This window comes from Sorex fumeus, unplaced genomic scaffold (assembly GCF_029834395.1).
Source record: "Sorex fumeus unplaced genomic scaffold, SorFum_2.1 ptg000044l, whole genome shotgun sequence".
Taxonomy (NCBI): Eukaryota; Metazoa; Chordata; class Mammalia; order Eulipotyphla; family Soricidae; genus Sorex; species Sorex fumeus.
Window position 1 is genome coordinate 62,903,189 of NW_026606101.1, and position 139,022 is coordinate 63,042,210.

General features: G+C 42.4%; 3 protein-coding genes and 1 non-coding gene across 7 annotated transcripts; 1 reads left to right on the forward strand and 3 right to left on the reverse strand.

Annotated features, from left to right (window-relative positions):
* Positions 1 to 5,439: 5,439 nt before the first annotated feature.
* Positions 5,440 to 75,931, reverse strand: PAK2 (p21 (RAC1) activated kinase 2). Its single transcript, XM_056121414.1, has 15 exons — positions 75,644 to 75,931; positions 40,129 to 40,337; positions 33,281 to 33,381; positions 32,519 to 32,666; positions 30,040 to 30,071; positions 29,280 to 29,387; positions 27,010 to 27,142; positions 24,600 to 24,663; positions 22,016 to 22,064; positions 21,341 to 21,453; positions 19,343 to 19,460; positions 17,612 to 17,711; positions 14,746 to 14,942; positions 9,944 to 10,081; positions 5,440 to 9,243 (listed from the first exon to the last, which is right to left on the reverse strand). Exons 2-15 carry the CDS (start codon positions 40,316 to 40,318, stop codon positions 9,157 to 9,159), a joined length of 1,578 nt encoding a protein of 525 aa, XP_055977389.1. The 5' UTR covers positions 40,319 to 40,337; positions 75,644 to 75,931; the 3' UTR covers positions 5,440 to 9,156.
* Positions 75,932 to 86,689: 10,758 nt separating this feature from the next.
* PIGX (phosphatidylinositol glycan anchor biosynthesis class X) lies at positions 86,690 to 104,401 on the reverse strand. Its single transcript, XM_056122043.1, has 7 exons — positions 104,298 to 104,401; positions 103,832 to 104,244; positions 101,536 to 101,599; positions 97,080 to 97,221; positions 91,440 to 91,653; positions 89,367 to 89,467; positions 86,690 to 86,941 (listed from the first exon to the last, which is right to left on the reverse strand). The coding sequence occupies exons 1-7, from the start codon at positions 104,399 to 104,401 to the stop codon at positions 86,795 to 86,797; spliced, it is 1,185 nt and encodes a 394-aa protein (XP_055978018.1). The 3' UTR covers positions 86,690 to 86,794.
* CEP19 (centrosomal protein 19) lies at positions 104,276 to 111,084 on the forward strand. 4 transcript variants are annotated; one of them, XM_056121762.1, is made up of 3 exons: positions 104,276 to 104,368; positions 108,877 to 109,071; positions 110,328 to 111,084. In XM_056121762.1, the coding sequence occupies exons 2-3, from the start codon at positions 108,936 to 108,938 to the stop codon at positions 110,687 to 110,689; spliced, it is 498 nt and encodes a 165-aa protein (XP_055977737.1). In that variant the 5' UTR covers positions 104,276 to 104,368; positions 108,877 to 108,935; the 3' UTR covers positions 110,690 to 111,084. The 4 variants fall into 4 exon arrangements, with proteins under 4 accessions (XP_055977737.1, XP_055977738.1, XP_055977736.1 ...); XM_056121763.1 differs by lacking the exon at positions 104,276 to 104,368 and adding an exon at positions 104,456 to 104,577 and having other exon boundaries at positions 108,933 to 109,071; XM_056121761.1 differs by lacking the exon at positions 104,276 to 104,368 and adding an exon at positions 104,458 to 104,577 and having other exon boundaries at positions 108,874 to 109,071.
* Positions 111,085 to 134,824: 23,740 nt separating this feature from the next.
* Positions 134,825 to 134,983, reverse strand: LOC130030912 (U1 spliceosomal RNA). The gene has a single exon (XR_008793572.1). It is a non-coding gene; the product is annotated as a U1 spliceosomal RNA (small nuclear RNA).
* Between the last annotated feature and the right edge of the window lie 4,039 nt (positions 134,984 to 139,022).

The window sequence follows — 139,022 nt, forward strand, 5'->3', positions numbered from 1 at the left end:
CAGGAGGTAGTACAGGGCTAGGCCTTGACTCACTGGGGGTTTGATCCTCCGCATCCCATAGGGTCCCCTGAGCATTGCCAGGAATAATTCCAGAGTCCAGAGCCAGGAGTAATCTGAGTACCGCCGGGTGTGACCCAAAACCAAAAAAAAAAAGCAAGCATAAAACAACCGTTTTCAAGAAATTTGACATAAGGCTGATAATTTTCTGGCCTGAGAACTGGAAAATTTACAAGGTGTGTCCCAAAGCCCCAAGTGTACTGCCTGGAGTCTCCAGGGTATGAAAGCAGCAGAACTAAGCTGGGCTGGGGACCCCCGGGAAGAGGGGAAGAGGGCAAAGACAGAGAACAAAGCAGCCATATCTCAGGACAAGGGTTCCTGTGAAGGGAAAGCTTCAGAAAGAACATGCTCGTTCTTCCTATTATTTTCTGTTATCAGACCTTTTGATGTTTTGTTTTGGGCCCACAGCTGGCAGTGCTCAGGGATTACTCCTGGCAGGATGTGTTGGGGATGTGGGCACAGAACGATATGAAGTGCCAGGGACCAAACCCAGGTAACCCTACCTATCTGCTGTACTCTCTCTCCAGGAAAAAGGAAAGAACTAGTACTACATGGCCGTAAATATCTAGACCTAATACATAGAACATGTCCTGAAAAGAGAACCTGTAAGAAAGGGATTTGGATTTGAATTAGGGACCTGGCTTGAGGTGTCATAAAAATTAATTTATTGCTTGTGTACTTTTGGAGTAGTGTCAGAGGTAAAGCATGCATTCCAGTTCTTTGAACCATCTCTCTAGCAAGTTTGGTGTTTCTAAAATAGACCGTTTTCCAGAATGGTGGAATACAACAGGGTAGTGGCAGGGTTTGGATTTTTCACCTTTGCTAGTAATCTGCCCTGTGACAGCAGCGCCCCTGAAGGAACACAAAGCCACCAAAACACCTTCGCTCCTAAAATCTCCACTCCGACCTCTGGAAGGCTGCCTCACTGAGTCACATTATAGCAGGGGCCTGTCTTTCCCACTGATATTTTGCCGGTGTGTAACGCTGCAACTACATTTCAACTGTATTTGACAAGTCACTTCCCCCAGTTTTTTTGTTTTTACCAAGAACACCATTCTTTGACAGTTAGGTCTGACGTCAAATTAAGTTTTTCCCTAACATGTCCTTAGGACTCTCAATTACAACTGTGTCCTCTTCACCTTGAGCAAGAACAAAAACAAATTTGGTTCCTCATTTCTTTTGTTTTGGGCCACTCTGGTGCTGCCCAAGGCTTACTCCCTGCTCTGCACTCAGGAATTTCTCATGGCAAGAGTGCTCAGGGAAACATATAAGGTGCCTGGGAATGAACTCGGGCTGGGCATGTGCAAGGTAAGTACTCCACCGCAGTACTCTCTCCAACCCCATGTTCTTCACTATCTTAAAGTTCAGGTAGGAACAGATCAATAGCTTATCTGTCCTGTATGAGACCAACCCAGAGATGGGCCTTAAAAGGTGCTTGGGGTACAATATCGGGTGCCAGGAATCAACCCCCTGTCAGCCACTAGCAAAGCAAATACCCTACCTGCGGTATTCTCTCCAGGCTCTCAAGCATGTTTCTCAGGGACACAAGTGGTCTTGAAATTCACTACAAAAAGATTTCTAGGTGAACAAAATAAAGTTTTCCTTTATTAATCTTTTTTTTTTTTTTTGCTTTTTGGGTCACACCCAGCGATGGTCAGGGGTTACTTCTGGCTTTGCACTCAGGAATTACTCCTGGAGGCTCGAGGGATGATATGGGATGCTGGGAATTGAACCCGGGTTGGCCGAGTGCAAGGCAAATGCCCTACCCGCTGTACTATCACTTCAGCCCTAAAGTGAACAGTTTTCATATCACAACAACAATGTTAACAAAAACAGTAACTGCCAATAAAAGCCCACAGTTAAGTTTCTTTTTATAGTTTATTGAAAAACAAAGTCTTCAACAATTACTAGCAGCAAGTTTAAGTATCCTAAAGTTTAAGAAATATTTAATGTTACGTCTTCTAGTTTCAACTACAAAATTTCTTAAAGATTTTAATGACAATATATTAATCAGAATCAGTTTGGTTAGATATTCCTTAATCTTAAGATCCACATCATATAAAATTGAAGGTGTTGCATGTTTTTAAATACTAGGAGTTAGTGTGAAGTACATCACTGAAATAAGAAAAATTTGGCAAAGCATACATAAACATCTAAGAACGGAAAAGGGAATGTTGGTGGCACTGCCACTGTTTTGATTAAAAAAGGGCAACACAGCTAGGGCAAGATTTTTTTTTTTTTGTGGTGGTGAAAGGGGACGGGTTGGACCACACACAGATACTCAAGGATCACTCCTGGCAGTGCTTGGCGGACAATATTCAGTGCTCAGGACTGAACCTGGGTATGCAAGGCAAGTGCCTTAACTTCTGTTAAAGCACTGCTATTAACCCTGTGCAGTATTTCTCCAGCCCTAAAAAAAGATGTTTTTACCAGGGTAAAAAACCCACAAATTAGGGTCAGTAGATGGAAAGCAATGTAACAGGTATTTTCCTCAACAAGAGTCAGAAATTGCGTAGACATGAGTGTTCCTTTCAAAATAAACAATTGGGTTTCAAACTTATAGTCTATCACTTTATTGAACAGATTTCTGAAGAAATGCAATGATTTTTAGTCTTTGCACCTAATCCCAAACTAAAACATGTAGCTAAGAGTCACTGAAAGTCAGTGGGGCTACAAAAATCTCAAGGGCTGGAGTTCATGCTTTATAGATACAGGAACTCCAGGTTCGATCTCTCAACCCCTCCCCACTCCCCAGCACTGCTGAGTATGATTTAGAAACTAAAACCATATTCTTAAAGATGTAAGCACAGCACACACTGACTTTTAATTCCTGGCCAAAAAAACAGCTGATGTTGAGTTTGGAGGGTTGTACTTTCAAGACCGTATCAGGCAGGGTTTAGGTGAACAAGCAGTTCAAGATGGACCAGGGCCTCTGTGGTCTTAAGGCTGCACCGTTTGTTTTGGGGCCCTGCTCAGATATGTTCAGGACTCACTCCTGGCGGGGCTCAGGCAGTGCCGAGATCAACACTACCTACTGTCTTCTCTCTGAGGCCCTGCATCTGGTTTTAAAGGCTGCTGGCTTTCCCCTGCCACTTGAACTACTCTACCAGAAGCCACTGGGTGCTCACAGTAATGTACTTAGGGAACAAAAACATTTAAAAAAAAAATCACCAGAGGATCAATCTGATGTTAATAAGGAACTTTCAATGACCATTGGCAGATACAGTGTGATGAGAAAAGAGAAAGTTGGCCACCTCCGGCACCTTTCTAGATGATAAACAGAAAAATCTCAACTTTATTGTACAGTTCTGCAAGGTCCCCCAACAACAGTATCTTCAGGCCCTTGCACTGAATGCTGATATGACTGGCTGGGCATGCCCCAAGAAGTAGTGGAAAAATAGAAAGTCACTAAAGGTTAGAGAGAAGGGACAGGCAAGTTACAGATACAAAATGAACAGGGTAAGTCAGAGTGGTTTGAGGCCCAGAAGAAGGTGGAACATGGGAGCATAGATCCTCTGTGGGTTTTCTGCCCTGATGAAGGACATTTGCCACTGAGACTGAAAAGGCAAATACATATAAACATAAGAAATAAATTAGCAGTCTTAAAGTGAATAGCACTCTTACACAGTCATAAGGTAAACACCCATTACTAATAAAAACTGCCACCTCTCTTAGGAGAACATGGGAGAAAGAGATAGTATCACACTGTCCAAATACTCAAATGTCACAACAGAAAGTCATTAAAGTAATACAGAAATACCTATGGAACTCTAAGTTTGGAAATGTGATTATTATGAATTTGGAACAGTCTTGGCAGTGAGGAAGCATAAAACTGTGGGCTTGGCATTGTTCATCACAATTTCTTAAAAATTATTTGAACACTTAAATACTGTTGAAAGCCTAAGATAACTGGGCCTGAAAAGATAGTTCCTTTTATTGCTTTACTTCTCAAAAGATAAAAACTTTTTTTTTTTTTTTTGCTTTATTTGACCACACCCGGTGATGCTCAGGGGTTACTCCTGGCTCTGCACTAAGGAATTACACCTGGTGGTGCTCAGGGGGGCCATAGGGGATGCTGGGGATTGAACCCAGGTCGGCCACATACAAGGCAAATGCTACCTGCTATACTATCACATGACCTCATCAAAAGACAAAAACTATTAAATAGTATAGCATAAAAAACTTTAGCTCTTTTGGGAGGTAGGATGGCACCAGAACTTTGGTTGTGGATCTGGTAAGTCCTATATACAAAAATATAGACACAAAGTTATACCCCTGAAATACTACAGAATTGTAAGAAAATAAGTCAATAAATTTTAAAATACAAAAAATAATTTTAGCATAAAAATAACTCCCAAATTAAAAAATTAAAAGCCATAAACAACTAAGTAGTGCTAAGGCATGCATTAAACGCCTATAACAATGCTTCTGAAATCAATCATCCAGACACCTTAAACTTTTAGGCAAAGTTTTCAGCATTTCCTATAATTTAAACAAATATGTTACAACAACACAACTTGATACTGTAACGAATACATTTCAAGCAGTCATTGCCTAATACCCTTAATTCTCAGCTAAGAAATGTATTTTTAAGTGAAGCAAGATAGATTTTATTGAATGTAATTTACTTAGATGCAAGAGAGGAAGAGAGAGGAATACATATTCCACAGAGAACATGAGCTTCTCCAGAGTGCAGAAGAGAGATACACATAAGGAAGAACATGGGCTTGAAGAGCAAGCCTATCACTTTCCTTTTTAATAGTAACCGTATTGTAGCTGTTATCCAGGTCAGAATATTCAACATTCCAAACTAAATGCCTATAATGAAGCTTTCAAATAATGTACTTTTAAAAGATTTTGGTGCATTTAACACAAACATTCTGATAAAATTCTTTACTTCAGCCCGATAAACCTTCAAATTTCAAGTTATTATAGGTATTCAAAAAGGTCAGAAAAACCAGAACATTTGTAAGAAATTTATTCTGAAATGATTTAGCTAATTAAGATTAAGATTAAGAGGAAAGCTAAATGCCTACTATGCATGTTTCTGGAAACCTTTCAAATGTGGAGCTTTGTAATGTATCCAGAATGATGCCAAGACATGCTAAAAGACATTTTTCCTTAAAAACACTAGAATGCAAAAACAAAACAAAAAACTAGAATGCTCAGGCAGAGGAGATGGCTCAAGGCACAGGAGTGCATACTTCGCTTGCAGGGGCCCTGCTCTGATCCCTAGTACACCTCATGGTCCCCTAAGCACTGCTTGGAGTAACCCTGAAGATGGTCCACAGTGGCACATGAGCACTGCTGGGTGTCCCCGCAAATAACCAAAAATAAAGCAAAAAAAAAAAAAAAAAACAAGAACACTCACATTACATAAATCATTGCAATTATTAAGTTATTCTGATCTGGCCTAAAGAAAAAAAAGTTTAGGAAAGGGAAAAATAAACATTAAAAAAAATTTATTTCTACCCCTGAAAGAACAAAATTATTGAACAAAGTCATCAAATACAGCAGTTAAAGTCAATGTAACATTAAATAGGATAAGATTAAGAGGACAAAACAGAAGAAGTACTTTTCTATCTATCTAATTCCATTTCTATCTACCAAAATAAGAAAGAGTAACATTTTCCTACCAAAGATGTTTAATTACAAATGTCAAATTTACTGCTTTTCTTTATAAAAAAGTTGATAGGCAGATTCTGGATGGAGAAGACAGAGGCTGCAGCTGTCTTGGGCCAGGCCAAGGGCTAAGAGTCTTTGGGGAATCTACCAGTGACCAGCCGTCAATGAAAGCACAAGTCAAAGTCAAAGTCATGTGTTTCATTTGTATATATATATGTGCGCGAATATACATACAGGTTCTTTTTTTCTCTTTACTTACCACACACATATATTGTATATGCAAGGCAGAAAACCCAATTTAACTGTTGAAATATCTATTGTGGGAGCAGTGTGGCAAGGAAGACACTTGCCTTTTACATTACTATGAAATCCTACTATAAAAAAACCCCAAAATTAGTTATTTAATTGGAATTTTACCTATAATCTATGACTTGATATTTCACTATACATCGCAGTAAACTAACAAATCTTCAGGAAAAAAAAAAAGATGCAATTTCTTCACTCATTTACCCTACTATCAGTCTTGACTAGAGTACAGTGTGTATAAACAAACTTGTCTTTAAGTGAGCCCTACAAAGAAATACTCATAGGTAGTTTTAAACTGCTTGTTCCTTTTAAAAGGCAGTTTTCTTTTATACTGGTGGTGACTAGACCTATTTTAAGCAGCTTAATATTTTTATGTTGAAGGAAAGAGAACTTGTATTATGTGCCAAGTATTCAACACATGAAGACAGAACTGTATTAGCATCGGAAGCTGTCACAATCACTATACTCATCTATTAACGTAAGCATTTAATATTTTCATGGTTTCTCAGTTTCAACTGTCCCTTAGAGCAGCAAAGGAATTAGAGAAGGAAGAAACTTTAAGACCACCAGAGAATCTGAAATAGAATAAATAAGTACTATGGCAATATTGTCCTAACAAGAAAGACTAAGGCAAATTTTTACATTTAAAAGGGAATTTCATTTTAAAGTGAGGAAAAGAGGTAATCAATAAAAAAAAGAAAACCATGAATCTCGATCCAGATAAAGTATTTCTTTTAAGAAGATCTGAATATTTTAATTAACAAATCACAAGTCTGTATTGCTTTAAAGGTTATTTTTGTTCAAAATGACACATTTCAGAATTAACCAAAATATATTTCTATAACAAGTTAGTTTAACCGAGTAAGTGAAGACAAAACCACAGTGTAGCTCCCTTAACCCAGTAGTCAGGTTTTAATGACAAAGTCCGTTGCCAGCAATGGACGTGCAGGTAACCATCAAAGTTGCAAGTACAAATCCCAAACTGCTTCTATAAACTGAAACGACCCTTGCTGAGCCACAGGCATAAAAATGGGGGATTGGCACTGTATTTAATGGCTATGGTCTTTGTAACACGGATGGAAGTGCCTTCGAGAGTGATGATCACAGTCTTATCATCTACTTGCTTTTTTTCACAGGTAGCATCTTCTTTGATCATAATCCATCCAGCAACTATTTACCAAGAATGTTCAAATCTGGAACATAAGAGGCACTGTAGCTTTCCATCAGAAATAAAACCAGCTCGCTTCTGTAAAGTAATTTAGTAACAGCTATAGAAGTTCAATATTATCCAGAGAAAGTGAATAGAAGAATTAAATTGAAACAGAACATTAAGTGCTTATATAGGTTTCACTCTATTACTAACTTCTGTGAAAGTCTTCCTGCATTATCAATTAAAGCCTATACTTATATCTATTATCTTATCACAGATATGATGGGAATGATAAAAAAAAACCTGTTAGTTCCCCTAGTACACTTTGAAACATCAAAATTATTTTTATTCACACTTTATACTACTGCAAGATAGCAAGTAGGTATCAAGTTCTTTAAGAGGGGATGGTAAGACAAACTGTCAGAACCAAAGCACAGATTTTTCTTTTACACAATTCTTGGCATGATACAGGGGGTTGATACTGTCCCAGAGAGTAAACAACAGCTAGAACAAAAAGAAAGAGAGGGAGAAGGGGATGGAAAGGAAGAGAGCGTACTCATGTAATGCTACAGGTCACAGACCTCTTCATCTTAAAAAAAAAAAAAAGCATTTCTATCAATAAGCACATATAAATTTTCTCACTTTTTTAAAAGACAGATAATTTATTTGAAAAAAGTAATTAAACATCTCAAAAGATTCGTGAATTTTTCAAGAAGAACTTTGAAACATAAGTTCTCAGAGTCATTTTACTAATATTGGCAACAGGTTTGGGAACACTGTAACTTACAAACCTCTCCAGTTTACTGGTCAGAAACTGCATCTTTATATACTTGACATTTTTCTTTCATGAATATAATCTTACTTATTTTAGAGCTCACCAAGGCTTAAGTCTCTCACTCTGTCTCTGCTAGCCTCAAATATTTTTCTCCTTTAAATGGAAAAAAAAAGAAAAAAAAGAAAACAATTAACTTTAAAATTCTGAAAATTTAATGGTTATATTATTTACCATATTGGAGGGAGTCAGGGGAAAATAGAGAAAAGGTTAATTAAAAAAAAAAAACTAATATTACAACATATACAGAAACTTATTTCCAAAATAAGGAAAGAGGGAGGAGAAAAGTGATGGCACCAACCAGTCATAAAGCCGAAGTTGGAACCAGAATAAATCACTTTGGTTTCTGAAGCCAAATCTGAAGAGCAGACAATCAGAAAGAAAAACAAAATTGTAAAGATGTATAGTCAGTGGAATTTTTTTCTATCAATGATTTAGTTATAAATATAGATTATTAGTCTTCTTTCTATACATGTAACAAAGGCCAAACAACTACCACAAAATTTCTATAACTGACTTTTTCACATTTGTTAAAAAAAAGGTAAAAATCACATACTTCCTTTCCTTCAGTTCAAATCCTGAACTGAAATATTGTAACAATAGCTGGTCCTAACTTCTATACAAAAGTTAAACCGTTATCAAGCTCCCTTGCCACTATAATAAGGAATTACATAATTTCTGTCACACTTGCTTTGAATTTAGGGGAAAAAAAAATCTCAAAGGAACTCATAAAAAGAGCAAGTGAAAGGGGGAGGTATACAGCTATGAAGGAGAGAGGAAAGAATGAATCAAATACTTGGAAAAACTCGAATCTGACATTCAAGTACAGAAAATGCCCCCAATGGGATGATGAATGGGTTCCATTACAATAAATCAGCAAAATAAAATGCAAATCTCAAGCATGATAAATAGCCCTAAGAGGCTGTCTACTGAAAGAAGTAAGGCTAGTGAATCAGTACATAATTCCTTTTGGACCCTAAAGAAGGGATTCAACAAAAGTTGATATACTGTTTTGCAATTTTTTCTTGGTTGTCTTCAGGAAATAGTTTGCTTTTCGCTGCCATATTATGCAGACCATTTCTTTACAATCCCCCCCCCCAAAGAGTAGTAACTTTCATATATTAAAGACTTCTTTAGAAAATGAAGGGGAAAAAACACAAAAAAGAACGAGGCAACAACAATGATGTTAACGGTTACTCTTCATTGCTTCTTTAGCTGCCATTATCAGTGGTGTCAAGCTAGATAATGGTTTGGCCAGTTTCAGGAAGTGATGCTGCCAAAAAGAGGGGGAAATAAGTAAGATTATTGTCCTTGATTTAGAAACAAAGTATTTCTTTTTCAGAAAAGCCCTCCAAAACTGACAAATCATAATTTATTAAACACACATTTCAATACCCATATAACCCCCCCCCAATCAATACTTTCCACGATTTTTCTTCTGGGCAGTGTTGGGGATTAAACCTAGGGCCTCATACATGTAGGCATAATCTCCAGCTCAGAGCTACGTCGCTGGTCTAATACTTGTACCCTGGTTTTTCTTGAAGCATCTGGTGGTGCTCAGTCCATCAGTGTTCAGGGAATCATGCAGTATTAGGGAGCAAGTACAAGGCTCCTACATGCAAAACACATGTTCCAGCAATTTGAGGCATCTAATAACCACCAACACATACACTTTTGAAGTTCAAAGTATAATATTAGATTTCTAACATATCAATGAAGTGACCAGATTCCCAGGAGAGCAATGAATGGGTCTAAAAATTGATAACATGCAAAAACGCACACACTTATTACTGTATTATAGGTAACATATTTCCAGTAAATGAAATCCCAACCTGTAGCTGGTGGTGAATAAATAATGTAATTAATCCTATGTAAAATTTTGTTAGTTTAACAATAACTCACACAGTGCTAAAGTGCTATGTAAAATTCTGTTTGGTTACTCAAAAAAAAAAAGTTAACAATTCCAAATTCACCTGTAATAATTCTTTGGCAGAACCCCTCTTCTCCACATCCATCTCCAAACACCGGTTTAAGAAATCCCGAAATATTGGAGAAAGCTTCTCTGGGTTCTGAAGTTCTGGGGTTCCATTAGTTGCTATCAGGTACAAGGCCTAAAAGTAGAACATCGCTGATATACTTACGGTAGTTCAACAAAGTGAGCACATTACCAAATGTATGAATGTGGTACCAGGCAACTTGTGAGACATGTGCCCTAAGCCCTGTACTATCCTGCTGGCCCATGCAAAATTAACCTTTGAAAAATTCTTGCAGTCTTTATATGTTTATCTATTTTAAGTTCCTGGAAATGTAATTTTTGAAAAAACAGCAATGACAAAACTAAATTTGGCACAGTTTAAATGTACAGAAAATTGAGTAGTTTTCAATTATTACTCCTCAACCAATTTTTCCTGATAATATTGTACATCAGGCTGAAACACTAGTTACAAGCGATGAATCAATACTGATAAAATTTTATTAAACAATTATTTTTGAGGGAGTTAGTTTTTGGGACTATAGTTAGTATAGTCCCTAAGCAGCAGTGCTTAGGGCATATACCCAGCACACTGCTAGGAAAAGTATTCCCAGAATTATACTTTTAGTCTTTATACAGTTCTACGAATTCTGAACAATGCATACTTCAGGTAACTAAGCATCATTACTGTACTATAATAACTACTTCACTGCCCTAAACAAAAAAATCCCATGTTCATGGGATACCAAATGTATCAGTGAGAATGACATACATCAAAATGACTCCAATCAACTTGCGCTAGTGGGGATGCAGTGAAAAAGCAATTGACATTCACTGTTGGGAGTACTGTCTGGTTCAGCTTCTACAGAAAACAGTACAGAGACTGCTAAAAAAAAGTAATAATAACTGAGGCCAGAGTGAGAGAAGAGTGGGCAGGGTGCTTGCCTTGCATGTGGCAGACCGGGTTTAATCCCTTGAGCCCCTTCAGGAATAATACCTGAGTGCAGAGTCATAAGTAAGCCCTGAGCACAGCCAGCTGTGGCCCAAAACCAAACAAATAGTAGTAATGGAAGTTTCATATATGTGACCCAATGATTCCACTACTTTGTATTTACCCCCAAAACACAGTGGAGGGGCTGGAGAGATAGTACAGCAGGTAGGGAGGGTTCTTGCCTTCCAAGTAGTCAAACTGAGAACAAATGCCCCACGCCCGCCACCCGCTGCAAACAGCAACACCAGTAAACATGTATGGAATCATAAAAATCCCTGAATAGCAAAATCCATACTAAATAATAAGAAACTAGGGGGCATCTCATTACCTAACTTGATGCAATACTATAAAGTTGGTCACAGTCCTCCCGTTGTTCATCGATTTGCTTGAGCGGGCCCAGTAACGTCTCCTTCGTGAGACTTGTTGTTACTGTGTTTGGCATATCGAATACATCACGGGTAGCTTGCCAGGCTCTGCCGTGCGGGCAAGATACTCTCGGTAGCTTGCCGGGCTCTCCGAGAGGGGCGGAGCAATCGAACTCGGGTCGGCCATGTTGGCTGCGTGCAAGGCAGACGCCCTACCCACTGTGCTATCGCTCCAGCCCAAGGATATATAAAGTACTCACAAAGTCTAACAATAACAAGAAACCTAAAAATACCATAAAAAATTGGGAAGAGGAAATAAACAGACACTTCTCCGAAGAAGACCAATGAATAGCAAACAGGTACATGAAAAAAAGCTTGTTGTCATTTATTAGGGAAAGACAAATGAAGAGGATAATGAGCTATTATCTGACATCAGTGAGAATGGCATATATTAAAAATACAACAGAACAATATCTGTTGGCGGGGGTGTCATGTCAAAGGAACTCTCACCCACAGTGGTGAATGTTATTTGGTCCAAACCCTAAGGAAAACACTATGGAGATTTCTCACTAAACTCAGAACTGAGCTCCCATATAACCCAGCAATTCCACTTTTGGGTATCTATTCTCAGGACAGAGAACATTCATTCAAAAGAATGTATGCACGCCATTATTACTGCAGCACTCAGTACAACAGCTAAAATATGGAATCAACCTTGATATCTAAGAAATGGCTAAGTGGATCATGAAGATGTGGTATATATACACAATGGAATACTATACAGCTACTAAACTACAAAGGAATGAGGAAATCATGCAATTCGTGGCACCATAGGTGGAACTGGAATACATCATGTCCACTGAAATAAGCCAGAAGGATATACACAGGATGAATCACATATATATGGTAGAGAAATTGGAATGAGTTTTAAAGAGGGAGGGGAGAATGCCCAGATCGCCCTTGGCCCCAGAGTATATGGCAAAGGGAAGAAATCAAGTGGAGGGGAGGGAAAGAAGAGACAGATGAGAAGTGGAGGTTGAGGGTGGGGGGTTGCACAGGTCAAGGGAACTCTGGCGCATTGGTTTTTTTTTTCTTTTTGGGTCACACCCAGCGATGCACAGGGGTTACTCCTGGCTCTGCACTCAGGAATTACTCCTGGCGGTGCTCTGGGGACCATATGGGATGCTGGGAATCGAACCATATGGGATGTTGGCTGCGTGCAAGGCAAACGCCCTACCCGCTGTGCTATTGCTCTAGCCCCTACAGTGGTAGTATTAAGGAATGATAGAGCCAAATATCCAAAACAGAGTCAACTTCACTGAAGTCATGAGACCCAAACATTAAAAACCAAACTTAAAAAGGTACCTGTCAAGAGAGCAGGCTGGCAGGGGTGGCTGTAGTAGGGATATGGGAGTGAACCTGAGAACTCTGGTGAACAGAAGTTGACAATGGTGCTGGCATTGATGCTGGAATGCTGTATGTCTGAAACTCAACTATGACTAACTTCGCAAACCAAGATACTTTAATAAAACGGGGTCTGGAGTGATACATCAGAGAGTAGGGCGCTTGCCTTCCAAGTGGCCGACTCAGATTTGATCCTAGGTACTGTATCCCATATGGTCCCCCAAGCCTTACCAGGAGTGATCCCTAATCAAGGAGCCAGGATTAAGACTGAAGCACTGCTGGGTGTGGCAAAAAAAATTGAAAAACATTTTAAACCACAAAACCACTAATCTGGGGGAAAAAAAGTACAGCTAATTTCATCGCAGCACTAAGCACGATAGCCAGGGTAACAACCCCAGTTTGAGATGAACGGATAAAGTTGTGGTATAAATACACAACAGAATACAAATTAGCTCTAGGATAAAATCTTGCAGTTTGCTGCACCTTGAATAGAATTGCAGGACATTATGTTAAGTGAAATATGGGTAAATCCCAGAATATCTTACGCATTTGTGATATAAAGAGAAACGAAACACAATAATAGACATACTGAATGGTGACGAATCCTTTCCCTTATATTACAAACTAAGAAGAAAGGGGAGGGAGATGGGGAAAAGAAAGAGGCTGATTAACGCAAGGACGGGGCAATGTTCCACTGGTATTTAACCTTTTTCTTCCTTTACTTTCTTTTTGTTTTATTGGGGGGGCGGTTACACCAGCAGTGCTAAGGCTTACTCCTGGTTCGGTGTTTTACAATCACCCCTAGTGGTGGTTGTTGGGATGCTGTATGTGGAGCTGAGGATTTGAACAAAGATCAATTGCGTGTAAGACAAACACCTTGACCCCTGCAACTATCTCTCTGGTCCTGGTTTTCAACCTTTCTACATCTGCAGACAGACCAGAATATAGAAAGATGTCTGAAGACCACTGCATTACAAGAGGAGCTGTCATGTTCTCCTAGGATCGAGCTGGTCCAGTAACATTGTGAGACTTGATGTTACTGTGTTTGGCATTATCGAATACGCCATGGGGAGCTTGCCAGACTTTGCTATGTGGGCGAGATACTCTCAGTAGCTTGCAGGGCTCTCCGAGAGGGGCGGAGGAATCGAACTCAGGTAGGCCCAGTCGGCCATGTGCAAGGCAAACGCCCTACCCACTGAGCTATCCAGGATCTTTCTGACTATAACTATTTTTCAGACTTTCATTTCCTTCGATAATCTTGATGATTTGAAGAACAGATCACGTTACATATTACTGGGTGTTACTCTAATGGAATGTTTTATTTTTTTAATTTTTCTCATTATATACTGCAATTATGGATTTTTGTGGGGAAGATAATAGCATACCATTTTCATTGCATCATATTAAAAAGGTTTCAGCATGATTTATTACCCGTTTTTAGGTTTAGGGGCCACATCCAGCTGTGCTCAAAGATTACTCCTGGTGGAGTTTTACATGGCGACAGGGACTGAACTGGGATCAGCTGTCCTGAAGGCAAGGAGCTGCTGCATGGGTGTATTTTTCTGGCCCTCAACTTTTTTTTTTTCTTTTTGGGTCACACCTGGCAATGCACAGGGATCACTCCTGGCTCTGCACTCAGGAATTACTCAGGAATGGTGATTTTAAAGGGAGGGAGGAAAGGATGGTAAGAAGAAAATTATTGGGAATATTGTGCCAAGGATTGAACTTGGGGCTTTGTATAAGCAAAGCATGTGCTTCAACCTTTGGAGCCAAAATATCTACTTAGATTACTTAACACATATACTTTTTTATTTATAAAACATATTTAAATACCATATATGTGTATCTATGTCATACTTATCTAAAAAACCTATATTAAGAATGCTGAACTGATTCATTTTTATTATTCAGAGATCAAAAATTAGGTTTTATCAACCCTGTATCCAAAACTCTCAGTCAGTACCTGGAACACAGCAATACTCAATAATGTTCTAAAGGACAGGATTTCTCTGGTGATAAAGCTTGCATTTTAATTAGCCTTACCCTCAGGGGATTTTCATTGAGGTATGGTGGCTCTCCTTCTACCATTTCAATAGCCATGATACCCAGAGACCATATGTCTACTTTGGGGCCATAAGCTTTCCTTGTAACCACCTCTGGCGCCATCCAATACGGTGTTCCAACCATGGTACTTCGCTTGCTCTGCTCAGGGGTGATCTGGGCACAGAAACCAAAGTCAGCTATAAAAAAAAAAAGAAACACCACAAAAAATTTAGTTAGCAGAGACTATGAATAGTTCTATCAAAAGTTCACTTTAAATATTTAAATTACATTTAATAGTTTGGCTTGTTTTAAAACTGTTAATAAAGTAAACCAGAATGGGTTCCAGAAAATTTATTTAAGCGACATGCTTTCAAGGAAGACCTTTATGCTAGATAATTATAACTGACCCTTGAACGAAACAGGTTTGAACTATGAAGGCCAACTTTTACTATAATACATATGTCCTGTAAATGTGAATTATAGTATCAATGAAATACAGCATTAGAAATGTATTTTCTTTTCATGATTTTCTTTTTTTAATGTTTTATCTGATTGTAAGAATACAGTAGCTAAGATACGTAACAAATTATGATTGGTATCCTTCTGTTCAGTTTTTTTAAGGGGGTGGGAGAGTTGACACCCAGCAGCCTCAGGTCTTACTGCTGGCTCTGTGTTCAAGTACCATTCCTGAGAAAGCTTGGAAGACTATCTGTTTGTGATGCAGGGATGAACCTGGAGAACTCTATGTAAGGAAATCATGCCTTACCTGTTGTATCTCTCCAGCCCCCAGCTTAAGTTTTCAGGGAGTCAAAAGTCACACATAAAAATCTTTTTAAGCTGAGGACAACAGGATTGTTTTATTTATCTAAACATAGTATGCATAGTGTATAATTTCGGGAGGATGTCACTACCGCTAGCCCCTCCTTCACAGCCCTTTGTGCTACCTTGCCAGCCCCATACTTTTAATAAAATTGAAAAAAAGTGTAAAAGAAAAGGTCACCAAAGGTGGACACTTTTATACTAAATGTAGTAAACTAAGTAAACAAAGCTCAGGAAGTAGGAACTACTTTTGAAGAAAATGAAGCGCAACAAAAATCACAAGCATCTGACTTGCCACGAGCAGAGAAAGATGAAACATTTCACTACAACTTACCTACAAAGTCTTCCCCAGCATCATTCTGCTCTATCTATTTCATAATTGAGGAGAAGAACACTTAGTTTAGTACTCAGTGTTAATTCAGTGGGAGTCAGGGTTAAATTTTAAAAATTCCCACTTTCCCACTATTCAACCCATCGTACTCTGTTTAAAAATTACTGTTAACATGTAGATGTCTAAGACTTAAACTTTTCTTATACATTTATATGCATATAAATAATCTCTATGAACAGCTTAACTTATTTTACCTAACTAGGACATTGTTTACTTTTTTTGCTCAGGTGCCAAGGATTCAACCATGGGCTCCCAAATGCAATATTATTTTTTCCCTTTTTTGGGGGGTGGGGGGTCACACCCGGTGATGCACAGGGGTTACTCCTGGCGGTGCTGAGGGGACCATATGGAATGCTGGGAATCGAACCCTTGTCGGCCACGTGCAAGGCAAACACCCTACCCGCTGTGCTATTTCTCCAGCCCCTTCAGGATTATTTTGCCTTTCGCACAGATCTGGCTTGACTCTTTATCTATTTATTTATTTATGTATTTGCTTTTTGGGTCATACCCAGCGATGCTCAGGGGTAACTGGCCTGACTCTTTATTTATTTTGCTCGAGCGGGCCCAGTAACGTCTCCATTGGAGACTTTGTTGTTACTGTGTCTGGCATATCGAATACTCTCGGTAGCTTGCCGGGCTCTCCGAGAGGGGCAGAGGAATCGAACTCGGGTCGGCCATGTTGGCTGCGTGCAAGGCAGACGCCCTACCCGCTGTATTTGCTTTTTGGGTCATACCCAGCGATGCTCAGGGGTAACTCCTGGTTTTGCACTCAGGAATTACTCCTGGAGATGCTTGGGGGAACATATGGGATGCCGGGGATAGAACCCAGGTTGGCCGCGTGCAAGGCAAATGCTTTACCGCTGTACTATTGCTCTGGCCCCCAGCAAATGCAGTATTTTTGAGCTATTTTGGATATTTTCCAAATTTTATTTTTAAAGCTATTTCTATATTGGCATGGTGTTTAACATTTTTGTAATAACATAACTTTTTGAAACATAAAAATATAATTTAACTATCCCCTACTGCTCAATTTTCATTTTCAAAAAATAAAACTCTGTACTTCTTATGCATATGCTTAGTAATTTTATTGGGGGGACATTTGAGGCCACACTGTTTCTAAATTATCCACTAAGATAGCAAATGTTGTTCAGCTGGAAAAACTTTAGCAGACGTTTTTGCTAGGTCGAGGACATGGACAGCAGAGGAAAGTTGATTTTTTTTCCATGACTAATACAGAAAATAGTTAGGTCAAAGTGGTTTACATGGGTGTTTTTTATTTTTTTTTTTCCTTTTGGTCACCCCCGAGGAGTTCAGAGTCAAGTCAAGTCCAAATTAAGCCATGTTCAACCAAGTCTAAAGATGAGACTGTAACATGAGACTGTAACAGATAAATTCAGGTTTATCTTTGGGTGTGGCACCACTATTAAAATAGCCCAAAACTACTTCCTAGCACCTCACAATTTAAAACTTGAATTCTGAAGCAGATACTATATCAACCCCAGTTGCCTAAATAAAAGTACATTTTCTCAACCACTCTTCTCAGCCTCTATCCACCTATAAATATTAACAGAAGAGGCTTTCAACAAGGGAGCTTCCTAAAAGAGGTTTTCAAAAGGCAGAAAAGTAAATAGCAAGTGTTGTTTGTTTATTACTTACTAAGTTTAACTGATCCTTCCATTCCCAAAAGTACATTGTCACTTTTGATATCTCTGTGGATGACTTGGTTAGCATGCAAAAACTCCAATGCCTGTAAACACTGAACAACAAAAAAAAAAATTCAATGAAACAGTTCCTGAAAAATATCTAAGAGAGGTTCACAGTGAGCAGTTTGGTACTCAGCACTGCTTTAAGTATTCAATAGTTCTGTGCAGTCATGAAAATAAAATTCCTTAATGAATCTCCTTTTATTCAGAGAGCATATTCAGAGTCTTACTTGGCTTTTTCTCTGCCACTGATTACTTAAAACTATAAGAATATCACCAATGTTCAATGTTCTAATTTGTAAAATGATATATATGTCTATGTCATTTCTAGGCCTTTTGGGGGGATGGGGAGGGACTGAGCCACTCCTAGCAAAGCTCTGCACAGGGCTTGTTCCTGGCTTGTTCCTCCAGCCCACCCACTTTTCAACTTTTACAGCCCTAAGGGAATGCAGCACTTGTTAAATATGCACAGCAGTAGAGATAAATAAGAACTTTTGCATTTGAATCTGGAATATTCAGAAATGAAATCAATGTGAAAGAATTGAAAAGTGGGCAAGATCTTATTCCATGTTATCTTTCTTGCTTCATTGTTTTTGTGTTTGGGCCATACCCAGCAATACTCAATGGTTACTCCTAATTCTGCACCCGGGGATCATTCCTGGTGTCCAGAGGGACCATAAGGAACTCTGGGGATCAAACCTAGGTCGACCATATGCAAGGGAAGTGAGTGCCCTACCTGCTGTACTCTCTCTAGCCCCTCCACGTCATGTTTCAAAAGTGAGGAAAATAACGCTGTTTGCTTAAGTATAAGAAGATCAGATTTTAAATATTGGCATGCTAGTAAATTCTTTTAATAAAAACTGAGAATATAAATTGTAAAACTGGAAACAATATTCTGCTTCTACTCCAGTTAGAAAATAACGAATCAAGTTTTTATATTATTAACAAAAATGTCACTCAGAGCATTTCATTAAAGGAAAAATAGCTATGTGTTATCAAAGTAAATCTACAAAGCAGTTAAGAAGATTATTTAAGGGCTTACAGAGATGTACAGAGGATCAGGTGCTTGCCTTTCAAATGGCCAAACTGGGTGCCCTGAGTTCCTCCAGGAGTGATTCCCTGAGCACATAGGCAGTAATAAGCCCTGAACATTGCTGAGTACGGCCCCAAAACAAAACAAAAAAAACAACAAATACATATGACAAATGGAAGCTTTTTTAAAATTTCGACTTGGGTAATCTGTCAGAATTCTGGCTAAAGCAAACTTAAGTCTAAGTTCATCAATGAATATAAAGAAACAGAAACCACCACCCTCTTTACTGTCATGAGACTACTGAAACCAGAAACAGACTGTGTTCTGCTTTGCCTGAGATAGTCTTTGAAAGGTGTAAATTTAATGGCATAAAACTCTAAAATTGATCTTGCTTAGATAATAATTAAAATTTTTTCCCCACGAGAATCTGCCTGCTGAACTGGGCATGTTTCTTTTCAGAGCTATCCTTACACATGAAGAAAAAGGTAAAAACTCTTGTTTAGGAGATAACCTGTAGGGAATGTACATAAAAGTATATCAGACAAGAATTACCTGCATTAAAAAAAAAACGGGTAGGGAACAAAACCCTCCCTTTTCAATACACCTGCTAATTAATCACATCCCACATTAATATATCAAGCATTAACTCACCTCTCTGCATACAGCAGCAATCTGTGCTTCATCCATGCAGGTCTCTGTTACAACATCAGTAAGTGACCCCCCAGCAAGGTACTCCATTACTACAAATAATTCATCTCCCACCAGGTAACTGAAAAACAACAACAACAACAAACTATACACACGACACACACAGTTTTACTTCTTTAAACACATAGCACTCTTAGGTTACAGAATTTGCTATGCAACACAGAAAAGTAATAAGGTTATTAAAGATTCTCTTGAATTACTTTATAATTGCCCATAATTTTAAGCTGAGTGTGCACAAAGATCGTTCCAATTAAAATAACCCTTCCTGGTAGGAATTTTTGTTGTTGTTTCTGGGCCAACCAGCGATGCTCAGAACTTACTCCTGGCTCTGTGCTCAAGGATCCCCCATGGTGTGTTCGGGATGCCAGGGGTTGAACCAGGGTTGGATGCATGCAAGGCAAGTGCCCTATCAGCTATTCTCTTGGCTCTGGCCCCTATGGCTGGAATTTTTTGCTCTGTTTTATAAAAGAGTGGGGGCAAGGAGAGTTTTAATAACTCCTATGAGGTTTCATTGCTAAAAAGTGACGGGCCAGACATGGAGAACAGCAGACTCCAAAGCTTATGGCTTACCTTAAATTATGCTACACTAACATAAAATATTACTTTAATAGCATTATGTATTGTGCTAAAAGATATAGCACAACAGTTCAGAGCACATGCTTTGTATATAGGAAACTGGGAACAAAGAATCCCAGGTTCAATTCCTGGATTACATGATGAGGGATCTCTCTCTCCAAACAAGAGCTAGAAGAAGCCACTGAGCAACAATTAGGTGTGGCTACAAAATCTAAAACACACAAAACAAAAAACTTACTTTAAAAAGCATGGGAAAGTGGATAGAAAGGGAATTCTAAAATCATAAATTCCATAAATAAAGAATAAAATATTAAAATGTGCTCTTTTCCCTCTATTTGAAGCAAATTTAAACATGGACATGAGAAAAATCTAATACAATCATTATTATAACTGATTTTTCTTCTTTTTCCCTCTGACTTTTGGGCCACACCTGGTAACGCTCAGTGGTTATTCCTGGCTCTGCACTCAGGGAACCATACAGAATGCTGGGGACTCAACCCTGGTCGGCTGGATGCAAGGTAAGTGTCCTACCCACTTGTACTATTGCTCTGGCCCAATTTTGGCTTAATTTTCTTACATTCACACATATAACTGCTTCAAAGGAAAAAAAGTAACAACGAAAGAAAAAACAAGTTGAGGGATGAGGGACGGGACTCAAGTCATCAAGCACTTATTTTGCAAGTGTTGAGAGGCCTGGATTTGGACTCTGGCACTGAGTGACACCCAAACATCACCATTTGGCCTCTAAAATAATGCTGACCATTAACAAAAAAGAAAACAGTTGAGGGGCACGTAATTCTATTTACTAAATTAAATGAAGTTTTGATAGATATTTGCCTATTAGCACTTGGAAAAAAATTTATTTCTAAATGTAAAAACTGTGGGACTATGTCAAGACATAAAACACAGCCAATCTTTCCTTAAAGTTTCTGCTTCTGATCGTGGCAACTGGACAGACGCACCAGCAGTAATGCCCTTCATTTAACTGTCTGCTCTCACTTGCCAAAAGACATCTCCTTAGGAAACATCTCCAAAATTATTTCTTTCTTCAAGCTTACTTTACTAATGGCATTCTTGTCCAACTAAAATGGAAAGATCTCCAAACAATGAGATTTGAAATTTCTCCTCTTTTTGGTGCTCCCACCCCAATCCCCAATTTTTTTAGTTATATAAACTGTGCTTAGGGCTTAATCCTGGCTCTGCACTTCAGGGATAATTCCTGGTAGTGCTTGGAGGACCATTTGGGGTCCTGGGACTCAAACCTAGGCCAGCCGCTTGCAAGGCAAGGGCCCTATCCACTATACTAACTCTATGGTTTCAAGTTCTCTATTTTCATTCCAATGTTTAAAAAATATTAACATTTACCTGTCCAAGAAGTTAACTATGTTAGGATTCTTTAATTCTTTCATCACCAGAATCTCATTAATGATCAATTCCTTCTTTGGCTGTTTCTGCAAATTAATCTGCTTGATAGCAACCTATAATAAAAATCGGAACAAGTTTCCTAATTAACTTACAACATTATAAACACCATATAGTGAATCAATGGTTCTATCGTACATCTACATAGTATCTCATACAGTAAGATGGTAACTTACTTATGGAAACATTTTCACTTTGATATTAGCTGCATAGATTGCTTTCCAATACTGTTTATAAATATCTCCCTCCCTCCCTCCCTCCCTCTCTCTCTCTCTTTTGTGGCACCAGCCCCGAGGACCTCACAAATTCAAGGTCAATGCTCTACAATTGAGATACATCCCCAACCTAATTTTTTTTTCTTGAAGCTTATTAACCAACCTTAGGTTATCCCACCGCCACAAATTAATGCTCTTTTTATTCCCATCTGAAAAACTAATTTTTTTTTACTTATGAAATTTAATACATAATTCCATCTTTCCCCTTAATAAGTATAGTACTTTTTTCAATAATCAACTTAAAAAACCTGACTATATGCAGTGTTTTTTTAATTGTTTTTTTCCCAGTGTCCTTCCACTAAAAACTAATGGCAGGCCCCAGAAATAAGAAAACAGTATTTACCTCCTGTCCCAGTGCCACATCAGTAGCTGTGAAAACTGTACCAGAAGCCCTAAGAGAAAAAACACAACCAGATTTAAGGTTTCCAAATAATCGCTATTTGTAACATCCAAAAATTAGGATTAAAGATCACAAATTTGACAAAAAAGGATTAAAGAACACTTAAGACTTTTGGTTTATTTTGAAAGGAATAAAAGCAACATTAAAAGGGGAAATAGGGCCAGAATGATAGTATAGCACATAGGGTGTACATAGCCTTACACGTGGCTGACCTGGGTTCAATCCTGGCATTCCATATGGTCCCCAGAGCACTGACAGGAATAATTCATGAGTGCAGAGCCAGTAAAAACACTGAGCACTGGCAGTGTAACCAAAGTGGGAATAAAAGGGGTGGGGTGGGGTGGAGTAAGAAAAAGTAAATTCAGTTGCAAAATTTATGTTTGAAATTTGTCAATTTCAGACCACAAAAATATTGAAGAAAGATTAGCATAAAGCTCTAGGTCTACTAGTCTTTTAAGAAATAAAAGCAGTAATAAAATGAAGGTTCTGGATGTTGTTTTCAAAAACATCCTTCTTCCTTTCAGAAGTCATCTGCATTAGGTGTTTATGTTTGATATGCACCATTCCACGCATATTTATATACTTTAAGAAATAATTTACCACTACAGAATCGACAGTTTTTAAACGTCACACAAATACACACACATATGTGATTTCATTTTATGTGTTTTCCTACAATTAGATTTTTTATTCAATAGTGGATTGGTGATGGGCATTCCAATGGTTTGGAGTTATACTCATTATTATTTATATGCATTAAACAAACACTGTAATTTATTATTATGCTCAAAAGTGAAGGGCTGGAGTGATAGCACAGCGGGTAGGGCGTTTGCCTTGCACGTGGCCCACACGGCCGACCCGAGTTTGATTCCTCTGCCCCTCTCGGAGAGCCCGGCAAGCTACCGAGAGTATCTCACCCACACGGCAGAGCCTGGCAAACTACCTGTGACGTACTTGATATGCCAAACACAGTAACAACAAGTCTCATGATGGAGACGTTACCGGGCCCGTTTGAGCAAATCGATGAACAACGGGAAGACAGTGCTACAGTGCTCAAAAGTTTTCAAGCATTTTTTTTTTTTTTGGATTTTTGGGTCACATTCAGCGATGCACAGGGGTTACTCCCAGTTCATGCACTCAGAAATTATTCCTGGTGGTGTTCGGGGGACCATATGGGATGCTGGGAATTGAACCTGGGTTGGCCACATGCGAGACAAACACCCTACCCACTGTGCTATTGCTCTAGCCCCTCAAACATTTCTTACTAAAACCATTATTGCAATTGATTAGTTCTTATAAAGAATACTTAAGGGTTTCCAAAAAAGACTTCTCTTACTAATCACAGAAGCATACCCAGAAGTTAGTGACATAAGAATCTCAGGGGTTCAGGTAGAAGATTGAAAAATACCAATTACTAAAAGAAAAAAAAAACAGATGACAATTATTGGGGTCAGAGTAATAGACCATCAAGTAGGGTGCTTGTCCTGTATGTGCTTACCCAAATTTTATCCCTGGCATCACATATGGTCTCCTAAGTTTTGCCAGGAATGAACCCTGAGTGCAGAGCTAAGAATAAGACGTGAGCGCTGCTGGGGGAGGTCCCCAAAACAATCAAACAAAAAAGAAATTTAAGGGGCTGGAGCGATAGCATAGCGGGTAGGGCGTTTGCCTTGCACACAGTCAACATGGCCGACACAGGTTCGATTCCCAGCATCCCATATGGTCCCCTGAGCACCGCCAGGAGCAATTCCTGAGTGCATGAGCCAGGAGTAACCCCTGAGCATCGCCGGGTGTGACTCAAAAAGCAAAAATAAAACAAAACAAAAATTAGGGTAGGGCGTTCGCCTTACACGCGGCCAACATGGCCGACCCGAGTTCGATTCCTCCGCCCCTCTCGGAGAGCCCGGCAAGCTACGGAGAGTATTCGATATGCCAGACACAGTAACAACAAAGTCTCCAATGGAGACGTTACTGGGCCCGCTCGAGCAAATCGACGATCAACGGGAGGGCCTTTACCTTTACCTTTACCACTTGACTTAAAGATATGATATGATTATAATCCATGTTGTTATTAATACCCATTAACCTTGCAGTAGATCTTTTTATTGCTAAACTGGACAGATACCTCAACAGGCTGAAGTGTATGTTTTGCATGCAGGAGACCCCAGTTTGATCCCCAGCACAACCTGGCCGCTGAGCACCACCAGGTGTGCCCCCAAACAAACAGACAAACAAAAGTATCAAGGTGAGAAGAATGCTAACTCCTGCCAGTACTCAGGGGATCATGCAATGCCAAGGATAGAACCTGGGTTCTATGCAAAGTATGCACACAGCCCAATGAACTCTCTCTTTGGCCCAATATCTTTAAATAGTATCTAAAACTAAAATGTACTACTTATTTGCACAAATTTAAAGGTACTATTCATAGGCTATAACAGGTGCTCAAAATCAGCAGGCAAAAGACATGCCATGCTGTACACCCAGAAAGCTTCAAAGCTTACAGTAATACACAGTTACTAATACTTACCCTTGTCCAATTTTTTCGTATCTTGTATATTTTTTCTTAGGATCACCAATACTCACAATAGTTCCTATTTTAAACAAAAACAACAAAGTTGGAAACCATTCACGCAGAATAAAGTTATAAACTGTTATTTAAATAATCTCCAATGTTTTTAGAGCATATGTTTTCAAATAATCTCAAAAGCAATATATATTTAAATATTAAAGAACCGTAATAAATTCTCCAAAGCAAATATATCCATTAAGTTAGACCTCCAAAGAAATGCCTTGATCATTCTGTCACTTTCTCAAAATGATCATGCTTCAGAATAACCAACTGCACTAGCATGTCTTGACACTAAACTGAATTCTCAGCACTAGGGATGTTTGGTCATAAAATGGTGAATTTGGGGGTATAAAGTGAGCTCAAAGGACTGGAGGACATGCTTTGCATAGGGTAAACTAGATTCTTATCAACAGTACCTTATGGTCCCCAAGCAAGGAACAAACCCCAAATACAGAGTCAGGCATGGTTCCTGAGCACAGCAGGGTATGATTTAAAAAGCCCCCCTGCCCCCTCATAACGATGTTATGAAACTACTTGCTCTCAGAAATAGTAAGTGACAGAAAAACCTTAAATAGTAGTTCTAACTTCTGTATCTTCTACCTTTCAATATAATCGGGCAATAATTATATTATAGGAACCAAGAAACAATAGCACAGAGTCAACAAAGCACAAGAAAGAATGAAAGCAGAAATTAAAAAACAACAATCAGAAATAACAGAAATGGGAAGCATCGTGTTTCCCCAGCAGAATAACAGTGGCTGAGGAAAAAAAGTAAGTAAGTAAGTAAATAAATAAATAAATAAAAGCTTTCTGGTGCAGGAAACCTCTAGCAAACAGAAAACATTTAAAAAGTCTGAAAAGAAACTTGGTCCTTGCAGCACATACAGGCATCTGTTCCTGACCAGTATTATCTCCCCAGTTCCTCTAGCTACTTCTTTATGAAAGGCAAAACACACGGAGGCCAGAGTGATCACACAGTGGGTAGGGCTTGCACGTGGCTGACCCGATTTGATACCCGGCATATGGTCCCCCAAGCATACCAAGAGTGATTCCTGAGTGCAGAGGCAGGATTAAGCCCTGAGCACCGCTGGGTGTGACTCCAAGACAAACAAAAAAGCACACCAAAATGTCATTTCATTAGATTTTACAAATTACTCTCTAATAAACTGAACATAGAGATTGCTCTAATATGAACAAATGTCACTGTTAGAGAAGTTCACAAAGTTATAACTAAGAAACAGGTTTCAAAATTAGGACGTTAGACATAAAACCAAAATATATTCTCTTTTTTGTGGGGGGAAGGGGGATCACGCCCAGCGATGCTCAGGGGTTACTCCTGGCTCCGAACTCAGCAATTACTCCTGGCGGTGCTTGGGGGACCATATGGGATGCTGAGGATTGAACCCATGTCAACTGCATGCAAGGCAAACGCCCTACCCACTGTACTCTCGTACTCTCGTCCAGCCCCCAAAATATATTCTCTTTACAAATAAGTCAAAACAAGAGAAAACCATATTAAATTTTCAGTTGCTTCAAAGTTTTTTACTTATAGGAAAACAAAGGCATATCAAGAAAATTCATATCACTAATACATTTTATATTGGCATCTTACTTCCAGTCTATAGCTATTACAGTTATAGCATCTCCTTGATCTTCCTAAGTCAGAGTTCTTCATGACTACAGATGGTCTAAGAATTGTAATCAGAGGTCAAGAGTGATACTACGGTGGGTAAGGAGCCTGCTTCACACGCAGCCCACTGGGGTCTGATCCCTGGCACCCCACATGGTCTCTTGAGCACCACCAGGAGTAATTCTTATGTGTAGAGCCAAGAGTAATCCCTGAGCATGACCTGGTGTGGCCCAAAAAACAGAAACAAAACAAAAAAGAATTGTAATCAAACATTACTACCTTCTCCCTAGAACTGTTTTTCAATGTATCAAGCATTCACTCAGTGCTTGATTAAGCCCCAATGGTAGCTAATGAAAGGAAAGAAGAGAAAAATACACAGATTATGCTAACACACACACACACACACACACACACACACACACACACAATTTCAATTTATTCAGATTTTCTAACTGAGAAGTTATATATCTATATATAACAAATATTTGTAAGTTTCCTTTGAAGCTTACATTTTCAACTATGGCCCTTCAAGAAAAAGTAATGCCCCAAGTCAACACACAATAATCAGATAATATGTACTCTGACTTTAAAAGCTTTGAATTGAAGCACAGCTCCTAGAAGAAAACAATTTATTAGGTTTTACGCCAAACTATAAGGCATAAATTAAAACCCATCTGGGTCACAATGTTTTAAGAAATATTAGCCACTAAAGGATAACGGAAAATGAAGGTAACATACTTAATTTCTCCATAATCTCTTCATCAGTCATTTTGGTCTTCTTTTTCTGTTTGTCTGAAGACTTGGCACCACTATCAATATTAGAATCACCAATTGCTGCAGGAATAGGTTCAATTACAGACCGTGTATAAATCTGCAGAAAGATAATTATTACTGAAACCTGATGAAAAACTATTTTCACAAATTCTTACCAGCACTCGATTCAGTTGATGCCTTTGTTATTTTGTGGGGGCTGGGATTGGGTCACACTCAGCAGTGCTCAGGACTTATTCCTGGTTCTGTATTCAGGGATTACTCCTGACAGTGCTTGGTACACCAAGGAACAAACCAGGCTTGGCCACATGCAGAGCAAGCACCTAAACCCCTGTAAATCTTTCCAGTTCAGTTCTTTGATTTTTAACCTAAATTATCTCCACTGTGAGAATAATACCCTCAGATTTGTTTTATAAAAGATTACTTAATATGTACAGTTTTGATAGTCTAATAGCCAATCCATAAAATTTATTGTACCCAGATCTAAAATGACACGCTAACAACATCACTGTATCACTGCCATCCCGTTGTTCATCGATTTGCTCGAACGGGCACCAGTAACATCTCCATTCGTCCCTGTCGCTTGCAAGTGTAGCCCGATGGCATATTGGGGGCTCTTTCAGGGTCAGGGGAATGAGGATCGTCATTGTTACTGTTTTTGGCATATCGAGTATGCCAAGGGTAGCTTGCCAGGCTAATAACATAGTAAACAAAATATATAGTTTCAGCTTTGTTAGTACATATACTAAAATTGGAATAGTGTATCAGAATGGCCTTTGAGCAAGGTTACAAGCAAATTTATGATGTCTTCCATATTCTTCTGTGAAACTTTACCTTTAAAACATAGTTTCACAAATAGTTATCACAGTAAGAAAGGAAAAACAGAAGCACAAGCTCAGAGGCTGGAAGTACAAACGGTAGGGTGTTTGCCTTGCATGGAATCTACCTGGGTTCAATCCCTGGCATCCCATATGGTTCCCTGAGCACCTCCAGGAATAATTCCTGAATATAGAATCAGGAGTATCACTGAGCATCACTGGGTATGGCCAAAAAGGGAGGAAAAAAAGCACAAGTTTAAAAAACCATGCTCTCATTACATAAAGAAGATGAATTAAAAAAACACTTAAAGGTAAAATAATTATTATAAAAGTTTTTATACAAACATAATTTTACTGTTGCATTTCAATGAGTCAGTTCTAGGAGATAAAAAAAAAAATCAGAGGCCTCTACCATTATTATATAAGGATCTAATAACAGCACACTGTGCCACTACTTCTCCCTCTGGTAAAAAGCCCCTGACCCATTTTCCACTTGGATTAGTTTAGGGAGAAGGCCAGAACTCTGTCTCAGGGCACTATCTAAGGTCTTTATTATTAAAATTCCCCCAGAATGGGTTCGAAATTTTTCTCAGCAACCTCTTAGTAGACATCAAAGGCACTGAGAGGCATGTAAAGTGAGAGATATAATACCCAATTTTGATAAATGAATCAAAACCAAAAAACAACACCCCTCCAGTGAAAAAAGAAAATATACAGAAAACTCTACCCTAGCCTAATATTTTAACTTTTAAAGAAATAATATGATTTTAAATTTTAAATACATTTTATTTGCCACACCTAGCAGTGCTCAGGAATTATGCCTAGCTCTATACTCAGGGATCACTCCTGGAAGTGCTTGGGCAAATATACAATATGCTAAGGATCCAACCTGGGTCAGTCTTGTTGTTAGCTGCTCCTGGGTCAGTCTTGTTGTTAGCTGTCCTTTATGTTCTTTAGGTAAAAAAGAGTATCTTAAAAACTTTCAGGACTGGGCCAGACCGGTATCATATAGCAAGCAGGGCACTTGCCTTGCAGCCAACCTGGGTTCGATCCCTGGCATCACATATGGTCCCCTGAGTACTGCCAGAAGTGATTCCTGAGCTGGCCCAAAAACAAACATTTTTTTCAGTACTTAAATATTTTGAACCTGAGGACTTTATGGAATAATGAGAAGTAATAAAAACTCAACCATGAAAGTCAAAAATAGACTGATGGTTTTAAAAACACGTAAGCAAAGAAGCCCAAGTGGAGCAATGGCAGACAATCCAATTCCCAGCACTGCCCACACCCTAGAGAAAAACCCAGCACCAGATCAAAAATGTGCCCCCTGGATATCACAACAAAGGAGGGAAGTGGAAAAGAAAATCCACAGACAAGAATAGACACACAAAACCCAAATCACCAGTCAGTTCTACTCACTGATTTCGTATGATCTGGTCTTGGGGCAATAACAGGTGGGGCAGCTTCTTCTTCATCATCATCTTCCTCTGTCACTACTGCTGATGTTTCAGATCCCTTGGTGTTGAGCTGTGATTTTATCACATGAGTAAAGTAAGGATGATAAATCAAAGAATATGTTGAAATATGACTCCCTCTCTTTTTAACACACCAACTAATTTAAAAAGCAAAGACAATTATGTAAGTTACAGAAAGTTTGTGAATCAAATGTACAGTAAGTATCGCGTACTCATTTTAAAATTTCTATTTTGGCAGTTCCAAAAACTGAACAGAAGGCCTATATGTGCAAGATATGTACTCTATTAGAGCTATATCCCTGACCCCATAAGCAAGTACCCTTCAAAGAGAATATTCTTTGCAATAATAAAAAATTACTTTGATAAGACCCAAAGCAAAGATGTTCTTGGCTATGCCTGTCAACTTCATCAAAACTGTGGCTAATGAAGCAAAAAAAAAAAAAAAGGGAAGGTTTTAGCCTTTACATAGAAGGCCTCACATGTCAAATGTGTGCTAGGCAGGTACTTTACATGTTACTACAGCATTTAATATATATATACTTTAAGTATCCTATCAAGAAAAGTCTCTTCACTTCTCTTAATCAGGTGGCTAGCTAAACCACAACAAGTAATTTTATTTCTGACACCTATAATTTAGAAAAAGGAACTTATTTTGACTAAATATATTAGAATAAGAGTAATTAAGAAATAACATATAAACTTACTGCTGGTGTTCCAGAAGGGAAGCCATCTTTCTCTGAAGAACAAACAAAAAATAATGCTGTTAATTCAAAAACATAAAACTTCCATATAAAGTGGGAAAAGTATAAGTTTTCACATTTTACATTGAATTTTTATAAATGACTATCCATTTTCAGATAGACATCTATACATAACTGAGCTAGTAAATCTCAAATCTAAATTGTACTCAATATACGCTACAGAGATAGTACAGTGTGTAGGACGCTTGCCTTACACACAGCTGACTCTAATTTGACCCCCAGCACCCTATATGTTTGCCCAAGCCACCTAGGAATGATCCCTGACCTCGAGTCAGGAGTAAGCCCTGAGCATCACTGAGTGTGGCCCAAACACATACAAAATAAATTAAACTCAATAAACTTATTTAAACATCATCTAAAGGCTAAGGAAATGGGGCTGAGGACTGGAGTATATGATTTGCATGCAGCAGACCCAGGATCAATTCCTGACACTTTACAATACCCCGAGCAACCATAATGATAGAGAAGGCCCCGAGCACCACCAGGTATATCTTCAAAATAAAGTCAAAAAATTTAAAATAAATAAATTCTAAAAATTATTTATAGGGTGGGGATCTGGTAGAGAACATTCTTCACATGTGAGATCCTCAGTTCAATCCTGATATAACACAAAAACTCATTAGTGACATACTTAAATAGGTGAAATTCGTTTAAGCATGCAAATTATATAACAAAGTTATAATGATTTAAAAAAAATGCTTAAAACCTATTCTTGTAAAATCTGTTTCTTGAAACAGAATGTAAATTCACTTAAATACTTCCTCTAGAAAAATTGACCACCGGGGTATCTAAAACAGCTATTCAGACTTCAATGGCAATTATGCAAAGGAAACAAAAATTGGTGGAGCTAGAGTTCAAGTATGTGTAACGTGTGCTCTACCAGAGCTTTCAAAAGGGAAAAATTCTTGGGGCTGGAGCAATAGCATAGCGGGATTGAACCTGCCAACCCAGGTTCAATCCCCAATGTCCCATATGGTCCCCTGAGCACCACCAGGAGTGATTCCTGAGGGCATGAGCCAGGAGTAACCCCTGAGCATCGCTGGGTGAGATGCAAAAGAAAAAATAAAGGGGGGGGGGAATTTTTTATTTTTCTTTTTGGATCACACCCAGCAATGCACAGGGTAACTCCTGGCTCTACATTCAGGGATTGCTCCTGGTGGTGCTTGGGTGAACCATATGGGATGCTGGGAATCGAACCTGGGTCGGCTGCAAACGCCCTACCCGCTGTGCTATCACTCCAGCCCCCAAAAGGGAAAATTCTTGACATAAATTTTTATCAGCATGAAAGCAAATTCCTTAAAATAGAAACAGTATATGAAGACTAAATGTCAAAATATTCATCCTGGAAATTGTTAGAGCAAGTTCAATTTTGTTCATTTTAAGGTGACCAGAAACTTTACTATACACATAAATATAAATTAAAAAAAATTTGTGGTCAGAAATACTGATCAAAAAAAATTTGTTAGGGATATAAAAGTAGTACAGTGGGCAGGGTGATTGTCTTGTATGTAGCAAACTTGGGTTTTATTCCTGGCACCCCATTTAGTTCCCAAAGTCCATCAGGAGTGGTTCCTTAGGCAGAGTCAAGAATAAGCCCTGAGCACAGCTGAGTGTGGACTTTATTCTGATCCTGACCTACACTTTTTTTTGTGGGGTGAGGAAGGATGTACACCCGGCTGTGCTCAGGGCTCTATACGGAGAGATCACCCTTGGCAGTATTCAGAGGAACCTTATGTGGTGCTGGAGATCGGAGATGTCTACAAGCATCTTATCTGGGCCAAATAAACTCTTTTCAAAACATCCACTATCTTCTAATTCTAACCTTATGACACTCTAATTTTGAAATAGATACTTTTAGTTCTAATGTTTATTGTATGTAGAAATGTTTTTTGATGCTCCAATGTTTGAGTGTACTCAAACACTCTTTACTTCAAAATCTGTACATTTTTATAGTAAAATAATCCTCTTTTGTCCCATCACAATAAATGTATTTCAAGTTTGAATTATGTTGATAAATTAGCATAGATTCCTTCTCTTGCTGAAGTCATACAAAAGTATTTAAGATAAAAAACAAATGGAACTGCACTTTTTTTTTCTTTTTGGGTTTCACCCAGCGATGCTCAGGGATTACTCCTGGCTCTTCACTCAGGAATTACTCTTGGCAGTACGGGGGGACCATATGGGATGCCGGGGATTGAACCTGGATCGGCTGCGTGCAAGGCAAACGCCCTACCCGTTGCGCTATCGCTCCAGCCCGGGAATTGCACTTTTTATAAAGCTAAGATGTTCATATAAACACCAGATTCCAAATTATGCCTAAAAGCTGTCCCTATCAGTTTACATATGGCAGATTTACATAGGGAAGAAAGTAGAAACAAGAACCAAAGTTTAACTTTCCTTTGAAAATCGCCCAATGTCTTACCAGGAGGAGTAAAGCTCAGGTATTTCTGCTTCACTGTGTTGGAGTCATAGAACTTTAAGACATCTAGCACAGCCTGAGGGTTCTTCTTTTGCTCTAGCTTGGTGATATTGGAGGTCTGTAATAATCGAGCCCATTGTTCTGGCATGCCCTGAAAAGATATCCAGAAATTAGTTCCCGGAAGTTGATCTATTATATTAAAACCTCTGTCCAGAGATTCCTGGCTCTGCACTCAGGAATCACTTCTGGCAGTGTTTGAGGACCATATGGAGTGTAGGGACTGAATCCAGGTTCGACACATACAAGGCAAGCACCTACTACTATCTGTGCGATCTCTCCAGTCCCTAAGTCTGACATAATTCTAAAAGGCACTTTTCAGGGCCAGAGTGATAGTACAGCAGGTGCTTGCGTTGCACGTGGCCCACCTGTGCTCATTCCCAGAATCCCAGATGGTCCCTGGAGCCAGCCAGGAGTGATTCCTGAGTGCAGTCAGGAGCAACCCCTGAACACCACCGAATGTAGCCCCCAAAACCTCTCAAAATTGAAAAAGTTATTTTCCAAATGTCTATTCTTCCTGAGTATATTTTGCATAATTATAACAGGCTCAAAGAACAAAGACAGATCCACAACACTTTTAAGAGAAAAGCACTCAGAAATTACAGTTAAGCAAGTGAAGGGAGAAGTTAATTTTCCAACAATATTGAAGGAAAAAGTTTGAAGGACACTATAAACATACAACAGTAAATCTTAATTAGGCAAACTCACAGTGAATTCTCCAGTAACAGCATCAAACCCAACATGGATCGTATGCTCAAAATCCGATGGAGGAGAAATTTCTGGTCTTTCTTTCTCTTTCTTCCTACTTCCTAGAAAGCATTTTTTTAAAAAAGAAAGGAGCCTATTTTAAAAAGCACAGTATAAATCTGGCTATCTCTACTGAAATACACCATTACATCTCTCAATTTTCCATTAGACTGTGAGTAATCTCAGGTCAAGAACTTTTTATTTTTCTTTACATTTTCTTTAAATTTTTCTAATTTTGTACCTTGCACACTAAAGAACATATTTACCAACTTACTATAATCATCTATTTTACTTTTTATACTTTTCAGAACAGACAGAAAAACAATTTCACAGAATCTGAAAATACTTTTTTATTTATTCAGCATATGGTTGTTATACATGGTTGGAAAAGATGCTTATTCATATGTGAGTCTGATTACAGATGACTAGTCCAAAGGAGTAATTTAATTCAAGCCAGGTAGTAAGTTCCTTAAATACTTCTAGGGAACCAGGCTAATCTGAGGGGTGAATACCTAACCCAAGCTAGCCTCTGCATCCTGAAAATCAATCTCTCATCAGTGAATAAAGTCAGAAGAAATAAAACCCAGGAATATTGAGGGTTCAATTTCCTAACACAAGAAAAAAAATTCTCTGAAAAGAGAAACAAACATTAATAGCTGCACAAAGGGGGAAAAAAACATATAATAACAGTATTTCTGGTTTACACTGTATATTGCTCAGCAGTATTTTTCAATTTGGGTATGTTAGAATTTAGGGACATATATATTAAACTATGTTTGATATATACATTAAAAGTCTTCAGGGGAGTTGGGGATGGGGAGCACACCTGGCGAGGTACAGGACTAACTCCTGGCTCTGTGCTCAGGGGTCCATATGTGATGCTGGGGGGAATGAACCCCAGTCAGCCATGTGTAAGGCAAAAGCCCTGTCCACTGTGCTACCACTCTAACCCACAACATTTTTAGAAGATCAAGTGTTACGCTGGGGGAAAAGGCAGCTCAGATAGAGAAGGGAGGACCAAATAAAGGGTGTTGGGAGGATCCTTCCAGGATGGGAGATGCATGCTGAGAGCAGACTCTAGACTGAACATGACTGCCACTCAATGCCTCTTTTGCAAACCACAGCACCCAAAAGGAGAGAGAGAACAAGGGGGAATGCCCTGTCACAGAGGCAGGGTGGGATGGGAGGGGGGCGGGGGATGGGAAGGATACTGGGATCCGTGGTGGTGGAGAATGGGCACTGGTGGAGGGATGGGTATTCGATCATTGTATAACTGAAACCCAAGCACAAAAATTTGTAAATCTACAACTGTACTTCATGGTGTTTCACTAATAAAAATCTAAATAAAAAAATGAACAAGTGTCAATAAAAAAAAAAAAAGAACAAGTGTTAGCTGGAGAGATAGTATACAGAGGTTAGGTGCATGTCTGGCAAGAGCCTCACCTCAGTTCAACCCTAAGTATCCCAAGGCCCAAGCAGCACTGAATCTGTAGGTCCTAGCACTGAACTGCCAGACAGGCTGTCTAAGAGTATCAAATAGGATAGCTGCCAGGTTCCCAGAGCAACACTTGGGAATTCCCCCCAATCCCCAAATGAAGTGAGAATGATCAAGCAGAATCTGACATATATGTCAATTAATGTAAAAGAGGACACCACCCTAAAAAAATCTGTTTACTTTCATTTTTTTATACAGCACACACATATGTATACACAAATATAGATATTTTAATAATATATCCCAGTATTTTAATAATGTATTATAACATAGTTTAATAATATCTCCCAGTATTTTAGTAATCTTAGTAGAAGGAGGAAAAGAATATTCAAAACAGTATCTAAAAAAGGATACATGAGCATGTCTCAAATTGAAGAATGTGCTGGCAAGAAACTGCCATATAAACAGTACCACTATTCTACAACCTTCAAAGTTAGGAATCAGAAGTACCAATAACTAAACAACGAAATTCATAGGTATCTCGACAGGATGTCCACCAGGCAACAGTGTCCACTTGACGGAAATTAATGGACCAATTGTTTTATTAAAATAACTTACCTTAATAAAAACACAACCCGTCAATATACTAGAAGGCAACAACTCATAACTTTCATACTTCATTAGATAATAAAAGAAGTAGCAAAGCAGCAACCTCCATTCCAAAAGTGGGGGTCCTTAGATCATGTTTTATACAAAAAAGTAGTTAAAAGAACCTTAAGCACTGTCTCATCCTTAGAGCCACCATCTTCCAAGCTACATGTGAGTTATGGCTGAAGGCTAAGATAAAACCCTATTTATTCTCTTTCAAAGGAAGATGCTTCGGTCTATTCTACTCTAACAATCAGTTATTACCCCTTTGTACTTTTGACCTAGAATGGTTTCAAATTGGTGAAAATAAACATAGAGGGCATTCTCTACCAATAAAGGCAGGTGTTTGGACTGGACTAATATTAATCTTAGCATAAGATTTAGTTCTAAATTTAGCAAGTTCAGAATTAAGAACTGAATGTGAATGTACACACAACATAATTAAATGTGAAAACTACACCGTTCAGCCTTTCTTTTATTTTTTTTTTCAGCCTAACTTTCTAAAGAGGTAAAGGCCCTCCCGTCGATTTGCTCGAGCGGGCCCAGTAACGTCTCCATTGGAGACTCTGTTGTTACTGTGTCTGGCATATCGAATACTCTCGGTAGCTTGCCGGGCTCTCCGAGAGGGGCGGAGGAATCGAACTCGGGTCGGCCATGTTGGCTGCGTGCAAGGCAAACGCCCTACCACTGTACTATCAAAGAGAATATTTAAAAATAAGCCAAGAAAATGACTGACTACAATTTTTAAAATCAAAATTTCTGGACTTGCAGAGCTATTCTGACTTGGATTATAGTAAAATCCTCCTAATTGCCAAGTTCAGTTTTGGACCTTCAACCTTCTTTCTATACAGCTAGCAGCTTCTATTTAAAAAAAGAAATGTGATGAAAAAAAAAATTCCCTTTGTATAACAGCATTCTATAATGGCTCCCCAGGAAATGGTAAAATCTGAGCTGTGTAGCATGAAACACAAGGCTGTTTGTACCTGCTCCTTACCTACGTTTCCAACCTCTTTTACTGACCGTATTTTCCTACATATTATCATGCCATTATTCTTGCTTTCTTTCAAATCATACATATTATCATGCCATTATTCTTGCTTTCTTTCAAATCATACATAATGAGATTATACATAGTTCTAAGAATGTGCTGCAAGGACCAGAGAAATAGTACAAAGGGTAGGGATATTTACCTTGCACACAGAATCTCATTTGGTCCCTAGAGATCACCAGGAGTAATGTCTGAATGCAGAGCCAGGAGCATCTCTGGATGTGGCCCAAAAGGCCCCAATCTCTACCCTCCCTTTCCTGCCAACAAAAGGGGGGGAGGAGAAGCCAAAAAAAAAAAAATGTGCTGCGTATGATGGTTCCTGTCTCTGGTCTACTAAAATGATCTATTTTCTTTATTTTTCTTGGTTTTTTGGGTCACACCCAACAGTGCTCAGGGGTTACTCCTGGCTCTGCACTGTTGGCAGTGCTCAGGGGACTGTATGGGATGCCAGAGATCAAACCTGGGTCAGCTGCTTTCAAGTTAAATGCTCTACCTCTGTTGGGAGGATCCTTCCAGGATGAGAGAAGCATGCTGAAAGTAGACTATAGACTAAACATGATTGCCACCCATTGCCTCTTCTGCAAATCACAACACCTAATAGGAGAGAGAGAACAAAAGGGAATGCCCTGCCACAGAGGCAGGGTGGGATGGGAAGAATGGGGGGTGGGAGGAACACTGGGATCCGTGGTAGTGGGAAATGGGCACTGGTGGAGGGATGGGTATTTGATCATTGTATAAGTGAAACCCAAGCACAAAAATTTGTAAGTCTACAACTGTACCTCATGGTGTCTCACTACTAAAATTTTTTTAAAAAATGCCCTACCCTCTGTATTACTGCTCCGGCCCCAAATGACCTATTTTTTTTTTTTTTTTTTTTTTTTTGCTTTTTTAGGTCACAACTTTTTTTGGCAATGCTCAGGGGTTACCCCTGGCTCTGCACTCAGGAATTACTCCTGGTGGTACTCAGGGGACCATATGGGATGCTGGGAATCAAACCCAGGTTGGCCGCGTGCAGGGCAAATGCCCTACCTGCTGTGCTATTGCTCCAGCCCTCAAATGATCTATTTTCTAAGCATGGAACATACCTGAAAGCAGCTGTTTCACTTATCGTATAGTCTTTAGCGCTAATATATCTTTAAGATGCCTTTCCAGATAAGACCGATGTCTTATACATAATCCGTATTATTATTTTTCATGATTGTGTTGTTATGAAGGAATTAGAGGGGGGCTAGAAATTGGATGGATCATCTTATACACCCCAATTTTACATGTATGATTAGACTGGTCATCCTACAAAATGCATCTGCCTAAGGATCCATGAGATCATCTTACAAACCCTTTAGAATGGGTCGCATGAAACACAAGGCATGTGTGATCCCACTGGTCATCTCACAATCACCCCGTGCCCTCATCTGCATACACAATCCAACTGGTTGTTCCAATCAGATGTCACCTAGGGCACAGCCAATCAAATAAGAGAAGCAAGAAAAGGGAGGTGATATGTATATAAACCAGATCACTATATAGTGGGGTACTGGGGTGAAAAGACCAAGAAGTAGGAAGAGAGTAGTAGTGTGATGAGGAAGAAGACAGAACTGGTGAGTTTGAGCAGATCTGTTTAAGCAGATGCCAAACAGAGAGCAGAGAAGAAGAAAAGCTAATGAGGTTGCTTTTCCATGATGTAGTCTGGTGTTTGGCAAGCTAATCTTTTTTTGTATGTTTTGGGGGGTACACACCTGGCCACGTTCAGAACTTACTCCTGGTATGGTTCAGGGGGATCACATGTAGTGTCAGGATCAAATCCAGATTGGCCCTATGCAGGATCCTCAGCAGGCTAATCTTACATGTTATCCACAAACTGGTCAGTACCCACTCAAACAGTGGTAATTAGGATTCAGAGTTTACAATGAGAACCATGAAGGCAGAACCACTATTTTCTTTGCAAACACACAAAGTGCATGACACGTATTAACAGGTATGTGAAAACCATTTGTTTCATCAAGTTTCAAAAAAAGGTATAATTTGTAATTTCATTAACAAGATGTGATATTGCAGACAATCTGGCAATGTCTAGAGATATTTCTGGTTGTCACCACTGGATGAGATGTGCAATTAAAATCTAGAGGGGGTAAACTAGGACTGACAACAAACAGTTTATAAAACACAAGGCAGATTCTTGCACACAAAGTGTAATTTGCCCCCAAATGTCAATAGTAATGAGGTTGGGATACTAAACTGTGACCTAGATACATTTTTTGGAAGATAAAAAGTGAATGCTATTCTCAAAATTATCAGAGAAACATATCTTTATATATATATATATATGTATATATATGTAGGAGTACTGCTATTTATTCAGCCACTGATTAGCTGATTGAATTGGGCATGAACTCCACCTTACTTTTTTTTTTCCATCTTCTATAATTTTATTTATTGAATCATTGTGAGAGCAGTTACAAAGCTTTCGGGTTTAAGTCTCGGTCATACAATGAAACACCCGTACCTCCACCAGTGCTCATTCTCCACCCACAACAATCACAGTATATCCCCATCCCACACCCTCCCCCTACCTGTGGGGCAGATGATTTCCACATTACTCTCTCTCTACTTTGATTATATTCAATATTTTGACATCAGACCCACCATTATTATTTGGGATTTTACCCCAACACTCAGATCTGCTGAAAAGGCAACAGTAGACAAGTTGTTTTCTATTGCTGGTTATGAATAACACATGATGTCGCGTGGCTGCAGTAGTGGCCGCGCAATTTTAAAATTCCGAAATTTTAACAATAAATCTGGAGGGATTTCTGCCAAAACCTGCTGGGTCCAAAGATTTGTTCCTGAGTCTCTTGGATCATGGCCATTAAGCAGCTTGAACAGGAGCCAGAAAGGCCGTTCATGGGCAGCGACTCAGGGTCTCGTTGGGATGGGGAGGAAAAGGCCAGCTCCACTCCCATCCAGTGAGGCCCCGCGTGTCTCATCACTGAGGGCCCAATACTGACTGTCCAATGGCCTCTGGAGGATGGTGGCCATCAACCTGCGTAGGGAGAGCAGGCGGAGGGAGAGCAACCTTTCCCCCCGAGATACATATCTTTAAATTTGACTTCAGAGATTTCAGCGAGGTAACTTTAGACTCTAAATTAGCAATGTTATAAGAGACATCTTTCTCTGTGTCACAAATATGATTAATGTTGGGAACCCATAAATTATGGTTTAAGTCTTAAAAATTAAGACAATAAGTATAGAAATTCTCAATACACAACAAATACAGTGAGCAACAACTTAAGCTTAACTCTTTTTCGTTATTAAAATGAACCTTCCTAATAATGATTCTGTAACAGGAATCATTTTCTTAGCTGTTTTTTACCTTCGCCATAAATGATACTTATTATGCTATAATTAAAAAAAATACATATTAACGAGTAGCACAGCAGGTAGGGCGTTTGCCTTGCACGTGGCCAACAATGGCCGACCCGAGTTTGATTCCTCTGCCCCTCTCGGAGAGCACAGCAAAGCCTGGCAAGCTACCCGTGACATATTCGATATGCCAAACACAGTAACAATTGTCACAACGGAGATGTTACTGGGCCCATTCAAGCAAATCGATGAACAACTGGAGGACAGTGACAGTGACAGTGACATTAATGGACTCTTGAAGCCACAGGAACTACTTACCTTTTTCTGTGCCTGAGAATATAGAGATGATTTTATTCCTGGACGACTTTTTTTCCTCTGGAACAGAGGGCAAAGGCTTCAAACTGTGATTGGCTGACAAAGGATCTTTGCCTCCAGTGCTAAAAATGGTACTGCTCATTCGCACAGGAGGTGCTGGAGGTTTGTCTTCCAGTTCTCCGTTATCAGACATGATTCAAATTATGTATGGTCTGAAATAGATAAGAAAAAGGGCAGATAAAACAATAGGATTAAAAAGTAGTACAAGGGATGGAGCAATAGCACAGTGGGTAGGGCGTTTGCCTTGCACGCAGCCGATCCTGGTTCGATTCCCAGCATCCCATATGGTTCCCTGAGCACCGCTGGGAGAATTCCTGAGTGCATGAGCCAGGAGTAACCCCTGTGCACCACTGGATGTGACCCAAAAACCAAAATAAATAAATAAAATGAAAAGTAGTACAAGATAAAGGCCAGAGAGTACAGTATAGCGGGAGGACACTTCCCTTGCACGCAGCAGACCCAGGTTCAACTGACCTTAGTACCCCATATGGTTCCCAGAGCTCTGTCAGGAGTGATATTTGAGTACAGAGCTAGGAATAAGCCCTGATTACTACCAGGTGTGGCCCCAAAGGAAAAACAGTAGTGCAAACAAGCACAACACAGTAATAATCATTTCCCCATTTGGGAATTCTAAAATATACTATCAATTTAGAGTAAAATTACAAAATATGAAAAGGTTAATAAGAATACTTGTAAGTATACTGGTCATTAATATAAATGACCACCCCAATGATGTTAACAAATGGTTAGCTAAGAATTTGGACACACACCAGTAAGAATTGAGTTAAACAGATACCTAATCTTACTCTACATCTTACAACTTTTGATCTCCTTGAAAAGAGTGTCATTAGCACTCTATCTTTTATATACCATAATAAAAGGTATTTTTTCAACCTACACAGAGGAAGAATGTGAAAAGGCAAAGGAGGAAAAGAAAAAAAAACTTCTGCGGCTTAGGTTGGTAAAGGTGTGAAAAAAAAACTTTCCCCTTACTTGTGTGGAAGTAAGACTACCTACAGTGAAATTGAACTGGTGTCAAAGGAAGAAATGCGGACTGAGGAATGTGGCCCAGTGACAGTCTATGCCCAAAACATGTGTCAGGTCCTGGGTACAATCCCTGGCAGGTCAGAAAAAGAGAGAAGAAATGGGGATGCGATCAAAGGATCAAAGAAGTGTTATACACAACATAGAGTCAAGATGTGAGAAGTTTCTTTCATAGCAAAAACAAAAGAATTCAAACTTACTAACAATTCTTAGTCTCAGTCTCTGTAAAAGTAATTATATTACTATATCTTTCTTGGTAATGACTCACAATTGTGCATCACTAATTGTTATTTTAGGTGTCTTTCTTGGCCCAAATTTCAAGAAATTAGCAAAGATTATTACTACTACCAATGTACAACTCTGCTATCTACCATATCCTATCACATTTAGGAGAGATTTTTGCATATATTAGATGAGTATGCCTAAATTGGGTGATATGGTCTTCATCACCATTGCAACTGAGAGGTGCTTTCTACTTTGTTTGCTCAAAGAAGGTAGACTTCCAGGAGGACACGTTTTGTTTTGTTTTGTTTTGTTTTTCCTCAAAAGGAGGTATTAGGCCAAATGAGTTTGGGAAACTCTATTAAATACTTATTGGTTTCTAGTACCATACCCTAGATCACCTGCCATCATTTCACTAATAAATACCATGCATACACAGACACAGATTTGGAAAGATTCAGACTTTTCTCCTAGCAACCATAAAGTTATAACCTTTGTCTCAATCCATATCCATAGAATGGAGTAATTCTGTTTTTGTGCACTGAAACTATGGCCATTATAAAATGCTTAAAAAGGACAAAATAAAAAAAGACAAGACTGTATACATCTTATATATTAATCAGAAACCATATATAAACAACTCATGTAAGTGAAAAACACTGATTTATTTATCTATGTTCAGTTCCACCAATACTTTTCCCAAAATCCATTCAAACACTTTTTGCTACTTTTCAGTGAAAAACAAGTAGGCGAACAAAAAGCATGCCCCAAACACACTGTACTCTTTTAACAGGCCCATTGTTTAATTGTGACACAACTCAAACACAAACAATTCTTCAATTGTCTACTGAAGGAGACTAAGGGAAGCTAATTATACAAATGAAAAAAGGAGTGGTATTTGGGATCAGTGAGTCCAACTAGTAGAGATTACTATATTTATTAAAATCTGTGTGGATCAACTATGGTTCTTTAAATATAAAAACTAGGAAAAAATATTATTTTCAAAGCTCAATCTTATTTTCATTATATATAAAAACAAACCTTAGATCTTCAGTGCCATACACATGTAATAATACAGCACTATTTGTATTATAATACATTTCCAACAATCTCTCGTTAAGACTACAAAGTGGCCTTCCCCATCCTTCCAAAATAAACAGAAACAAAGCATCAGAAACAAAGCATCAAGTGCCTTGAACAAAAACACCAATAAGGATCTCAAAACTAAATGGAGAATATTCATAGTAAATGAAAAGCTCATAAACCACAAGAAACGCATTTACTTGGTGGAAAAGACTGTATCAAAAGCAGAGTCAGAAAGAAGGGAATAAGGGGGTAAGAGATAAAGAAAATAGAACCATGAGCTTGTAAATAATAAGAAAAATGCTGCTTCAAACTTAAAAACCTGGGTAATATACTAAGCGTTTAAAAATGCATAGATAAGCTAGTTAATATCAAAGGAATGTTTCCACAGAGCCCCAAAGGAAAGTGAAACTCAAGCAGAGAGCAAGCAATTTACTTCTCCAGTTCTTCCAGAGGGAGTGTCAGCTAAAATCACTAGAGCCCTTAAGCTTTCACTTCAGTATTTCTTGGCCACACCCCATAGGACTCAGAGGCTGCTTCCCACCAGGTCTGTGCATGGGGCTGTTCCTGGCAGCATCTGGGACATTCCTGGGTACAAAGCCTGTGTTTATTAGCCACCAAGCTCATCTCTCCAGCTTGTGCTTCCACTCTGCTGTTACAGGATACTGGTGATAAAACTCCGAACTATTTAATTGAAAAAAATTTTAATTGAAAAATCTAACAGGAAGTCCCTCCACCATAAACACTAGAAATTGAAGGCTATAATCTATATAAGAGTAAAACCAGGTGCCAGAGAGAGTACAGAAGACGTCTGTCTTACACCACATATGATTCCCTGAACATCATGGAGTGATCCCTAAGCACAGAGCCCTAAGTACCGTTAGGTGTGGCCACAAAAGCCAAAAAAAAAAAAAAAAAAAAAAAAAGGAAAACAAAAAAGATTTAAGGAGCTGGAGTATGGGATGGGTGTTGGAATGGTGACCATAATAAATCATTATGAACAACTTTCTAAACCACACTGTTTATATCAGATACAGGGAGAACCTATTAGCACAGAATTTCTTTGAAAGTTTTACTGAAGACAGCTAAAGCATAATTATCACCATAATGAGATCAAATATAAAATTTAATGACATTTAAAACAGGGGGACAGATCAAGAGTACAGCGGGTAGAGTGCTTGCCCTGCATGCTGCCCACCTGGGTTTGATCCCCAACAACCCATATGATAGTTTCAAGACCTGAGTTCAATCCCTGGCACCTCATATGGTATCATGAATCTGATGAGTAGTGATCCCTCAGCACAGAGCCAAGATCAAGTCCTGGGAACCACTGGGTATGGGTCCCCTACCCTCCAAAAAAACCCTGAATTAACTAGAAATTTCCTTTTAAAAAAAAAGTAGAACAGGAATAAAGGCCCTTCAGAAAGCAACAACAAAAAAATTTTAAGTATTTTAACCTGGCCGTTAGAGGGGAGGAAAAGTTAGACACTTCGAGAAATTCACACTAGAAAATGTGTGTGTGGTTTAATTCCATCTTTTAGTCTATAAAAAATCCCAGACTGGCTGGGGTGTGGCCCGGTGAGAGAGCACTGCCTGCCACAGTGAAGGGTGAAGCATGTTCCTCTGAGCACTGAACAGACTAATCTGGAGAACTCTGTCTGAGCTGTGGTCCAAAACAAACACACTGCAAAGGCTGACTGACTGTGGCTCTGCTGGCAGCACTCTTAGAAACAGAAAGCCCCCAACTTGCATTTGATCCTTCACATCCCATACTGTAGGACCCAAGCATCACCAGGAGTAATTCCTAGCACAGAACTTTACTCACAGGAGTTAAGCCCTGACTATTGCTGCACGTATCCCACTCTCACACATCCCCCAAAAAAACCCCAAAACTTCCCTTTGCAGATATTAATTTATAACATTGCCAGTTTCTTGGCTAAGAATTTTTTTAACATAATTATATCAGTGATTTTAAATCAGAAGAAGAAATATTAACAAAGTGATACTGTATAGCATAAAATCTTATATAGAGCACTATAGCACTGTAGCACTGTCCTCCCGTTCATCAATTTGCTTGAGCGGGCAAATCTCAGTAACGTCTCCATTGTGAGACTTGATGTTACTGTTTTTGGCATATCGAATACGCCATGGGGAGCTGCCAGGCTTTGCCATGCAGGCGGGATACTCTTGGTAGCTTGCCGGGATGGAGGAATCTAACCCGGGTCGTACAAGCAAACGCCCTACCCACTGCGCTATTGTTCGGCACAAAATCTTATATGTAGGAGAAAAATGATCTTTTCTAATCTAATATTTTAAATTTAGGTATCCCTGAATATAATTCTTTTCAAATCCAGTATGTTTAAAACTTTTCTCAAATACTCGTATTAATTGGATACAGTCTGGCAGAAGCATTATTTTGAATTCAACATGCCATTTCCTTTCCTTTTACCATTTAGAAGTACTACACAATACTGTGATGTCTATATTTCGGTAATATAGGCAGAGCCATTATTGAGTTATGGGAATTTAAATGTGTATGTTATATATGTTAAATTTAGCATAATATTAATTTTAAAACTATTAATGTTTAATATTTAACTTTGTGTTACCAGAAGTTTCTTAACAATCAATATACAGTATTACAATTTCATAAGACCTAAAGCTATTCTGAGACAATACAACACAAAAAATGCTATTAACATTTAGTGAACTATCACTTTTGTCTACCAAGTTTAGTAAAGCTCCAAAAAAAATTTAAAATTTAAAAAGAAAAACTGAAAGCCTTTTAGGAAGGAAACAATTTCAAGGGGCTAGAAAGTAAGTACAGGGTTTAAGGTACTTGCCCTGAATGTTGCCGGCCCTGGTTTGCTCTCTGGCACCTAAAGATATCTATACACATATACACATGAATGAGTGTGCAGTTATACATAAATGTGTGCACACTTTTAGCACATAACTGGCATGTTGAGTTCAATAAAGCACCACTACAGATCACTCCTATATATGTTCATGTGTATATATATATATATATATATATATATGTTTTTCAAGCCACTTAATTTTTTCTCTTGTTTTTTGGGTTATTTCTGCTTTTGTTTTTGATTTGGGGCCACGCCCTGCAGGGTTACTACTGGCTCTGCACTCAGGAATCACTCCTGCTTTGACGGACCATATGGGATGTCAAGGATCGAATTTGGGTTGGTGACATGCAGGCTAGGGCCTTACCTATTCTACTATTTCTCTGGCCCCTATTTCTGTTTTTGAAAAAATTATTTTACTATTTTTCTCGTTCTATAATTTTGTTATAAAAAGAATTATTTTCTGAATACATAAAAAACAAAATTTCCTTTTAAGATCTAAAATTTCCTTTTAAGATTGCTTTAGTCATTTTAGTCATGTCCTAAGATATTGATGTATAGTATTTTTTTGGTTTTAGGGGGCTTGTTTTTAATATTTTTATTGACTCACATGAATTACAAAGTTATCCATGATTGGGTTTCAGGTTTACAATGATCCAACGCCTACCCTTTTCACCAGTGTCCAATTCCCTCCATCACGGTATCTCCAGTTTCCCTCCTGTTCTTTAGTTTGCCTTAACAGCAGGCACTTTTATCTTTTTGGCACCATGGTTATATAACACTTACTGACAAGGTCTCAAGCATATCACCTTTACCATCTTTCAGCACCTATTCTGGTCCAGAATGACCTCCTCTCCCTATCTCTACTGTGTGGTCTCTTCCCTGACCAATCCCGCCTCTACTCCACCCCCACCATCCTTGGACAGTGGAAGCCTTCCTCTAAGAACCGGTTCTCCTGCCTGGTGCCCCAATAAAAGATTCCCAATAAAAAAAACTTGTCTCCCCCTGAACCTCCCCAGTAAATGAACAACTCTGGGCAATACACTTTCCCCCCCTTTTCTTTTTGGGTCATACCCAGCAATACTCAGTGGTTCTGCACTCAGGAATTACTCCTGGCCGTGCTTGGGGGACCATACGGGATGCCGGGGATGGAACCTGAGTTGACTGCGTGCAAGGCAAACACCTTACTCACTATACTATCACTCCAGCCCCTGGGCAGTCCACTTTCTTTTTGTTTGTGATTTGTTTCATTTATGCTGTGTGTCCTTAGTACATGGAGTTTAATATACAGCTAATAACATTAAATGCTGGGGAGGACGCGGGCGCTATACTCTCAGTAGCTTGCCAGGATCTCTGAGAGGGGCGGAGGAGTTGAACCTGGCAAGCTAACCTGACATATTCGATATGCCAAAACCAGTACCAAGTCTCACAATGGAGATGTTACTTGTGCCCACTCGAGCAAATCGATGAACAACGGGAGGACAGTGCTATACAGCGCTGGGGAAGAGGAAGTTAAGAATTGTCTGAATGTACTGTTTTGTTTGTTTGTAGCTGAGGTGGAGCCACACCTGGCAGTATTCAGGGCTTATTCCTGGCTCATCATTAAGGGGTCGCTCTGCGTGGGGTTTGGTGAATCATATGGAGTGCCAGGGATAATCAAACCCAGGTTAGCCATGTGCAAGGCAAGCATCTACCCTCACTGGGGCCTCTACCACTTTACCACTACATCCCTAACCTATAAAAAACATTTATAGGGACCAGGGAGATGGATCAAGTGAAAAAGCATAATGGCCTGAGTTCAATCTCCAACCCCATGTTCCATCCCTAACATTGCTAGGTATGCCCCTAAATTAAAAACTGTTTTACTAATCAAGATTTTCAGTTAGCAGCATTGACGTAAAAAAAGTGGTGAGCATAAAGCAGTCTTTCAAAGTTTAACCCAGTGAGGGGCTGGAGCAATAGCACAGCGGGTAGGGCGTTTGCCTTGCACGTGGCCTACCCGGGTTCTATTCCCAGTGTCCCAGATGGTCCCCTGAGCACGACCAGGGTGATTCCTGAATGCAGAGCCAGGAGTAACCTCGGTGTATCACCGAGTGTGACCCAAAAAGCAAAAAAAAAAAAAAACCCAAAGTTTAACCCTGTGATAGAATAGGATTTATTAAAGTGCTTGCTTTGCATGCAGCAGACCCCTATTAAGTCCCCAGCTGAGCTGTTAACAACAGCACATATGGTCTCCAGAACACCACCAGGACTAGTCCTGATCATTGCTCCAAAACAAAAATAGTCATAGTAGAACTGCCAATTTTGTCTTGGATTAGGTTATATGTCAGTAACATACATTCCAAATCTCTATGGTATATTTTAGCTTTTCTCTTTATGGTGTTTTTTTTGGGGGGGGGGCAGAATGGGCCATACTCAGCAGTACTCAGGAGTTACTCCTGGCTTTGCACTCAGGAATCATACCTGGCAGTGCTCAGGGAACCATAAGGGATGCAAGGGACCCAGATCAGCGGGCAGTGAAAACACCAACACTCCAGCTTAATATAGATATAGGTATAGATATAGGCTGCAACTATCTTAAACGTAATGTCACCTCCAAAACGAAAGAGAGAGTGGAGGGGGGCATGTAAATTCTAAACTGTCTCTGCCTATCCCATACTTCCCCACCTTTCAATGATTCCAGAAAATCTGAAACAGGAGGCAATCAAGAAATGTCTGTTGAATGAATGCATGAGTTACGGGGCAAGAGACCATACTTGTAGTAACTCAAAATGATTTGTGAAAGAGCCTGTGACTTGGTAAATGAGGTAAAGGACAGAACTTTCTCACATGGAAAGTAGATAACCAGTGAAGCGGAGCCACGCAGATAAGATTGTGGAGTGCAGTTACTGGACAGGCTGCTCCACTAGCTCATTACTTTTTTTTGAATCAGGGCAAGCTATGTTCCATGGCAGAGAACTTTTGGCATAACTCCCATTATCTGCAATGGGTTCTGGATAAACAAAGTCTGTTGAAGGAATGAAAAAAAGGACTTAAAATTTCTCTCGGAAGTAAAAACTGGAATTTACCTTTATTTTTCACAAATTCGGTTTATCTAAGCATTAGGCTGAACATTTTAGGATACATTATTGCCACTACTACAGAGATTCAAGAGATTCTCTATCAATCTCAGAATAAGAGTTCCTGTGTTAATGGATCCAAAAGTCTGTTTTTGAAAAAGATGTTTTAATTGAATCACAGTGAATTATAAAGTTACAAAGCGTTTTATGATTGTTTCAGGCATATATTGTTGCAACACAAATCCCTTCACCAGTACCCAACTACCTTCCACCAATGTCCCATTTCCTTCCCACCCCCCAGCCTGCCACAGTGGCAGGCACAAATATCTTCTCCTCCCCCAGTGTCCCAGCGTTACCTTCCCTAACTTATTCCTCTCACCCCTGCCCCAGTGCCAAGCTTCCTACTGAAGAATAGTGCTCCTGCTCTTCGCTTCTATTACCAATTGGACATTTGATATTCCCCATTTGACATTTCTTTATATCCTGCGTGAGAGGATCATTTTGAGTCTGCTCCTCTCCTTCTGACTGATTTCACTCAATATGGATAATCTCCCGGGCAGAGCAATAGCACAGTGGGTAGAGCGTTTGCCTTGCACGCAGTCAACCCTGCCTGGTTCGATTCCTCTGTCCCTCTCAGAGAGCCCAGCAAGCTACTGAGTATCCCGCCTGCACGGCAAAGCCTGGCAAGCTCCCAGTGGTGTATTCAATATGCCAAAAACAGGAACAAGTGTCACAATGAAGATGTTACTGGTGCCCACTCGAGCATATTGATGAACAACAGGAAGACAGTGCTACAGTGCAATGCTATTGATAATCTCTAGATCCACCCACATGACTTTTCTTATGGCTGAGTAATATTCAACTGTGTATATGTACCATAGTTTCTTTATCCAGTTTGTGAAAAATCCAAAAGCCTCTGTTTCTAGGCATTTGGATCTTTTTCCATAATTTTTGCTATTTTTGCTGCAATGAACATGGGCATGCAAATGTTTTCTCTGCATTGTGCTCTGGGTCTGGAATGTATATTACAGGAGCAGAATTGCTGGGTCATATATCAGTGCATCCAAAGCAAGAGGATTTGGAGTAATCTCAAACACAAGATTGATTCCTGCTGCTACTTCTGTACTAAAAAACTAGATTTTCATGTCTTTCCAAAAAAAAAAAACTTATAGAATAAACCATAAATAGAATGTAAATTCTTTTAGCACTATTTTTTTGTTTGTTTTTATTTGAAGGAGGGACACACCCAGTGGTGCTCAGTTCTTACTCCTGGCTCTGGACTCAGAAATCACTACACGGGATGCTGGGGATTGAACCCAGATTGGCAGTGTGCAAGGCAAGCGCACTACCCACTGTACTGTCTCTCCCAGCCCCAAGAACGATGTTTATTTTTGGCTAGGGATGTGGCTCAGCTGAAAGGGCTGAGTGTGCAGGACTTAAATACATGAGGTCCTCGATTCAATCCCTGGCATCCAAATGTGAGGAAAGTTTTATTTTTGAGGGGGAAGATGGAACTCATACCCAGTAGTGCTCAAGGCTTACTCCCAGCTCTGTGCTCAAGAATCATTCCTAGTGGATCTTGAACCATACGTGGTGCCAGGAATCAAACCAGGGTCTGCACCTTGCCTGCCGTACTCTCTGCCCAGATTCCCTTTTCTCCCTCCTTTAATCCCAGCTAGCCTGAGCTATTAACAACAGCAATCATGCCCCACTTATCAGTGTATTCCAAGCATACAGTCTGTGCTAAGTAAACAAAGTTTACTAAAACGAACCAAGATTAGATGTGTAAGTAGTTACATTGAAACATATTCTAGAGATTATATGCATTTTCAAAACACCTTAAAAGTGGATTTTCAGAGACTGGAGAGATAATGCAGGTTTTAGGGCACAAACCTTGAATGCACCTGACTGGTCTGACCTCCAGCACCACATAGTTTCCTGAGCCTTGCCAGGTTAGCTCTGGCAGAACCTGATACTGCAGGGTTCACTGTATTCACTAACATTGAGCTACCTGCCAACCAGCCAAGTATTGACAGGTATGGTGACTTTTTCTGTAATAAAAAAGCTAAATTATCTTCCAAGCAAGATAACAGCATTGCCTGGAAGAGCCCCCAAAATTGGATTTTGGTAAAATATTAGGAATTATATCAGTAATATGAAAAAAAAATTCCAGTATCAAATTAAGATATTTTGAGGACATATAGTGTTATTGTAAACAAGTTAACCCTGCCTGAATGGGAATTTGCTCTAAAAGTCATCCTGAGGGTTTTTTAACATCATTTTTACCTTATGAAATATATGTTCACCGATATGAGTGGCCTTATTAGACATATATTGCTACATAAATATAAAATAATTAAACTTAGTTCCTTAGTCACACTGACTCTTTCACGTGCTCAACAGTCACAAATGGTTAGTGTCTACCAAACTGGAGAGCAAAGACAAAGACCATTTTCATCATTGCAATCAGTTTCAACTGGTTGGCACTATTCTAATCCTTTCTACACAACTGCTCACACTGGGAGAGGAAGGTGGTCACTCTGAAATACTAATATCTAGTCCTTTAAAAATGAAACTAGAGGCCAGGCAGAGAGATGGTGTCATGGCTGTGCCTGACTCTGGCACCATATGCTCTGACCAGCACTGTTGGGTGAGGCCCTGAAGAATGTCCCTGGGCACCACAGGGCATGTTCCCGACAGTCCCCAGCACTGCATTCTCAGGACCTAGTATTCAACTAGTTGGCCCAACTGAGAATTCTAGGAATGGCCCTGAACCCCCAAATCAAACCAACTGGAAAAAACCTAATAAAACACAGCTATGAAAGCTACTGGAAGAACATTTCAAAGTCCTTCCAGGAGTGATCCTGAACACAGAGCAGGAGTAAGCCCTGAGAATAGCCAGTTATGGGATAAAACCCCAAAATAAACCAAAACAAAAAAATATATAGTCAATCAAGGCAACATTGGGGGGGGGGGTTCCCCGCCCTGCCCCAAGGACCCATCCTCAGCAGCCAAAAACCTCCAGAACTCAACTGCCATTATGCTCACAGTCACTCTTCCACGAGTGAATGTATTCCTGGACTGCGTGACCACCATCTCATACCTCACACCAGTAACATTCCAAGAGTAACGCACCACATTTGATGGGGTTTAATGTAGAAGGCAACCAAACTCAGAGGGAAATACATTTTTACAGATATATATAAAAGCACATAAGGCTCAACCTTTAACAAGATAGTAATCTCTTATAGAAGGGCTTAATGCCCCCCATCATCTTTTTTTTAATTGAACCACCCTGAGCTACACTTACAAAGCTTTCATGTCTGAGTTTCAGTCATACAATGATCAAACACTCAACCCTCCACCAGTGTACATCCACCATCAATGTCCCCTGTATCCCTATCCTCCCTCCCTCCCATCCCTACCCCTGCCTCTACGACAAAGAGTTTTTCTCTTTCTCTCTACTTATGGGCATTATGGTCAGCAATAACATAATGAGAAGCCATCATGCTTGGTCCTTTATCTACTTTCAGCACACATCTCCCATAGTGAGAGATCCCTCCAATCATCATTGACTTAGTGATCTCCCTTCTCTATCCCAGTTGCCTTCTTTCCCAGTTCATAAGGCAGGTTTCCAACCATGGAACAATCTTCCTGTCCCTTGTCTCTACTGTCCTTGGGTGTTTATTAGTCTCGTATTATGTTATTTTATACTCCACAAACGAGTGCAGTCATTCTATGTCTGTCCCTCTCTTTCTCATTTCACTTAGCATGATGACCATCCACTTCTGCTCATCTACCATCCATGAGCAAATTTCATGACTTCATCTTTCCTAACAACTGCACAGTATTCCAAGTTTCTTTAACCAGTCATCTGTTCTCTGGCACTAGGGTTGTTTCCAGAGTCTGGCTACTGTGACAACAGTGCTGCAATAAACATACAGGTGCAGATGTCATTTCTACTGTGCTTTTTTTGCACCCTTGAAATATATTCCCAGAAGTGGTATTGCTGGGTCACATGGAAATTCAATTTCTAGGTTTTTAAGATGAGGTCTTTATGATGCACATATTGCTTTCCAAAAAGGCTGGACCAGTCGGCACTCCCACCAACAATGAAAAAGACTCCTTTTCTCCCTACATCTGCACCAGCACTGTTGTTCTTGATCTTTTTGATGTGTGCCAGTCTCTGTGGTGTGAGATGATATCTCCTTGTTGTTTTGATTTGCATCTCCCTGATGATTAGCGTGCAGAGCATTTCTTCATGTGCCTTTTGGCCATTTGGAAATACAACCATTTTCACACAATTTCCTCTTAGAAACCTTTTTTGGATAAATTTTTAGCAAATTATTCATAACAAACAATACAAAATAAATTATTTTGGTCCTGCTTTGGGGCAGGGGTTGGGATTCAGTATAGAAACATCCAAAATGTGGTTGCAAGATAAAATAGTGGTGGGATTGGTGTTCGAATACTAAATGTAATCAAATATTGTGAATCACTTTATAAGAATAAAATTAAATTTAAAAAATATATGCAGGGTAAGAGCTGGAGCGATAGCACAGCGGGTAGGGCATTTGCCTTACACGCAGCCAACATGGCCGACCCGAGTTCGATTCCTCCGCCCCTCTCGGAGAGCCCAGCAAGCTACCAAGAGTATCTCGCCCGCACGGCAAAGCCTGGCAAGCTACCCGTGACGTACTCGATATGCCAAACACAGTAACAACAAGTCTCATGATGGAGACGTTACTGGGCCCGCTCGAGCAAATTGATGAACAACGGGAGGACCATGATGACCGTGATGATACAGGATAAAACCAAAGACAAGAAACAAGCAAGTTTCTATTTCTAGCAAAGTCAATCCCCCTTTTGTGTTTTCGTAAAAAAGATATCTTCTCTTCCTGTTATACCCACCACCTAGTGGTATTTTCTGATGCAATGACACACACTCTATAAAGGTAATAAAACAGTTCTTTTCCTTTCTTTTTAGAATATAGAAAACAGAACAAAACTATTTTAATTTTTTAGGAAATAAACACACCTGCTTTCATAATGAGAAAAAACCTTTCATTAGAAAAACCAAACATGCTCATTTTATAGGAGCTCTGTCAATAGTACTGTCTTTACTGTAATAACATTATAGACTTTCAACTCCTCTTCTGAACATCTACAGCATTAACACTAGTCCCATGCCAGTTCATGTGTAACATCTCTCAGTTCTAAATCCATCCCTCTGCCTGCTCTGAAAATGGATCTGGGACCTTTAAGTATTTTTCCTTTGCCAGCTGGCACCACTTAATACTTAACAGTAGAGGGCACTGGAGAGACAAGGCCAAGTTGGTTCCTGGCTCGGGTTGTCTTCCAGGTACTTGGATCTATTTTACAGACTTGTGGGGAAGCCTCGCCCAGTCTCCTCTTCAGATGGGTTTGTAGTAAAGTTAACACCCTGCTACAGACAGCTTTCCCTAGCATCCCAGATGACAGATTTGTCAATACTGCATCACAATAACCTTTCTGCTCTTCTTTGATCCAATGTCCATATGACATATTTCTCTGAGCTTTAATCACTTGGCTTTTAATCTTTCATCTCTTGGACAAGGTTGTAAAATATTCATGCTGGCAAGAAACACTTTCATTAATTCTGTGTCTATCTGACATTATTTTACAATGTTCTTAACACAAAGGTAATAACAAATGATTCACAAATGTACTGTTAAATGTATGATTATTTAAATTCTCACAACCCAAAGCATATTTAGGTTAGTATTAATGCAGTTCCAATGACAGTGATAGCTGGAAATGATCACTCTGGACAAGAACTAAGTGCCAAAAGTAGGTAAAGGGATAAACATGATAAGCTTTCAGTACCTGTATCATAAACCATAATGCTCAAAAGGAAAGAGAAAGAGAGAAAGAAAAAAGTGCCTGCCATGTCTGGAGCATGGCAGGGGGATGGTGAGCACAGAGCCAGAAGTAAAGCCTGAGCACTACCAGGTGTGGCCCAAACCCTCCCCCACCCCACCCCCCAAAAAAAGAATGTACTTATTAATGTCTCTAGACTTCAGATTTTATAGTCAGGACCAGCCCAATGTGTTTAGACCTTCAAGAACTTGTAGATAGAATAATGAATAACTCAATGCTTATAAACTGCTCATGACTACAGGGTTATAATGGGGCCAAGCATGAACAGTTTACATTTTATGTAAATTATTTACATAAAAGTGAGCAATGAGGAAAGACATTTTGCTCAGAAACAGAATGTTACAGCTAGGTCACTAATAACAAATATCTGAGTTTCAGGGTGATCTGGTTAGAAATGTAAGTCATGGTAAGCCTCTACTTGATGCTAAAATTTCTGCTCTTTATTTTTTCTTATTCCCTTTCCTGCCCCCCTTTCCTGTTGCTGTGTTGGTGGTGGTAATGACAAGGGCTTGTGTGCATGCCTGGGTGAGGTAGTCACACTGTTTCAGCTGTGGAACTTGCTTGTGGCCAGGCTTTCCTTGCATGTCACTGACCCAGTTTGATCCCCTGAGCATTTTCTTTCAACAGGACTGCTCTGAAAGTGACAAAATTATAGCTCTACATTAAGGTAAAGGACTGCTCTATAAATTCACAGTCATGCATCCAAAGGCACACATTCTTTTTTCTTTCTTCTTCTTTTTCTTTTTTTTTTTTTTTTTTTTGGCTTTTTGGGTCACACCCAGCGATGCACAGGGGATACTCCTGGCTTGGCACTCAGGAATTACTCCTGGCAGTGCTTGGGGTGACCATATGGGATGCTGGGAATCGAACCTGGGTCAGCTGCGTGCAAGGCAAACGCCCTACCACTGTGCTACCACTCCGGTCCCTTTCTTTCTTTCTTCTTCTTCTTCTTCTTTTTTTTTTTTTTTTTGGTTAAACAAGATAGTTTTTAATTAACTTATTTGGGAAGATATGAGGGGAGAGAAAGTGTATTCAAGAGAGAACACAGGCTTCTCCAGAGTGGAAATGGGCAAGCAAAGAAGCAGAGACAATTAATTACATGTGCAAGGGGAAAACATGGGCTTGAAGAGCAAGCCAAAGCTCCAACAATGCCATTCTTCCTGAGAGGAAAAAAAGGCTGACAGTCACCTATACGTAAAGAACAACTGTTATCTGGATAATTGATTCTGCTGGCATAAGTTTTAACTGGAAACAGAAAAAGTATAGGAGTAAAACTTTTAGGTTTTTTTGTTTTGTTTTGTTTTTGGACCACCCCCAGCAGTGCTTATGGCTTACTTTTGGCTCTGCCCTCCAGGGATAACTCCTGGCAGGGCTCAGGAGACCCACCATATGTGGTACCAGAGACCAAACCTGGGTCAGTTGTTTGGCAAGCACCTTATCCACCATACTATCTCTCTGGCCTCTATTTTTTCTTTTTGGTTCTGTTTTTGGACGACACCCAACAATGCTCAGGGATCACTTCTGGCAGGGCTCGGGGACCATGTATGGTCCATCCCAGGTCAGCCACATGCAAAGCATGTGCCCAGCCCACTGTACTTATTATCGCTCTTGCCCCATGGTTTTTCCATTTTCAAAAAAATTAACTTTCTTGGAGGAAAGCAATTTATAATAATCATGTTTCAGGTTTTCACACTTTTGTAATATCCCAATTCCAAAACAGCCTGTGACTAAATTACGGTTATCTCCAAATCCACTTACTTCAAGCCTTTTTCATACTGAAGGAGCAACTTTTTTATTTTTTGGGTCATCCCTAGCAGAGCTCAGGACTTACTTCCAGCTCTGCCTGGGGCCATACTGGGTGCCAGGGACTGAACCTAGGTTGTCTGTGAGCCACTGGACTCTCTCCAGCCCTGGGAGTAACTTTCAAAATGATTAAACTTTATCACTTCAGTCTTCAAACTATAGCCTTAAGTAGGATAATTTTAAAAACCCCTAAATTTCTGGGCTCATTTAGTTTTTTGTTATCTCTCCCTCTTCGAACTGAGTTTATGCATTCCTTCAGTTTCTTGAGTCACCTTAGGCCTCCACACATGACCTTTCAGAGACTTCCTGTTCCGTGACCAGAAAGAGTGTGTGTGTGTGTGTGTGTGTGTGTGTGTGTGTGTGTGTGTCTGAGATTGGTTTCCTGAGACAAAGGGGTTTTCAGTGCTGACACCAGGAAAGACCGGGGGGCTAGGCAAATTAGGATTAAGCTGGCTGTCCTCCTTTTTAGCTACCACCTCCACCCGTCGAAGACCTATTCCAAGCACTGTTCTTTATGTCACATGCTCAGGAAACCTCAGACACCACCTCACTCCTATCCCATAAATATTCTTAACATTCATCCCACTGGTTACACCTAAATCCCAAGACTTTCTTCCCTCCTACAAACTATACAAGCGTAAGTCCAGTTAAGTATTTTGTTGACCATTATATCTCTAACAGCATTGTGTCTGGTTCATGAGAATCTAGGGGATGAATAACGCTTATGAATGAACAAATCAACGAAAGAAGTTTTACCCATGATGGAACCAGAACCAAGGGTTTGTTGTTTTGGCTGTTTTTTTTTTTTTTGGTGGGGGTTCCCAATCAGTGCCTTATTAGAGGAACTAATACTGGGGTCTCCAGGGCCACACCTGGGGCCGTGTCCATGCCAGGCACAGGCTCCAGCCTTTTCAGTTATTTCACCTGGTCCCATAATCAAGGTTTTGTCTTTTATCCTAGAAGAAAGACAGGAAATTTGAAAATATACCCACATTCTATTATCTTTAAGGTCTCTGATTCTAGAAAGTTAAGAAAATTGAATGTTCCATCTATCTTGATCTTCACATCTTAGCCACCATATATACAAGATAAAATCATGGAAATTCTTATCACTCAATCCTTCTCAAGTTACAACAGATCATATTCTTCCCCAGAAGGTAAGAGAAACAGTAAGCATGCTCTTCATCACACAGCAAGAAGACGAGCAGTCCCAAAGAAGGGAAATAAGACTGCTGAGTAGAAGAGCCAGGAACCCAGGGAGTCAAGGGTTTTGGTTTTAAATGTTTTGTTACTCTCATAATAAAAATAGTAAATAGTAGATAGTACAGCAAGCAAGGCATTTGTCTTGCATGTGGCAGACAGAGTTTCAATCCCTGACACCCCATATGGTCTCTTAAGTCCCACCAGGAGTGATCACTGAGCACAAAGCCATGAGTAAGCACTGACCACCACCAGATGTGGCCCAAATAACAAAGAAAACATAGTAAATAATCATTACCAAAAAATAAACAAAGAAAAGGAAAACTAACTCACCTCAAACCTAAGGGGAAAAAATATTTTCCTCAATTCCACTTCCCAGAGATCTCTTTTTGCTTTTTATAGGGGCCACACCCAGGGGTTGGGAAGGGAGTCAGGGCCAAGCATCCAACTCTGCCTCTGAATGCCAGGCATCTGCCCTACCACTTGAGCTATTATCCCAAGAGATCTATTAGTGAAAAGAAGGGAAAGAAGGAAAGAGAAATTAAAAAAAGTTTCTTAAAATTTCTTTTCATTTCAAATAATTATTTAGTACCTAATGTATGTCAGATACTACAAGCCAAAAATGTAAGACTTAGTCTCAGTTTTGAATTCACTGTGACTGGGAAACAGTATCAGATGACTCATCTACAATGAAATGTGCTGACGGGAATGAGTCGAAGATAATGGAAAAGAGGACCCAGAACTCCCAATTTATATGAGTAATTAGGCAAATAAATCAAATAGTCTTTTTAAGAATGGAAAGAAATTTACAAGCAAAGAGAGGAAGGTCTTTGCAATTAGAAAGTGCAGGGTGGGGAAAGAAACTTGGTGATCTAAATGTGATTCCTATTTTCACTCTGGCTTCCACCAAATTATTACACTAAACAAATGAAACAACTCCCACAAGACTAAGACTCAGAAAATGCCTCCAGAAATTCCAAGGGGGCCCAGAGGAACAGCTCAGGGCTTGCAATACTGGTCATGAGTTCAATTCCTGTTGCTGAAACAGGCGACAAGCATTATCTCCAAGCTCTGCTGTCCATAATCCTAGGCACTATGAGCCATTTCCACTCATACTGCAGCCAACCAAATGTGCACAAACACTGCAAAAGTGTACAGCACCTAACCAGAGTTGCAATGGGAAGGTGTACAAACGCCTAAGTCCTTGGGAGCACAGTAACAGTCTGTGTGACACCCCATCACCACCCCACCCCCTGCCATTAGAACAGCATCAAAAGTGACAGATGGGAAAGGGGGAGGGGCAATGTGGGAAATTTAAAACCTTCCTGTAAAGTAGGGAATGGAAAGACAAGTAACAACAACAAAGATGACTTTTAAAAAATAAAAGGGGCTGGTGTAATAGGACAGTAGGTAAGGTGCTCACCTGGAACATGGCCAACCCAGGTTGGGTTCCCAACACTCTATATGATACTCATGAACTTGCCAGGCGTGATCCCTGAGTGCAGAGCCAGGAGCAAAAGTAAGAAGCCCTGAGCATTACAGGGTGTGTGTGTGTCCCACTCCCCAAATAAGAAAAGCACAAGCAAAAAAAAAAAAAACACCAAGTTAAATGCATAAAGTTTAACTTCCCCCAAGTTTGGTCACAAGTCTCAAATGGCAATTCAAAATGACAGAAGCAGAGAGGAAAAATAATGCAAGAAAAGTTCAATATTCTGCTAGACATAAAAGAGATCTGAATTGAATTCCTACTACAAAACGATCAATCTAAATTATGGCCTTTTATTGCAATAAGGTACAGCAGAGTGATCATTTATTTATTTTTGTTTGGGGGCCATACCTGGAGGGCTCAGAGGTTCCTGGGTCTGCACTCAGGAATCCTGGCGGTGCTCAGGGGACCAAATGGGGTGTCGGGGAACATACTCAGGTCAGCTGCATGTAAGACAAGCAGGGTCCCTCCCCACCATACTATAGCTCCTGTCCCACAGTAATCATTTAGTGGTTATCCAAACTTAAAAAAAAAATACTGGATCATTTAGTGGTTATCCAAGTTTTAAAAATACTGGAACTAAGGAGTAACAACAGTACAGTGGGTAGGTGTTTGCCTTACACATGGCCAACCTAGGTTCAATAGCCAGCACCTGATAAGATCCTCTGAGCACAACCAGAGTGATCCAGGAGCACAGAGTAATCCCCCGAGCACCGCTGGGTGTGCCCCCTACCCCTCCAAAAAAAGTCAAACACGAAAGCCAACTTATTCCATAGTTTATCGGGGGGGGGGGGCAAGGGGGCACAGGAGAGGTTAGGACATACTTGACAATGCTCAGGGATTATTTCTGGAAGTGCTAAAGCTATCTTGTGGGAACCATATGTGGTGCTGGGGATCTGAACTGTAAGCAAGGCAAGTGCCTTACCTCCTGTACAATTAGCTTATTCTAGAAAAACATTGTACCAAATCAAAAATTACCTGTTTCAATCTCTACAGAAACAATTCTGATTCAATCTTTGAAGAATTTCCACTACTGATAAGGTCACTCAGTCTTAAGTGACCCAGACAGGCTTTATAATACAAAGTATTAAAGATATCCCTCTCTCAGCTAAGTTTGTTTTTAATTTAGAAACTCTAAGTCTACTACAAAGAAACAAACTAGTTACCCTTCCTACTTTCAGAGGCAGAGGTAAGATTTTGTGGCAGGCAGAGTTCTTAACTGATTTTCCACAGACCTTTAGAAATTACCATGCAAGTTCTAAAAAACAAGCAAGAGCACATCTTAGGTGCCTTTGTGTATGTAAGGTTCAAGTGGAGTTGTATAAATTTCTAAGAACGTGGACTAGCAAATAGCTTCCTGAAAGATGTAGTCATACAAGGAATTTGTGTTGGAAATAAATGCTAAAATAAGTAAGACAAATAATAGCAGGACATGCCAGAAATCAGAGACAGTTAAAAAGCGTACCATTTCAGCCCAATGTAATATATTAGATTAATGAATATTAATTACTGGAACTTGGGCAGTGAGCTCTTCATTTATCCTTTAATACCATACCAAAGTGTTTCAGGTAGAATTCCAGTAAGCTATACCGGCCAGGACAATCCAAAAACATTTTTGACAAAGGCTGCCACGAAATAAAGAATGGTTACCAGTCAAGGAAAAAAAAATAAAAAGAAAGAAAATCCAACACTGATTCCATCAGAAAGTAACAGCACACGAAAAAGGAAAAAAATATATTCTTTACACAGAATCAAAGCCTGATTCAGAATTACTTTAGTATACATAACTCATCTGAAAATACTGATAATTATTAGTCACATATAAAGTAAAAAGACCAAGATGAAAAGGAGCAATTTATAAGATGGAGAGCTGGGTAAATTTTTATGGAATGCAAAAGAACTAAAAGTTTAATAAAAGAAATAGTCTACATTGAAAGTGACATAAACAGCACAGTAGGCCAGAGAGCTAGTATAGTAGGTATGGCGCTTGCCTTGCATGCGGCCCACCAGGGATCTATCCTGGCACCCCATATGGTCCCCCAAGCACCACCAGGACACTATGCCCTAAGCATAGAGCTAGGACTAAGCCTTGAGCACTGCTGCATGTGCAAAAACAAAAAAGAAAAAAAAAGGCATGATAAGGGAATGGCCAGGCAATAGAATCTGAGAACTGGTCCACAGACTGAGCTTATTACCATGGCACTGAGGAAGTGATGGGATGAGTGGTGGGTATAGAGAAGGGGGTATATCCTGCAACAATGGTAAAATGGACACTGGCTGGGAGATGAGGTGTTGGAATGTTAGCTCTGTAGCACTGTCCTCCCGTTGTTCATTGATTTGCTCGAGCGGGCCCAGTAATGTCTCCATTGTGAGACTTGTTGTTACTGTTTTTGGCATATCGAATATGTCACGGGGAACTTGCCAGGCTTTGCCGTGCGGGCGAGATACTCTCCTTAGATTGCCGGGCTCTCCAAGAGGGGTGGAGGAATCAAACCCGGGTTGGCCCAGTCGGCAGTGCGTAAGGCAAATGTCCTACCCACTGTACTATCGCTCCAGCCCATGTTGGAATGTTATGAGCATAAAACCCTATTAATGACAGTATTGCAAATCAATAAAAAGTTTTTAGCAAAACAAATGACAAACAGGACACAAAGAGGACAGAAATACTTAGCCAACCAAATTATGGGAAATGTTTTCAAGGAAGAGCTAACATAACCAAAATATTTTAGAAATTAAGATGCTCTGAAATAAAATGACTAATATATGACATCACCAAATGATATCTACAAATTTTAAGGAATTAGTGGTCAGTACTTACTACATTAGTAATTATGCTATACCTTTTCTAATTAGGAAAAAAGTGGAAATGAGCACAGACTCCATTCTAATAAAATTTTAAGTAATCTACATTAACACAATGTAATTAAAAGTTATTTTTTTAATTTTGGGATCACACAGCAATGCTCAGGGGTTACTCCTGGCTCTGAAACAGGATTTTAGGTCTCAACCAAAAGCTGAGACCCTGGTTAAAAAACAAAAGACGAGGAGTCATTGAGATGGCTCAAAGAGTTAGAAGTGCATACTTGCATGTGGGAGCCCCAGAGTCCACAGCACCCTGAGCAGTATCAGGAGCAACTCTCAAGCACTAAGCTAGGGGTAGCCACCACACAGCACCAGTGGGTATGGCTCCCGAAACAAAAATAAAAACACTTTACATAGAGGTACAATTTTACTTTTATAAAAAAAAGTAAAAATAGATTTCTATTTGAATTTATGTAGACAAAAATTAGCAGACTTTGAAGTAAACCAAATCCTAATGGATAAATACTGTATAATTCTACAAGAATAAGTCCTGAGCACTACCAGAGTGACCCACAAACCCAAACCAAACAAAAACCCTATCTACTGGGAAGAAGAGTTGAACAGACAAGTCTTCAAAAAAGGTCCACTGAGAGACAAAAGGCATATAAAAATTTCTCTTCATCACTTTTCATCGGGGTAATACAAATCAAACCAACAGTGAAATATCGAACAATTCACACCAGAGAGATTAGTAGAAATAGGGGCTGGAGAGATAGCACAGTGGGTAGGGCATTTGCCTTGCACGCGGCTGACCCGGGTTCGATTCCCAGCATCCCATATGGTCCGTCGAGCACCGCCAGGAGTAATTCCTGAGTGCAGAGCCAGGAGTAACCCCTGTGCATCGCCAGGTGTGACCCCCCCCCCAAAAAAAAAGAGTAGAAATAACCAATGCTGCAATGCTGGTGTAGTTGTGGCGAAAAGGAATCTTCATCCACTCTTGGTGGGAATGTTATCTAGTTCAATCTCTTTAAAAAATAGTATGGATACTAATCAAAATATTAAGAATTGTGCTTCCCTCTTTACAATAGCCAGAATCTGGAAAAAACCTGAGTGCCCGAGAATAGATGACTGGTTAAAGAAACTCTGGTACATTTACACAATGGAGTACTATGTAGCTGTTGGAAAAGATGAAGTTATGAAATTTACATACAAGTGGTACTACATGGAAAGTATCATGTTAAGCGAAATGAGTCAGAAAGAGCGGGATAGAAACAGAAAGGTTGCATTCATCTGGGGAACATAAAGCAACAAAACGGGAGACTAACACGCAGGAATGGCTGAGATTAGTACCAGGAATTTTGCTCCATGACTTGAAGGCCAGCCACATGTGCTAGGTGAAAAGGAAGCTCAGATAGAGAAGAGAGCACCAAATAAAGGGTGTTGTGAGGACCCTCCCAGGGTGGGAGAGACATGCTAAAAGTAGTCTACAGACCAAATATGATTGCCACTCAATGCCTCTCTTGCAAAACACAGTACCCAAAAGAAGAGAGAGAGAGAACAAGGGGGAATGCCCTGCCACAGAGGCAGGGTGGGACAGGGAGGATGGGGTGTGGGAGGGATGCTGGGACCCGTGATGGGGGAGGATGGGCACTGGTGGAGGGATGGGTACTTGATCATTGTATAACTGAAACTCAAGCACAAAAAGTTATAAGTCTATAACTGTACCTCATGGTGTTTCACTAATTAAAAAAAATTAAAAAAAAATTGTGCTTCCATGTGACCCAGCAATTCCACCTCTTGAGTTCCACCCCCCCCCAAAGATATTTATGTCAAGAAGATATTTCTATGCAACACCATAATAACCAATATTTGGAAACATCTGAAGTGCCCATGAACCAACAGGTGGATAAAGAAGCTGGTTTCTGTTTCTATACATAATGAAATAATAGTAACTATAAGATGAAATCACACCACTCACCACAACATGAAGGGAACTAGTGTGTCATGATGAAGGAGAGGTACAAATACTGAATAATCTCATGGGGAATATAAAGAAACAATACAGGAATACCAAACAGCCAATGGTAACAGACACTAAGAGTTGTTACTAAGTTTGAGGAGAGTGGGGGAGGAAACAGGAAGAGATCCTGAAACACTGATCGGAGGGACCCTGACACTTTGTAGTTGATGCAGTGTTGGAACATTGTATGCCTGAAACTCTATGATTACTACTGATTTGGAGCCACACCCATAAGTATGCAGGGTCTACTCCTGGACATGGGGTACAGGGTATTGAATCTGGGTCAGCTGCCTATAAGGCAAACGTCCTACCTCCTTGTACTATCGCTTCAGTCCTGAAACTAATAAACGGCATTATAAATCATGTATTATAAATCACCTGAGTAAAAATTGAAAAAAAAGGGAGGAAATCTGAAGGACCAATGCAGTAGTTTAGAATGATGCCTGGCAGGTGTAGGGTCACAAGTTTCAATTTCCCGGTATTCCACACGTGCCAGTAGCTTCCCTGGCAGCTCTCCTGTCTGTGATTTCCAGTGCTTCACGCAATTTCCGACTGTGTCACAAATTAGATATGTAAAAGCACACAAAGGGGCATGGCCTCTGGCAAACACGTGTAAGCACTGCAGAAAACCTCAGTAAGCAAAACTTTAATCTGTGCCTCAACTAAGGAGTGTGACGCCCAGTAAGCATGTGTGCCAACACCACAACTGAAGCAGTATAAACCTTGGTAAGTGCTCTGGCCAAATGTGAAGACCCCTGCCACCTGATAGGCAACCCCAAGTGAGTACCAGTTAGGCATACAATCCCTGGTCACGGCTGCAACAACAAAGGGAAAGAGGAGGAGAAAGGAAATTTTCAAAAAAGGAACTAAAAATTGAGTTAGAAAAGCATGAAGGGGAACCAGAGAAATAATATAGGAAGTAAGGCACTTGCCTTCGATGTAGCCACTTTGTCCTACCCTAGTTTATGTCCTAGCACTGTTTACGATCCCGAGTACCTGAATTACCTGAGTACCACCTGGGTACAGAACCATCAGTAACAGCTAAGCACTGCTCAGGGTGTGCCCGCCAAGACCAACCCACTCCCCAAAAAAGCAAAAAGAGAAGAAAAGAATTTACTTTAAACCAAGGAAACAGAAAATAGAAAATAGACTAAATCTCAAAGCTATCTTTTAAGAGTATCAAGAAAGGGGGCCAGAGTGATAGTACAGTGGGTAGGGCATTTGCCTTGCACGCGGCCAACCCAGGTTCGATCCCTGGCATACCATATGGTCCCCCGAGCACCACCAGGAGTAACCCTTGAGCATCACTGGGTATGACCACAAAAATAAAAAAAAAACAAAAAAATATATAAATATATAAAAAGAATATCAAAAAAGGGCCTGAGAGTAAGGCGTTAAGCTCTTTGCTGAGCACGCACTGACCTGTTCAACCCTACACATGATCTCACATGTTCCAATGAGAGTAATTCCCAAGCACCACCAGGTATAACTTAAAAACTTAAAAACTTAAAAACTCCAAGAGGAAAAAAATCTAGGAAGTCAAATTAATGAACAATAAAATAAATTACTGGTAAATGATAGAAAAACTGCCTTGTATAAGTTATATAATCCAGTACAATAATAAACTTTGAAAATTGTAACCAATATACATAAAATTTCACTAAATTATTAAAACTCATGACTAAGAATTCCTCAAGATCACAAAGTAACTATGCAGCTAGAGAAATACTACAGCAGATAGGGCACTTTGTTTTGTATGCAGTCAACACAGGTTCAATTCCCATCACCCCATCTGGTTCCCTAACCCACCAGGAGTGATCCCTGAGGTAGAGAGCCAGGAGTAAATCCTGAGCACTGCTGGGTATCCCCCTCCCCAAAAGAAGCAATTGTGAAAGTTTTCATATAATTATTAAATGAAATTTCTATGAGATTGTCCTCTATTCCTAACATTTTGTCTAGTTAAGTAATTATCATAAACAGAGTTTAGATTTCTTGAAATATATGCCTTAGGGTACCTTTAGTTATTAAAATACTTATTACCCTATATGCTTATCAGCAGTTCAAAGCAAAACCTCACCATCACCCTAAAATAAGTGTTACCAAAAATTCTGAACAAAATTTCAAAGACTTTTTGTAAAGTAGGACAGAATAAAATAATCTCTCTCTAAAATTAACAGCTGTAAAAATTCCAGAGACATTCCCAGACAATTATCACCTCTTATTTTAATCATGTTGCAGAGATTCTGGGCAATTAGAGATTAGCCAATTATTTCTATTAAAATAGAAATAAATTGGGGCTGGAGCAATAGCATAGTGGGTAGGGTGTTTGCCTTGCGGGCGGCTGACCCGGGTTCGAATCCCAGCATCCCATATGGTTCCCTGAGCACCACCAGAGGAAATTTCTGAGTGCAGAGCCAGGAATAACCCCTGTGCATTGCTGGGTGTGACCCAAAAAGCAAAAAAATAAATTAAATAAAATAAAACAGAAATAAATAGGAGCCAGAGTTACAGTATGGAAGTATGGCCCTTGCCTTGCACATTGACCAACCTGGGTTTAATCCACAACGCCACACAAGGTCTCTCAAGTCCTGCCAGAAGTGACCCCCAAACACAGAGCAAGAAGTTAAGCCCTGTGCACTGCTGGCCCCATATATTCTGACTAATGAATAAAATAAAAAGTATTATTTTCAGCTCAAGCTACTAAATCTGGGGCAAAAGAGATAATACTGGGATGAGGCACTTGCCTTGCACGTAGCCAACCCTAGTTTGATCCTATTTGGCAATAATCCCTTAGGCTCTGTATCACTGTATCACTCTCATCCCATTGTTCATTGATTTGCTCAAGCGGGCTCCAGTAATGTCTCCATTCGCCCCAGCCCTGAGTTTTTAGCAGCCTCTCCTTACTCGTCCTTCCCAATGGTGCCGTACTGGAGACTCTTCCAGGGTCAGGGGAATGAGACCATTATTGTTACTGTTTTTAGCATATCGAATGCACCACGAGGAGCTTGCCAGGCTATGCCTTGCGGACAGGATACTCTCAGTAGCTTGCCTTGCTCTTTGAGAGGGACGGAGAATGTATGTAAGAGAATACAAGCAAGTATGTTAAAAACCAAACAGAAGCAATACCCAAGCATTGAGCTGAACGTCGTGCCTGAGTGCCACTGGGTGTGACCATCCCTCCTTCCCAAAGACAATGAATGAGTCTGGAAATCAAAAGCTGTTGAAGTTTATTTGAGTCCAGTAAGGTAATAGGTAAGCACAAAAGCTTAGTTATTTCTTGGGCCTGAGAGATAGAAGAGTTGGTAAAGAACATTCCACCTTCCTGGGTTCAATCTGTGACACCATATATGTTCCCCTAAGCACTGCCGTAGTCTCTGAGCAAAGTCAGGTGTGGCCCAAAACCAAAACCAAAAAATTAGGACTGAAGCAATAGAATAGAATAGCCTTACATGTGGCTATCCCAGCTTCAATCCTGGCATCCCATATAGTCCCCTGAGCCTCATCAGGAGTGATAACCTGGGCACAGAGCCAGGACTCTAAGCACGGAGCACCAAGTGTGGTCCCAAAACAAGATTAATTTAAAAGTCTATGAATTGCAGACTTTGTTTTTTTGGGGGTTTTTTTTGCTTTCTCTTTTTTCTTTTTTTTGGGTCACACCCTGCAATGCTCAGGTTACTCCTGGCTCTGCACTCAAGAATTATTCCTGGGGCTGGAGCGATTAGGGGTTTGCCTTACACGCAGCCGACCCGGGTTTGATTCCCAGCATCCCATATGGATCCCCAAGCACCACCAGGAGTGACTTCTGAGTGCAGAGCCGAGAGTAACCCCTGTGCATCGCTGGGTATGACCCAAGTAAAGTAAGTAAAGTAAAGGCCCTCCCGTTGATCATCGATTTGCTCGAACGGGCCCAAAAAAAAAAAAATTCCTCCTGGGGATACTAGGGGGACCATACGGGATGCCGGGAATCAAACCCAGGTCCGCTGCAAGGCAAACATCCTACCTGCTGTACTATCATTCCGGCCCTGAACCTTTGAAGAAAAAGAAAATTTAAATCTCAAAACCAAAAAATGAAAAGGAGAACTTTAGTTATTCTTTGTATTTAACAGAAATAATGGAAATATCTACTAACAGTTTCAACAAATAGGAAGTGCAAATTAAACTATTTTGATTTGCCTAGCAATAAGCAGATCTGATTAACTTTATTAAGAATGTTGGTTTTATCTGGGGACTTCACAGGTTCAATCCCCGGCACTCCACACTGGCACTCAACACTCCTGTCAGCCAGGAGTGATCCCTGAACACAGACCCAGGAGTAAGCCCTGAGCACTGCTGGGTGTCACAAAAAACAAAAAATGAACAACAAAAAAAAAAAAAAACAGAATGGTGCCTGGGCCCCATTTACTAAATTGGCATGGATTTCACACCTTTACATAGTCAGGGCCTTTGTCCTGTCAGCATGAAGTAGTTATAGAAGATGCACCCTGGTCCCTCAAAGATTTAAAAGGAGACATCTGACAACTGCTGCCATGTAAGCTCATTTATCAGCTCAGCTTTTACAGACTCATGATTAAAACTGGGAAGAGATCAACTAGCCACAAAAATTCACGATACACCAGTCTCGAGTCAAAAATACACCAGTCAAAAATACGGGGGTATTCTCAGGAGGTGGTGTGTGCCACGTCCCAAAGCCCTGGCAGCATCACTGAAAGCCCCACAACTGCCACCATCTCAATGGTCCTATTGTATTGCTTCACGACTAAGCTCTGCAGGAGGACAAACTACTGAAAATTTCAGGTACACCGGGTCTACAGATTGAGGACTCTGGTGACTTCTCCAGGTGGGGGTGGGCAGCCTCCTACTAACCTCCTGCTCCACCCTGACTCTGAGAAGTCCTGGCAACCATACCCACATCCCTCAACCAGCCACCATATAAGTGCATTGCCCAGTTGAATATTCTGGAGTTTTTGGAGGGTGCAGCTGCATTTGCAGCCATGCAACACCACCTCCAAATTCCACAATACAGATATCCCACTAAAAACACACCACTTTAGGTGAGAAACTAACATAGAGGCCAACTAAGCTCAACAAAAACATTAACAAAGAACACTCAACAACAGTTTAGTAAACCCTCAGACAAGGACTTAATGTTCCCAGGGTGAGATATAACACTTTTCACAAATTTTCTTTTACTTAAGTATTTTTTGATAATTTAGTTGTAACAAATAATACAAAGTAAATTATTTTGTGCCTAAAGGGGCAGACTTGGGGAGGTGGTTGGGAAAATGGGGGGCCGTGGTGGAGGGAAGGTCACACTGATGGTGAAACTGGTGTTGGAAGGAAAACTGAATGCCTATAAAAAATGCATCACGAACAACTTTGCAATCACTTTAAGTAAGGGGAAAAAGACTTAAGAGGTGCAATCTCTCAGGAAAAGCGGTGGGGATGTTAAAGGCAGCTAGAAGGTCCCTAGTAATGAGCTTTAGGGAAATAATAAAACTTGAGAAGAAATTATCTAGACCCAATAGAGCCCAAAGGCATGCAAACCACATCCTCTTTGAGATGAAACCCTGAGCTCCTAGGAGAGAAGCAGAGGCACCACCCAGATGCAGAAACTGTCACCCAGAGAAGGGTATACTCATCAGAAGAAAAACTACAGGAGAATCTAAGATTGTAACATGTATATGAAAGGACCATCTAGAGTCCAAGGCTTTTACTGTGACAGTACCCAGATTAACTTTCATGTGTATGCAGCCAACTCCAGGCCAAGACAATTAGGAGAAATTGTGTGTAACTTTCTCCCAAAAGCCATTCTCTGCTTTTCCATTTGGAGAAGCCTGTGTTCTCTCTTGAACACTTTCCTCTTTCTGCCCCTCATATTCTCTATATTCTCTAAATCTATTTCAATAAAAACTATTTTGCTGGGGCTGGAGCGATAGCACAATGGGGTAGGGCATTTGCGTTGCATGCGGCTGACCCGGGTTCGAATCCCAGGATCCCATATGGTCCCCCAAGCACCGCCAGTAGTAAGTCCTGAGTGCATGAGCCAGGAGAGACCCTTGTGCAACACCAGGTGTGACTGAAAAAACAAAAAAAATTATTTTGCTTCACTTAAAAATAAAAGGGGGGGGCTGTGGCTGGAGAGACAGTAAGGTGTACAGATGCTTGCTTTACATGTGGACGACCTAGGTTCAATTCCTGGCATCCTGGCCTCCCAAGCCCGCCAGGAGTGATCCCTGAGAAAGAGCAAGGAGTAAGAAGCCCCAAGCATCGCCTGCTGTGCATTCTCTACACATAAACACACACCCAAAAAAAACCAAAATTTTTTTAAAAAAAGGTGGACAGAGAGATGGTGGTTTCAGGTTCAGGAGATAGTATAGCAGTTAGGGCACATGCCCAACTCAGGTTCAATTCCCTGCACCACAGGCTCCACAGAGTATCACTAGGTACATCCATGGAAGCCCCAGTCCACCACTATACCCAGGTATCTCCAGCAATGCAAGGCCCAAGCACCATAATATTCTCAGACAGAGAGATGTATTCAAGAGAGAACATGGGCTTGAAAGAAAAAGCTAGCACTAATTAACGTAATGCATATAATATTTGGTATTTATCTATTTTATAGAGATATAATGATATATAACTATCTTTTGAAAAAATAAGGAGAAATTACATGTACCAATCAGGGAAAATACACGAGGGGCCAAGATAGTACAGGGGTTAAGGTGCTCAACCTGCTTGCTTGCCAATCCCAGTTAGATTCTCATCACCACATAGGGTCCCTTGAGCATCATCAGGAGTGCTCAGGACACCCCGCTCCCAACACACACACACACACACACATACACACACACACACACACACACACTCTTCCTTAAGCACAGAGTCAGCCCTGCATATCAGCAGGTGTGATCCAACATCCCATCACCACAACCACCAAAGAAAAGCACACACAATCAGACATTTTAGTTTTAAAACTCAAGGTCAGGGAATTCCTGGTATGATATGGTCCTCTATGCACCACAGGGAAGGACCCCTGAGCCAGGTAGGCCCCAAAGCAAAACAAAACAATTCCAGGTAGGGCCAGGGTCAGAGAGCTAGCTCAAGAGATAGAGCAAATGCTTAACATGAGAGGCCCTGGGTTTGATCCCAGCACCACCTGCTCCCACCACCAACTGAAAACTGCTGAATGTGGCCTTTGGTACACAATGTTGACGACTAAACCACTAGGCCTGAGCATCACTGGGAGTGGGGGCTGGTGCAATTAAAAAAAAAAAAATCAAGGCAAAAACTATACACATGGTGCTTATTTCTAACAGCATAAAGCAAATCTGTTAACCTTTAAATAGGACAAGAAAAGTGAGAAGAAGCAATTTCCAAGTTTTACTTTAAATTGTATGAATCCTTTAAGAAGTACATAACACTGGGGCTGGAGTGATAGCACAGCGGGTAGGGCGTTTGCCTTGCACGAGTCCGACCGGGTTTCAATTCCCAGCAACCCATATGGTCCCTCGAGCACCACCAGGAGTAATTCCTGAGTGAAGAGTCAGGAGCAACCCCTGTGCATCGCCAAGTGTGAACCAAAAAGAAAAGAAAAAAAAAAAAGTACAGAAGTACATAACACTGCTTCTGGGAAAAAAATCTAAGGGAAGAAACACTTCTAGACTTATGATGGCAGCTACCTGAGAGCTGACACTAAATTTTTGCTCTGTTCTCAAGCAAATTTCATTATTTTCCATATATTCTATGAGAAACACATTTTTAAGATCTAAGAAATATATGTTTAGGGGCCTGAGAGTGGCAAAGGGTCACACATCCCAATGTCCCACAGGTCCCCTGATCCTGGCAGTTCTGCTACCCACGTGCGAGTACAGTAGCTGAGTGTGAGCACATGTGCAAGCACCTTAACTAAAAGAGTTGGAACCTCAAGGAGCAACATAGCAGCAGTGTGCAGCAAGCTCCACAACCTGAATAGCCACCGTGAACACCACAGCTGAAAAATATGCAAGCACCCAGACAGGATTTGGAACAGCCCCATCACTGTCAATGCCATTAATAATGAAACAAGCGGTAGGGGTAATAATGAAGTGAATAAAGGTCTTTTTTTTAAAGAAAAAAAAAAAGAGAGAGATATTCAAAATCCTGCTATTTATTTCAGTGGTGAAACTTTTTCTGAGGTAACACCGATAAACAAAAGCATAAGTGTTTATATGTCTCAGAGGTACAATGCTACGGATGAAATGTTTTTTTTCCTGAAAAAAAAAATTTTTTTTTGCATTACACATGGGAAACACACACTGTACTACTGACTCACATTGCAACCCTGAAAAACAATTTCTCCCTTAACAGTTTTAGCCTCAAAATTTGGCCCTGTGATCAGACCTCTTTAAGAAGTCAGTCTTAAATATGTTTGGGAGCATCACATTTGGTATAAAAGCAATTAAATGTCATCAACTATTAACATTTATTAAGCAGTTTAGCCCTGCAGTTGCCAAGTTCTTTACCTGCACTATTGTATCTGTTAATAACAGTCGCACGAAATTTGCACTATACTGTTCTTACTAATTCTCAATTTAGACTTAAAAATTCAAGTCTTGAAAAAAAAGAAAACACATATTTTGCTCAGGGTTGGCAAATGTATTAAGTTAGGATTCAAACCCAGGTCTCTAGCTGCTAATCACTTGAGACATGGAATGCTAAATTCTCATGAAACACTTTGAGATAACAGAACTCTTAAATTCTAAAGGAATGAATGTTCAAACTGACTACTCTTGAAAAAAATTAATTGAAATAGCACTGAATTATAACAAGTTTCAGGTATTACAAATCAGTCTCTTCGAACATTATGTCCTCTAGGTAAATAAGTTCACTCTAACAGACTAACTCAATCAGCTTAGTACTTCTTCCGAAGTGAAGAGCTAGTTAACTTAGCTCTAATCACATAAGAAAACAATCAGTATTTAATGAAGGCAATGGGGGGTAGGGAAGAAACTTTATTTCTTATTATATCAAGGTACAAGAATACAAGATACAACTCAAGATTTGTAAGTAACATAATACACTCCTGATTAATATACAATTAGTTTTTTAACTAGAAGTCTTTTGAAAACAAACTGATCAGAACCCTGAGTCCTTGAATAAAGCCTTCAACATGAATGACTCAATTTCCAGTTGTAATCAAAATCAGAAAAGTAGTAAAGTCAAAAGAAACGTGGGGGCTGTAGGACAGTACAGCAGTCAAGATCCTCATCTGGTACACAGCCAGCCCTAGTTCCATCCCAAGGATCTCCTGGTACCCTGAGCACAGTTAGGACTGGTCCCTGAACAGAGTCAAGAGTTAATTAAGCCCAGAGCACAACAGGTTAAAAAAAAAATTATACTTTATATTGGCAGATTAAAGATAGGGAGAATTTAACAGTACCTATTTTATCATTAACTACATAAACAAGATCTCTTAAAAAAATATGAATTGAAAGTTTCTTCTTAGCTGCCTGAACAAGTTTTAGGTTGTTTTAAGAGTGTAATTGAATATAAAATCACTGTTATCAAAGTCTTCATGGATACCCACCTATCATAAAGAACAGAAAGCGTAAGAATCACCATTCATTCCTTCAGTAGATAACTAGAAACCTGCTGCTGCTTCATGAATCTGAGTTTGCAAGATTAGCATTCCAAATGTCACAAAGTTTGGGAGACTGACTAACTCTCCAATAAAGGTAAAATGAGGAACCGAGGCCCCACAGGAAGCAGAATACCTCTAACTCTTTATTACCTGATTGCAGAAAGAACTGGCAAAGAAACTGACATCATCAGATCAGGTAACACCCTGTAACATTTCCACAGGATAATACCTCAGGGCAACAAGACCTCCCATTAAGTTAAGAATAACTGATATTACCAAATGATCCCAGTGCTGAAGCTCAGTACTAGGTCATTTAGGCAACAATGGACCATTAAGCAAAAACACAAAATTAACTGAATTCAGGTCAAGCTCCTTCAACCAGAATTTGAAATCAGATTTAAGACCTACATATATTACATGTTTTTTTTTTGGTTTCTTTTTATCATAATGTGAATGTAAATTGGTGTCCTTGACAAAGAGAATTAAAAGGCAAGGAATTTGTGCCGGAGGGCACCTGCCTTGCACTCAGTGGACCTGAGTTCCATCTCCAGCATCCCAAAATGGTCCCCTGAGCCCTGCCAGGAGTGATTCCTGAGCACAAAGCCAGGAGTAAGTCCTGAGCACAAAGCCAGGAGTAAGTCCTGAGCACCATTGGGTGTGGCATAAAAACCAATCACAAATAGTCAAGGAATTAAAGAGATGCTTCAAATCAATAGCCTCAACAATAAAGTACATGAACAAAGCTTTTCATTTATATAGTTTCTCCCCCCACACACACACATACACAGTGACTATGTATACAGCATAAGGAGTGATTTCCAAATGCCACAGAGCTTCTGGCAAATTGGACAAGTTCGAACCTGCTTTAAAAATTACTAGTCACAATGCCCTCCTCCCAATCTGACTTTATTTAATGTGATTCCCTTGGATAGTCCTACCAAAAAAAAAAAAAAACGAAAGAAAGAAAACACGCAAATTCTTGCCCATTTCAATATCCTGCCTACTTACAAGAGCGGAAGGGTTAGAACACTAGAGGGGGAAAAAGGTGACGTGCAGAAGAAACCTTGATCCAAAACACAACTCCTCTTGGTCTAATTTTAGGCCTGCCAAACATTTCTATTAACCTTTTCAGAAGTTAAATTTAAAAAAAAAATCGCACACCAAAGAAGGAAAAAAAGGCCCCAGAGATTACCCGTAAAGCGCTGAGATTAATGATATCAATGGGTGCTAGCACCATGTTTTTTGATTTTTTTTTTTTTTTACAAAGGAGCAAACAAATCACGCCCACTAGAGGGAAAGGACAGGGACGGGCAGAAGCCCCTTCTGACAATGGCCATCATCTCCCACCCCTCGGTTCTGGGCTGAGCCCTGCCAGGGTGTGTGTGTCTGTGTGTGTGTGTGAGTCCTGCAAGGGTGTGTGTTTGTGTGTGTGTGAGCCCTCCAAGGGTGTGTGTGTGTGTGTGAGTGAGTGCTTGTCTGTGTGTGAATGCGTGTGCGTGTGTGTGAGCCCTGCAAGGGTTGTGTGTCTGTGTGTATAGCGTGTTTGTGAGTGCTTGTCTGTGTGTGAACGCGTGTGTGTGTGTGTGTGTGAGCCCTGCAAGGGTGTGTGTCTGTGTGCGTAGCGTGTTTGTGAGTGCTTGTCTGTGTGTGAATGCGTGTGAATGCGTGTGTGTGTGTGTGTGTGTGTGTGTGTGTGTGTGTCCGCGCTCCCGCGCCCGGGCTCTCAAGAAAGCCAAACATGGTGAAAAAAAAAAAAAGGCCCATCATCACCTAAGTTACCTCAAGGAGCAAGTATTCACCTTCGGGCTGCGCGCTAACAAGGCTCGCGAGAGGATCCCCAAGTTCAGTTCCAGAACGGAGGCCCTCAACACCCTCCGGGACGGGGGGTGGGGGGGTGAGGGGCCGAAGATCTGAATAAATAACGCCCCCCCCCCGCCCCCCAGCTGCGGGACGCGCAGGGGCTGCAGCGTCCGAGCAGTCGCGAAGGCTGGGGCGGGCGGCGAGGTGAGCCAGGAGGGGCCGGTCCGAGGGAAGAGGAAATAATCGCAGGCGCCGACCGACGCTCCGGTGGCCGGGGGAAAGGAAGAGGCTGAATTCATTCTCCAGGCGCGGCGGCGAGCGCCGGGCCGGGCCGGGCCGGGCCGGGGCCGGGGGCGCGGGGCGAGCCGCCCCCTCGGGCCGGCCGCCGCGGGAGAAAGCGGCCCGCGGGGAGCAGACAATGAGCCACCGCCCCGGGCGCCGCCGCTCCCCGCGCGCAGGTGGCGGCCCGGCCCGGCCCGGCCCGCCAGGCCGCGCCGACGCGGGAGGCAGGAAAGCGGCGGGCCGGCCTGGGCGCACACTTACCTCAGGCGAGGAAAGGTCCCCGCCCCGGCGAGGCGCCTCCGTCCCGGCTCCCGGCGGGCTCCGGAGCCGCCCCGGGAAGCGGCGCAGGGCGGGGAGGGGGCAAGGGGCAAGGGGCGGCGAGAGAAGCCGCGCCCGAGCGCAGCCGCCGTCCCCGCGGCGGGCCGGAGCGGCAGCCGAGCCCCGGGGCGCCGGGAAACAGGGAAGGGAGCCCTCGGCAATGGCGACGGGCCGGGCCGGAGGGGAAGCGGAACAACCGCCGCTGCTGCGCGTGGCCACAACCCTGGGGGAGGGCGGCGGCGGGAGGGGCGGGAGGGGCGGGGCCGGGCCGGGCACGCCCCCTCGGCGCGGGCCCGCCTCCCGGTGGGCGGGGCGCGCGGGGGCGGCTGGGAACTGTAGTTGGCCGGCGTCTAGCGGCTTCTGCGGCCGGAGTGTTGCGTGCGGCTTTGTCTCCAAGCAGGTGTTTTTTTGTCAATCAGAGATGCTGACAGAGGACTGCTGTCACATGAATCTGCCGCAGAAGAGGTTTTTTTTCTGATAATCCATCCATTATCCGTTGTGGATTGGGAGTTTGGTTCTTTTATTTTTGAGATATGGTGGTGGTGGTGGTGAGAATCACGCTCTGCTTCAGTGCAATGATCACACACACTTTGCTGGGGGTATAGTTGGAAATTTCTCTGATCTCAGGGATCACCGTCAGCAGAGCTGCTAGCACAAATAGCAGAGCTGTCATGATAGTGCTTGGGGTATGCAGTGGCACCCACAATCAACGCCATGGTCGCACACTTAAAGAGCAGGCACTTCAGCCACTGAGTCGTCTCCCTGCCCTGTGAGCTATTTCTTTTGCTTCCTTTCTTATTTTTAGCCACCGTGATTTACGGTGTATTAGTGTATTTTACACTACAGTCAATGGTAGGGATTCGTGCATACAACATTCAGACACCAGACCCACCATCACAGTGCCCATTTCCCTCTCCACGTCACCGCACCTCACCATCTCCACCACTTCCCCAGTCTCACTGTTCTGGTAAGCTTTGCTCTGTAGGGCAGTTAGATTCTGTTGCTTTGGGTTTTTTGTTGTTTCCATGCTGCAGTTATAATCTACATATGAGAGAGATCATTCTGTATTTCTTTCCGCCCTGGCTGACTTCACTCAGTCTCATACTCTCCAGTTCCATTCACACGGCAGCAAACTGCACGATTTCATCTTTTCTTATAGCCGAATAGTATTCCACTGTGTATGTATACCATAGTTTCTTTGACCAGTCACTGATTTGTGTGTGTGTGTGTGTGTGTGTGTGTGTGAGAGAGAGAGAGAGAGAGAGAGAGAGAGAGAGAGAGAGAGAGAGAGAGAGAGAGAGAGAGACCTGGCGATGTCAGGGGTTATTTCTGGCTATACACTCACGAATTACTCCTTGTGGTGCTCAAGGGAATATATGGGATGCCAGGGATCGAACCCAGGTTGGCCTCATGCAAGGCAAATACTCTTCCTGCTGTTTTATTGCTCTAGCCTGCCAGCCATGTGTTTTTTATCTACATGCTTAACTTGTTTACTGCTATGTTTTACTACAAAATCCCACCTCGTTATAAATTAAGGCCTTTGTTTTATCCATGGAGGAGTTGGTCAATGTATTCACTAATTCTAAAACTGAGTATTTTAACATGTAACGAACATTGTTTAGGCATGACAAATACAAGGACAAACATCTTCTGTTTACAATTATGAAAATACAATAACAGGGATATCTGGGTATGAGATAAGATAAGACTGTAGAAATTTGATAGAGTGGCCAGACAAGCCTTTTCTGGGTGCCCCGTTTAGAGGCCATTTAGAGGCCTCAGCATGCAGAGACAGGGATCGATCCTGGGCTCCGGGGCTCCAGCCCTTTGCGTCATTGCCCCAGCCTCCAGAGATAAGGAAGTGACAAGGCAAAACAAAGATCCACAAGAAGCACCCAGGGTAAATCATTGCAGGCAGGAAGAGGAAGCCGAGGGCTAGTTATGATCAGTTTAGGAGCACTATGTAGTTGGTGCATAGTACAAGAAAGGTGGTGTACTATGTGTCATGAAGGGTTTTATTATTATTGTGATTTAGGTAATATAGCACAACTTTTGAAAGATTTTTTTCTTTTGGGGTCACACCCGGCGATGCTCAGGGGTTACTCCTGCCTCATGCACTCAGGAATGACTCCTGGCGGTGCTCAGGGGACCATATGGGATACTGGGAATAGAACCTGGGTCGGCCTCATGCAAGGCAAATGCTCCACCCGCTGTGCTATGGCTCCAGCCTGCCATGAAAGATTTTATAACACTATAGTAAAGAGTTCATATATTTTTCAAGAACTACTAGAGAATTTTAAGAAGGGAAGTTTCTTTATAAAGGTCCAATTTATACTTTAAAATAGCTAGATTATTTACTGGTTTGGGGGATACACCCAGCACTGTTCAGGGCTTACTCATGGTTTTGTAATCAGAATCACTCTTGGTGAGCTCAGGAGATCATATGGGGTGCCAGGTTCTGCAACATGCAACCCCACTCACTGAACTGGTCCCTAAAATGGCTAGATTATGCAGAATGGAGTACAGACATGCAAACGTAGAAGGGAAATGAACAAGGGAGGGAGGAGCAGTAATTTTGACTGATATTAAGGAGACAGCAGCAGGGGAAAGTAGCCAAATTGTGCTTATTTAAAGCAATAGGTTAAAAAAACAAGCAAAAAAGCCTTTATATGGAGGGCAATGGAGAAAAACACAACACAGGAGCAATACAACACAAAATTAGATACAGTTCCACTATTAAAACACACAGAATTGTTGGATAATGTACATCATTCAGTGAAGGTGTGACTTTGAAGAAAGAAGTGGAAGTAAATTTGCTAGTCTTCTAAATGCCACAACTCAAAAACAGACTCGGAAACCAGAGTGGTAAGTGGGTGATAAAGCCATGATTGTGCTTGATTGTGTGTTACCTGCCTTAGAATCTCCACATGTCTCTTGGCTGCACAGGAGACAAAAGGCCAAAGACAAATCCTTGGACCTACACAAAGAACTGCAACTATATTCCTGGAACTATAAAAGACTAGGAAACCCAAAGTCTCTATATTCCCTTAGAACAGAGTGAGGTGGCGAGGGTGAGAATGCTCTATACCAGCCCAGGGAAATAAGAACAGTATTTTTTATTTTAATTTTTATTAGTGAGACACCATGAGGTACAGTTGTAGACTTACAAATTTTTGTGTTTGGGTTTCAATTATACAATGATCAAGTACCCATCCCTCCATCAGTGCCCATTTTCTACCACCGCTGATCCCAGTATCCCTCCCATCCCCTATCCCCCTTATCCCACCCTGCTTCTGTGGCAGGGCACTCCCTTCTGTTCTCTCTCTCCTTTTGGGTGCTAAGAACATTTATGTTTTAGCTTATACTTAATATATACAGGGATAATTTTCCCTTTAGAATTTATAACCACAGATTTTCCTTCACATAAGAATGTGGATATTCAAAATTACAGTAGCTGCACTATCTTGAGAAATCTCAAGACAAGAAAAAGATCCTAAGTGGCAGAGGTATAGCTCAGCAGCAGAGCCTGTGTGAGGTCCTACTGTCGATTCCTGGCACCCCAAAATAAGGGGTAAGAATAGACTGGTTGGGGCTGGAGAGATAGCACAGCGGGTAGGGTGTTTGCCTTGCACGCGGCCGACCCGGGTTCGATTCCCAGCATCCCATATGGTCCCCTGAGCACCGCCAGTAGTAACCCCGGAGTAACTCCTGAGTGCAGAGCCAGGAGTAACCCCCGTGCATCACCAGGTGTGACCCAAAAAGAAAAAAAAGAATAGAGTGGTCCCAGAATGCGAGTGCAAACTCAAACTCCACAAACGTACCCTGAATCAAAATGTGAAAGGATTTCTGTGGCCAGGATTACAAAACAAATCTGAGTTCCTGGGGGGGCTACAGAGAGAGAACAGTGGACAGGGTGTTTGCCTTGCACACAGCTGACCCAGGTTAGATTCCCACAGCACCCGTGGTCCCCTGAGCACTGCCAGGGGTGTCCTGAGCACAGAGTCAGGAGTAAGCTCTGAGCATAGGCAGGTGTGGCCCAAAATCCAAAAATAAACAAATATTAATACCCAAATGTAATCAGGATACAGCTGATATATATATACAGCTGATAAAAAAGCTACTATGAGTGAATGATGGAAACCACAGTCAAGAAAGATGAAGCCCGAGGAGGTCAGGGGGAAAAGTTAGGGAAGGGACAATCGCAGAGGGGAAAAGAGAAACTTCTGAGCATTGCCTGGATGACCCCAAAACCAATGAAAATAAACTAACTTTAGGTAAAGGTAAAGGCCCTCCCGTTGATCGTCGATTTGCTCGAGCGGGCCCAGTAACGTCTCCATTGGAGACTTTGTTGTTACTGTGTTTGGCATATCGAATACTCTCGGTAGCTTGCCGGGCTCTCCGAGAGGGGCGGAGGAATCGAACTGGGGTCGGCTATGTTGGCCGCTTGTAAGGCGAACAGGGGGAAAAAAATTGTGTTTCATTTATTTATTCATTTAAATGAACAAACATATTTGGAAAGGAAAGTCAATGTTAGGATTAAATTATACCTTAGACACAGTGAGGGGAGAATTCAGAAACAAGAATATATGAAAAAAGATTAAGAGATACAGAAATAACTGTAAGGTCTTCTTATGCTTAATGAGAATTACAACAAAGAGGGAAAAAATGATGACATAATAGCTAAGAATTTTCCAGAACTGATTAAAGACAGAATCTTCAGATTCCAGAGCAAACCAGAGCAAATCTCAACCAGAATGAATAAATCACGATTAAATCTTAAAATACATCTAAGCAAAACTGCAGAACACCAAAGATAAAGCAATCAAAAAAAAAAAGAAAAGGAAAGAAAAGAAAAAGGACAACCCCGACAGAGAAATAACTGTGGAGTACTCTCTCTCTCCCCTCCCTCCCTCCCTACGCCCATCTCTGTCTGTCTGTCTGTCTGTCTGTCTGTCTCTCTCTCTCTCTCTCTGTCTCTCCCCCTCACCACTAGCAGCATCATCCTTAGATAAAGTAACTTGTATCTTTTATTTGCATACAAAAAAATAGGGCTGGAGTAATAGCTCAGCGGTAGGGCATTTGCCTTGCTGCCCATGACTATTCAATATGCCAAACACAGTAACAAGTCTCTCAATGAAGATGTTACTGGGCAGGATGAACAAAGGGAGGACAGTGCTACAAAAAAAATAACACAGGGCTGGAGAGACAGTACTTGCCTTGCATCCAGCTGACCAGATTCAAATCCCTAGAAGCACATATGACCTACTAAGCACAGAACCAGGAATACCCCTCAGCACCACCACGTAGGTCCAAACCCCCAATTTTTCAAAGAAGGAACAGGACAAAAAAATAAATGGTCATTAGAAGAACAGTATCTATTTTTTTTATTTTAAACAAATGCCCTTTTCTTGTCAATAAATAAGAACAAAAAACATACAAAGAATTATAAAGCTGATTTTAAAACTAGTGTATTCATTTTTCAAATATCAAAATGACAACAGAATTCAAAAGTAATGTTCTATTATATCAAAAATGATGTCATCTGTGGCTGGAAAGATAGTATAATGGATAGAGCACTAGCCTTGCATATAGCTGACCTGAATTTATGACATTTACCACATATGATGGGCTGGAGCAATAGCACAGCAGGTAGGGTGTTTGCCTTGCACACCGAGGACTCAAGTTCAATTCCTCCGCCCTTTCGGAGAGCCCAGGAAGCTACCGAGAGTATCTCGCATAGCAAAGCCTGGCAAGCTACCTGTAACGTATTCGATATGCCAAAAAATAGTAACAACAAGCCTCACAATTTGTTGTGAGACTTTACTGGTGCCCGCTCGAGCAAATCGATGAACTAGGGGAGGACAGTGACAGTGACCACATATGATTCCCTCCCTGCATACCATCATAAGTGATCCCTGAGCACAGAGCCAGGACTAAGCCCTGAGCACCAATGGATATGGCCCCAAAAATTAAATTTAAAAAAAAGTTGTTACTTGCAACCACTGCAAGAAGTCAAGCTGGACAGAGAGAAAGTGCAACAGGCTAGAGCACATGCTTTGCTTGGCAGAATGGTGCAATTCCCATGGAGCCTCAGGAAGCGACCCTTGAGTATGCAGTTGGGAACAGCCCCTGAGTAGCCAAATGTAGCCTAAAAACCAGGGGGGAAATTTTAAGAGAAAAGAGTCACAGAAATGTTTTCTTCATTCACATCCACAATTGTATTACACTCTTGTTACTTGTATAAATAAATACATTGTGTCACATTTATATATCAACTTAAAGACTTGTTTAAACGGTGATAAAACTTGTTTCTGATGTGCAAACACATACATAAACACATATGCATGTGTGTACATATACATATGCATATAAATATGCGTATACATATATAGAGAGACACACATACACACAAAACACATACATGTGCACCTGAGGTTAAAAGATACCATGCTGAAGCCAGAGAGACAGTGCAGGGATTAAAGTACTTGCCTTGCATGTGGTTGATGTTAATTCGATCCCTTGTACTACATGTGGTCCCTTGTGTATCACCAAGAGTGATCCCTGAGCACAGAGCTAGGAATAAGCCCTGAGCACCGCCAGATGAAGACTCCCTTCCAAATGAAAGTTTCATGTTGCCCATCCTGTTTAACTGTGTTGAAAAATGCAGCTAATGAACTTTACCTTATATATAAATCAATATTAGTATCACTTTATTGATCCCGAGTGTAAGAAATGGTTGTGAATCATGGAATGTTTTCTCATAAGAAAATACTAAACGGGGCTAGAGAGAGCACTCAAGAGACGGGTGCATATGCAAAGTTAGATAGTCCCATCCCATATGGTCCTCTGAGCCCATCAATCAGGAGTAACTGAGTACAGAGCCAAGAATAATCCCAGAACACCGCCACATATGGCCCCCAAACAAAAACAAACCCAAAACTCCAAATAAGCTAATAGAACACAAAATATTTTAGGAAATACTATAATTTTTTTTCTTTATAGCATTGGGTTCTCTGTTTCAATATGTGAGTCTCAAAAAATAGCTCCAGGGGCTGGAGAGATAGCACAGCGGGTAGGGCATTTGCCTTGCACGCGGCTGACCCGGATTCGATTCCCAGCATCCCATATGGTCCCCTGAGCACCGCCAGGAGTACCCCTGTGCATCACCGGGTGTCACCCAAAAAGCACACACAAAAAAAATAGTTTCCAAAATAACTTCTGCTCAGATATAGTTCAGTGGTAGAGCACATACCCTGCATATATGAAGCTCTAAGCTGGCACCATACACACACACACACACACACACACACACACACACTCACACAACCCAATAGAACAATAAAAGCCAGAGCTATATCACAGAGATGAAGGTTCACCCCTTATATGTGGCTGTCCCTGGCACTGCAGAGCCTACTGGGCATTTTCAGGTGCCATCTGGAGGCCACCAAGCACCTCACTGTGGTTCTGGAAGCCCCAAACACTGCAGGGCCTGAGCAGCTAAGAGCAGTTATGACATCCCTCAGGCCCTCACATGGAAATGCCAGCCAAATTGGCAGAGAATTCCTGGGAGAAGCAACCCTCTCCCCCACCCCCAAAAAAGAATTGTGGTGACTAGTCAAGCTATTCATGTCCTGTTATAAAATATTTATTCCCAACACCAAAATAGGACCAAAGAGATAGTACAGCAGGCAGGGTGTCTGCCTTGCACATAGCCAACCCAGGATCAATCCCCGGCATTTTATATGGCCCCCTGAGCACTGTCAGGAGTAATTTATGAGAGCAGAGCAAAGAGTAACCCCTAAGCACTGCCAGGTATGGCCCCCAAACAAAAACAAATAAAAAAAAACCCAAACAAAATAATAGAACAAAATATTTTAGGAAATTAAGCAGTGACAGAATAATAAATGTACATCATTCATGTCCCATTACTTTACTTAAAAGAAATAATGCAAGGGGCTGGAGTGATAGTACAGTGGGGAGGGTATTTGCCTTGCACGCAGCCAACCTGGGTTTGATCCCCTACAACACATATGGTCTTCCAAGCACCGCCAGGGGTGATTCTGGAGTGTAGAGACAGGAATAACCCCTGAGCATCCCCAGGTGTGACAAAAAAAAAAAAAAAAAAAAAGGAAGGAAGGAAGAAAGGAAGGAAGGAAGGAAGGAGCCATCTGGAGGCCGCCAAGCACCTCCGAGTGGTGGGGGGAAAGGAGGGAAGGAGGGAGGAAAGAAAGGAAGAAAGGAAGAATACCAACCCTTTGCTTTGTCTTGTTTTAGAACATGGTTTTCCTAAGTGAAAAAAAGGAGAGCATGCTTGCCTTTTCATTAATTAGCCATGGCACTTAGTTACTTTCTTTTTTCATTTTTTATAATTTTATTTATTGAATCACCGTGAGAGCAGTTACAAAGCTTTCGGGTTTAAGTCTCGGTCATATAATAAAACACTCATACCTTCACCAGTGCCCATTCTCCACCACCAAAAACCCCAGGATACCCCCATCCCACACCCTCCCCCTACCTGTGGGGCAGATGATTTCTACATTACTCTCTCTCTACTTTGATCACATTCAATATTTTGACACCAGACCCACCATTATTATTTGGGATTTTACCCCAGCACTCAGATCTGCTGAAAAGGCAACAGTAGACAAGTTGTTTTCTATTGCTGGTTAAGAATAACACATGAAAAAAAAAAAGAATAACACGATGTCGTGCAGCTGCAGTAGTGGCCGTGCAATTTTGAAATTTCAAAATTTTAACAATTAAATCTGGAGGGATTTCTGCCAAAACCTGCTGGGTTCCAAGATTTGTTCTGAGTCTCTGGGATCATGGCCATTAAGCAGCTTGATCAGGAGCCAGAAAGACCGTTCATGGGTGGCGACTCGGGGGTCTCATTGGGACGATCCCGTGAGGCCCCGCGTGTCTCGTCACTGAGGACCCAAACCTGACTGTCCAGTGGCCTCTGGAGGATGGCAGCCACCAAGCAGCCTAGGGAGAGCAGATGGAAGGACAACACCCTTTCCCCCCTGGTGTGGCCCAGCGATGGTAACCTACTGCAGGGTCCGGACACATTTCTGCCAAAAGCCACTGGGTTCCAAGATTTGTTTCTGAGTCTCTGGGATCATGGCCATTAAGCAGCTTGATCAGGAGCCAGAGAGGCTGTTCATGGGCAACGACTTGGGGTCTCGTTGGGGTGAGGAGGAAAGGGCCGGTTCCACCATCCCCATCCCGTGAGGCCCCATGTGTCTTGTCACTGCGGGCCCAAACCTGACTATCCAATGGCCTCTGGTGGATGGTGGCCACCGAGCCACCAAGGGGGAGCAGGCAGAGAGACAACACCCTTTCCCCCCTGGAGTGGCCCGGTGACAGTAACCTACTGCGGGGTCCAGACTCATTTCTGCCAAAAGCCGCTGGGTTTCAAGATACATACTTAACTTTTGGCCATTTACTTTCTTGATAAACTTTGCCCCAAGTTTCTGGGGTCTAGTCAAAGGCACAGCAGCAATTTTGGGGTATCTGGAAGTCTGAAGGCACCATCAGGTTGCTGATGCACTCACCTCACAGGTACAGATTGACCTGCTAGCGGCACCATACCCCCCAAGCACGTAGTTTCTTTTCTTTTTTTCTTTATTTTTTCTCCTGAGGTATAACATTAAACCAAGATCTCATTTGAAAATCAGAACAAAACAAAACAAAACATCTGAGGCCAGAGTGAGAGTAGAGAGGGTAAGGCCCTTGCCCTGCACATGGCCAACCCGGGTTTGATTCTGACATTACACATGGTCTCTGGAATCTACCAGAAGTGATCCTTGAGCAGAGTCGAGCAGTAAGCCCTGAACACAGCCAGGTGTGATCTTAAAAAAAAAAAAAATCTGCTTTAAACAATAACCAAAAAAAAAAAATTCCTGAAGATACAATTATTATAAATTTATAACTTAATACAGTATTTAAAATTCCAATTAGATGGCCAGAGAGAGAGTACAGTGGGTAGGGCACCTTCTCTGTACAGATCCATCAGGGTTCAAACTCTAGCACCCCTGAGCACCACCAGGTGTGGCCCGAAAACTAGAGAAAAATTTAAAATGACAATCAAAATTTTTTTCTGACAGATTCAATACTAAATGAAAACTCAATCATAATACTTAACTTTATTAAGCCTCTTGCCAATTCATTAACTCATATTTTTAAAATAACGACAGTGGGGCTGCAGTGATAGCATGGCGGGTAGGGCGTTTGCCTTGCACGCAGCCCAACCCAGGTTCAATTCCCAGTATCCCATATGGTCCCCCAAGCACGACCAGGAGTAATTCCTGAGTGCATGAACTAGGAGTAACCCTGTGCATCGCTGGGTGTGAACAAAAAAGCAAAAAAAAATCAAAATTAAAAAAAATTAAAAAAAAATAAAATAACTAGAGTAAAATATAAAGGATGGAAATACTTTAAGGAATACCAATTTTAATATTAATAATTTCTTCACTTTTCTATTTTAAAGACTGCCTTTGAAACACTGAATAAATGGCTTATATAGTCTCCATTTAAATTATTATTTTTTATTTATGACTTTTTAAATGTTTAGTTTAAATGATCTCTAACATTAAAAGAACTAATTTTCCTAAGCCACGTAAAAATAGTAAGTCATGTTTCACAAAACATACATTAGCAGAATTAAATATTCTCTCCTGGCCCTAAGACATAGGGATCATCAAAGGTCACCAGCATTCAATTCTGGAATCTGGTGAGAGTAATCCAGAATTTCCTCAGAAAAACATAATTTTTGCCAAAAACGACAAAAGGAATAACATGTTTATTAATTCTCTAGTCATAAATGGTAAAGGTAAAGGTAAAGGCCCTCCCGTTGATCGTCGATTTGCTCGAGTGGGCCCAGTAACGTCTCCATTGGAGACTTTGTTGTTACTGTGTTTGGCATATCGAATATGTCACGGGGCGCTTGCCAGGCTCTGCCATGCGGGCGAGATACTCTCGGTAGCTTGCTGGGCTCTCCGAGAGGGGCGGAGGAATCGAACTCGGGTCGGCCATGTTGGCCGCTTGTAAGGCGAACGCCATAGGTCTTATTTAGGTTTACATAATACATAAATCTTATAATGATGAAAAATCTCCATATTTGAAAACAGCCACAAGGATCAAAGTGGAACACAGGAAAGTGACGAGCAGAGTGCCAGCACACACTAAGGAGGTGTGGACAGTCAGCCCGACCGGAACCTGGAGAGTCACGTTGCTGGACACCTAAGGGGAGAGAGGAACAGAAAACTTAGAATTGAGAATGCAGGTCCCATGGTGAGATAGTTAGTCCTTTGATTTTTCTTTTTCCATTTTATTTTATTTTTTCTTTTGCATGTCTGTTAGCCAATTCAGCATCACACGTGGATTGAATTACTGTTTAACTGTTCGAATAATCTTTTGGATTCAACATATCGTTTAATGTCCCAGATAAGACTCAATTCCCACAATATTACCTCAAGACCCAGAATTAAATTCCCATTAGTTCTGACTTTTTTTACAGAGTATTTTTTTTTATTGTAGCTATATCTTAATGTTACCTCTGTAATCAATATCAAATATTTACTTCCTTTTAGTACCTAGTACAGAACTGTAAATTGAGCAGGAAAAAAACATTTAAGCAATAAAAGGAATATATCCATTCAATTCCTGGTTTGTTGTTTCTCTCCACAAACAGTTTTTAAAATTTTGTCAAAGGCCAGAAAAAGAATACAGTGGGTAGGGCACTTGTCTTGCCAAAAGTTTGAAGCTGAACCAGCAACGTGTAAGGCAAGCATGCCTTACCTGCTGTATTAAAACTCTGGCTCTCAGAAATTTACTTTTTGAAAGAGGGAGAGGTGGACGGTAGCACAAGGGGCTAGAGCACATGCTTACACCCTGGTATGGAGAGAAAGAATGAAAGAAAAAGGGAAGAGAAGGGAGGGAAGGGAGGGAAGGAAGGAAGAAAGAAAGAGGGAAGAGAAGGGAGGGAAGGGAGGGAAGGAAGGGAGGGAAGGAAGGGAAGGAGGGAGGGAGGGAGGGAGGAAAATAACTGGACTAAACATAAAAGAAAAGAGTAGACTATGTCAATCAAAAAAGGTAAGGGGGAAAGCGGGGAAAAGTAATAGGACAGTGGGTAGAATGTTTATTTTCCACAGAGCCAACCCAAGTTCATTTCCTGGCATCCCACAGGGTCCCTGAGCACCCAGAAGTAATTCCTGAGTGCAGAGCCAGGAGTACCCCTGAGCATCGCCAGCTGTATTCCCCTTCTCTGTGCCCCATACACACACAACACGTGCACACGTGCACACACACACACACACACACACACACACACACAAGCACGCACCCAAAAGGTAGGTAAAAAGCTGGGGGGGGGGGGGAGTTCAAAGGGCTAGTCTGAGGCTCAAGTTCAATACCCAGGAACACACAATTCACTCTCCATACCCCTCAACTCCCGCCAGAAAGAACAAGAACAGAAAAAGGTAAATAGAAAATTCAGAACACTACAGACTCCTTAGATAAAGTTGATATTAATGAAGTATTGATAGTCTAATTAAAAGGTTCACAAACTTATTTGGCCAATTGCCCTTTAAAAAAGAAAACAAACAAACAAACAAACAAACAAACAAAAACAGCCCTCCCTAGAAATCTCTAAGTGAACAAGAAGAAAGAAGAAAGCACCCTCAATTGTATCTAAGGATGCTATTGTCTCCCTAGAGGGATCCCATCCCCCTCCCCAGAAGCACTAAGATCACTGACTGGGGCTGGAGCCATAGCACAGTGGGTAGGGCATTTGCCTTGCATGCGGCCAACCCAGGTTCGATTCCCAGCATCCCATTTGGTCCCCTGAGCACCGCCAGGAGTAATTACTGAGTGCATGAGCCAGGAGTAACCCCTGTGCAAAGCCGGGTGTGACCCAAAAAGCAAAAAAAAAGGTCACTGACTTTGGGAAACACTGCATCTAATTTAGAATGCTGGGGGTGTCAAAACCATATATAAATCCAGCCTAACATAGCCTGGATTCAGAGTCTCCAATAGCAAAACGACTGCTGGAAACTACCACAGCTGACTTTTTTTTTTTTGCTTTTTTTACTCAGAGCCAGGAGTAATCCTGGCGATGCACAGGAAATTACTCCTGGCTCTGCACTCAGTTGAAACAATACTTCTTGGAGTTTTGTTTTCATTACTTTGTTCAGTGTACTATAATGGCACAAACTAATTTTTGTTTTCAAAACTAAAAAGCTCTACTTTGGGGAAAAGAAGATTTGTTCTAAACAAAAATAAAGTTTTAGGGGTTGGGGTTGTAGCTTGGTGGTACAGCACATGCTTCATATGTATGAAAAGCTGCCTTCAATCCCTCCAGCTCCCAAAGAAAAACACAATAAAGTATTACTGATAAAACAAACCAAACTGACAGACCAGTTCTTCTCTGCCATCCCATATCTTTATAAAGTAGATCAGCTATACTCTGGAACAATGAGGCATGGGCTTACTGGAATAACCCATTAGCACCCAAATCAATTCTGTGGCTCTATACAAAGGAGGAACGACGATGGCTATCAGCAAAGACAAATATTATTATATCTAAAAATAATAATAAGAGCTTTCTACAGTAGAAAACAAAATATTAATTCTTTAAGCACAAAAGCAACATAACCTATTAACTTACTGATTTATATTTCATATTGTTCCATAGGCAGATATCCTTACTCTTCAAAGTACAAGGAGCTGCCACTTGTGACTGACTCCAGCATTTCAAAATCGGAAATTCTGAGAAAAAAAAGATAGAACATCATATCAGGAAACCTGAATCTGAGGCCAGGTGAGTCTTTCTTTGTATTGGGTGACGAGAATTTGAACATTTTAATATGATTTAGACTCATTTGTCAAATGCTGCCTTGCTTTAGTTGTTGACTCTGAGTGCCTAAGAAATTATAAAATGATAGACTGTGTAAGTTAAGCATAAATTCTTTTTTTTTTTTTTTTGCTTTTTGGGTCACACCCAGTGATGTTCAGGGGTTACTCCTGGCTTTACACTCAGGAATCAGTCCTGGCGGTGCTCAGGGGACCATATGGGATACTGGGAATCGAACCCAGGTCGGCTGCGTGCAAGGCAAACGCCCTACCCGCTGTGCTATTGCTCCAGCCCCTAAGCATGAATTCTTAACAAATCCCACCATGACTTTAGGACACTTAAATAATAAGTCATTTTATTTATTTATTTAATTTAGTTTTTATTATAATGTAGGAGCACTGCTATTTATTCAGCCATTGATTAAGCTGATTGAATTGGGCATGAAGTCCACAAACAATAAATCACTTTAAATGTAACATATGGGACCAGAGTGATAGTAAAGCAGGCAGGGCGTTTGTCTTGCACACAGTCAGTCTGGTTCGATCCCTGGCACCACGTATGGTCCCCTGAGCTCAGAGCCAGGAGTACACCAGGAAAGCACTGCTGAGTGTGACCAAAGTAAAACAAAAAAGCAACATAAAATCAATTCATAAATGTGAACAGATCCTAAGTATACAATTCAAACCATTTCCATAGGTTACTGAACAATACCAGAACTCAGATGCTCTCCCCCCGGAATGATATTTTTCCCAATTTTAAAGTAAAAGGGCTTCAGAGAGAGCACAACAGGCTAAGAGCATGCTTTGCAAGTTGGAGGTCTGGGTGCAATCCAATACCATGTGGTTCCCTGAGCACCTACAAGGAGTGGCCCCTGAGCACTGAGTAGGGAGTAGTCCCTGAGTACCACTGGTGTGTGGCCCAAAACTCAAGAAATAAATAAAGCTAATAAAGCTAGAGACAAAATAAAATTAAACATGAAATATTTGATGACATTCAGGTAGGATTAAAAATTTTCTATCTGGGATCAGAGCAATAATAGTACAGCAGGTAGGGTGCTTGCCTTGAATGCAGATGACCCTGGTTCAATCCCCAGGACTCCGTTTGTTCCCCTGAACCCCATGAGCAGTGATACCTGAGCACTGCTAGGTATGATCCTTCACCAAAAAAAAAAAAAAAAGTAAGAACAATAAAATATTCCTTTTTTTTTTAATGCTTTTTTTTTTAATGCTTTTTTAATTCCTTTTTTTTTTAATGCTCCAGCTGGAGCGATAGCACAGCGGTAGGGCGTTCGCCTTACAAGCGGCCAACATGGCCGACCCGAGTTCGATTCCTCCGCCCCTCTCGGAGAGCCTGGCAAGCTACGGAGAGTATTCGATATGCCAGACACAGTAACAACAAAGTCTCCAATGGAGACGTTACTGGGCCCGCTCGAGCAAATCGACGATCAACGGGAGGGCCTTTTTTTTTAAAAACAGCAGGGATTGGGTCACACCCAGCAGCGCTTCTGGCTACGCACTCAGAAATCACTCATGACAGTACTCAGGGGACCCTGTGGGATGCCGAGGATTGAACCCAGGTTAGCTGCAAGATGAGAGACTCTCCCTGCTGTCCTACCATTCCTGCCCCCGGGTAGTAGTTTATTCATAGAGGAAAGAGGAGGCTATGACTCGGACGGGGCACACAGAGTTGTTAAGGTCACCGCCAAAGTTCTATTTGTGGTTGTTACAAGAATATCTGGGTTATAACAGTTTACATATTAGTGAAGTTTTTTGCTATCTCTGCCTTATTTTACAAACAGAAAGCTCAAAGGAAAGAAAAGAGAAATATGCTTTTGACTTGTCAGAGTTTTTTACATAAGCATCAGAAAAGATTTGCAGCAACTCTTACCTTGGTCACAATGCATCAATAAATCAGGATTATTGATCACAACAAAGGTCTCTCCATCCCCACTGTGAGGCCGATGGTAGCGATAGTGCACAGGTATAAAAGCCTGGAAACAGTCAACGCACTTTGGATCTTGTCTGGCATACATGAGAACTTCCAGTTCTTTGGATAAATAACTGGGAGCCTCTATATTATTATCTTCTGAAGTAATCACTGACTGCCAAAGAAAAAAAATAAAATATTAATCCAGAAAAAAAAATAATAAAGGAGGAGCTGGAGCAATAGTACCGCAAGGAGGGCACTTTGCCTTGCATATGGCAGACTCGGATTCGATCCCTGGCACCCCCATATGGTCTCCTGAGCACTGCCAGGAGTGATCCTAAGTGCAGAGCCAGGAGTAAGTCCTGAGCTCCGTGGGTGTGGCCCAATATCAAAACCAAAAGAATTAATGAAAGATATTCCTTTCCTCCCTCCCTCCCTCCCTCCCTTCCTTCCTTCCTCCCTTCCTTCCTTCTTTCCTCCCTCTCTCCCTTCCTTCCTTGTGTCCTTCCTTCCTTCCTTCCTTCCTTCCTCCCTTCCTTCCTTCTTTCCTCCCTCTCTCCCTTCCTTCCTTGTGTCCGTCCTTCCTTCCTTCCTTCCTTCCTTCCTTCCTTCCTTCCTTCCTTCCTTCCTTCTTTCCTCCCTCCCTCCCTTCCTTCCTTGTGTCCTTCCTTCCTTCCTTCCTTCCTTCCTTCCTTCCTTCCTTCCTTCCTTCCTTCCTTCCTCCCTCCCTCCTTCCCTCCCTCCCTCCCTCTCTCTCTCCCTCCCTCTGTCTCTGTCTCTGTCTCTGTCTCTCTCTGTCACACCCAGTACTGTGGGGGGCTACTTGAGCTCCATGCCCAGGGGCTGTTCCCAGCAGTGCTGTGGGATGATGATATGACCTGCCCAACTGGGCTACAGCTCACAGAGCTCTCCGGTCTCTCCGTCCTCAATTTTAAGTAAAAAGTACAAATTGATAAAAGTACAAAAAGTACAAATATTATTCAATAAAAGTAGCTTACTAAAGCAAACTGAAAATATTATCTTCTGGGGTGCCAAATTTTCTCGTATTAATAAAAATCACAACTATATAATTTCCATGTCACTTTGAGATCATGTGACAAAACAGGTATACTCAGAGAAACTTTGTGAATGTAGCATTACCCAAGAATATGAAAGCAATGGACAAAAATAGTTAACAACGTATTAGATTAAAGAGGCTTAATATCCCAGCCAGAGCAGTAGTATGGTAGGGTGCTTGCCTTGCATAGAGCTGACCTAGGTTTGATCCCTGGCATCCCACATGGTCCCAGAGCCCTGTCAGGAGTGACCCCTGAGCGTAGAGCCAGGAGTAAGTCCTGAGCACCACTGGGCATGACCCAAATATGAAAAAAAGGATTGGTAACATTCTAGTAACCTCCAATTTTTCAGAGTAGCGAGTAAATGATAGTAAGAGAGCACTGTGGCTAAGAAGTCAAAGCAAAAGCGAGCACTCTCTATACTGAGTCTAAAGAGAGCATGGAAAAGTGATGACTCCTTAAATATTTGTGGTAATAATACTGGGGGGTGAGGGGTCACGCCGAGCGGGAGGGGAGGTAGAAGGAGACAGCATTAGCTTCTCTTCTTTTCAGCAAATGCCTCATGCTGTTTGATAGTGAAGCCAAGTGCTGTACTTTTTCACACTGCTCCTTCTCTGTTAATCATAGAAGTAAGAGAATTCTGTCAAGGGTCAAGGAATTAGATAATCTTATGAGTCAGAAGGAACCTGAGGTGATCAAGTTAACTCACTCTCCCACTGCGAGTATTTGTCAGGCATCTAGTCAGTGCCTGACTATTTCTAATGACTGGGAGGGAGCTTTTTTCTTTGAGTCATCTCATTTTATCTGCTGGTAAAAGGTTATTTGTTTTCCAGAACTGAAACTTGATGCTCTCAGTAAACAATTACCAACTGTCTTTCCTTCCACTGTCTATTCCTTATTCCACTCGGCACCCTCAGACGTCAGAAGGCAACCAAGTGAGGTCAGGGCTGTGGTTCTCATGGCAGAGCACATGCCAGGCATGTGTGAGGGCCGAGGTTTGACTGCTAACATCACACAGAACCCCAAGCAATCCCAGAAGTTCCCCCCCCCAAAAAAAACCTTAACAAATAAATTCATGCTCCATTCACTAAATTTCTCTCCAGAAAAATGTCCACAGTTCTCTCACAACTGTTTTCCAGCATTCATCATACAGCCTTTGGAAATACACAGAAAGTACAGGAACATATTAACCTTCTTTAGCCAAAACTTGCATGAGCTTCTTAGAAATCTTACTCCAGTGAAAGATATGTGTGCATGTGTATGTGTATGTATTTTTAATTTTTTCAGTTTCTGGATCACACCCGCAGTGCTCAGGGCTTGCTTTTGCCTCTGAGCTCAGAGATAACTCCTGACAGGAGACCAGATGGGGTGCTGGGGATAGAATGGTCAGGTGTGAGCAAGGCAAGTGCCTTACCCACTATGCTATCTCTCTGGCCCTGTACCTCATAGACAATTTGAGTGTGGAGCGGTTTCAGTCACACACACAAAAGGCTGGGTTTCACTCCCAATACCACCTGGTAATCCTAAACAGCAACACTGAGCACTGCCAGGAGTGGGGAGGGAAAATGCTAGCCAGGAGAATCAAGAGCAAAGTCCCAGGAGCAGTAGAGACTGCCTGCTAGGAATATATTGTCCTTTGGGCACAACTATATGAACCCAAAATAGCATTAACAAAGATTCTGTGTCCCCCTAAAGGGCCAGAAGCAGGGGTGGCACCTTAGGTCCATGGCAGAGCACTTGCCTTACAAGTGGGAGGCCCTGGTTTCAATCTCCAGTTCTCCAAGAACAAAACCAATCACACCTCGCTACCACAGGGAAGGGGGAGTCATAGAACTAGGTACACTAGTTCACAGACCATCTAAAAACTCAAAAAGTTGGAGATGGGTATATCACTTTAGATTTAAAACTATAGGAAACATTTTTGGAGACCAGAACATGACAGTCGAAAGTGATTTGAACAAAAGCTGGATGCTGATAAATCTCCAAACATGTGTCAAAACCATTAATGCAACTTTTAAAAGAAATTGTAATTTGTTATGCCACTTTCACCACAAATGGTACCATGTTATCAAGAAGTTAAAATGATGCATCAAAATTAATCCTAAAGCAATCTACATTAGTCAAAAGGCATGGACCCACACTTTTTCATAACAACACTTATTTTTTTTTCTTTTTTGGGTCACACCTGGCAATGCACAGGGATTACTCCTGGCTCTGCACTCAGGAGTTACTCCTGGCGGTGCTCAGGGGACCATATGGGATGCTGGGAATCGAACCCGGGTCAGCCGCGTGCAAGGCAAACACCCTACCCTCTGTGCGGTACAACACTCATTTACATGTGGTACAACACTCATTACAACACTCATTTACATGTTATAAATTACCATATCAAAGTCAAAGAGAGATAAGTTATTCCATAAATGTTTATACATACTAGATCTTTCAGGGACTAGAGCCCTTTTTTAAAAAGGAAATTACAGGAGCTGAAGAGATAGCCCTTGTTGGTAGGATGCTTGCTTTACATGCAATAGACCTCAGTTAGTACTCTGATATCCCATATGGTCCCCTGATACTGCCAAGAGTAATTCTTGAGTGCAGAGCCAGGAGTAAACCCAGAGGTTTGCCAGGTGTGGGCCCAAAACAAAACAAAAATTCCAAAACTGGACATGAGAGATAATAAAGGGTTAGGACACTTGTCTTGTGTGCAAATGGCCCCAGTTTGATCCCTGGTACCATGTGGTCCCCCCAAGTACCACCAAGAGCAAGCCCTGAAACACCACTGAGCTGTTGACTACAGCTCCTCCCCACCCCCACCCTCAGAGAAACATCTCCAATTATACTAAAAGTGCCTTTGAATAACTTAATCAAAAATATGTAACTTGAGGCAAGGGAGATAACTTAAAGAATTGGGAAGGGAAGCATGCCTCCCGTGCGGAAGGCCCCAAATTTGATTCTCAGCGCCAGCCTGTGCATCTCTGGTGGTTCCAGGGCCACAGCGCCAGAGCAGCATGGCAAAGCAAGCTTGCATACTAAACCACTTGGTGTGTGGTCCCTGGGAAAGATCCTATTTTAAAAAATAAAAGTAAAGCAATTTTAAAATGAAACTTATAAAACAGCATATTTTTAAATGATAATTCTGGCTAAAGGTTTATCAAACTCATTCTTCTCAAAGAACTTCAACCCCTTCTGCATTTCCATTTTCTATCTCATTTGTATTTATTCTCTTCAATCTTCATTTCTGCTCTTCTATTTACTTTGGTTATGCGTGTTCTTCTTTTTCTATTTCAAGGTTATTTAGCAGAGATCACAGACTTAAGATATTTCCTCTTTCTACAGATTCAGTGCTACAAAATGCCTCTGCACAGGGCTTTTGCAGAATCTCACCAATTATGGAGCATTATGAGCAGTGCCCACGGTGCAGTATTCCATCTGATATGTGATATTTCGTTTTTGTTCCGACAGTCCAAATTTACAGGACATTCTTTTTGATTTTTCTTTGACCATGGCTTACTTAGAATTATGTTCACTAGCTCCCTAATGTTCAAAGCTTTCCCTAAGATATTTTTGTTCTTGATTTCTAACTTAACTCTTCTGTAGTCATACTTTGTTGCACTTAAGTTTGTTAGGATTTTTTTAAGGGGGAGGCCACACCTGGCAGTGCTCAGGGCTTACTCCTGCTCTGAACTCTGGGATCAATCCCAGGTAAGACAAGGCAAGGCACACGTGCAAGGCAAGCGCCTATCTGTTCTACTACCTCTCCAGCCCAAGTTTTAAGGTTTAAGAACTCAACTTTTAAGGTGTTTAAATGTTTAAAATGATTTCTTTCTGATGAATCCATCTCATTTTCAAAATAACCTTTTTCGGATCTAATGATAATCTCACCTCTGAAATTCATTTTGAAATCCATTTTGCCTAATATTTTTGTTTATTTGTTCTTGGGCCACACCCAGCAGTACTCAGGGCTTACTCCTCGCCCTGGCCACAGGAATTTCTCCTGGCAGTGTTCAGGGATACCATCTGGGGTGCCAGGGAACAAACCTTGGTCAGCCGCATGCAAGGAAAGCATCCTACCCAGTATACTATCTCTCCAGCCCCTCAAGACATATATAATTTTCTTAGTCACTCTACTACAAATCACCCAGCCAAAAAACATCCATTTAAATAGCTCAGCTTAGTGCGCTTATTCCTACAGTTATGACAGTCATTACTCACTTCTCAAAAACTCCCACCCTGGGCCAGAGAGGGAGCTCAATGGGCAGAGCACACGCTTTGCACAGAAGAGGCCCAGGCTTGGTCACTGGCACCACATGACCCTCCAAGCCCCACCAGGAATGACCCAAGCACCAAGTCAGGAACAGGAGTAGCCCTGGAGAATCACCAGCTATGGCCCCCACCAAAAAAACAAAAAACCTTCCACCCTAGCCAATATGTTATTTTATATCCTTTGAAAAAATCTGAAAATCACTACAGTGTTATCTATTTTGCCTCAGATCATGGCATCCCTAAAACAAGTTTTCTCCAAATAAAAATCCTCTCATAGTCGTACCTCTGTTAAGTTTTTTTCTTCCAATGAAGCCAACTCGTATGGATCCACAAGGAGTCCGGCAGGGATGAGTTGTCTGAGTAAGAGTCGGCACGCCTGGAAGTTCTCAATGCTCTCTCCAAATTTCACTTTTATTAAGAGGTCTCTGTAACACAAATATATTCAAAGTAAATCTCTTCATTCAATTGCTAAATGGAATGGTACAATGTTTATTCACATTAGGGGGAAAACTATTTCTTCTATATATTTTTTTTTCTTTCTCGGTCACACCCGGTGATGCACAGGGGTTACTCCTGGCTCTGCACTCAGGAATTACTCCTGGCGGTGCTCAGGGGACCCCTATGGGATGCTGGAAATCAAACCCAGGTTGGCTGCGTGCAAAGTAAATGCCCTACCTGCTGTACTATTATTGCTCTAGTCCCGGAAAACTATATTTCAACTTAGTTTTTTAAAAGATTATAAAGTGGTTTACACATCAGAATCATCTATTAGATGACATGACATTTATAAAAGTGAGGGTTTTTTTTTTTTAATTTTTGGATCACACCTGGCTATGCACTCAGGAATTAACTCCTGGTGTTGCTCAGGGGACCATATGAGATGCTGCGGATCGAACTCGGGTTGGCTGCGTTGAAGGCAAATGCCCCCCCCCCCCCCCCCCGCTGTACTATCATTCTGGTCCCTAGATATGATGTTTATTTAGTGTGAAAATAAAGATCTAAGAACAGGGCCAAAAATTGACGCATATGTATTTTCAGCAAAGACGTCCATACAATTTGGTGGAAAAAACTTTACAAGCACAGGGACTGAAACAACTGGAGATCTAGATAGAAAAAGGTGAACCTTGGGAGCTAGAGACATAACACAGGGGTCAAGGTGCTTGCCTTGCACCCCATCAAACCAGGTTCAGATCCCCGGCCCCACATGTGATTCCCCAATTCACTCCTCAGCATAGCCAGGGGGAGTCCTTGAAGGCCTCTGGGTATGACCCAAAAGACAAACAAAAAATGGTCTCTGTCTAATAGCTTTGTCCAATAATTAATCTGCAATAGATTAAACACCTAAATGTAGAACTGTCCCAGCTCTCTGTCTGGTATGTTTGGACCAAGTTCAAGGAAAGAAGAGCCAAAGAAGAGCCAAAGCATGATGGCTTTGCTTACGTGAGAAAATAGAGATGGACATTAGAGGAGGCTGAATGCACAGAGGCAAAGGACTTCAGAGAAGTGAGAACTATAGGAAGTTCCAGAAAAACTGGGGTCACTTCGAGTTTTTTTTCTTTTAAATATCAAGGTAAACATGAGTAAGGTATAATTTCATGAAGTCTGGCAAAAAACGATCAAGGAAGTGAGAGAAAAATCCTACAATTTCACAGAGGGTTGGAAACAGCTGCAACCAAAGCACAGAGACCACAGCACTCAGTAGAGATTCCCAAAACATAAAGCCACGGTAACTAAATTAGCCTCTATAGGTCTAAAGTTACAGTAAGACCAACTTTAATATCAGGCCTTCACAAACAATTAGAAATGAAGATATGAAACAATTACCCTAACTGCTGACCAGAAAGCCCAATCACTTAAAAAGAACAAAATCCACACACTCACATCAGAAGTTACTAACCATACAAAGAAATAGGAAAATGTGGCCATTAACAAAGAAAAACCCAGTCAACACAAAGTGTACATTAGCAGCTTCTAAACTACAGTCAGCACTTTCATATCATTGGACTTATTTTTTTAAGGGGGGGAGGTGGCAGAGAGATAGTACAGATGTTAAGGTGGTGGCCACGCATGAGACTGCAGCCACGACCCTCATTTGAATCCAGACCTGCATACAGTGCACAGAGCACCACCGGGCATAAGCCCTAAGCACAGAGCCCCCGTCAGGTGTGGCCCCTGAGTGTAAGGCATGGCCCCCAAAACAAACAAAAACAGTAATTTCATCTTATCTTAGGCATAAGGAAACTTATAAATCCATCTTAATAAACAGCTTTTCCTTCAAATGTGAGTTCTTCATCAAAAATAAAACAAGCCAGGTATCTGTGATTTATTTAGTCACGCTGGTCATTATAATTTTGATCCTCACTGTACAGTCCGGTACTACTTTGTAGTCTGTGTATATTTCTGTGTGTTCAGATATACACATCTTTTTTGTCTAGACTATTTAAGACTTGCTGAAAAGTACATAGTGAATTCTTAGTAAAAGTACATAGAGTGAATCTTTTTCTTTTTTCCTCCTTTGAAAGAAATGGGCTTAGTCATTCCTACCAGATTGGAACCATAATGAACAAGATACCTGTCAGCTGTAACATACATATCAAGTGTGTGTTGGAATCTTGTAGTAATTTATCCCAAGTTGATTTCATTTTGATTGGTTGAATATATTATACTGCTTTACACTTGTTATTACATTATTGGGGAGAGGTCCCCACTGTCAAGGCCAAATGCTCAGGTTCAGTGCTGACAGGTCTCCAGGGCCACACCCAACTATACTTGAGCCCAAACAATGCTAGGGATCAAACTCGGGGTCTTCGAGTTTTCTCCCTGGCCCCTATTCCTTTTCATCATATGTAATCTACCATGTGTCAGAGATATTTACTTAAATATGGAATGCCAAGAAAATTTGCACCTTTATACTAATTAGTATGGAAAAAGTTTATTATTTTTTTAGCTTTTTGGGTTACACTTGGTGATGCTCAGGGGTGACTCCTGGCTCTAAACTCAGGAATTACTCCTGGCGGTGGTCCAGGGACCATCTGGGATGCTAGGGATTGAACCTGGGTCAGTTACATGCAAGGCAAACGCCATACCTGCTGTACTATCACTCTGGCTCCAATGAGTGTTTATTTTACTATGGAGCAAGGGGGTGTTGGGCTACACCTCACAGTGACTGGGGCTTACTCCTGGGTCTGTGCTCAGGGGCACCATACTCAGTGCCTGGGATCAAACCTGAGTTTGAAACATGCAAGGAAAGCACCCTAATTCTTGTACTGTCTCTTTGCCCCCAGAGTTTATTTTTAATAATGAAGTACTCATTATTAAATAAAGAAAAAAGTAATTTTTTAAAAAGCGGGGGAGGGGCTGGAGTGATAGCACAGCGGGTAGGGTGTTTGCCTTGCACGCGGCCGACCCGGGTTCGATTCCCAGCATCCCATATGGTCCCCTGAGCACTGCCAGGGATGACTGCTGAGTGCAGAGCCAGGAGTAACCCCTGTGCATCGCCAGGTGTGACCCAAAAAGCAAAAAAAAATAAATAAATAAAAGCGGGGGAGACATCTGTTTGGAAGATAGATTTCTGTAAAGCCCCCTAAAATCTAAAAATAAAAAAAAAAATCTGTCTAAATAACTGATGGGGAGGTGTGCAAAAAAAAAAAAAAACCTCATAAAGGAAATTAGAAGATATGTTGAGCTAAGTGAAAATAAAAACAAGTATGTCAAAATGTACAGGCTGCGTCTAAAGCCTGCTTCAAAGAAAACAGGTTTAAATGCAAAGGTACTTGGTCCCCCAGCTATTCCCAATCCTTATCAAGAGAGAGGAAACTTGATGACCCAATTTCTGTAGCTTTCCCATTAACCAGCAATTAATTTTAGTTCAATGCCTCAAACACTCCTCAAGTATAGACTACTTTCAACTGTGCATCTTAATAGCAAGAATTCATATGTTTTTAACAAGATGTGTGCAAGAAACATTAAGACAACCCACAAAGCCTAAATAAATGGAATTGGTGGAGCTGGAGCAATAGCACAGAGGGTAGGGCATTTGCCTTGCACACGGCCGACCTGGGTTCAATTCCCAGCATCCCATATGGTCCCCTGAGAACTGCCAGGAGTAACTCCTGAGTGCAGAGCCAGGAGTAATCCCTGAGTATTGCCGGGTGTGACCCCTCCCCCCCAAAAAAAACCCAAAAATAAATAAATAAAGTGTCTGTCCAGCTTTTCTCTGCATTTAAAAAAACAAATAAAATAAACGAAATTGGCATATTTATGCAGTGGAACACTCCTAAATGTTCACATACTGATTCACTACAAATTAACCTAGATTTCCAACAAAATCTGATATGAAACAGATCAGATTGCTATGTTAAGATTAAAATGTTACGATTGTTAAGATTAAAATGACCAGTGTATGTATATATTCTCGCAAAATATATATATATATACATATGCAGGTAAATAATAAGCAGTTGGTTTTTCTCACCTCTCCAGTTATTACCATTCTTTCTTTTTTAGAAATTTTATTTTCCCCTCACACTTTATATAAACACTGTGGCTTACAAAGTTGTTCATGATGATTTGTATTACCATTATTTCAAACTGTGAACCACATGTGAGAAATCTGTCACTGATAAGCTTTAAGGAAACAAGTGACATTCAATTAATCCATTTTTCAAATACTGGTTTTTATACTCTAAACTACATAAAACAACATTATGAGGTAAAAATATATCAAGTAGGCAACTTACCTATGAAAACCATCTTTCAAAACTTCTTGTCTCAAAATAATTTCAGGACAAGTGGCATTTGTACCTATGAGAACCAAACGATTTATTCCTTTTTATAAAATAAGCACTCGAGAACCAAAAGATTTATTCTTTTTTTTTAATAAAATAAGCATTAAATGAAAGATCAAGGAAATAACTAAGAGAGAGATAGATAAAGAGAGGAGAGAGGGGAGGGGGAGAGAAGAGGGAGAGAGGACAGGAGAGAGAGAGAGAGAGAGAGGAGAAAGTGAGCTAGACAGGGATGCTGGCAGTGGGACCATACAGGATGCCAAGTATCAAACCTGGGATGGCAGTATGCAAGGCAAATGCCCTACCCCCTGTACTATTGCTCTGGCCTCTTTTTCCTCTTTAAAGATAGTTTATTTGCTTTAAAGAAGCACATCTTTTTTTTTTTTTTGGCTTTTTGGGTCACACCCGGCGATGCTCAGGGGTTACTCCTGGCTCATGCACTCAGGAATCACTCCTGGTGGTGCTTGGGGGACCATATGGGATGCTGGGAATCAAACCCGGGTCAGCCATGTTGTCTGCGTGCAAGGCAAATGCCCTACCCACTGGGCTATCGTTCCAGCCCCGAAGAAGCACATCTTTTCCCAAACAAGTATCTTAGGGAATCTCTTGTACAAGTCCAAATGTTTCATCATATAATGGGGTACAGGGAGGGTGGGGGAAAAGAAGGACTTATAACTATCTGTAAGCTAGAAAACAGGTTAAAATAGGCTTATTCTTAGGGAATATCACCAGATAGTATAGGGCAAATTTTCAAAATTGGTTGCAACTGATTCCATTTCCGAGATTTTCTACTTCAGAGGCTGCTAAGACAGTTCACAGAGCCCGAGAGCAAGCAATGGATGCAGAAGGCTGAGTTTGATTGGGCACCTCCAGGAAGCCCCAAATATGAGTCATTGGGCCTAAACTGGCTCTGTAATTAATCTTTTAATTACAAAATGTCTGAGCTAGAAAACTTTTTTTTGTTTTGTTTTGGCGATGCCAACGAGCTACTCCTGGCTCTACACTCAGAAATGTGCACTCTGCCAGTGCTCGAGGGACCATAAGAGATGCTAGAGATCTAACAGAGGTTGGCCCAGTGCAAGGCAAGCACCCTAGCCACTTTACTACTTCTCCGGCCCCCTGAAAGTCTCTTAAAGAGATCACCAAACCCAGTTGTCAAAAATAATCAACTTCAGGGGCCTGAGCAATAGCATAGCGGGTTGGGCGTTTGCCTTGCATGCTGCCGACCCGGGTTCCATCCGCGGCATTCCATATGGTTCCCCGAGCATTGCCAGGAGTAATTCATGAGTGCAAAGCCAGGAGGAACCCCTGAGCATTGCTGGGTGTGACCCAAAAAGCAAAAAAAAAAAAAAATCAACTTCAATGTGTAGGGGGCTTTGTACTCCTTTCTTAGAATACAATTGGAAATTTTATACGCAAAAGAGCTGCAATGATTTGACAAAATACTACTAACACCCTCTTTTTCGAAATAGGCTCACTTGTTTGCACCGACTTCCCTTTCCCTATCAAATAGTTGGATACACAGCACACAGTATACCACAATAGTCCAAAGAGATGAATCAACTCGCTTGTCCAGAACCAAAAAAGAATCCTAGCTCAATCCGCAAACATGTTCGTAAGGCAAAACCAATCTCCACGCGCTCTATTCCGAACTAGGATGCTGCATGTGCTGGGGCCCCGCTGGCCCCGACACGGTCGGGGTTGGAGAACTTCAACACCCTAAGAGCATCCCAGGTCGCTTCCGGGGTGGATTTCTTTTGCAACTATAGTAAAAATTCGACCTCGAAAAGTCCTTCTTCAAATGCCGAAGCTCCGTCTCTGCAGAGCCCTGATACTAGGCCACTGAGCAACGGGCGAAGTGGAGTTGCAGGATAAAGGAGAGAGGGGGGCTGGCAGTACGCCTTGGTTTGCAACCCTCTGCACTCCACCCTACAGTTCTAATCAGCTCCAGCAAGCAGGTGCAGTGCAATACCTTTGTCAAGTTCGGGGCAGGCCGGGATCCTGCTATCAAGCCTCTGGGACTTCCGGTCCCGCGGGCACCCCGCAGTCCAGCCTCCCACACCCGGCGGTGCTCAGGGGTTATTCCTGGTGCTGTGCTCAGGAATCATTCTTAGCGGGACTCCGGGGGGGGTGGGGGCGGGGAGACCACACAGGGTGCGGTGGATTGAACCCAGGTAGCTAGCACGCGTGCAAGCCCAGGGCCCTACACGTGCTGCTGTGGCTCCTGCCCCGCCAGCCCCTGCTTTACCTGCGTCGGTCGGGGTCGGGGTCGGGGTCTGGGTCGGGGTCCGGGTCGGGGTCGGGGTCGTGGCAAGTGTGCTGGCTAGCCCAGCCGCCACCCCCAGGAGCAGCCAGGCCGCCGCCCGGAAAGTGACGTCCCAGGCAGCCAGGACGCCGAGCGCCGGCGCCCAGGAGGAGCGCGCGGAGACCAAATGCGGACGGAGAAGCCAGCACCCGCCGCTCCGGGAGCAGGCGAGCCGGGCAGCGCACTCACAAGCGCTCACGCCAGCACTTCCAGCGGTCCCCACCTCCCCGCAGCCCCCAAGCTCCAAAGTTCCGGAGTCCCAGGAGGCGGCCGAGCCCGGCCCCTGATTGGCTCTCGTCGACGCCCCGCCCCTTACCGGCCCCTCCGAGGGCGGGGCAAAGGGCGGCGCATGCGTCCTGACGGGCGCCGGGGCTGTTGCTGAGGCAACGGCTAAGCGCCCGCCCTCTACTGCGGAAGCCCGACCGGCTGGAGCGGTCCCGGGAGCCGGCTCTTGGTGTTGGGACGCACTTTGGCTTGCAGGTGTTTGCGGATTCGCACCTCCTGCCCGGGCATTGGCTGCCCACGTCTTCCTGCAGCGCCTCGCTCCTCCCGGCGTCACCGTCCGGCGCCGTTTGTGTGTGTGTGTGTGTGTGTGTGTGTGTGTTGCAGTTAGGCGGGAAGAACGTCTCTCACGGCCGTTTTAGACGTTGGCCTGCAAACAATGATGTTTCCACTGTGCTCCTCTAAGGGTAAGAACACTGAGGGCTGTCCATATGTTGTCCAGATGCGTCAACGTTTCGGTGCCAAGGGGGATGTTTGGCAGCACTGGGACTGTCGCCTCTCCCTGGGGTGAGAAAGGTGTGAATGTCTCAAACGTGCCGTCTCCCTGCATGCATTTGATCTGTAAGGAGGTCTAGAGAGGATGATGAAATGAGCAGAACCAAGGGCTCTAGGATGCGCGTCTCAAAGAAGAAAGCCAGAGGCTAACAGAAAATAGTGACCAGAGCCTTGTATCAAGAAATATGGAGAGAAGTCGTTGTTTGGAAGGAAAGGGTCTAAACTGGGAAGGGTCTAAACTGCTTACCTGTCTAGGGAAAGGGGCAGAGAGACCGCAGATTTTCTTAGCACTTTATTTTTGTTTTGGAGGGCTTCACATCTGGCCATCCATGCTCAGAGATGCCTCCTAGCTCTGCACTCAGGAATCACCCCTGGTGGTGATCAGGGGGACCAAATGGGATGATTTGAACCGGAGATTGAACCCGGGTCAAAGAGCAAGCCCCTTACTTGCTGTACTATCGCTCCGGTCCCTTATTTAATTCTTTAAAGGGAATAAAACATTAGTTAAAATTAAACAAAAAAATCCCACCATCACCGTTGTTGCTGACAGTATTTTAAAGACTGGGGTGGTGGGAGTGAGGGTGGGCAGAGGGTCGCAGACACGCGGGGGGGGGGCGGGGGAGGTCCTTGCTGGATGGAGTTTGTGCTTAATCGCAGGGTTCGTGCACACCCTTGCTGAGACACGGTTTGGGTCGAGCTGCTTTCCCCACTCTCCCGTAACTGTTTTCCTGGAGAGTGCGCACACATCTTTTTAGTTGCACTTTGGGGAGAGGGTGTCATCCTTTCATGTGGTGCTTACACACACCTGGCCAGAAACTGCTTGCAGTGCTGGGGGTGGCAGAAGCAGAGCTTGCCAGGACAGTGTGCTGCACAGGAGATTCTAAGACGTCACCATACGCTTGCAAGGCAGGAGCCCTGAGCCCTAGGTTCTGTAACTCGGGTCCTGGGAACCCACAGAGAGTCACATAACTGAATGTGTAAGAGCGTCCCACAAAATTTTATTTTATTTCAAAATAAACTTTTGGGGAGCCTGGGGAGATAGTACAGCAGGTAGAGAGCTTGCCATGAATGTGCCCGACCTGGGTTCCAGCCAACCCAGGAGTAAGTGGTCCCCCCACCAGGAGTAATTCCTGAGTGCAGAGCCAAGAGTATCCCCTGAGCATTGCTGGGTGTCCCCCAAACAAAGCTTGATTTGCTCGAGTGGGCCCAGTAACGTCTCCATTGGAGACTTTGTTGTTACTGTGTCTGGCATATCGAATACTCTCGGTAGCTTGCCGGGCTCTCCGAGAGGGGCGGAGGAGTCGAACTCGGGTTGGCCATGTTGGCCGCTTGTAAGGCGAACGCCCTACCCGCTGTGCTATCGCTCCAGCCCAGCTGGAGCGATAGCACAGCGGGTAGGGCGTCTGCCTTGCACGCAGCCCAAACAAAGCAAATAAATGAAATAAAGTTTTGATGTATTATGCCTGGCAAAATCATGTACAGATTTTCTCAGGCAGAAGGGTGTCACAGGTTGAAAAAGTTTAAGAAACTCAGCTTTTAAGTCACTGCACTGTTCCTTCAGGCCTAAAGGTTTATTTTTATTTATTTTTGAAAACTTTATACAGTTTTAAATTTATTTTTTCTTTCTGTAACTGAGGTTCTTAGTTATCTCAGCATTTTATTTAATTTTTTAAAATTGAATCACTGTGAGATGCAGTTATATAGAGTTGTTCATGATTGGGTTTCAGTCATACAGTGTTCCAATACCTATCCCTTCACCAGTGTATATGTACCCTAAAAGTACATTTTTAAAAGAAAAATAAAAGTCTAGTTAAAAGAAATTTAAAAAAAGAAAGAAGCAGCTAAGTATATTAGTCATCATTCATTTGCTTGAGTGTGAGAAATATAGTACTGCTATTTTGCCTCAGTACTGTCGTCTAGGAAGCTTGCCAACAGATCGAACTGTAGTAAGTTGGACTGGGAGTGATACTCATTACAGGAGGAGGAGGAGGAGGCGGGGATGGGGTGGATAATTGCATCATATCAGAGATATCACAGGAATTTTTGGTTTTGTTTTGGGCCCCACCTGGTGATGCTCAGGGGTTACTCCTGGTTGTATACTCAGGGATCACTGTTGGCAATGCTTGGGGGACCATATGAGATGCCAGGGGTTGAACCTGGGGTTGGCAGCATGCAAGGCAAGTGCCTGACCCCCTATACTATCTCTCTGACCCCAAGCACAGGAATTTTTTAAAAAGCAGAAATTCTAGACTGGAGAGTCAGTTCAGTGGGCTGAGCATATGCAAAGCATACTGGAGGCCTAGGTTCCAACCCTGGCACCAAAAGACACACACCCCTCCCCCAGCATCCCTTCGATCAGCCCCAAGAACAGAGCTGGGAGTAGCTCCCAAGAACTTCTGACTGTGGCCTCAAAGCAAAACAGAGCAAAAAGCAGAAAGTCACAACAATAATAAATCAATAATCTAGATTGTTCATAAGATAAAACACTTGGCAATCATATGAAAATTTGCATTTTAATCATCATTGCTTGAGTGTGGAGAATTGATATTGTACTGTTGTTAAAGGCAAAACATTTCATGACATTCACACTGCCTGTTCAATTTGAAAGCCAGGAAATACTAAGTATAATATAAAAAATACTGAAAAATAAAACGAAGTGCCTAGAATAGACATGGAAAGAAATCAAGGATAATTAATTTATTTTTCTTCCTGCTTCCAGATTTCTACAAAGAACATGTACTAAATAACAATCTTCTCATAGATATTTTCTAACAGAACTGAGCTAATGAAGTTATCATCACCTCATGCTGTTTTCTCTCTAAGTTGCTGGCCATTTGCAAATACTCCTGAGACTCTCTAAGTAGTCTATTCTTAAGTGCATTTTGGCATTGGGGTCAGGAAAGGGAAGAGGGCATAGAAAGTATTGAACTGGAAAAATGTTTTTTTTTTTTAGAGGGTGGGTTGGGTTTGGGCCACACCCAGTGGTGCTCAGGGCCTATTCCTGGCTCTGTGCTCAGGAGTGATCCATGGTGCTGCTTGAAGAACTAGATGCCCTGTCAAGGTTGAACCAACATTTGGCTGCATGCAAGGCATGTACTCCTGTTCTCTCCCGTACTCTCTGTCCAGCTCAAAAATTTGTTCATTATAATTGAATATATATGCATGCACACATATATAATTATATATATGTATCATATGTAGAGACAAATAAGTTGAAATTATGCAGATATCATCACCTTGAACAAGTAGAGGCTGTTTCTGTATCAGGTATGCTTTTGTTATTTATTTGGAGGAGGTAGACCACACGCCACAGTGCTCAGGGGCTACTACTGCCTCTATGTTTAGGGGTCACTGTTAATGTTTTGGGGACTATATGTGGTACCAGGGATTGAAACACAGTCTATCACATGTGCTATCTCTCTTGCCCCAAGTTCAGCCTTTTTAAAAACCAGAATTCCAGACAGTAAACTCTCAGAGGATGTAAAGGGTTTAGATATTGTATTACTACATTGAACTTAACTAATATGTATACATATTAGTTATGTTCAAGGTGTTGTGGTGGAATATTGTGGTAGGTAATAAATTCTTCGCCCTCATAAGCAGGGCATGGTAGAGGATGAAGGATTAAGTAATTACAAAACATGTGATGTGTAAAACGATTGGGAAAATACAAAGGAGACAGATCTGGTCTGGTGAATTCAGGATATATTGTTTAAGATTCAAGGACTCTTAGTACTTGGCATAGAGTGCTGATCCATAGTTCTTGGGCATACTCAGAGGTGCATATTTAATCTTTGGATAAGAATACAGCATAGGGATGAGAGAGACAGAGAAAGAGGAGAGAGGGAGAAAGAGAGAGAGGAAAGACAGAGAGGAGAGAGAGAGAGAGAGAGAGAGAGAGAGAGAGAGAGAGAGAGAGAGAGAACCGTTTGATCCCCAGCATCACTTCCAGTTCCCAAGCAGTGCTGGAAACAGCCCTGAATCACAAAGCTGGGAGTAGCCCCTGACCATGCTGGGTGTGGTCCCAAATATCACAATATTAATTTTAGAAAGAATGCAGCACCCAACGGGGTCTAAACTGAATTTCATTTCCTGGCTGCTGCACTTGATAGGCTGAGCATGTACCCCTAGAACTGGATGAAAGCCAAGTGTGCAGTGAGCAGGGCTAAGATTGTTGTCATCTAACTCTTCGTTTTCCTCCCCTTAAGCAGGAAGTCATTATGTGACTAACACATTTTCATCAGATTTCCTTTGATTTACCCTGAAGTGTATGAGGATGATGTGCACTGCCAAAAAATGTGGAATTCGATTCCAGCCTCCAGCTATTATCTTAATCTATGAGAATGAAATCAAGGGGAAAAGTCGCCAGCGGATCATGCCAGTCCGCAACTTTTCAAAGTTTTCAGGTACTTTAAGTTTTATCTGAATATTCTGTGTGAAGTACTGTCTAAATCACAATGTGAGGTGTCCTCTAAATCAATCAGTAAGAATAATATGAGAGGACCAGAGTGATAGCACATGGATAGGGTGCCTGCCTCGTATGCGGCTGACCAAGATTCAGTCCCCGGCACCCCGTATGGTCACCCTAGCCTGCCAGGAGTGATCCCTCAGTGCAGAGCCCTGTGCACTTCCAGGTGTGGCCCCAAACAAAACAAACAACCAAAATTAATAATTTGAGGGCTTGCATCTTGTGTCAGTGCCATGACCCCCTGAGTTAGACCTAGGTCGAAATCATGTTTCTTTCTGGTTGATATGTAATCCTAGCTAAATTACTTCTACACCATGACCTTCAGTTTCCTCCTCTTTCAAATGAAATTGATAATCCCATCCTTTAGAGTGACAGGATGGGTTAAATGAGAGCACTAGTCAACAGTATTAACTGCTTCTCTTACCCTGCAAGTGTGTTTTTATAGTCCTGATATTTTCTTGTTTCTTTTTTTGTTCTGTTTTTGTTTTGTTTGGGGCCCACACTCAGCAATGCTCAGGGCTTTCTCCTGGCTCTGCACTGGGATCACTCCTGGCCATGCTCCGAGGACCATCTAGGATATTGGGGATTGAACTTGGGGTGACCGCACATAGGCAAGTGCCACTGTACTATCACTTCAACTCCTAGTATTAGTGTTTTCTTAGAACCAATATTAATATCTCAAGCTATTATGCCACTTTTTTCCTCAGCTAATTTCTCTAGCTTCAGTGTTTAGCATCTCCGCTACAGGGAGATAGGCACAGGACTCTGGCCCCACCCCTGAGCACCACCAGACGTGGCCTCTCCCTCTGCTGGCAGTGAGCCTGGGGCTGGCTGGCACTGCTGGGCCTGAATGGCGCCACATCCTTGGGCCCTAGCACTGAACTGCCCTTCCTGGCTAGTCCAGTGTCCCTCTACATGTCCCCTCAGTCCCCAAGCATTGTTTGGGAGGTGTTATCCCCTTCCCCGGCGAAAAGAAGAAGTTTCACATTTTAAAGTGATTTTAAGTTAAGGAAATCCAGAACCCATCCCGCCTTGCCCCACCACCTGGAAAGCTCTATGGAAAGCAGTTCTTCTGTAAGAGAATTCCAACAGCCGCTTAGTTGCTGGCCAGTACTGGCATCTCATGCTATGTGTAGTTTATGGTCCATCAGTAGTTTGTTATGTGTGATATTATAGTTTTGTTTTTCCTCCCAGATTGCAGCAGAGCTGCTGAACAGTTAAAGAATAATCCCCGACACAAGATTTACCTGGAACAAGTATCCCTAAGGCAACTAGGGAAATTATTTCGTGTTTTACGAGGTTACTTATGGGGGCAGAGTTTGGCAGAAACAATGCAACAAATTCAACAAGAAACAACCATCGACCCCGAGGAAGACATGAACAAACTTGATGATAGGGAACTTGCCAAAAGGAAGAGCATCATGGATGAACTTTTTGAGAAAAATCAAAAGAAGAAAGATGATCCAAATTTTGTTTATGACATTGAAGTTGAGTTCCCACAAGATGAACAGCTACAGTCCTGTGGCTGGGACACGGAGTCAGCTGATGAGTCCTGATAGCACACACGCGAAGAATTGATTGGACTTCTAGAAAATTCATGTTTATCCAAAGCATGCTTCTAGAAAATCTGTGGAGAACCCTAATACATCTGTGTTTCGTCATAATTGGATTGATCTTGTTACTTTTGTCCTATTTTGTTCTGAGGTCACATTTGCTAATGTTCAGGGCCTCTTCCTGGCTCAGTGCTCAGAGGTTACGTCTGGCATTGCTAGAGGGACCATATGTGGTGCTAAGGATGAACCGTTGCAGGCCATTTGTATGCAAGCATGTGCTCCAGCCTGTTGAGCTCTATCTCCAGTCCTGACTGTGTTAGTGTTCAGAACCAGGATACTTAGAGCAATTACTGATAAATGTATGACTAACAAAGGAAAACTACAATTTAATTTAATATCTGCCTTTAAGAAGTTTACATCTAATTAGAAGATAAGCTAAACACTTGTAGGAAGCTGCACTGTAGCACTGTCCTCCCGTTGTTCATCGATTTGCTCGAGCGGGCACCAGTAACATCTCACAACAAATTGTGAGACTTCTTGTTACTGTTTTTGGCATATCGAATACATCACGGATAGCTTGCCAGGCTCTGCCGTGCGAGCGAGATACTCTCGGTAGCTTGCCAGGCTCTCCGAGAGGGGAGGAAGAATTGAACCCAGGTCAGCTGCGTGCAAGGCAAATGCCCTACCCACTATGCTATCGCTCCAGCCCACTGTGCTATGAAGGAAGCTAATCAACAGTAATAGGCATCAAAAATATTAGAACCAAGAGCTGGGTGAAGACTAAGGAGTGTCAGAATCTAGATGGCTATAGGGTAGAATATTCAGGAAAGGCTTTATCCTTTAATAGAGAGAGGGTACTCTGTCTGACCCTAGAAATAACAGTACTTGTGGAAAAGCTTGTGTTAGATTCCAAATATAGAACTGGGAAGGAGGAAACAGCTAAAAAGATGGGAGTTAGAATTTTTTTGGGGGGGCCACACCTGGCAGTGCTCAGAGATCACTCCTTTTGGGGCTCAGGGGATCATATGTGGTGCCTGGGATCAAAGCCAGGTTGATTACATAACAAACCCACTGTATTATCTTTTGGCCATAGGAGTTTGAATTTTTATTTGAGAAACATTAAGCAAAGTTTCACTACATGGCTTCAAGGGAACTATTCTGTATGCAGTAGGACTTTGTGTGTGCTTAGCTCCACTTCATATGGACTGGATTCAGCAGTAGAAGCTTACCCTTGCAGGAGGCCCTGCAGCTGCAAATGGATGGCATTTGATGGGCAGCTGGGGAATTCTGCTTCTCGGCAATCAGGAAGTCTATGCTAAAGATACTTGGAAACCCAGAACCTTTTTCATAGATACGAGGTTTATGTGTAAAATGGGTACTCCGTCCATTAGAAATGAACAATAGCTACTGCCAGTTTGGCCTGTTCATGAGCCCGAATCTATGAAGAGAAGGTTCTTTGCTGAACAAGGTTATATGTGTACAGATGCATCTTGCTTCCTATTGGACTGTTTACTTGGTAGAAAGCCAATGTTCTCTGCAAGGAAATGAATTCTGATGAAATAAAACTGTAAAATGCATTACTCTTTCTGTCTACCTTCATTCTTGTTACCCATAAATGTCCCCACTAAAGGTATTATTTTTATGTCATCAGAAACTTACATTCCTATTTACCAAAGGTCACTGTCACTGTCACTGTCCTCCTGTTGTTCATCGATTTACTCAAGCAGGCCCAGTAACATCTCCATTTGAGACTTGTTACTGTGTTTGGCATATCAAATATGTCACGGTAGCTTGCCAGGCTTTGCCGTGTGGGCGAGATACTCTCAGTAGCTTGCCGGGCTCTCCGAGAGGGCCGGAGGTAGCAAAGGAATTTTCAAAATGGAAAGATCTGTTTGTTTGGTTTGGTTTTGGGGCCATACCAAGCATGCTCAGAAGTTACTTCTGGCTCTGTGCTCAGGAATTATTCCTAGTGGGAACTTTATGGAATACCAGAGATCAAACCCGGGTTGGCTGCAGGCAAGGCGAGTGTCCTACCCACTGTACTCCCTCTTCAGCACTGAAGATCTTGTTTTCTCCATCCATTGTTGCCTGGGACCTATCCCCCTTGCGTGGGGACTCAAGCACTTTTGACTCACTGTAGCCCCCAGTAACTGAGAGCCCTAGCCCCAGTGTTCATAGCACTGCAGAAAGTCAAGGAAAAGTTTCTTGGCAACAGCCTTGAGAATCCAGTGCAACCATGGAACACAGTACCAGGCCTCACCATGGCAGCAGCACCTCCACCCACAAGCACACCTGGCTCATCCTCCAGGCCTGGGCATTACAGATGTGACCTCTCAGGTCTGACTGCATTCGCTATGAAGCTGGGATCCTGTGCCACAGTCTGGCCTTGGAAACTCTGAGGTTTCCCAGCCTAAGGAGCAAGCGGGTCCTGTGATCCCACCACCAAGACCTCCTCAATAAACCCTTCTGACCTCCCATCCGCCTCCCGGGTCAGTAGACTGATGTCAATGAGAAAGTGACCAACTATAGCCAACATATTTTTCCCCAGGAATCTCAGATTTTGGTTCATTTTAGATGTTGTATATTTCTATTTAAATCACACTTTCATGGCTCCCTTCTTAAACTCTGACTCACTTGTTAAAAGAATTGCAGATCCTTTCCCATCTACATAATATTCCAATGGTTGTAGATGGTATATTTTAACAGTTGACTGCTCACTTTACCTCTCTTCACCCATCTTTTAGCTTCATCCTCTACTGGCTCATTTTCAGCAGTCTGAAACATACATAAGACCCTGCCTTATGAAAACAGTAATTGCCTTGTCTTTACCTAATACTGTATCCAACCAAGTTGCTCCTTTAGTTGTTAGATAAATAAACTACTATATTTAATTACATAAATCTAATTCTAACCCCCTCATTTATCCCCTAGAGAAGATATGGCTCTAATTCAGTTCTAGAGATGCAGAATTTATGAAACTGGCAAAAGTGATCCTTGAAGAGAGAGGAACTAATCTAGAAACAGTTGATATAAGCTCATTCACCAGATACAATTCAGAGACTCCCAAGTAAATCTTGGAAGAGAACAACAAGCTGCAGAGATGCCTCAGACCCCAAAGCAACCATCCAGTTAAAAATTTAACTCCAGCTGTATCACCTTATTCAAAATTTTAGAATTCTGGGGCTGGCGCAATAGCACAGCGGGTAGGGCATTTGCCTTGCACACGGCCCGACCCGGGTTTGATTCCCAGCGTCCCATATGGTCCTCTGAGCACAGCCAGGCATAATTCCTGAGTGCAGAGGCAGGAGTAACCCCTGAGCATAGCCGGGTATGACCCAAAAAGCAAAAAAAAAAAAAAAAAATTTTAGAATTCCTGGAGCATGTATCCACGATATCTCATACTCTATACCACTGATGTATTAGGAGTAGCTTACATTGGATAGGATATAAGATTTTTAATCTCAATTTAAAAAATTGATTTTTAATTTCAATTAAAAAAATATTAGCACACAAGGCTCAACCTATAACTATGTTAGTAATCTCTAACAAGGACTCTATGGCTCCAGGGTAAGATACAACAATCTTCACACGCTTTCTTCTGAGGAAACCATTTTTGATAATTTTTGGAGAATTATTCATAACCAATACAAAATAAATTATTTAGGGCCTGCTATCGGGGCAGGATGGGTAGTGGTTGGGAAAATTCAAAATAACAATGGTGGGGGACTGGAGCGATAGCACAGCAGGGTGGGCGTTTGCCTTACACGCAGCCAACATGGCCAATCCAGGTTCGATTCCCAGCATCCCATATGGTACCCCGAGCACCGCCAGGAGTGATTCCTGAGTGCATGAGCCAGGAGTAACCCCTGAGCATCACCGGGTGTGACCCAAAAAGCAAAAAAAAAAAATGGTGGGAAGATATAATGTGGTGATATTGGTGTTGGAATATTGAATGTAATAAATTATTGTGAACATCATAAAATTAAATTAAGAAAAGAAAAAAGGATGCTACAAAGATGCCTCTGGACCCTGTGCCTGATTGTCACATCCAGGGCAACCTAGAGGGGGGCTGGTGAGTCCCTCCACCCACCCCAACAAGCTCTGGCAGACAAAATCCTCCAGAACTCAATTGCCACCATGCTCACAATCAATCTCCACTGGCTTAGATAAACCTTATCCATGAGTCAATCTGCTGAATAACCCAGTTATGTGGGAATTATGACTGAAATCTCTAGGTTCACATGACTCAGGAATGGGCAACCTTCCCCCATTTCTTTGTGCTTCCAGTAACCAGGCAGTCATGCCCATCAACTGCTTCTGGTGCCATATAAGCTCATGAACTGGCCGTGATTCAGAGACTCACAAATCTCTTAGAAGAGAGTAATACAAGAGCAATGCTCTACAGAGATGCCTCCAGATTCCAAAGTCACCATCCAGTTAAAATAAATTAATAAATTAATTAACCTCAGCTGTATCACCGTATTTAAAATTTTAGAATTTCTGGAGCATACGGTTGCATTCATGGCTGCATGACATTGTACTGTACACCACTGATGTTCCAAGACAAGGGCTTAATGGCAGGGTGAAATACAACAATCTTCACACACTTTCCTCTAAGAAAAAATGTTTTGGATCATTTTTAGTGGATTGTTCATAACAAGCAATACAAAAAAAACTATTTAGGTCCTGCTTTCGGGGCAGGCTTTGGGGGTCGGGGTGGAAACATTTGAAATATGGTGGTGGGAAGGTGTAATGGTGGTGGGATTGGTGTTGAATCGCTGTCACTGTTCTCCCGTTGTTCATCAATTTACTCGAGCGGGCCCAGTAACGTCTCCATTTTGAGACTTGTTGTTACTGTGTTTGGCATATTGAATACGACACAGGTAGCTTGCCAGGCTTTGCCATGTGGGCGAAATACTCTTGTAGCTTGCCCGGCTCTCCAAGAGGGGCGAAGGAATCAAACCCGGCTCGGCCGGGTTGGCTGCACACAAGGCAAGCGCCCTACTGCTCCAGCCCAGTGTTGGAATATTAAATATAATTATGTGGACAACTTTATAAAAAGAAAAAGAAAAAAAGGTTCAACATGCTCGGACATTAAGAAAATGTGAAGACGGGTTGAACAAATAGTACAGGGGTAGGGCTCTTACCTTGGACCTGCCGACCCAGGATTGATCCCCAGCATCCTATATGGTCCACCAAGGATTCCCAGTAATAATTCCTGAGTGCAGAGCCAGGAGTAGATCCTCAGGATTTCTGGGTGTGGTCCCCAAACGAAAGCAAACCAAAAAAAAAAAAAGTGAGAGAGAAAACAAAAAAATCCCCTACTTTACACCCAATGGGAAATGTGTAATTTTAAAAAACAGCTAATAAGTGTTGTGAAGAAGTTAAGCAATTAGAGCCCTCATGTGTTGCTTGTGGCAGTGGAAAATGATAGCCATTTTGAAAAACTGGCAGTTTCTTTCTTTTTTTTTTTTTAAATTTTTATTAGTGAGACATCATGAGGTACAGTTGTAGACTTACAAATTTTTGTGCTTGGGTAAAACTGGCAGTTTTTTAAAGATGTCACACATACACTTACTATGCTACTCAGCATTGCACCTCTAGGAATCTGCAAAAGAGAAACGAAACTATACCTCCACCCACAGACTCAAACTTGAGTGTTCATACAGCATTATTCCTAATAGGCTAATAGTAGAAACACTCAAATATCCACCAATTGGTGAGAAAAAACAAAATGTGGAGTATCTATACAATAACACAACATTCAGCAATAGGCATTATGCTAAGTGAAAGCCACAAAAGAATGTACCATAGATATACGTAAGGGCAACTCTATAGAAGCAGAACGCAGATTAATAGTTACCTGGGACTGGTACAGAGGAGTGAAAATTCACTTCAGATGAGCATGAGATATTTTGAAGGGGAGAAGAATACCTTAAAGCTGGATTGAATGGGAGCAGAGAGAGAGCGAGAGCGAGAGAGAGAGAGTATGGCAGGCAGGGCATTGGCCTTACACATGGCCTACCTGTGTTGGATCCCTTGCGGCATCCCATTTGGTCCCCCAGGAGTGATTTCTGAGTGCAGAGTCAGGAGTAACTCCTGAACATCCCCGTATACTGCCTCAAAACAAACAAACAAACAAACGCCCCCCAAAAGTTGTTCAACAAAAGGCCAGAAAGAATACAGTGTATAAGACTCCTTGCATGCAGTCAACCTGGGTTCAATGTCCAGCATCACATTTGGTCCCCTGAGCAGTCAGGAGTGACCTTTGAGCACAGAGCCAGGAGAAAGTCCTGAGCACAGTAGGGTGTGGCCTCCTCAAAAAATGATGGGACATTGAGATGAGATCCTCATGTCACTGATGCAGAAATTCCCATCTAAAGCCCACTAGGAAGCAAGCATCACACCTTGAGAAGTGGGAAAACACTATCATTATGCTAGTGGACATAGCTGAGCTCATGTCCTGGAACCGTGCCCAGAATAAAGGTGAGTGCTCGGTTTCATAGACTAGCTGGTGGAGGGGTTGGGGCGTTTTCAGGCAGCTGGCAGAAGAGGACAGAAGGAGAAATTCCCAAGCACGTTATCTTGCATAGCAGGGTCTCGACCTCCTCAAGGACATGAGTACATTTGGAGGACAATCCCGAGTTACCCAAGGTTGCAATGCAAGACTGGGACCATCTCAAGAACATCTTGAATGCTCTCCATAGTTATGTTGTGTCATTTGGACTCAGCTGCAACCGGCAGCTTCTGCTCTCTGGCCTGAGCCTGCTGGAAGTGGGCCTGGTTCAAAGGGGCCTATTTCCCTCATCACCACAAACGCTGAGCATTTCCCTTTTGTTGCCAGCAGCGGCCCAATGCATGTGAGTATAACCTCTCCCACATGTCTCAAATCCAGAGGCAAAGCCCAGTTGGTTTCCCAGTGGTTTCTTTTGCCTGTTTTGGATAAAAGATGGGCATGTTACCAGCTCCGGCCAATGTGAAGGCGCTTGTAAAGCCCCCCCCAAGGACTCGTGGGGAAGCTGTTGACTCTCTGTTGGAGAAAAGTGCCCTCTACTTCTACGGGTTCACTTGTGTTATTGGACGTAACACCTGCAAACCATGCACACATCTCAGAGCAGCCTGAAGATGCTCATTGTGGGCAAAGCAAAGAGACTCAGAAAAACAGCGCTGACACCCGGTAGACTGCACTGAGAACCGACCTTCCTTTTGCGTTATGAAATAATATATGTCTTAATTGTCTTTTATTTGGAGGTGGGTTGGCCACATCCTACATCGCTCAGAGGTTATTCCTGGCTCTGTTCTCAGGGGTCACTCCTAGTGGTGCTTGGGAGATCAGACTGGGTAGCCGGGTGAAGGTCTACTATATTTGAAACAAGCGACTTGTTTCCTGTACTCTCTCTTTCTGGCACATGAGCTCTTTATTTGAATTTTTTTTGGTGTTTTGTTCTTTTGTTTTGGTGCTACACCCAGCAGTGCTCATGTTTTACTCCTGGATCCGTGCTCAGGGACATCTCCTGGTGGTGCCTGGGGGACAAAATGAGACAGCAGGGATTGAACACCAGTTTGGCCATATGCAAGGTCTTACCGCTATACTATCTTACTGGCCTGCATCTAAGATTTTTAGACCTAAATTGGTAGAGAAGTGATACACTCAGAAAAATGGGTCATGACATCACAAAATCAAAAACAAGAGTTTTGAGAAACTCCAGACTACAGGTTCAGCTGATGAAAGATTCCAGGAACACTGATGAGGGGTGAAGGTGAGAAGAAAGTCAGCGAGATCCCAAAGTCATTTGTATAAGTAGAAAATGGCTCAAAGGGCAGGAGGCCAGGACTCTTCCCCAGCACCACATGGTCCCCTGAGCACCACCATGAATGGCCGTCCAAGCACAGCACTGAGAGAAGTACCCCCAGCAACACCAGATTTTTAGCATAGTCAGACCCCACCAAATGGTTTTGGCTAACTTCATCAATAATTTGAAAAAAATGTAGGACTATTTAATAGGGCTGGAACAATAGCACAGCGGGTAGGGCGTTCGCCTTACAAGCGGCCAACAAGGCCGACCCGAGTTCGATTCCTCCGCCCCTCTCGGAGAGCCCGGCAAGCTACCGAGAGTATTCGATATGCCAGACACAGTAACAACAAAGTCTCCAATGGAGACGTTACTGGGCCCGCTCGAGCAAATCGACGATCAACGGGAGGGCCTTTACCTTTACCTTTACCTTTACCTTTATTTAATAGTAGATATTTATTTAGTGGGAAAGGATAAAGTACAGAGAAACAAGCAACAAAAGCTAAGAGACTCTTTTGTTGTTTGGAAGGATACACGTTTCACCAAACACAAACCAAAAAAAACACAAAAAGTTTGTTGATGGCAGACAACATTCTTCCCATTGAATGAATTCAATGTCTATTCTTTGCTGCCAAATTTAATATGGAAAATCTAATTATGATTACGTGTCTGGGAACTCTCCAGTTTGGGTAAGAGCTCCTAGGTTGAGGGTGGAGAGATGGTACAGCGGGTGAGGCATTTGACTTGCAAGCGGCTGACCTGGGTTTGATTCCCTGGCATCCCATATGGCCCTCTGAGACCTGCTAGGAGCGATCCGTAAGCACAGAGCCCAGAGTATGCCCAGAGCACCACCAAATGTGACCTAAAAACAAACAAAGATCATGTAATTTGTTTGTGTGTGTGATATGGTTTCTGATGATTAATGTCTCCTGTATGTAGGAGGGACAGGCTCTATCCCCAGAACCACATTGTACCTTGAGCACTGGCGGAAGCAACCCCAACCCCAGAATCTGTTGCCCCCTGAGCACCATTAAGTGGCTCGCTCTCCCTGCCCACCACCACCAGCAAACAAATAAAGAAGCAAACCAAGAGTGATCGGTTAGTTGTCTTCCAGATCTTCAGAATTAATACTAAAATTTAAGGCACTAAAATAGGGAGTAGCCTATTGAATAGGATCAACATTTTATTTATTTATTATTTATTTATTTTTTTGCTTTTTGGGTCACACCCGGCGATGCTCAGGGGTTACTCTTGGCTCTGCACTCAGGAATTACTCCTGGCAGTGCTCAGGGGACTATATGAGATGCTGGGAATTGAACCGGGGTTGGCCGCGTGCAAGGCAAATGCCGTACCTGCGGTGCTATGGCTCCAGCCCCAGGATCAACTCTTTTTTTTGCTTTTTGGGTCACACCCAGCGATGCTCAGGGGTTACTCCTGGCTCATGCACTCAGGAATTACTCCTGGCGGTGCTCGGGGGACCATATGGGATGCTGGGAATAGAACCAGGGTCAGCCATGTTGGCCGCGTGCAAGGCAAATGCCCTACCCGCTGTGCTATCGCTCCAGCCCCTGGATCAATATTTTAGAGGCAGGAAAGAGAGCTCCATGGACTGGAAGCCATGCTGTGCATGCCAGAAGCGCAGTTAGATCCTGGCATAGCATATGGTGCCCTGGGCACTGCCAGAAATAACCTCAGCAACAAGCTGGGACCCCCGAGGGTGTGGTTCAAAAACAACAGTAAGAGTTTGAATAATATTTTGAGTGACTGGACTTGAAAATCAACAGGATGGAATACAATGGAGAGAAATGTGAGAGTTCATTTGATATGAACTATCAACTTGCAGGCGCACAGTATGGAAGAGAATGAATTCACTTAGTAGCAATTAACATGCACCTGACAGAGGGGGGCTAACGAGCAGTAGCTTCAGCACGAACAGACTGGGGAGCAGCTGCCAAGGACACTAACAGAATTCTGTGCCGTATGAATGAAGGTTGAATGTCTCAATCAGTGGAAGGAACGGCTCCATCATATGCTGCTCTGGCCAGAGTCTGTTTGAGCCGTCCTTGTTCTGGAGAGCATTCATTGAAATATTTACTGTGGGGACCACAGCTCATGCTGCAGAGAGGACAAGCAGACTCAGAGGCACTAGAGTTTTCTGAGCTATCCTCCGGAAACTTTTTTTTCTGTTTGATTTTTTTTTTATACTGCGGTTACACCAGGTAGTACTCAGGAACTATTCCCAGTTCCCTATTGGGGCTGGGGTGTCACTCCTGGTGGTACTCAAGGGTTCAGAGGCATCCATCTCCGTGTAAAGCCTGAACTCAGCTCATTGAGCTATTTCTCTGGGTCTCATGTAACTTTTATTCTGGAACTATGAGGTGCCATTCACCTGGAAGCAGATTGATGTGGATCTTATTGCATCCTTGATTAAGCCATCAGGAGCCCCGGGAGCTGCCTGGCCATGCAGTGCGGGCATCACCCACAGGGGGGAAGAGGCCCAGGACCGCTCTTCCCACTTCTGCATTCTGTGGAAAAAGCCCCCACCCTGCAGGGTGTGGCTAGAGCTGACCTGAGGAAGAAGCTTTGCTCAATAGGAAACGAGCATCTGGGGAAAGAGGAAGCCCTGCTGGCCCTCAGCGAGAAGGTTTTGAATCGCAAGAAGAAAAGAATGTGGAAAGAGAGAAAAATAATACTGGAAAATGGGAATGCATCCAAGTAGCCACTCATCCGACCATGCTGGAAATCAACGGTGGGGGTGTTATGGGGTCGCGATGTGCTGGGACACTCCATGATAGCCATGGGGGAAAAAAGAGGTAACTGTGGTGTCCTGCAAAGAGGTCCCACTCACTGGTTGAAGTGAATAAAGCGAGTTGCCAAGTGGAGAGCACATTTTAATCTCACCATTTATAAATGATAGAAGAAAATCTGGGTTGGTTTTTTTTTTTTTGTATTTTTTTTTGGCAGCTCGAGGGATTGAACCCAGGACCTCACATATAGAAGGCATATGCGCTACCCCAAGCTTTCAGAAAAAAATCCCTGAAGGATAATCACAAAGTAATAGTTAACAGTTGACTGTGAAAAAGGAGTTGAGATGAAACTGGTAGGAAGGAAGCTTAAGTGGATATTTCAAATTTTAAAGTTAAATTTCTGAGGAGTTTGAGAAATTTTTTTTGTTTGTGGGCCATACCCTGTGGTGCTCGGGAGGCCATCGTGGAGGTCCACTGGGGACCGTGCATTGTTGGGGACCTGACTCAGGGCTCCCCTGCACAGAGCTGTGTTCCAGCCCTCTGAACCATCTCTCTGGCTGCAGAGTTTCAGCTTTTAACATGTAAGTTATAAGTTGTTGTAAGTTTAAGTATCAAACCTGTGTTTAGTGTTTTAAGCCTAGTAACTTGCTTAATCTTGTCAAAAAATACTTATAGAGGGAGGAATTATTAATATCCCTCATTTTACTGATAAAAAAAATCTAGAAACTTAGAGGAGTTAAACCCTCTGCCTAAGGATAGCCAGGTAATCTGAGGGAGTTGAGATCTAAACCGAAGTTATCTGGTTCCAGAATTTGCACACTAGCCCTCCTCACTATTTTGTCACTCAGCTCCCACATCGATGTCTTGAATATTATATAAATCCAATTAAAATTAAAACTCTGTGCATGGAAAAATATAGAATTCAGTCTCAAAGGTTGTCCCTTCAAAGCACCAACTCAAAGATTTACTTTGACTTCCAGCTCAGATGGGGCCACACCTGCCTGTGTTCAGGGCTCTGCATTCAGGGATCACTCCTGGCAGTGTGATTCAGGGAACCAGATGGGGTAGCGGGAATGGAACCCGGGTGGGCTGCGTGCAAAGCAAGCACCTTACCCGCTGTACTATCTCTCTGGCCCCATTATAGATTTTTATTTTTTATTTATTTTTTTTATGTAGGAGTGGCTGCTGTTTATTCAGTCACTGATTAACTGACTGAATTGGTCATGAACTCCACCTTGCTTTTTTTCCATTTTTTATAATTTTATTTATTGGATCACTGTGAGAGCAGTTACAAAGCTTTCAGGTTTAAGTCTCGGTTATACAATAAAACACCCGTACCTTTACCAGTGCCCATTCTCCACCCCCAAAAACCCCAGTATATTCCCATCCCACACCCTCCCCCTACCTGTGGGGCAGATGATTTTCACACTACTCTCTCTCTCTACTTTGATTACATTCAATATTTGACAGTAGACCCACCATTATTATTTGGGATTTTACCCCAAAACTCAGATCTGCTGAAAAGGCAACAGTAGACAATTTGTTTTCTATTGCTGGTTATTGCTGAATAACATATGATGTCGCATGGCTGCAGTAGTGGCCATGCGATTTTGAAATTCCAAAATTTTAACAATTAAATCTGGGGATTTTTGCCATAACCTGCTGGGTTTTGAGACTTGTTCCTGAGTCTCTTGGATCATGACCATTAAGCAGCTTGATCAAGAGCCAGAGAGACTGTTAGTGGACAGCGACTTAGAGTCTCACTGGAACGGGGAGGAAAGGGCCTGCTCCACCCCCATCCTGTGAGGCCCGCGTGTTTCATCACTGCGGGCCCAAACCTGACTGTCCAATGGCCTCTGGTGGATGGTGGCCACCAAGCCGCCAAGGGGAAGCAGGCGGAGGGACAGCACCATTTCCCCCCTGGGGTGGCCTGGAGACAGTAACCTACTGTGGGATCCGGACGCATTTCTGCCAAAAGCTGTTGCGTTTCGAGATTTGTTTCTGAGTCTCTGGGATCATGGCCTTTAAACAGCTTGATCAGGAGCCAGTGAGGCCATTCATGGGCGGTGACTCAGGGTCTCGTTGGGACGGGGAGGAAAGGGCCAGCTCTATTCCCATCCCATGAGGCCCTGCGTGTTTCATCACTGTGGGCCCAAACCTGACTGTCCAGTGGCCTCTGGAGGATGGTGGCCACCGGGCCGCCAGGGGGAATAGGCCAAGGCATGAAACCTATTCCCACCTGGGGTGGCCCAGTGGGTGCAACCCACGGCAGGGACCGGACACATTTCTGCCAAAAGCCGCTGGGTTCCGAGATTCGTTTCTGAGTCTCTGGGATCATGTCCATTAAGCAGTTTGATCAGGAACCAGAGAGGCCTTGTCTCCAATTATATAGCTGAGCCAGAGGTGGTTTGTGGGTGTGTTTCCCACATACCTAACTTTTGGCCGTTTACTTTCTTGGTAAACTTTGACCCAAGTTTTGGGGTCTGGACAAAAGCACAACAGCAATTTTGGGGTATCTGGAAGTCTGAAGGCGCCATCAGGCTCCTGATGCACTCGCCTCACAGGTACAGAGTGACCTGCTGGCGGCACCATATCCCCAACCATTATAGATTTTTAAATAACCTCCAGTTGGATTTTTTTTTAATCTCCCATGGCTTTACTTGGCCCTTGTCACACCTAAAAACTTACGCTGGGCCTTGTTTGTGACTTGGCAATGAAGCACGCACACAGTGTGAGCCCCTGTGTCCCAGCCCTGGCACACAAAAATCATGTTAATAGAAAGACATGAAGACATGAATTTGCTCCACAAATCCATGCAGGCTGGGGAAGGAAAGATGCAAAGTTCTCTTGGGTAACTGGATGACTCCTGGAAATTCCTATGGTGTGTTTGGACTACAAATATCAGAGGGGGAAGTCATTGAAGAGGCAAGGGAAGTCACGATTAAAAAGCTGGAAAGCATTTCAAGGAAGGCGTGTCAGGATTTTTGTTTTAGTTTCCTGTTTTATTTTTCTCCGTGGGATGGAGAAAAATAAACCCACAACATAATCCTAATAAGGGGCCACCAGGGGGCAGGAGTGCACCAACGTCTGACGTCGGGGTCAGACTGCGTATGGGTTTCTTTTCAGAGAATTTATTCAAAAATTCCTATTAACAGATTATGAAATTACGGGGAGATGGCTTTTCTCTCCTGCTCAAGCACGTGCTCTGTTTGCAGGAAATAGTTAGATCCATGTAAGTTCCTCAAGCAGTTCCAGGAATTTCCCCTGAGCAAAAGTTAGGAGTAGAACATCTCAACACCTGACAGTGTGGCCCCAAAAAGGAAGGAGGGAGAGACAGGAGGGAGGGAGGGAGGAAGGAGAGGGGGAAGAAGAGAGAGAAAGGAGGGAGGGACGGAGGGATAGAGGGAGTAAGGGAGAGAGGGAGGGAGGAAGGGAGGGAAAGAGGGAAGGAGGCACAGTATAGTAAATGTAACTTTACGTCCTGTGTGTGGCAGAGGTAGGATTTGAAAACTGGTTTCGAAACTGGGCTAAAGATCAACATAAGACAAGGAAAACTTACCTGGCCCCAAAGAGAAGAACGGTTTATCTTCAGTTTGCCCTCCCTCCCCCCAAAGCCTAACCCCTAACCCTTGCTTTGTTGAGGTTTGTAGGAAGCTGGAGTGTGTTTCTGAGAACCCAACCCGGAGGGGACTTTTTGTTCATTCTGGTGCACCCTCACCCTCGCACCCCTAAAGCCCCCTACACCCTTACACCCCTGCGTTGTCACCTTTACCCTCAGTCACACATTCCTGTAGTCACCTACACTCTTACCCACATGCCCCTGTATTGTCACGTCCACACTCACCCACACACCCCTGCTTGTCACCCACACCGTCACTCACACACCCCTACACTGTCATCTCCACCCTCATCCACACACTCCTGCTGTCACCCATACCCTCACCTTCACACACCCGCAATACCCCAGCACCATTGCATACACCTCACACCCCAGCACCATCACTTACACCTCACACCCCTGCACCATCACTTACACCTCACACCCCTGCACCATCACCTACACCCTCATACCCCTGAACTGTTGCCCACACCCTCACCCACACATCCCTCAGTGGAGGAGACACTTGTGCTCCTTGCTGTTACTCCCAGCCCGTTTGCACACAGCCTTGAGCACATTCCCTCATTACCGCTTCTCCCTGGGAGGAGCAGGAATACCCCCTAGACCTGCAGTGGTCATAACACTCTGGTGATGCACTTTAAAAATCATTCCTGGGAGCCACTCCTGGCTGTGCTCTGGGCTCTGCAGGCTTCGTCCAACGGTGCCGGGAACGGAACCCAGCGGCTTACACAGCAGCAGGCTCACAGCCATGTGTGTTATTTCCCGGCCCCAGCACCACAATTCACTTTTTTGAAACACACTTTTCTGTCAATTATTTTTGAAGCAAAATTTTTGTTAACCCTACACCCTGCTAACTAAAGGTTTTATTTATAAAAATGTAAGGGGGGAATGAAAGAGAGTCTGCATCATGAATTGTAATGTGGACAGCAGAGAATGTACCTTTACCAATTTTTTATTATTAATTTTGCTTTGGGCAGATGAACATCCAGCAGTGCTCAGGGGCTACTCTGTCATCTGTGTTTGGGGGTTGCTCCCAACTGTTGATGTTGATGGAACCTGGACCTCCTACATACAAAACATGTGCCTCTGACCTATCTCACTGGCCTTCTGTCAAGGTCTTAAAGCAATAGTGTCTCTTGAAATACCAGATAAAATTGAAAATAACTATGAAGTCATGGGTGGCAATTTTAAACCTTAACACTTATTTCTAAGAAGACCCTATTGATTCTACTAAGTTCTGAAGACTCAGTCTCAGAAATAACGACATCCCACTCTACCCCCAGGACATACCCCACTTCCCACAACACCCATCATCCCTGTCTCTGATTTGGTCCGAACCATCATGACTGTTGTCAGCCTTACTTTCATTGTCTAGAGGGGGCTCTTCCACGGGTCTGTTTATTTTATGGCTATGTACCAGAGCGAGTCCATCCAAAGGTGCCTTTCAAGGAATCCCCTGTAAACACCCGCAGAACACCACCAGCAAGAGTGATAGCACATCCCACACCATGAAAGGTTCTCTCATTCCCTCTCTCCACCAGGCTTACAGCCATACTGACTTCACTGCCATAAATGGTTCCCATCATTTTATTTCTTCTTTTTTTCCCCCTTAGGTTTTGGGCTAGACACAGCTCAGGTCTTGCTCCTGACTGTGCTCAAGGATCACTGCTAGCAGTGCTCAGGGCTGAGGCACGGTACTGGGGCTCAGTCTCAGCTGACCGCATGCAAGGCAAGTGCCCTGCCAGCTGCATGGTTTCTCTGCTCCTCCATTGTTTCTTGGACATAACTGAGACAAACAATATATACTCTTTGGCATCTCATGCTCAACCCCAGGCAGCGAGCTTATGCCACTGTGGCGTGTACAGTGATTCCCTCTTTCGGATTGCTGTGATGTATTTCATCCTATTATTGTGTAACCTGCTGACCTTGATGGAAAGACTTATAGGTGGTCGCTAGTATTTGACTAATTAATTAATTAATTAACTTATGTTTTCTTGAGGCATTCCTGGCAGTGGTCAGGGCGTACTCCTGGTTCTGTGCTTAAAGATCACTCCTGCGGGGCTTGGGGGATCATATGTAGTGCTGGGGACTGAACCTGGTCAGCTATGTGCAAGGCAATTACTTTACCTACTCTACTATCTCTCCAGCCCAACTGTTAAACCATGAATTGTAGCACTGTAGCCCTGTCCTTCCGTTGTTCATCAATTTGCTTGAGCGGGCCCAGTAATGTCTCCATTGTGAGACTTCCATTGTGTTTGGCATATTGAATACGTCATGGGGAGCTTGCCAGGCTTTGCCATGTGGGCGAGATACTCTTGGTAGCTTGCCGGGCTCTTCGAGAGGGGTGCAGGAATCAAACCCGGCTCGGGCGGATCGGCCGGGTGCAAGGCAAACGCCCTACCACTTTGCTATCGCTTGTCAGCAAACCATGAATTAAGCTGCTAGAAATGCTCTTTGGCGTGTCTTCTGGTATACTCACTCTCCTAGGATGGACTTGCTGCATCCTAGGATAGGATAATGCCTGCGTTAGCACACACTGTCTTACAATTTTCCAGAGTTGTGAACATTTACATTCCTCCAGCAGCAAATCAGATTGCTTGTTCCAAATAATGCATCAGCGGTTGGTATGGTCCTGCGGGGAGCTGGTTGTGGGTAGCTCATGGATCAGCGTGTCTGCAGTGAGGGGTAAGGCCGCAAGCTCAATCCCAAGGAGCTGGACATGCACCAAGCACAACCAGAACAGCTTCTCGCAATTTGCACCTACGCTGTAGAGACCTGTGTATGAGTACTACAACTAAAGAGGGTCAAGCCTTGGCGATCACAAAAACTAAAGGATGTGTGAGCACCACGGGCAGGAAGTACACGCCCTGTTGCTCATATGTGAGCACCACAGCCAGGATGTACGAAAGCAGCGCAGTAAAAAGCCTGAGCTTCCTCCTCAGGTCAACACATGTGCAAGCGCTGAGGCTCGGAAAGCACCAGGGCTGAGTGTGTGTGCACCACAAGCCGATATGCAATGGCCTGGGTGACCACCAGTCAGGACAAGGGGATGGGAGGGGAGAAACAAACAAAACACAACTGGTATTACCTGGCTTTTCAGTTTTTGTTTGTTTTTTGGATCACACGAGCAGGATTTACTCCTTGCATTCAGGGATCTCCTGGCAGCACGCTGTGATCGTATGGGGTGCTGGAGATCAAACCCAGGTTGGCCATGTGCAAGGCAAGTATCTTCCCTGATGAATTCTCTCTCTGACCCTATCTTTGTGTTGTTTTTTTTGGGGGGGGTTGTTTTTGCTTTTTGGGTCACCTGGCAATGCTCAGGGGTTACTCCTGGCTCTGCACTCAGGAATTATTCCTGGCAGTGCTCAGGGGATCATATGGGATGCTAGGAATCGAACCTGGGTCAGCCGCGTGCAAGGCAAATGCCCTGCCCACTGTGTTATCGCTCCAGCCCCTCTGGCCCTCTCTTTTAAATTAGAACCATTACCATGGGCATGCATTGGAAAACTATTGTCAACTTAATTTGTCGTTTTCCTTATTTGAACATTCTTGTATATGTTTCCTTGTCCATTTGGAAATCCTCATGTGAACTCTTTGTGCCTTTTCCATTAAAAAATTAGATGAGGGGCTGGAGTAATGAGTAATGAGCGATGAGGGTCTGGGTAGGGCGTTTGCCTTGCACGCAGACAACATGGCCGATCCAGGTTCAATTCCCAGCATCCAATATAGTCCCCTGAGCACCGCCAGGAGTGATTCCTGAGTGCAAAGCCAGGAGTAACCCCTGTGCATCGCTGGGTGTGACCCAAGAAGCCAAAAAAAGAGGGGGGATGGGGCTGGAGTAATAGCACAGTGGGTAGGGCGTTTGCCTTGCACGTGGCCAACCTGGGTTCGATTCCCAGCACCCCATATGGTCCCCTGAGCACCGCCAGGGGTAATTTCTGAGTGCAGAGCCAGGAGTAACCCCTGTGCATCGCCGGGCATGACCCCCCCAAAAAAAAGGTGGGGGGGAAAATTAGATGAGGGGCCGGAGTGATAGTCAGTAGGTAGGGCGTTTGCCTTGCACACGGCCGATCCAGGTTCAATTCCCAGCATCCCATGTGGTCCCCCGAGCAACGCCAGGAGTAATTTCTGAGTGCAGAGCCAGGAGTAACCCCTGAATGCAAAGTCAGGATCAACCCCTGTGCATTGCCAGGTGTGACCCCAAAAAGCCAAAAAAAAAGATGAGTTTAAAAAGAGGTGTTTTAATCACTGAACCATCTCCTGACCCCTGATTCTTGCATATTTAAAAGATATCATCATGTTATTTATAATGATGAGTTTGCTAGCCTATTTTCAATGTTTGTGTCTTTCCAACCTTCCTTCTAACTGCTAGAACCTTTGATAAAATATTGAATATTTGCAGAGATAGTTGCACCAAGTATTCACATTTCTGAAGTCTTGGGGAAATGTACTCACATTTAAGTAGCACTTGGAAGGATGCCCATAGGCCTTTTGTAACTAGGCCCATTATTAGGTGAAATAAGTCTCTTTCAATATTAGTTTTTATCATCAGGTACTAGCTCTGTCAAATCCTTTTCTGCATATCGAGATAATTACACAATTATTTTTCTCTAGTCTACCAGTATAAAATTGACTTTCAAATGTTAGACTAACCTTACTTTACTGAAATAAACCTGTGATTTTGGGGGATCAGAGAGACAGTACAAATGATACTACATGTAAGGTGCTACAGAGACTGGCACACATCTAAAAAAATAAGTGCTGGTGCAGATGCGGGGAGAAAGGGACTCTCGTTCACTGCTGGTGGGAATGCCAACTGGTCTAGACTTTCTGGAAGACAATATGAACATTCCTAAAAATACTAGAATTTGAGCTTACGTATGACTCAGCAATACTGCTCCTTGGAATATACCCTTGGGGCCCTAAAATACGATACAGAAGAGTCATCTGCACTTCTGTGTTCATAGCAGCACTAATCACAACAGCCAGGATCTAGAAACAACCCAAGTGCCCAAGAACAGATGAGTGGATAAAGGAACTATGGCACATCTACACAATAAAATATTATAGAGCCCCCAAGAAAAATGAAGTAACGAAATTTGCTTATACATGAATGGACATGGAGAGTATCCGTCTGAGTGAAATGAGTCAGAGGGAAAGAGAATGATTTCACTCATTTGTGGATATAAAAAAAAAAAACAGCATGAGAATAATACCCAAAGCAGTAGAAACAAGGGCCAGAAGAACTGGTCCATGGTAGGAGGCTTGCCACAGAGGAGGAGGGAGAGTGCTGTTAGGACAGAGAAGGGACCACTATGACAATGATAACTGGAAATGATCCCTCTGGACAAGAACTGAGTTCTGAACAGAGGTAAGGTAAATGAATGATAACCTTTCAGTAACAGTACTGCAAACCACAGTAGCTAAAAGGAAAAAAGGAAAAGAGGGGGCGGGGGTGTCTGCCTTAGAGGCAGGTCGGGGGGATGGTGGTGGGCAGGAAACTGGGGACATTGATGGTGGAAAATGTACACTGGTGAAAGGACACAGTCTGGAACATTGAATGACTGAAAATACATCAGGAACAATTTTGCAACTGTGTATCTCATGGTGACTCAATATAAAAAAAATTGTTTAAAAGAGTAATCTCTGAGTACAGAGCCAGGGCACAAAACTCAAGCATCACTGGGTGTGGCCCCAAAATCAAATAAACTAATAAATAAACAGAACAGGGAAGAATCTGGGAGATGGAAATGATAAGTAATTGTTAAGTGACAATCAAGACAAAGATAAACAGCTCTGCTGTATTCCCAGAACTAGATAGTACCTGGCATGCTGCAGGGGCCCAGTACATACTTCTGAACTCATGAAACCCTCTGCATCAGTGACCCCATCACTAGACATGGAAGGGCATGGGTCAGGGAGTCTCCGCTGAGCAATGAATTTGAAACACCACCGCCCGTCCCACCTTGCAAGCAAATGTGTGAATGTTTTTAAAGGTTGAAAAACCCCAAGGACTTAGAAGGCCTGTGAGGTTGAAATCAGAGGGAAGTCACTGATGGGGACAGCAGCCTGGGGGAGGTGGCGCTGGGGTGATAGTGCTTTTTAAAAAAAAAGAAAAAAAAAACTCCTGTTGATTGAAAGCAAGAAACCTGTGGGCAGTTCTCCAGCACGGCCATCTGTGCGCTTGGTGACTTTTAACCTTTCTCTTGTCATGTTCACCTCAGCTACTATCAGGCAGTCCGTGGCAGAGGGGGAAATTCCAGCTCCTTTGAGAGGCTTTATGAGGGAGGTTCCTGGAGCCAGAAGAAAAGGGGGTAAAGCACTTGCTTACTTGAAGGCGACACTAGCATTGCATATTGTCTCCCTGAGTACTGCTAAAAATGACCCCTGAGTACAGAGCCTGGGCACAGGAATGAGCCCTTGAGCACTGCAGGGTACAATCTCCCTCAAAAAAAAAAAAAAGAGGGAGAGTTTCCCTGACAAAAATAGTTCAAATCCATCCACTGGATCGAAAATGAAGATGTCCCCAACATCAAACACAGAAATCCACCTAAGCCTTGTCACAGATCTGGAAGCTCCAAGTTGATCACAGTCAGATGAAAATGAGTTGCAGCTGTTTGTTATATTAGGGCCATCAGCAAACCAGTCACCTCCAAATTGCCCCATTGCTGTCCCCACAGACTGGGTAGTGGGAGTCTGATCAGCCTATCCCCATTTTTTTGAAATCCATACTTTGTGTATAAAGATCTGGCATTATTACCTACTTTAGCCACACAGCCAAACAGAAAGCGCCACAGGATCACAGATCAGCAAGGCATGTCAGAAGCTACCTCGAGAGGCTCCTAGTTTCCAGGGGGAGAAGGTCATGTCCAGGAAGGAGCTGCCTGGTTTGAAGCTGCCTGCGGAATTAGAGCCGAGACGGAATGTTCCCTCAGCTCTAAGTCCTGAATATGGCCTCCTCCCATTACTCTCCTGCCGCTCCTCCTCCAGGACTCAGTAGAAGCTTGTCCACACCTGATGCTTGGCCTGACTTTCTATCTATCAGAGCTCAGGAACTGAGAGTGGAAAAACTTTATCAAAGTGTTGTTTCAAAAAAAAAATACTTTTATGGAGATGAGCACAGCTTGGGACTGGGAAGAAAAAAAACAGACCAAGAAAGCCAAAAAATTTTAGCCATCCAGAGCTCAAAACAGGACTAGTCCGTGAGTAGCCAGCCCTCCCTCATTTGATTCAAATGCCCCAATGGGCCACACGTACTGTCTCTTTGGCAAAAATGAGCCCGTCATCCAGCACCAATTGTGAGGCATCTAGAACCTAAGGCCATAGGAGAGCCCAGGAGGTTTGACTAGCAATTCAAACACCAACTGTCCTCTGACCAGCACCAAAGTTCAGGCACCTCTTAAATCGTAGCTCCATAGCCAGGGCGGTTCCCATGCAACAGGAAGGAAGTTCCCTAAAAGATTCAGTGATTAGATCTATAAAATCAAATACAAACAGAAACAGAGAGATTCAGGATTCTGCAACAGTCCAGAGGCTCAGCATTTCTGGGATAAGGAGAACCACACAGGACGGCTGAGTCTCCTCACTGCGAAAGAAGTCAAGTTTGGGCATGAACTCACCAGAACATGCCCCCAAGAAAATCCCCTAAAAATGAAGGGAAGTGGGGTGAGTCCGCAAGCAAAATGAGCTGGGGGTGGGGTGGGGAGGAATGAGGACATCAATCAGGAAGGGACAGATGCGGCATTGGTGATGTACCCCTGGAATTCAACACCACCAGCCCCCCAGCAGCTCTGGGAAGCTCAGAAACTTGATTTTCACCTTCCCTTCCTTTTGTTGCTGTTGTTGTCGCAATGAGGAGGGTAGGGGATCCCCGACACTTGGTTGTGGTGTCCCACAGATGGATTGCATGCTGGGGATGGCAAAGAGCAGGGATCAGTGTCTCTGCTTTTTCCTTCCTCTGAAGCCTGAGAAACACATTGTACCTATTTACAAGATCCTAAAAGGCCAGCAAGGGAGACAGGGAAGTATTCAAGTGCATAGCTATCAAAAGGAAACACACAACTGTTAAAAAAAATTTCACCTACAAAGGCACAAACAGGGGTCTGGGGGTGTGACTCAAGGGGTGAGGTGCATGCCTGACTTGGGGCGAGGCCCCAACACTGCTGGGGTTCCCAGCTTTGCCTGGGGTGGCCCTAGGGCCTTCAGGAGTGGGTCTGGCCACTTGTACCACAAGAGTGGCTCCCACAGTAAAAAAAAAAGTACAAAAAAAGTAAAAAAAAAGTACAAAAAGGTGTACTACGGGACACACACATGAATCTCGGAAGCGAGCAACTGGCTGCAGAGATGCCTCCAGACCTTGCAATAGGCCACTTTCACGGGGCCACTCCAGATGGGAGCAGGTGCTGTCCCTTCCCCCACCCCCTAGGAATCCTGGCGGCTGCCATCTTCTAGAACTCAACAAAAATTACAGGTACATGGTGGCAGTGGTGGGAAATGCCAGGCCTCATGGGACAGGGGAGGATCCGCCCTTCTCCTTCCCTTGGCCGATGGGACTCTGAGACGAAGCCCACAATCGGCCACTGGCTACTTAAGCTCCCATATGGTCATGATCCGGAGACACACACGAGTCTCGGAACCAAGTAGCTCCCTGAAGAGATCTCTCCAGACGCTAATTATTAAAATTTTAGAGCTCTCAGAGTGCGCGTCCGTGCCACATTATATTTTATCCATGACAAGCAATACAAAACAAATTGTTTAGCATTGCATTTTCAGCAGGTTTGAGTGGTGGTGGGACTGGTGTCGAAATATCGAATGTAACCATAGAGAGAGTATTGTGCAAATTGTCGGTCACACAGGCAGGGGAAGGAGTGGAATGCGGGGTTGGGGAGGATACTGGGGATTTTGGTAGTGAAAAATGTGAAAATGTGCACTGGTGAATAGATGGGTGTTTGATGATTGTATGATCGAAACTCAAGTTTTGTACTGTATCTCATGGTGTGAATCAATAAAAAAGGGGGTGAAAAAAAGGATGTACTACAACCTGGGGCAGGTGGGAAATAAGAGCATCCCCCTGAATCCAGAAAAAGTTGAACAGTGGCAGGATTCCTTCCTCACTATGAGAACCTCAGCCCAGCAGCCAAAAGTGAAACGCATCTGAACAAGGGTTTGTATTTTGACTCCTCTCAGCCAACAGGATTGTATTCCTAGATCTGACTTCATAAATAGTTTGTTTATGAACACATCATTTATGCAAACTTTTTTCATATCTAATTGGGATTATATTTACCAATTCAAATATTTTTCCTTGCTTCCTCTTTCTGTGTGTGTGTGTGTGTGTGTGTGTGTGTGTGTGTGTGTGTGAGAGTGTGTGTGTGGTGGTGGTGGTGGGGAACCTCACCTGGCTCAGGGTTACTCCTGGCTCTGCAATCAGGAATTACTCCTGGTGGTGCTAGGGAGGACATATGAGGTGGTGGGGATTGAACCCGGTTGGCAATAATGCAGGGCAAATGCCCTAGCTGCTGTATTGTCAAACCAACCTCTGCTTCCCCCCCCCTTTTTTTTTGCTTTTTGGGTCACACCCGACGATGCACTGGGGTTACTCCTGGCTCATGCACTCAAGAATTACTCCTGGCGGTGCTCAGGGGACCATATGGGATGCTGGGGATCAAACCCGGGTCAGCCGCGTGCAAAGCAAACGCCCTAACCACTGTGCTATCGTTCCAGCCCCTGCTTCCTCTTTTTAAAATCCCCCTGTGATTTGCTTTGTGACAGTCACTGAATTATTTCATATTTTTGTGCATTTAAAATTTGTACTATTCTACCCCTTACTATTGACATGATGTGGTATCTCATTATCTTTTCTTTCTTGGACTTTTTTTTATGTATATATTCCATCTTCTGTCTAGACTCATATGTATTTCCAAATGGCATTATGACTCATATACGATTGAAACTTACATAAAGGTCTTTCATTTTCCTTCAGAGGAGAGCATGAACACAGTCCCCTACTACAAACTCTGCTGCCTATTTTCCCACCTTTGAGGAAGTGCAGCAGTCAGCACCTCCAGAGTGGAATGGATAAGCTTTGCCCTGGGAACATCCCCTTCGTGACCATGGATTCCCCCAGCCAATTAAGTATTAAAGCCTATTTTTTTGTTTGTTTGCTTCCCTAGAACAATCAAACATATCCATTCTCTAGATGCATTAACTGATCAATTTTACTCAACATCTGTCATGTGTCGTATGCTGCATTATAGTGATTATGTAAGCTGTCAATTTCAGAGTTAGACTTAAATAGTCTTTCTTTGCCTTCTTTTTGTTTTTGGTCACACCCAGCAGTGCTCAGGAGCTACTCCTTGGCTCTGTACTCTAGGGTCACTCTTGGTGGTGCCAGGGGACCCACTGGCACTGGGGATCCAAACAGGCCTTCAGCATACCAACCATGTGCTCAGCTGGCTGTATCTCTCAGGCCTTCTATAGTCTTTCTCATGAAACACTTGTGTTTCGTAAGAAACTCATTGCATTACTCATTTTTGTAGGCATTTTTGCAATTAATGATTTTTGTTTGTTTTTGCTTTTCTGTCAACAGAGAAATGGGAAAAGAAAACTTAATCCATTCATCATGCTTCCCACTCCGGGGGATGGAGAGTCCCACTCCTGCAAACCTACCTCATGTCAAGACAGCGACAATACCTATTAGTGGGTTGTTCTTTGGGATCTGACACACATCGCAGAATATTTGACAATCTTTTCTCAAGGTCTTTTCTTTTCCTTTTGGGTCACACCCAGCAACTCACAGGGGTTACTCCTGGTTCTGCACTCAGGAATTACTCCTGGCAGTGCTTGGGAGACCGTATGGGATGCTGGGAATCAAACCCAGCTCAGCCACATGCAAGGCAAACTCCCTACCTGCTGTGCTATCACTCCAGCCCCTTTTCTCAAAGCCTTACCTGAAAAATTTATTGAGAAGATAATTGAAATCAGCAAAGTGGAGGTGGTATAGTTGCTGACCATCTATCTTCACTCCCATTCCTTCCCATTCCAGTCATCACATGACGTTCTCGAGGGTGGGACTGAAGAGTTTCGGTGAAATGGTATCACCCTGCCAAACCCTTCTCTTGACATCAATGATCACTTCCCTGTAGAATGGTGAGATCCTGGTAGTGAATCCATAATACAGCTCACAGAGGATCCTGAATGTATTGAGTTTGAATGCCCTGATTAGCTAGGGCTTCCATGACCGCTTCCGTCTCAACAGAATCAAAGGCCTTCTTTAAATCAATGAATGTTAGACAGAGCGGCATCTTGAACTCCAGAGAAACCTCAATGAGCTTGGTTATCGTGTGGATATGGTCAATGGTGCTGAATCCTTTGCAGAACCCGGCTTGCTCGCATGGTTGTCCTTCATCTAGTGTTCTGCTAATCCTATTCAGGATGACTCGAGTGAACAGCTTGTAGATGACAGACAATAGGCAGATCAGGCAATAGTTGCCAATGTCATGGATGTCTCCCTTCTTGTACAGTAGTACAGTCCTGCTGGTTTTTCATTGGGACAGAACCTTGCATTCAGACAGGTAGCGTGTGAAGACCCGAGCCAGCGTATTGATGAGTACTGATAGCAGGTTCTTCAGGTGTTCAGGTCTGACCTTGTCTGGGCCGGGTGCTGTTCATTTCTTTACCGACGAAATGGCGTGTCAGATTTCAGAAGGGAGAACGTTGGGAACAACATATCCATCCTGTGGAATTTGGTATGTGGGCAGGTGGACGTGTCTATCAAAGAGACCTGAGTAGAAGTCATGGATAATCTTCTCCATTGCCCTTCTGGAAGATGCAATAGATCATCAGGATGTCGGAGGGTAGTCATCTTGGTCTTGAAGTTGGCAATGACAGGCGGGCATGACGAATGCTTTTCCTGGCTCCTGCCGCATCTACCAGCACTACTGCTCTTCTCTCTTTGAGGTCTTCCTTTATCGCATCTCTGCACTGCTTTGCAAGCTCGGATGTTCACTTGTGGTTGCCTGAGGCATGCGCCAAATTACGTTTGCGAATAAGTTCAAGAGTTTTTGGAGACAGGCATTTTTTTTTTGGTGGCTATCTCTCTCTTGGCATTCCTCGCACAATCATGGAGGTACTGAACCAGTTGGTCGTATTCCTCATCAATGTTGTCAACGACGGCATCTTCCCATGTTGCAGCAATAGTGTCAAAGAGCTCCCAGTTGGTGGTCATTCTGGGAGTTCTCTTCTTAAACTCTACAGCCCTTTCTCCCTGCTCTGTGAAGTAGAATTTTGCACAAAGGAGATGGTGGTCCAATCCCATTTGGAATTTTGGGACAACAGCGACATCAGTCAGGCAAAACCATTGATTGAATATGATGTGGTCAATTTCATTGTGGAACCGTCCACTGGGAGACTCCCATGTCCAACGTTTAGATTCGGCCTTCTGGAGCTGTGAGTTACCATGGATGGTCTTGGTCGACATGATGAACTTAGTCTGTCACCCTGTTCGTTCCATTCTAGGCCATGGGTCCCGACATGGAGTTCCTCGACTGATCTTCTCGGTCCTATCTTGGCATTAAAATCACCAACAATAATCTTGTAGAAGGTGTGGTCTTCTTTATAGAACTTCTCCAGCTTCATGAAGAACTTCTCAATTTCTCCTTCATTGGATGTTGGTGCATAGACAACGAAGATAGAAACTGCCGGCAGTGAGCCACATCTATTCAAGTGTAATCGTCTGATTTGGGTTATTAGGCATTTGAATGAATCAATGCTCATGGCCTTGTTTGTGTTGACAAGGACACCAACACCTCCGACGCCACTTTTATCACATATTCCGAGGAACAGTTCTTCTCCAGTGTCGAAAATGGCGTGATGTGATTGATGCCTTCTTGTCTCAGTCAGACCAATGATGTCGTACTTCATCTTTTGCGCTTGTACCATCAGGTCCTCAATGGATGCACCTGATGCCAACATTCATGCATTGAAAGTACAGACAATCAATTTTGTCTTTCTTCGTTTGGGCAGCCTAGTTCGGCCTTGAGATTTTATCAGCCTCTCCTTCCTCATCATTCTCAACGCTGCCGTATTGGTGACTCCTTCAGGGTCAGGGGAATGAGACCCATTGTAATTACTGGTTTTGGCATATCGAATACACAACGGATAGCTTGCCAGGCTCTGCCTTGGGGGCGGAATACTCTCGGTAGCTTGCTAGGCTCTCTGAGAGGGATAGAGGCTTTTGGGGCAGCCTCTAATTGCCCTTGTAGGTGTTCCCATGGTACAAACCATATTTCAACCCTACCAAATATGGTGCGGCAATCCTGGAAGATGGGTATTAGGTGTGTTATAATGTGTCCGGAAAGCGTCCTGGAGCGTGGCGGCAACTGGGTAGTGGAGGTAGTGGAGGTCTGTCAGTGAGGTATTTATCTGGTACATGTAGGGGTAGGTGGGTCTTCTGTTCATAATCCAATCCCTGGGTCTCTGGCGGTTGGTGGAAGCAGACAGGGCAGGCTAGGGTGGGGCTCCTGGTTTTAGTCCCTTTGTCACCTGTGGTTGGTGGGAGCAAGTGGAGAATCTCTGTCCCCATGTCTGTTGAGCCTGGAGTCCAAGGTCTCAGAGTTCCGCTTCTCTTGTTCTGTGGGGCTTCAGTCGTGTGTGAGTCTCGGCCCAAGCATCCAGAAAGCATCCTGGAGTGTGGCAGCGGCTGGATAGTGGAGGTAGTGACATCGTTCTAACACACCAAACATTAGCCAAGTGGCACAAATGCTGGCCGACTTCGACCTGAGTGTGGAAAGGTCGGACTACAGCTGAATCTCACAAAGACAATGCTTATGAGAAACGGTCTCGTTCCTGACGTTCCATTCACTCTCAACAGGACAAATATCTCTGAATGCAACAGTTATGTGTACCTAGGTCGGGAAGTCAACATGACTAATGACCTGGCACCTGAGTTGCTCAGGAGGAAGAGAGAGGCTTGGAATGTCTTCAAGAGCATTGAAGAAATAGCTAAGAGGACGAAGAACCTCCAGCTCCAGACACATCTCTTCAATTCCACTGTTCTTCCTGCATTAACATACGCCTCAGAGACCTGGGTCCTACGAAAACAGGATAAGAACATTATTCGGGTCTCCCAAAGAGGAATTGAAAGAACTATGCTTGGAGTATCACGTTTCATTCAAATG

Excerpts from the sequence above, each read along its gene's own strand:
- PIGX (XM_056122043.1), bottom strand. The coding sequence starts at position 104,401 with ATGCCCGGGCAGGAGGTGCGAATCCGCAAACACCTGCAAGCCAAAGTG. Across the intron at positions 104,245-104,297 it reads CAGCCGGTCGGGCTTCCGCA|GACGCATGCGCCGCCCTTTG; the intron begins GTAGAGGGCGGG and ends GGCGCCCGTCAG. Across the intron at positions 97,222-101,535 it reads TTGAAAGATGGTTTTCATAG|AGACCTCTTAATAAAAGTGA; the intron begins GTAAGTTGCCTA and ends TTTGTGTTACAG.
- CEP19 (XM_056121762.1), top strand. The coding sequence starts at position 108,936 with ATGAGGATGATGTGCACTGCCAAAAAATGTGGAATTCGATTCCAGCCT. Across the intron at positions 109,072-110,327 it reads CAACTTTTCAAAGTTTTCAG|ATTGCAGCAGAGCTGCTGAA; the intron begins GTACTTTAAGTT and ends TTTTCCTCCCAG.
- PAK2 (XM_056121414.1), bottom strand. The coding sequence starts at position 40,318 with ATGTCTGATAACGGAGAACTGGAAGACAAACCTCCAGCACCTCCTGTG. Across the intron at positions 32,667-33,280 it reads CTGTTACTGGAGAATTCACT|GGCATGCCAGAACAATGGGC; the intron begins GTGAGTTTGCCT and ends ATATCTTTTCAG. Across the intron at positions 17,712-19,342 it reads TTGCTGCTGTATGCAGAGAG|TGTTTACAGGCATTGGAGTT; the intron begins GTGAGTTAATGC and ends TTTGTTGTTCAG.